The following is a 144,179-nucleotide window of genomic DNA, read 5'->3' as shown; positions in this document are numbered from 1 at the left end:
AGAGGTAAACCTCAGCCTAGTCTGTTACACCCTGAAACAATTACAGCCCAAGTCTATTAGACCCGCGGTGATTTAGTCTTCAGCAACCCATGCTTGTCGTAAGATGAGACTAAGGGATCTGGTAGTCGGGATTGTTGACTAGACTGATGCCTGATATCGTATCCCAGTTGCGTCGACCGATGCTCATGCTGTTGATCACTGGATTGTATGATCCAGACTCATGCACCATGAAGCTGGAATACTGCTGAGCGCTTCGTTAATTATAAACATTAAACAAACAAACAATGCAAGTCTACGTCACTGCTATTCTGAATATTATAAATACTCTTGATTCCTCTTTTTGTTTTGATCTCTAAGATATGTTCTTGTCAGATGCTAGTTAGTCAAGCTTCAGCCCTGAAGTCGACCTGTTCATGAGTGTTCAGTGATAGGATAGGCAACTATCGTTAGAACCCAGCTAATGAGGATAGGTGGTCTCAAAGCGTGGCACAGTCCCTGACCTCCTGAGTTTTAACCTGTACTAACGAGACTTGACCAAGACTACAAGACTGCCATCAAGTATGGCTGGTTCAGTCATTGTGATGACGCTATAGTTGTTTCAGTTGATTCTCAGCAGTGTTTCACTGGCCATTCCGAAAGTGCAAGTAACCCGTGAAGATCCGGGTTAGTAATGGTCTTCAGTAACCCATGCTTGCAAGAAGCGACTGACGGGATCGGATGGCCAGGTTCGCTGGCAGCTTGGTTGACACATATCATCGTATCTCAGTTGTATAGATCGATGTGCTCATGCTGTGGATCACTGGATTGTCTGGTCCACATTATTTACAGACCGCCGCCATATAGCTAGAATATTGCTGAGTGCGGCGTTAAAAAAACAAAACAACAACAGATATCGCAAGTAAATCTGACGCAAGTATTGGTCAAATAGGTGCCACAACTTGGTTAAAGAACTCACTCAAAGTCTATTGAGTGGTCATTCTTTAAACTCCGATTTTCGTTGACGCTGCCTTCAAATGGACAGATTGGTAAAAATCCCTTTTGCTGAATAGTCACGGCACAAAGCGAACAGCTAGGTTTGCATCTATTGTCTCATTTATCATAATTTATTTTCAAGATGTGTGTGACAAATATCCAGACTGGAACATCCCACAGTTCTACAACATCTCTGTCGGGGGCTTCGGGTGGAGTAGTGCTTCTTGCCCTCAAAACAGTTCTTTCGACATCGTGGACTGTGGATGCCTCATTAAGAGCACCGGTAGGTTATGTGAATTGTTATCGTTCTAATGTATAATTATTTGCGGTTTTTTTAAATTCAGCCAGAAAGCAATGGGGGAATAACTATCACATATATCAGGTATCGAACCTCGTCGGACGGAAAGCACCTGAACCACTAGGCTACTTTAATAGAACATAGAACGTTTATTAATTAACCTTTCAGATCAGTTTTGTATACGTGAAAACAGACTCTCTGTGTTTAGAGTGAATAAGTTAGTGCAATAGCCTCAATCATCGAAGAGTTGTGTCTCTTGGGCATTCTAGGATCCGAACGATCGTTGGTCCAAATGTGACACTTAGTTGGTCAACACTTTACCTATGCTTGTTTTTGTAGTTGTTTTCCGTAACAGTCCGTAATCCCCGACGACTTCATGTAACAAATACTGTTCGGAGCGGCATTAAAATCTCTCAGTGTTTTAACGAAGCTCTGCTTACGACCACATTCTGTTCAGCGCCTTGGACCAATGTGAAGAGTATGGATTGATATATGAAGGCATATTTAAAGACAGAACAGATGGATCTTTGTTGAGACTTCATGACAGGAGTAATGTAGAGAGATTAAGGATAATTAAGGTGTATCTTGGGTTTGAAGTTTCATCCAGTTGATACTTTGGCCTGTAATATATTGGTTAAACACACAGTTTTATTGTTATGTCAAGAGCTGTAATATTCATAATTACATGACTCACCTTGATATACCAGTAGTAATGTTATATTCGATAAGGACCATATATAATAACGGGCATGTATAATATTCGCCTGTAATTCATCACAGAAAGAAGGTTAGGTGAAATTGGGTTTAACGTCGTGCTGGAGAATAGTTCGCTCATATGACGACGTGCATACGTGTGTATGTGTATGTGCGGCTGCTTGTACTAGCCCAGACTGGTTTTATAGTGCTAGCCCACTGAGATACCACGCCGCAGTGAAGCATGAATACCCCACTCAGACACATTATACTGACTCCAAGCCGACCAGTCCTTGTTGTACCCATTAATGCCAAGCGCCAGGCAGGGACCAACAAGTACCATATTTTAACGTCTTTTGGTATGACGCGGTCGGGGATCGAACCCGCGACCTTCCGCTCTCCGGGCGGACTCTCTATCCACTACACAACAGAGGCAGTTCACAGAAAGAAACGCTAAAAGGCTACACAATGTGAAAAAACATCTGCTGAAATTCCACTGAAAAGAAGTATGTAGCATTACAGTCTAGAGGTGGACTATATGGCTGACTAAAATGATCGATAATCGGAAATATCGTCGATAGGAAACATTATTCATGATTATCGATATGGAAATTGTGTTACCGATAATAACGTACATTAACTTTTGTGATTCAGCTAGCGGTTTGCTGTTGATAGGTTGATACCCCAAAAGTATGTTTCTACACTGTAACCGTTTTTGTGGGTTTCAAAACGCTGTAAAATTCATAATCACATGACACACTTTAATTACCAGCAGTACCGTAACGGCCTCAAACGTTTCACTCACTCACCCAACACCTCTCACTCACTCACCCAACCCCAATCACTCACTCTCTCGTCCACCAAACCCACTCACTCATTCACCAATTCAATCACTCACAAAGTCACAAATCCAGTAACCCACCGTCACTCTCTCACTCACTCACTCACCCATTCACCCATAAACCAATTATCCCACTCACTCACTCACCCATTCAACTCACAAACCCACTAACCCACCGTCTCATCTTCCAGATACCTGTGAAGCAAGATATATGTGGGCGTTTAGTTCAGCAACAACTCCGTCATGGCTGATTATCAGAGACGTCTTCACTATTGACGACGTCGGCGTCTTCAACAACATTAGCTACGTGTTCCTAAACGTAACGATGACGACGTCAAACCGACCCCTGGCACTAAAGTTCCGGTTCCGAGAGAATGCTGCAATAAACGACAGCAGAGTGTTGGTCAGTTGTACGGACAAACTTGTCATCACCAGTACAAATGACGGGATAGAATTCGTCATCACCAATAAATATGGCGTGATCTCCAGGCTGTTCATTTTCACAAGTGTAAGTATGAAAGCTTCAGTGTTTCATAGATCTGCACTGGTAATATTTAAGTTTTCTTTAAACTGCCTGTAAATAGATGGAGTGAGTAAGTGTGAGTGAGTTTAGTTTCACGCAACTTTTAGCAATATTCCAGCAATATATACCAGGGCGGGGAACTGAAGAAATGGACTTCACATATTGTACCTATGAGGGGGATCGAACCCGGGTCTCCGGAGTGACGAGCGAGTGCTTTTATCACTTGGCTACCCCACCGCCCATTGAGCTTGGAAGACAAACCATCGGATGATAGCACAAACAGCATATACGCTCATATAAAGGAAATCGCAATTGTCCACCATTCTCATCAATTGGCTAGCTCTGTGGTAATGGTGGCTGAATACAAATGCATTTCATCTGTGAAATGGAGACATGGCATACAGGGTATTAAATATAAGTAACAAGTCGTGTCTATTTTGTTTACAGTCTAAGATTTTCGAGTTGCTTTTAAAGTAATTGGAAGACGTTTTAAATTGTGATTATGTCTATTTCACTATGACTCATTCCTGAAATAGTTTGTAAAAGTACCCAGGTTCGATTCCCCACATGGGTACAATGTGTGAAGCCCATTTCTGGTGTCCCGCGCTGTGATTTTGCTGTAATATTGCTAAAAGCGACGTAAAACTTACTCACTTATAAAAAGTAATCTGACAAGTTTAGGGGAAAACAAATAGGTTAAATGAAGACTGGGGTTTGACTGAATTTGCAACCACATTACTCCTACTATGTTCGAAAACCTGTAAATCTGAGTCGGACCCGTGAAGATCCGGGGTAGAATAGGTCTTCAGCAACCCATGCTTGCCTAAAAAGGCGACTATGCTTGTCGTAAGAGCCGACTAACGGGATCGGGTTGTCAGGCCAGCTGACTTGGTTGACACATGTCATGGGTTCCCAGTTGCGCAGATCGATGCTCATGCTGTTGATCACTGGATTGTCTGTTTCAGACTCAAATATTTACAGACCGCCGCCATATAGCTGGAATATTGCTGAGTGTGGCGTAAAACTAAACTCACTTACTCACTCACTAAATCTGAGTCGTTAAAACAAATGTATTGATTTTCTAAGATAAGATGACTGGAATCCCCATCAGTAGTTGTGTATCTTGGATGTTATAGCTTAATTGGTTTATTTTCCAGGGTATATCGCGATCTGACTGGAAGACTGTTACAGCCTTGTACAAAGACAGAATCCTGACGGCCGTAGTAGAGACAGGCAGCGTAAAATACATATCTCAGGTTTTTGGTAAGTTATATTTATACCAATCCTAATGTGTTAACTTTGATCTAAATAACAGTTCATCCTAGTATAATCAACCATCTCAGAAATTGGTCAACGCGTGGCCACTGCCAATGTGCCTTTTCTAATCCGAAGCATGATGCGAAATATTTGTGAAATGGCAGTTGTTTTGAAAATGGAATTTGATTTTGAGAATAGTCAAGACGAGGTTTCCTTTTGTCCTGACGTGACATATGTTCATATCACGTTAACTCTAAATCATGTATATATTTTGATTAGCTAAGTTTTTAACTAGACTTTAAGATCCGAGCTTCTATTTCAAAGGAATGTCAGGCGTTATCGTTGCAATAATGTACTGAAAATATGCTCCTTCACAAATGCTCAGTATTTTAGATCATCCTCTTCATGTCTTTATATAATGCTCATGACAAAACGATTAAGACAAAATGCAAATTCATACTTTACTATATACATGTATGTTCTATATTCTCATGACCTAGGATAATTATGTGTGTCAATTCTTTATGAAGCTTCCCATGATTGGTGACCATTCCTCTGAGCGTCCATCCCTATAATGAATGACAAATCTGTTGGCACCTGCATGCTCTCCAACTGTTTCAGCTAAAGATGTAAACATAATGACGGACGGAGTGTACCTCGGCTCTGATGCATCTTCTGATACAAAGACAGCCTTCATAGGTGACATTAGCACGGTACGTGACACAAGCAACGGAATGAAGCAATAAAACAGCTTTCTTTTCAGGACTGTTGTCCGTGAGTTGGTGGGCCCCGGATTATGCCTTTGACATATACATATAATGGTTCTTCTTTGTGGTAAATGACAATATACTGGTTCCACGTGGCTTCGTACCTGGTAAAGGGGTCGGGTTGCCCACGTTGCTGCAATGTAATATAACTTATCATTGTGTTTCTATATGTAGCATTCTACCCTTACCCATGGGTTTACCAACCTGGTAAAGGTCTAAGACCAACAAAAATTTATGCTTTAGTTTGTCACTCTGATAAAACTGAAATACTGTTAAAAGCGGCGTGAAACCCGCCTCATTTACCGAGGCATGTATGTTTGACATGTAAGCATGATTGTAACGCACCATTCATGAGAGTAAATCTCAGAAATGTACGGGAATTTACTACAAAACTGTGTGCAAGTATGGAAATTGTATAAAGCTTTTATATTTAACCTTACCCGTATAATTCTCTTCCTTCAGGTTTCCGTCTACGATTGTGACCCAGGCACCACCTTCTGAGGGCAATTATACCAGATGAGATGCTAAGATCCTAAGATACGAAAGATGACGACGCTTTTGTCAGTCTTTTCTAATCGAAATACACCACAAAAGGACGCATGCAATTTAAAGGTGGACTTGACCAACTCATTCCGCCATCATCAAAACCTTACCAAGCTGAAAACAGTCGTAAGGTTGAAAAAGTAGATCCCCAATACATTACCATCGAAAAAATCATTTCTCCTTAGTTTTATGTTTTTTCTCGGGTGTATTCTTTTGTCCGACAGTGTATGTTAAGGAAACTGTCTTTATGCAATCTGTGTATTGTTTGTACAAATAATGATGCCTTTGAAAATGATGATTGTTTTGATTGCTTATGATGGCACGACGTGGTATTACTGATAACAGGTGGAATACCAATACCGCTTAAACATACATCACACATCGTCTCATAATAATTGATTGTGTACGGTATGTTTTTTTAGCTTTGTTCAGAAGTATGTAGTGTAATAGTTCACAGGACCTTGCGTGATAGAGTACAATTAGTGATGTAATTGTAGCAGGTCAATGGCAGACGGGTGTAGGTGATGCATCACATTGGCACTAAGATCCCTTTGCAGATCGACATGCAGTTGTAGAAAACAACCCTAGTGCTAAGACTGCTTATGAGCTACGACCATCACAGGGCTTAGCGCTAAGACGATAGTGTCATAGTTCTTGAACGAATCACATTTGACATTGAACATCAGAGTATTGGCAGAAACAGATGCTGAAATCACTTGCATTCAAGCAGAAATGGATGGATACTTTTTCGGGAACATCTGAACTCATCTTTGATAAACGGACACCGAGGATTGTTTTTTCAAACGGTTGCTTTCATTTTTATTTGGCACTCATGCTTTCACGTACGTCCATATCCAGCCATGTATGTCGTCTTTTCGTATATTCATATACAGTAAAACACTGTTGTGTCGAAGCTGAAAGCCCCCACTTAAATACCCCGAGTTATCCAAACTTCAACACAAACGAACATGAAGCATAATAAAAAGCACATAAAGGGACAAATGTTTCACTTCGATACAGGAAAACGTTCGACACAACTGTGTTTTACTGGAGTTTATGTTATATGTTCAACTGTATATGTTAAATTCTTAGTTTATGTCAATTTTTCTTTGGGACATTCCATCTAATCACGTACAATATGATCTAACTGTCGAAAAGAGAACTCGATCGACCAACAGATGTAGTTCTCTCGGCCTGTGATTACAACAATAAAATTGTTCTCATTGTTTCTACTTGTTCATTTGTAAATGAATGCGAAAGGTTACATCTCAGGGATTCTTCCTGTAGCACCGTTGTGACTATATTTGAAGGCCCTACGTACATACCTCGGGTTATCCGATGTTCGACTCAACCGCAAATGATTACTAATATGGCGTATCACGTTTTCTTCGGGATAACCGGATGGTCGACACATCGTGTGGCTGTGTTAAACAAGCTGGTGATGAAATAATGGAGTCCTGATTTAAAGTATTCCCAGAAATTATTGAGAAAGTTGTTTCAGCAAATATCTAATACATGTATACAATCTATAGAAGTTTTACTTAAATGAATATGTTGAGATATGATTCTCTTACAGTCTAAGTGTCTTTTCAGTACTTTATGAGACCTTGCCCAGCAATACACGACTGAATGCGCCTAGGTACACTACCGATCAAAGTTTGTAGGAAATCGTGTGACAGCGTATCCCAATATTCGACCACTTCTTTCTTCATATCCTAAATATTTGAGTCGTTAGATTTGATTCGTGAAAATACATCTGTGCGCTTATGTGTATGATTATAACTTAATTTAACATTTATTTCGTGTTTAGGAAATGAAACTGCTTCAAGTAACAACTCATTTCACTGAAATGTTCAGGATTCAGAGTATGTTGTTTTCATTTCTCCATCTTGAATATTTATGACATGTATACGTGTATCTAAATGAAGATCATCTGCAATATCTTATCGTCTAAGTGTTGCTGTTTTGAACAAAATCAAATTTCCTAATTCTTATCAAGTTAGATGGATGTTTTGGGCGCTAATAGGCCTTCGGCAGCCTTAAACTATGGCGCAACCATGCCTTTTTGTTTCTGCTGTAATTTGATCTGCAGACAAGGCTGTCTATTACTATTTATGTATGACGTCAGCGTTCAGCATGTCTAACCAGAGAAATTTCGAAGACACACCCAGTCACTTGACTTTACGTTTCTGTCTATATGACAGTAGAGGACACGTCCTTACTGATAAACAACTATGGTCCTCTCAGCTGCGTTGTGCTTTCAAGAAGTCTCTTAGTACGACTATTTACCTCCTGTAATACATTTAACTCATTAAACGTACCTTAATTAATAAAATTAAAAAGGGGAATTGAGAAACACAATTTATGATTTAGCAAACAAGTGATTACTCAATGACATTCAGTAGACTTGTGAAATCATAGAACTTAGCTCATTTGTTTTCTGACCAGACTTTGCGTCTTTTCACACAAAGTACATCTGTTCATTTTGTAAAGGTTACATATATTTGATCAAAGGGTCAAGACAAGATTTAGGAACAGCGATGTATGTTTAATAGATAACCTGAATTTCTATGTTGACGAGTGAGCACTGTTGAAGTGATGGGTGCGACTGATAGGGTAGGACATGCTAACCTTTCCCGAACACGTGATGTCAGTTTTGATTTTTCCTTTTTTATACAAAAGTTCGCCTTTTCGCTCATTTGAAGAGACATGAATTCGAAACTAGGGATCGTACCATCAAATGCATAACGGAAAAGTTAATCATCATATAGAAAGATTTATGATTAGAGAGAAGAATGAATGTAGATTTCATTTAAATAAACACTGCATAAAATGCACCATCACGATAGATAGCAAAAATTAAACTTTATTGTTTAGATTGAATTAATAACAATTTGAACTATAACTGATTCTGTCATATGTGTAAATGTGTAATTGCCATTTATTCTTCGTTATCCTAACTGTATTAAAAAACAACAACATAAAAAAACCAACACAACGGCACTACAGACATTCAATACATTTGGTTTGTGACTCTAGATAGCATCATCAATCATCACTTTGTCCTTACCCGTTAAGATCCGAGTTAGAATTGAAACTCAGCAACCCATGCTTGTTGTATGAGGCGACTAACGGGATCGGGTGGTCAGGCTAATTTGCTTCACTAAGGCATGTCATGTAATCGTATCACAAAGGTCGTACATCGATGCTCATGATGTCAATCACTGGATCGTCCAATCTAGACTAGATAATTTACAAATTGCCGTCATATAACTGAGATTTCTTGAAGCGTCCGGCGTCAAACAACAAACAATCAAAATTACCTGAAAACGATTTTATTAATTAAAGTATGGGATGTTTAATAATGTTATTTATATTGTATATCATTAATGAAACCCGTGAAGGTCCGGGTTAGAATATTGATCTTCAGTAACCCATGCTTGTCGTAAGAGGCGACTAACGGGATCGGGTGGTCAGGCTCGCTGACTTGGTTTACACATGTTATCGGTACCCAATTGCGCAGATCGATGCTCATGCTGTTGATCACTGGATTGTCTGTTCCAGACTCGATTATTTACAGACCGCCGCCATATAGCTAGAATATTGCTGAGTTCGGCGTAAAACGCAACTCACTCACTACCTTTAATGAGATAATGTTTTAACAGATTTGCATAAGCTGTTGATCTTCAGATGACCACATATTGTGTGAGATGATTCCAATCCATTATGTTCATCGCGAAGTTTACCATGAAACCCATCAATAACGCATGAATCCACCTCTATTATCAAGAGAATCCCGGATTCGACGAGGCATACTTCTAATTCTAATCAAATGTACAGTGTGAAGTTGATTCATTCAAACCCATTCTTACTGCAGGGCAGTGCCAGTGCCAAGAGTGTTATTGACAGAGACCAAGGATATCCCAGAATATGATGCCCTTTCGATGCTGGCCAAGGGATAACACGTGCCGTACCCCCTGAACCCCCTTGCCAATGTACAAACATTTAAGTAAGTTTGAAACAACATTAAAACAGTAAATCTACCTCCCCTGTGTATAAGTACAGCCCCGCAAGGAAGAGGAGGGTATTATCTGTAAAACATAACCCAGTCTCCCCTCAGAGACAGCCCAAGGATGTCACAATGACCTTAACGGTCGCACAAAGCCCGGCTCTTTATCAGGTTATCCAAATCAGGTAGTTAAGGATTTGACATTGATTTCAAACTTCCTGTCGTGTACAGATAAACTAAGCAAACAGTGTTATCAAGCTGCATAACAAAGTTTCTGAAGAGAAAAAACCCGTTAAACATCTTCTTATTTGCCACCTGTAGTTTTGTATGAGGCCATCTAGTGGTCGTATTGTTAAACACCTTTTCCTCATATATGTGGATTGGTAAAATGAAATATACGTATCCTAATCATTTATTCAGTTGTTTATGTTACAATAGACAATATTCCATCCGCTTGAAGGCGTGTGTAAACGACCTAATCTCGACCAGTTAATCCAGTGGTTGATATTATGAGCACCACCGCCAGTAAACGCAGTCAACTAAGCTTCAGAACTTGACCTCCTGGTCCGTTTAGTTGTCTCTAGAGAGTTGCATAGGTTACGGATTTCCAATGAGCGATATATGAGCACCACGGAAATGACACGCGGTCAACTAAGCTTCAGAACCTGACCGCCTGATCCGTTTAGTCGTCTCTAGAGAGTTGCATAGGTTACGGATTTCCAATGAGCGATATTATGAAGCACAACGGAAATGACACGCGGTCAACTAAGCTTCAGAACTTGACCGCCTGATCGCGTGTAGCCGTCTCTAGAGAGTTGCATAGGTTACGGAGCGATATTATGAACACCACGACAATGACACGCAATCAACAGTTTCGAAATATAATCACCGGATTCATTTAGGCATCTCCAGATAGTTGCATAGCTTACTTTTTATATCCCGGCTTTCCAGGCGCTGTCATATATTCAGAATTTTATTTATTCCCGGTCACAAAGAAGAAAGTGTATTCGGAGCAATACAAAATTCAAAGGGCACATTTTGCGTGCAGGCGCAGCGGTCATTCCGTGGAGGGGTGGGGTCCGGTTTGGGCTGGATGATCCTTTTTAACATCTGATGAATGTTGTATGTCCACTGCTTTCAAAGACAGTATGTTGTGGGGTTGTTAAATAAACTAATCAATGTTGTACATATCGTGTCTGTGATTCACCCCCTCCCGCCCTTACGCTCTCTACTGAAGTTACAAATGTCCTTAGTGCAAAACCTCTCCATCATTTATTCAAAATCCTGGATCCGCCCTCGTGATACACGATACCTATTAGGAAGTTAACAATTATATTAGATTTTGTACCAAGGAATATTTTAAGTAAATATCTTATCTGTATTGCATAAAACAGACAACTTATCCAGTTAGGATATTTAGTTGTCTCTAGATAGTTGCATAGGTTACGAATTTCCAGTGAGTGATCTTATGAGCACCACGAAAATGACACGCAAGCAACAGTCTCGTAATTTTATCACCCGATTCATTTAGGCATCTCTAGATATGTGAGGGTGTATTAGCATAACAGTTATTAAGAAAAAGACAATTAATTTGGATTTTGTACCCAGGAATATTAAAAAAAATAGCTTTGTTTGTATTGCATAAAACACACTGATTGCAGTATTACCCCAGCCGCCGAGGCTTGTCAAGACCTTTCCTGTTTGAATATTGATGACGTTTTTAAGTTTCGCAACAAATGAATAAACGAGGTTACTCGGTCTTTCGATATGGAGTGGTAACTATGGAAGTGAGAAAGAGAAGGCTCAAATCGATATTTCTCCTTGGCGATAAAACAATTCACTGATAGCGCGCGTATTGTGTCGCAACTGTTTGAGGAAATATCCGGACAACATGTTCTTGTATGGATATTTGAAAACTTAAAGTTAGCGGAAAAAAGGGTTAAAAGCTTTTTTCAAAGATTGTAATTTACTAAATCAGATTTAATGTAGGCTTAATATATGACTTATGAAATGTGTTATTTAGCTGTTTTAAGTGAGCGGCGATCACCATCGTCCGGGGTACGGCGTCATGCTGTGTCAACCAACTGGATTGTCTGTCATAAAGTACAAATTTCACTCCAACTGAAGTCCCAGAGTTGTTTTCGCAGTGGGGTATAACAGTTAGGACTTTCTGCCCACATTTCGAGTAGGAAGTGGCTCGCCCTGAGCTGCAAACACAATGCCTTCTGTTTCACTTTTCAGACCACCCAACTTCATTAAAAGCGGGGGCGGTGGGGTAGCCTAGTGGTTAAAGCGTTCGCTCGTCACGCCGAAGACCAAGGTTCGATTACCCACATGGGTACAATGTGTGAAGCCCATTTCTGGTGTTTCTACATTACTGGAATATTGCTAAAAGCGGTGTAAAACTAAACTCACTCACTCACTCGTTGAAATCGAAGGACTCTGCAGGGTTACTGCTCTGCTCCACACACTGTACATAACTCGATGGCGTCTTTCAGAGTGTTGTTCTTTGAAATAAAACCCGAACCGGATCATGTTTGACACGGCATTTTGTTATAAGTGATTTAGGAAATGGCGAGGCTGATGGTATGTATTGTCTGACGTGATACCTCAAGTGAGGGTATCAATACCCTGAATTCCTTGTTTCGTCTAATCATCTAAACAAATGATGGTACACCATAAGCATTTGAGGCTTTGGATTTATTGCGAGCGATCATCTTTGAACGCTCCGGTTTCTTAAGTCTACATTTAGCACGTTACAATTGAATTCTTGAAACCCCAAAGTCCAGAAAAGTCCGCACTGTAGCCAGTTTCTGACTAACGATTCGAAAAAATTCAACATGAAATGTTTTATCATGAATATATCTAAGGATGAAAAGTTTTAAACCTTCCTCGCCCATGTAAAGAGTTATGTATCCAACATTTTATTAAGGGCATTCTTGCGAAAACTCAAAATTTAAACTGATCTTCTAACCCATGATGCGACTAACGGGATCGGGTGGTCAGGCTGGCGACAGATTGTATCCGAAATGTATCGATGCCCGATGTATCACTGGTCCAGACTCGATTATTCAGACCGCCGCCTGTAGCTGTCCAGAATATTGCTGATTGCGGCGTAAAACTAAACTCATGAACACGCCAGACAGTTTCACCCGATGTATAAATAACCCTTCCTCGAAGTTAAGTGGATGATCCTCCCTGTCTTCTCTTGTCATGGTAAATGCGTTTGAATTTCTCACGACTTAACAGGAAGTTTAACGAATAAACATTTTCCCAGGGATCATGACATAATGCTGTAACATTGTACAACGCCGGTATGTGGCTTAGTAACCATAGAAACAGGGAGATAAAAGCTTTCCTAACTTTGATCTGCCGACGTTGAAATTATTTTATGCACACTTCTTTGTTTTTATCCTGTTGAATCTGACAACCCAGGAATTAGATTGGCAAATATTGGACGGCGTTTGCCTTATCTGGGACTTTCGTGACTCTTTTAAAAGAACTCGTATCTTTACATTTTCATGGGAGTTTCGGCTTTTGTCATTAATGTTTCCACAACCTACGTTCATGGTTTTAATCAGTGTAAGCAGACTAGTGAGTGATGGAGTGTGCTTTGACACAACCATCATAAGAAGCAAAACAACAGTCAGTTACAACTTAACAGGTTTTAAGTGTTCCAAGCTTCATCGAATTGAAATTCGAAAATACTGTGTTACGAAGACCTATTTTGCTTGGCTTTATTCTGCTAAAGTATACACTTTCAGTTACGTCATAATGGTCTGACGTCACGACGCTGTTCAAATTGCCTCACCTCGTGACCTAACGTATCCTTGGCAACATGTACTGCAACCACAAAGTTGTCTGAGCAGGACGTGGTGCCCTAGGAATGATGGATGACTCTGGACACCGACAGGATCAATCCTGGAACAGTTTGATATCCACATGTACAGCATTTACACCTTGTCCATCAACACACTACAATAGAACATGAACCCTGTTTCTCTTAATCCGCCATGCTCGTCCCACGCCCACGAGTGATGCAGTCGTCGATTCACGTCACGGCATCACGTGATGTCACACACTCACACACACACACACACACACACACTCGCGCACACACACACACACACACACACACACACACACACACACACACACACACACACACACACACACACACACACACACCACCCACACACACTAACGTCTCGCAATAACCGGCGATACTGCACGTCGGCCATATTTGCATTGCTAGCTTGGGCCTAGACTAACAGATATTGTGCAAGGATTTGGTATCATGTTCAGTTGTGCAAAGATTTAGTGTCATGTGGGGTTGTGCAAAGATTTAGTGTCATGTGGGGTTGTGCAAGAGTTTGGTAGCATGTAGGATTGTGCAAGAATTAAGTATCATTTTCGATTGTGCAGCAATTTAGTATCATGTCTGATTATACAAGAATTTAGTATCATGTGTGACTCTGCGAGAATTCTGTACCTTGTGGGATTGTGCAAGTATTTTTGAACCATGTGAGATTGTGCAGGAATTTAGTATCACGGTTGATTGTACAAGGATTCAGTATCACGTTTGATTGTACAAGTATACTATTCCAAAAAGAAACGCATAACCCAGAAATCTGTTGCGGAAATGTTGTATTTTCAAAGATGTATAACTCGTTCACAAATAGACTTTAGTACATGAATTTTTACATCGGTTTAGAAGAAGGTAGTGTCTATACAACCAAGCTGATAACTTAAGATAACGGAGACGTTGAACGCTATGGTGACCACGTAGCATGGTCCCGACGTCGGGTCTCCTGGCTCTCCGTACAGTTTGACCGGATAACCTCCGAAGTCCTGGCACCCTGGCTCCTGTGCTCTCACCCGAGGTAGTACGATCACGCAAATGTAGTACCCGGATGTACCGATCTTGGGCTGCAGTGGTGACTCGAGGTCCGCCTGTACGGGGACGGTCATTTGTTATACCTGTTTGGTAGTAACGAGCTGCAAGCCGTAATGTCGTGCTCAGACTAACATTCAGACGCCTGGCAACAGAAAATTGGTAATCTCCAGCGTGCATTCTTTCAATGACGATGTTCCGTGTTGCAGCTTCAAGACCTTGCGTAGTGATTTGACCTTGAACCTCCTTAAAAAAGAATGCCGATTTCCGAAAGTAATCTGGATTTTTATAGCCAGACAGTGCATGCTCTTTGCTGCACAATTTCAACTGGAAGGTGATTTTTGTTGCGTTGTGGCTATGCTTATTTAATTCTTGTAAAACAATCTCATCAAAATCAGCAATTTCAGGTAAAGTCGATTTTTCACTTGTGCAATAGTGTAAAATCATATTATTAACAATTTTGTTACATATTTTGACGATTGTTTGAACACAATTGGTAATTAATAGATTTTGAAGAATACAAAACGCTATGCGTTTCTTTCTTAGGATAGTATATTTAGTTAACGTGTGATTTTACAAGTATTAAGTATCACATATGACTGTGCGAGAATTGATAAGTATCATGAGTGATTTTGTAAGGATTCAGAATCACGTGTGATTGTTCAAGGAGACAGCTCACAGTGTTGTAAAATCGGCTGAACAAGGAAGGAGTTTCTATTTGCATACTTCATACCTGTGTTACCGACAACAGATAACTCCATGGCAACTGATACTACGACGGCTGCAGGTAGTACAGGTAGACAGGGTGTGTTGCAGTGAGGTCAGACCAGATAACGCCGACGTGTTGGCAGGATGTGGACGCTGGCGATTCCCTCCCTACTTTTATGTGAGTCACCAAAGTATTTTCGATATTTCAATTTACTATATAGCTACACCATTGTTTTAATATTGTCAACCGTAACCTTATCATTTGATTGTATTTCAGTAATTATCTAACATGAATCGTGTTACATCATACCCTTATATTTGATAAGTGTCGCAAGTGTTGATACGGCCGAAGTTATATATTTAAAAAAATAAGTGTCACGAGTTGCTCATAAATCCTAAGTCCTCAAAGGATGAACTTCGTATTCCAAATACCGACCTCGAAATAATAAATAAAAACTTTTGAGATGGTTATTCTTTCTTTATAAATTTTCGTGCCAACGTTTCTAGAATTCACAAGTAACCAGTTTCGAAATTACTACTAAGAACGAAATACCTACGTAACGATTGAACACGATAGAATTGTGAAAAATAATTCAGATTTAGTTTGTTTTGTTGTTTAACGCCGCACTCAGCAATATTCCAGCTGTATGGCAGCCAATCAGATTTAAGATATTTGTTTAAACTGCCAAAAGCAAGTCATTTTACTGTGTTTCAGTTGCAGTTATAAAAAACAAATTGGTATATGAAAATTGACAATTGCGAATGAAGGCGACGAAACCCTTTCCATAGCCACAGCCATTGAAACATTTCTGTTTAAAAGCAGACACGATTGTATAATTCCGACTATGTCATGAAGATGTCTTTATGAATCAGCATTGAAATTGTAATGATAACATGTGTTCGAGAAAATGAGAGCGCAGGTAGTATTCCTCCCAATCATATTGTTCAAGTCAATTTAGGGTTTAGATTTTCGAAGCTCTCACAGCGCTAAGATAGTCGTAAGTGACATACATTAGCGCTAAGAGAGCTTCGAAAAATCTAGGCCCTGACATCAACAGTGCGAGTGTAAAATGTTATTACAACATAGTGACCCCCATACTGACGTAGCGTCACATCGTCTCAGAAGCTAAGTTGAAAGTTTCGGAAAATTAAACAACTCTCATTGACATGGACCCGGGAAATGCATGAAAGCATGGGGGTACTTATGATTAAGTGCGGGTGCGTTATTTGGAATGAGAACTTTTGCGGAAGAGTGAGTGAGTACGCCGCTTTTAGCAATATTCCAGCAATAACACGGCGGAGGACACGAGAAATTGGCTTCACACATTGTACACATGTGGGGAATCGAACCTTTGGCGTGACGAGCGAATGCCTTAACCGCTAGGCTACTCCACCGCCCTCTTTGGGCGTTGATATGAATGTTAAATATACCGATGTTTATAGGACCAACAAACGTAGTAGTAGTAGATGATTTCTCCTAGCCACAACGTCATCATGACTGTTCAAGGGGCGCATGTGGTAGACGCGTTATCTTATTATCAGATTGTATCTATGTGCTGCGTTTTACCACAGGGCCCTCACAAACCACGTGCTGATGCTGATCTTCAGTGATTTTGTAAGGACTGATTTTTTATGACCAGATAATCGCATTATTTGGTGTCCAGAAAAGCCTTTGTTGGACAAATCACTGGACCATAGTTTCCTGCCTTTATGTCGTAGGTAGTGTTTGCCTTTGTGACTGTCTCTTTCATCGAGTTTGGTTTTAGCCTTTGATTTTTTGTCTGAACCATGCATCGACAGGCCGGGGCGAAGTCGAATACAGGAATGTATGGTGTCCTATAATTGCAATCACGTGGCGCGTAAAAAAAAGAACGACGTCGCATAAAAAGACGGCGTCTTGAGCGACGTCTTTTTGTAAAATATTTTTGGCTTCAAAATAACGGGCGACGTCGTGTACAACGTCGTGGACGACGTCATGGGCGACGTCGTGAGTGACATCTGACTATATCGTGGGGCTATCGGCCTCTGAACGTGGCTGATCAAGGTTACGTCTAAATGAAGAATCGTTAAACGAAACAGGATTAAAAAACGCAAAAATGCTTCGGTCACTCCCGATAAACATTTCTGTGGACCTGAAAATGTTTTTACATCTATATCCAATCAAATATCACCTTACATACATCTGCAAATGAAACGATCTCTTCCCCACACTCTCAACATAATCACCGCCACTATTGTTCGGTCCGATATACCTCGGGCCGTCAAAAGCAGCTTAAACCTCACACATGTAACTTGAATTGTGTTTTAATTCACAGATTAGTATTATATCTACCTAAATATCACTTTTCCAGCCCTTTCTCTATCCATTTTCAACATAGCCTCAATCAAAAGTGTTAAGTCTCTGTTGGCCCCACTTTGGCCCGGGCTGTCAAAGCAACTTAAACCTCACACATGTATCACGAAATGTGTCCAGATTCATAGATTAGCATTATATTTACCTACATGTCACTGTATAAAGTTCCAAAACGTAGTATTTGAAGCAAACACGTTGCTCAAAGTGAAGCCCGCTTTTCTATATTCTCAACAGAGTTGCTATATCACAAGCGTTCGGTCCGGCTTGGCCCGGGCTCTCAAAAGCACCTCACCTCAACCTACAGCTCACATATGTATCTGAATTTTGATTACATCCATAGATGAGTATCATGTCTACCTAAACGCCACATTGTGATGTTACAAAATGCCATATGTAAAGAAAACGGGTTAAAACTGAAACAACATAACACAGTATTAATATTAATGTCTTGTTGTTGTTGTTGCCATTTATTCGAAAGAAGAGCAGGTACCAATTTTATGCAAAGTAAACGGTAAAGTTTCTGCATTAAACCGGAGCCAAGGCCTTATTGTACATTATTAATGTACGTATTGAATGAATGCAAACTTCTTTAACAACAACTCATTTCTGAACAACATGCCACCAAAAGAGCACAGATAATATCTGACTTTGTGTGCTGGCGAGTTGGTGCCTGACACTGAAGGTGTGTGGGTTCGAATCCCGGATGGGACTCAACCAAAAAGTACTAGAATTTGTACTTTTACTAAGAAAGTGTAATCCCAAATATAACATATGTTGCAAAATAATATATCGTCTGACAATGCTTTGGACTATACGTGACCTTACTTTGCAGCCGTTTGTTTACACGCACATGTCAGACTGTGCTTCACAGTTTATAATAGGGTGCCCAAAACTTGATAAAAAAGACAATATTCAGAGCTGACCCGATTAGGGCAACCAAACATAAAATACGTTTTACAACATGCCACATCCACTATGATGGGTATATTACGACCACGTGCGTGAAACAATCCTCATTCAAGATGCTTCTTCCTTCAACAGTTATACAGTATGAAGATGTTTCCTACCTTAAACCTCCCCATGTCCCAGAGGAGATCAGGAATGTCAACTTGGCTCCTGACAGGGATCTTGTCAATATACCTTTGAAAATTCTTTCCTGTGTGACATCCGACATGCTTGATTTAAACAAATTTTATTCATCAAAATAAGCGCTATGAATGGATTGACCAACAAGCTCCGAGGAGCTTATTTGAAGGCCGCCCAATATGCAAGTGCATGTGGAAGTAAATACAGAAATAGATGACACAATGATGACATAATTCTTATTTATCAACAATCAAGATGAGGGGTAATTCATGAATATCGATTTGTTTGTTTGCCAGTCAGTGTAAAAGTATTTATGAAACATCAAATCGATCAGATTTTATTATGTAATCAGGAATAGATATTAATAATTTGTGTAAATCATTGCTAGTGAGCGATGTACATCCCTCATAGTGCTGTGTTCATGCTAATCCCTTTAAATAGAAAAAGGATTTTTGTCATAATTTCATGCATTTATTGCATGTGAAGAAATAATGTACAGCATTTTGACTGGATGACCACACAAACACGAGGGGCTGTCGATGGTATGTCTTTCAAACTATCGGCATCCAAATCAATACAATGGAGCTTGAGGCGAGAATGGATAATTTGGCATATTCTTGATCCATAGTTTAGGTCAAAGATAATAGTTTTGTTATTAGGTCTGCATAGCGAGTTTTGGAATAAGGTATCAATATTTTGAATTTCAGGACTTTGGGAATTCCATAGTTTTACTGTATCAGGTAAAAGTGATCTGGCATATGTCTACATTTAACTGTCCGCGCTGATAAATGTTCACTGAGGTTATAATGATTAGTATTAGGTATTGTAGGTAAGAGGTATTGAGGCGAAAGATTATGCTTCATTTTGTAAAATGTTGTCAGCTTAGAAATATATCTACGTTCTTTAAAACGGTTTTGGTTAGTTTCTTCATATATCATGTTCTGGCTTGTTCCTCGAACTGCACCACTTTATTGATCGCAATGCGTCTAGATTCAATTTTTCTAGTAAAATGGACTGTTCCTGGGTGTCCCCTACGTGGCAATAATCAAATATAGGTCACATGAAAGATTTATAGATAATTTCTAAACTTTTACGCGATATTCGATATTTCAAACTTTTTAAGCAGTAAATCAATAGACCAACTTTCTTAATCATTGAGTTTATGTGAACAGTCACAGTTATTTTGAAGGGTCAAGCCACAGATGCTTGTTATTTTCCTACGTCTTGGGTTATCAGCACCGTTCATTGTAAGATCAGGTTTGATGTTTCTGTTTAGCTTTCTACTAAACTGTATTCATTTCATTTTGTTAGCATTGAATGAAACCTTCCATTTTTGTTCCAATTTGAAAATCTTATAGGTCATTATTAGAACAGTCTGCAGCTATGTCAGGGTCATCAATTATAACATATAGAGACGTGTCATCTGCGAAAAGTCTAATAGTACTATCAATATCATCTACAATATCAAATATATACTCCCAAAATAGAAACGCATCATGAAAAAAAGCAATTCCATGTAGCAATGAATTAAAACGTGATTCATTTTACAAAAGGTTTTGCTCTGTCCTATGGTGTTTATGTTTTGAAACATCACAACAAAACGCACCATCCGTAAAATACCCGTATTTAACAGCATGATTTTCAATTTCGGTGTGTAGTGTCACAGAATACATAATTCACATGCAATGCACGTGAAAGTTTGGGATCAGATAGTCTCAATGATGGGTATAAAAGGTTAATCGCTGTCTGTCGATTATTCACTTTATTTGGAATATTGTTGACGAACGCAAAATGCCACGTCTAAGTGAAGCTAACCGTCATATCGCCATTGGTTTTGCTTGAAGCTGGCCAGTCTCAACGTGCAGTTGCCCGACGCATGAATGTTCACCAAAGCACCATTTTCACTGCTCTGGGAGAGATATCGCCAGCAGAATTCGGTAGCAGATGCCCCTCGTAGTGGGCGACCTCGAGCGACCACTGCGGCGCAGGATCGCTACATCCGGGTACATCACCTGCGTCATCGAACAGCTACGGCGACCAGTACCGCTCGACAAATACCCGGATTGAGGAGGCTTCTGCACAGACCGTCAAGAAAAGGTTGAGAGAGGCTGGTTTACGTGCCAGAAGACCCTATTTTGGCCCTGTGCTTCGACAACAACATCGTCGACATCGAGTTCAATGGTGCACCAACGTTCAGGCCTGGAACCCACCTAATTGGCATAGAATCTGGTTCAGTGATGAATCACGATTTCTATTGAACGACGCGACGGAAGAATGCGGGTGTACAGACGTAGACGTGAACGTTTCGCCGACGCTTGCGCTCCCCAGGTGGACAGAATCGGCCGGGGAAGTGTTATGATGTTGGGAGCGATCACCCGCCGTAGGAGAAGTGATTTGGTGATGATCCAGGGTAACCTGACAGCTCAACGGTACTGTGACGAAATCCTACGCCCACACTTCCTTCAAATCATTGATCGCCAGAGGGAATTGTTTCAACAGGACAATGCCAGGCCCCACACAGCACGTCACACTAGAGACTTCCTCCAGAACCACAACATCAATGTGCTCCCCTGGCCCTCAAGATCACTGGACTTAAACCCGATCGAACATCTGTGGGATGCCCTTGACAGACGGGTGCGACGCCGTAACCCTCAGCCCCAGACACTTCAGCAACTCGCACAGGCACTACAGGCAGAGTGGGCTGCGATTGGGCAACACGAGATTCTGAGACTTATTCGTTCGATGCCGAGGCGATGCCCACAGTGGTCAGCACGAGGCATTGACTTCAGCGCCACAACACGTCTCCAATCAGACACTCAAACTGACTTTCCTCGAGTTGGTGCCAAAGACGGATAAGTCTGCATTCCAAGTGTGCAATTTCGCTATATTTCATTGACTCATAACGCCTACAAGATGTTTCAAAATAAACATAAAAATACAGTTGAAATTCCTATATGCGTTTCTTTTTGGGAGAGTATATATTATGAACATTAGGGGTCCTAAGACTGATCTTTGAGGGACGCCTGCTATTACTGGTCCGACATACTTCGCCAACCAGTTGCCAACAAGTACTGTAGTGATTTTGCGAGTTTTATAGGGATACATTTGGAGAAGGTGAGGTGAGACACTGGATTTAACGGGAAAAAGACTTCCTCCTCCACTCATTATTAATACTATTATTTCTGTATGTGTTAAGGAAAACAGGATTATACGAAACGGTTGAAGTTTACCACATTGGGAAACATCATCACCGAATAGCCCTTCTGTTGTGACAACGCTCTCACAGTGAAACCAATCTTCTCCTGATCCTGAGTTGAATAAGTCAGTGTTATGGCCGTGGTTGTCAAAGGATGTGTTTTCATACCTTTGTAAACTCAGTTCATATAACCAAGACATATCACGTCATACGGTAATTCGGTAACTTGTCTCATTTCAGCATTTCTAATATTCTACTGCCCAATGATTATCCGTGAAAAAAGTTAGGTAAAGAGTACAAATACGGGGATACTGTATCACTGGCCACCTCGTGTTTGTACTCTTTAGCCTTCAATCACCACCACTGGCTTCTTCATTTTGTATTGTATCCCGTCAGGTCTGTTACCATGTTGTTTTAGTGTATCACTGGCCTCATGTTCATGTTTGTATTACATATTCATTCCTCAGCATTGTTAACATGTATGTATATATTCCCCTGATACACTCCCTATCATTCATCTGATGAAGCATCAAGCATACGCTACATGAAACGTCGTGTTATTCACAATAAAGAAGTTGACATCCATAAATCTTGCTTTTCTTTTCTCAGAAGGAGATAGTTATCAAATGAAGGAATATATTTTAAGTATTTATGATAAAGTCTTTCTGGTTTGATAATGGAATCATAGACATAAAGCACCTCTGTAACTCTAATGGTCTATTTTCGTTTGATGATTTCAAGACCAGATATCCACTTAGAGGAACATTCTTAGTTTATAACAGGGTGATAAAATATATTCCAGTCTCCTGGAGAGATGCTGTCAGTAACAATAAATTCGTAACCCAAAAATCTAGTGATCAATGATGCAGTATATTCTCTCCCTGTATCTTCCAAAGGATGTAGAATGTTTTATGACAAATTGAGAAAAACTGATATTTTACCTGAAGTGTGTAGCAAATGGGAAAGTTTGATTACTACCTCATTACCATAGAGTAATATTTTCACTAACTATAGAAAATGTACTCGTGATATTAAGCTATTGGATTTCCAGTTAGGTTTATCCATAAGATTATATATACCAAAAGAGAATTAATGCAAATGAAATTAGTAGATTAAAATATTTGTATATTTTGCAAAACAGAACCTGAAGATATTGTCGATGTTTTTATCTCTTGTGAATATGTACTTAAATATGGCACTTAAAAGAGCAAGGGAGCTCATTGGCTAAAAATAAAATATTGCCCATCAAATCGCTGACTCTTTTCAGTGTGGGGCAGGTTAAGGCCAAGGGCGTCAATGGCGAACGGGTACGACACAATTCTATTTGCGATGAATAAATGTATGTAAAACTCATTATGACAGTAAGATGTAAATGTCTCCGAAAGAATGGCGACTAGCGCGCTGACAGGCGCCATCAGTTCAACATGTTTTGGTGAATGTCGTACGTGTATACTGTGAAATAAACAAGAAAATGGGTGAGTTGGTTGTACCCCATAACCCCTACATGCCACTACCCCTACAGCCCAGTACCACAGTGTTAAAACAACACACGGCATTTACCTGTCTGGCATAATGAACTGACCCAAAGAGAGATTAGTGCATAGAGTATACAGATGAGATCAAAGGGAGGGATTAAACTGTTCTTTAGTGTTTTGTGTCAAGGAAATTTGGGATTAGCTAAAAAGTTGTTTTAGTTTCATGATGAAAGATAAACCTCTAGTGAGTAGAACAATTTTACAAATTGGATAATGTGTAGGTTGTTAAATGTTGAAATTAAGTTGTTTTAGTGCCATGATAAAAGATACACAGCATGATTGAGAAGTGGAGGGGAAATGAGAGGGTGAGACGAGAAAGTAAATTGAGATAGTTCGGTATGGTATATAGCTGCTGACAACAAACTAACATGGCATCAACAGGGCTGGTCTGAGTAATGTTGAGTTTGTTATGTCACGGAGAGGTAGCCCCCAAGTCCTATTTGGATTTGTTATCTTCACACTAAGAATGTCGAGAGACAGTCTTGTGTACACTGGAAGTGTGTTCAGTCAACATGCAGAGGGAAGAGTCACAACTGTTGGCAATGTTGTAAGGAATACGACAGAACATAATCACCCACCAGAGGATAGTCAGAAGGTCCGGTTTGTCAGCAACCTGAGGAAGAGAGCCAGGGAGGAGTCAACACAGATGCGCACCATCTACAACAACGAGCTCACCAACCTTTAGTTGTGTGTTGTTATGTCTCTTAAGTGGATTAGTCCATTGTGTGGAATAGGTAACAGGCAGTGGATTAACAGTGCAACAGACCGTAAACTATGTTGTTATAAGCTGTAGGGGTAGTGGCATGTAGGGGTAATGGGGGTTACCGGTGAGTTACCGCTACAAATTCTGAGCAGGGATTTTGGCTCGGAATCGAGAAATCGCGATTTTTCTAGCTTCCGAAGACCCTAGCACCAAAGGTAATGCTTCGATTTTTGTGCTCTATGTCTTATTTTGTAGGTAAATCTATTGGCTTGAAATGTGTGCATACTTAAAATGGGACAGATACAGTGAACATTGTTAAATTCGCCCTGAAACAAACTTGGTGTGTTGACCTCGTTACATCCCTTTCCTTTATATAGTGATAAGACCCCGTTAGTGACAGCACATACCTTGATGGCAGTTTTAGCGTTACAAGCCCCTGTGATCTTGCATACACCTCAAACCAGATTTGATAATAATAACACTCCAATAATTCAATCAATTTAGTTTCAATTTTCTGTTTACTCTATATTTGATTAAGGTTTCATCGCATTGTATTTATGTGAAAATGGTTTGAAAATACAATATTCAAATAATTCAACGCTTGTTCGCATTCCATATAAACTTGTATAAGGATGATAGATTTAATCGATGAAAGAATCCGAAGCAGAACTGGTGGCCAATGAACAGAGGAAGTATTTCTTTATCCTCTCAGTCTTAGCCATGATAATGATCCATTACAGTTTATAGTGTCAATGTAATGTTAGTAACAATTCGATTTTTTGTGTTTTGATACTGACATGAAGACATTGAATGGTTGAAAAATACTATTATCATGTCATATTCTTTAAAACTGAAAGCAGCACTCACCATGATTCCTCTCAGGTAGTGTGTCAGTGTGTGTGTGTGTGTGTGTGTGTGTGTGTGTGTGTGTGTGTGTGTGTGTGTGTGTGTGTGTGTGTGTGTGTGTGTGTGTGTGTGTGTGTGTGTGTGGTTGTACGCCGCTTCTAGCAATATTCCATTCTGTCAGGAAGTGATGAGAGCGCTGCATTAAGAGCAAATGATCATCATGTTTTCTGGAGGCAATTCTAAACTTGATGCATCAGTGAGAAAATTTATTTCGATGTTATTCCCTATTTTGACGGGTACTACAAGTTCCCGAACGTGTCGGGTGCCATCAGTGGAGGAGAGTACGCCTACCTTTACGATGACACCGTCACTATTAGTGATTCATAAGCAATAGCTAAGGGTACAGTCGTAGTCGTATGATAGACTATATAAATAGATATTTCATGTATTTATGGAAAGGGTTCTGTCTGTTTCACTAACAGGTTTCACAGCAGTAATCACCAGTCTTGAGGTTGATGATGTTTACGGTAGCTGTTTTAACGAATACGACAATGTGACAGGCGATACTGATTGCACGTAAGTACACTACATCCTCCTTTTCCCTTCCGTTAGGAGCCCATCAAATGAAATCATGATGCACAAATGTTAACTTGCGGGTAAAATGATAGTGGATGTTGTCAGTTAAAGAATAAAAACACGATATCTGTCATTGTCATTTGTGATTGTTGCAAAATATGTATTTAAGGAACCGAATGTTCTTGGTACTGACCACAACAAGAACCTTTGCAGTACAGTAAAAATACAGCGTATAAGGATTCCGAATAACGTCTATCCCCAGGAGTCGATTTCTCTAAGAAATGTTTATTTGCGAATACTAGCGTTTTGATAACATATACCTTTGAAATTCCTCGCATCTTGTATACAGAGCCCTGCAAGACTACCTGGGTTGCCTTGAGGGCTCTTTGGAGACACACCTGTTTTACTTCCCAGCTGGACGTGCCTTGACGATCAAAAACGCAAAGTGTAGTAAGCAGCAATTATGACACGAACCTTTCTTAATTCTTGGTTAATCAACTTTTTTGCATCGCCAGTCCGTCCTCACAGTGCGTATTAGATAATGTGGTGTACGTGGTCGAAAACCGATTACATAGGGAAATTCGCATAATATCGATCACTGGGTTTGTTTGGTCATGACACCGTTTTTCACATATCTCAATCATTACTTGATCACTGCAACACTGACAAGCAAACGATTATTTTACTTTCAGCGCCCGATTTGCCAAAAAGCTACGCAGTTGCTGTGAAGACTTTATGGGGACTAAACAACCAGATATAGACCAAATATGCACGTAAGGTTATAGAATAACGTGTAGATCATTTTTTGTTATTACATGTGTATATTATTGTTCTGAAGTTCTTACTTGTTGAAAGTAGATGCATTGTATCATGTGTTGTAAAATACATGAAGATCAAATTCTTTACTTACAAACCTGAAGAATGTCAACAATGCTGTTCCTTCCAGCCAGTCCGACGTCAGCTTTCTAATACAATTCAGTTCCATTTCTTCACTATCTCTTACGGACGTTTCTATTTTAACAATTACAGAAAAAGCTCACCTGTAACGCATGCTTCTTCTGTAGCAGCTTTTACTGTATATAATTGCCATAGCGGCTCAGAAACGACATGTCCACAAGATAATGATGCAGTCTTCATACATTACAAAAAGGAAACAGGTCGATGATTTTAATTTCGAGGGACAAAAATATTTTAAGAATGCTTCGCTCATTCGTCCGATGCATTTAAAGCCTCGAAGCTGATTTTCGTATGAGAAAGTTCATCCGATGCGACCTTCTATGAAATGGTCCACAGATCTTCCAGCAGAGGGGTATTGTATTTCAGTAAAACCCTGATTTCAAGGAACTTGTAATTTATTATTTCCTTTGCTGTTCTCAAAGCCCTTTCTTGATGTTTCGCATAATTTGGAATTATTTCCGAGTATCCTCTAACTGTATGATATTATACTGTATACAACTAGAAGGGATTAAAAAACTCTATAATATAAACATTACACAACCATTCCTACAAATGTTGCTGAAATGCACAAACAAACTGTCTAGTTAACCTTAAAACAGTCAGGATAAATTTAAAAGTAATATTGGCTGCGTAAACATGAAATATCTCTTGAAACTTTTGTCGATTAAAATTACATACCACACCTTACATTTACGTGGGGCGGTGGGGTGGCCTAGTGGTTAAAGCGTTGGCTCGTCACGCCGATGACCGGGTTCGATTCCCCATATGGGTACAATATGTGAAGCCCATTTCTGGTGTCCCCCGCCGTGATATAGCTGGAATATTGCTAAAAGCGGCGTAAAACTAAACTCACTCACTCACTTACATTTACGTAAGTCAAACGTAAGGTTTGACAGTTTGTGTAAGAGTACCCTGTACCAAACTTGATTCGTAAGAACGAAATTATATGCACTTGCTATTAATCTAGTCTAATATTTTGTTGTACATTCAACAATCTTTAACAATATATATTCTCGAAATTTATTTCTGGTTAAACATCAGGCACATTTTGTAAATATAGTTGAATGAAGGAGGGTCGACCACTGCACTAGGATTACCTCCCCTGAATCACACGTTTATATGTCATTGAGCTGATGCCATGAACTGGTTTGATATGTATTTTACCATGACGAATGTAATGTTTATCACAGAAAAAGATGCTTGCTCGCCAAAACCCTGCAAGCATGGGGGGAAATGCAACGTACCTGAGGGGGGCAACGTAACCGTCGGCGGCAGTAACTACACGTGTGACTGCACGTCTGGATACAGCGGACTGACGTGTGAGGAAGGTATGGATTAATGGAGCAGAGTGATGTTGAAATGTTTTGACTTCAAGCATTTTAGACCCGTGAAGATCCGGTTAGAACTGGGTTCAGCAACTCATGCTTGTCGTAAGAAGCGACTAACGGGATCGGGTGGTCAGGCTCGCTGCCTTGGTTGGCACATGTCATCGGTTCCCAATTGCGTAGATCGGTGCTCATACTGTTGATCACTGGATTGTCTGGACCAGACACGATAATGTACAGATCACCGCCACATAGCTGGAACATTGCTGAGTGCGGCGTAAAACTAAACGCATTCATTCACTCACTCTGTTTCAACCACACTTGCATGACACGGGGGCGTTGACAGATGCGTTGACAGATGGTAAAACGTCGCGGTGCTAAACAACCAATCGTGATCAGTCACTAAGTTTCCATGACTATATGCTGTGGTAATATCGCACGGAACAAAGGAAATGTCATGGTAGACGTAGATAGTGATAGTCCTGATAGTGATTGTCCTGGAAGTGGCCATCATGGACATTCCGCACTGATAGTTGTTCATGACGCTACGTTTGTTAACATCTGTACCAGGTCCTTGCGCAGGCCACAGCTGCAGTAACCACGGGAAATGCAAAGCTGACAAGGACGACCAAACAAAGCCTCTGTGTAAATGTGACGATGGCTTTTCGGGAGACAAATGTCAAAATGGTAAGCAGGAGATATACCTTTGTAACATAATCCTATGACATCAATGTGTTTATTTACTCTTTCTGAATATAGCAATTGACCAAGGTTTTGCGTCTGTTTATGTTTATGAGAGATTTCTTTACTAGCTGTAAGAAAGTATGTATCTATGCAAAAACAGCTGGACACAACATACGATTCGAACCTACCTTACGCATGGTTTTGTCAAATTGTAATTGCAAATATTAGTCGCAACCCCTATCGGCTGATCAATAGTTCGAAACAAAGGGTGATTAAACAAATATCGAGATCGTTAGTTAAACCATGGATTATCGCGGTCATCGATTGAGCAATGAGTATAAGTTGTGTATGCATTTACATATTTTTACAGCAGGCACAGCCAATGCGATCTATCTGTCGTCCTTCCTGGCTACTCTCCTTGCTGCCCATATCATCAGGATGACCTTGACCTAAAGAGCAACGCTGACGTAAACGTGAAACGAGCCTTCGTTACGTGTTCAAATCTGACTTTACAAAACATGCATATGCTTTCACTATTTTCATTGTGTGCTAAACGTTCTTGTTTATGATTGTTCATGGAGTTCTTTTTTTGGTATTTGTGACGAATCTATAAATACAAACTAGTATTTTAAACACACTTGGAACAATCCAGTACAGCGTTGTTAATTATCTGAAATTATACAATACAACCGTAGCGGATTGTCTTAAAGGGTATCCGAAAGTATTTCTGTGATGGCTGAAGCTGATGACGTGGCCATTGTGTAGGTCACTGAATAAAAGTGGATGTTATCTACCCTTTTGAACAAAAACTATATGTCGAATACATTATATTATATTATATGTCTTGAACTGGTTTTGGAAATAAACGCCCTTTGTTCTGCAAAAGTGTTCATGTGTTTGGTGAGGAAATGCTGTATTCTCTAAAGGTAGATTATTTTTTCGCCCAGTGATTTACAGAACTTATATATTTGACTCGGAAATAAGCCTGCAGAAATACATCAACAACATCTGTAAAAGTGTTTACAATCATATGAGAAATATCAACCTGATCTGGAGGTATTTTACAAAACTTCAGCAGCTCTTTACCAAACGTATGTACGTAGAAGTAGATTTGTGATTGTTCCATTGTCATAAGGATAATGCTTTGAACAAGGTCCAGAAGAAACAAACATAGTTCGTACTAGAAAGCATGAACACATAATTCTAAACATCTGCAACTCTGGAATTCTGCACTTGTATCCGTAATGTTTAAGGCATTTAACAACGCAGGGATACGATGACATGCGAGACTGACCTCCCGATCCCTTAAGTCGGCTTTTACGACAAACGTGGCTTCCTGAAGCCAAACTTTAAGCCGGATCTTCACATTTACCTACTTGCTTTAAGAACTATGCACTTTCAAAAATTGATGGATGAATGGATGGATGGATGGAAGGATTATGGATGGATGGGTTTATGGATGGATGGATGATATAAACCTTGCTTCCTTTTCAAATGTTTGTGTGATATACAACTTCATGTTCATCGGAGATCAGTATTCTGAATGGTTACACTTTTCTTATAGACACCTCTAAGTCGTTTGACACGGACATCGTCCTTGCGAAGACATCAATAGCCAACATGTCGATCCATGAAAAAAAAGGCGGCAGATAAAACATAACATCTGCAAATGTTCGATATCGGAACATTATTAAACCATTTTAAGGTGTATCGTTTGCATGCAACCATGTTTACAGTTTGCACGTACAAGAAAATGTCTATACATAATTTAGGGACACCTTCGGCAAATCTCTCATTTTAAAGAAGCGGTGATAAAATGCAAATACAGCATTAGAAAAGGTTTGGTTTAGTTTGGGTTTTGTTGAACGCCGCTATACGCCGGCGGTCTGTATATATAATCGAGTCTCTACCAGACAATTCAGTGATCAACATCATGAGTATCGATCTACGCAGTTGGGATAAGATGACATGTGTCAACCATGTCAACGAGCCTGACCACCCGATCCTGGTAGTCGCCTCTTACGACAAACATGGGTTACTGAAGATCAATTCTAACCCGGATCTTCACGGGTCATTAGAAAAGTATCAAAGAAAACACATGCCAATTTGTTTTCAAAAGGCTCAGTATTCATCGTTACCTCCGTCGACTACCAGACGGGGGGACCGCCGCCATATAGCTGGAATATTGTTGAGTGCAACGTTAAACAACAAATAAACAAACAAAGCAAATAAACAAACAAAATGCAAACACTGCAAGGTCAGTCAGAGTGAGTTGACAAATAACTCCACCTTGATCTTCATGATTGACACCTGACCAAACCGTACATGGGGCAGGCACTTCTTCCTGTCACGTTACCTCATTTATATTGCATCCGGAAACAGCTCTCCTTCCAAACGTCACAAGAACACACAAATCACCCGACACTAAGTGGTACAACAGCTCATCAAACATGACGTGTTTCAGAACAGGTACATTGAGTGAGTGAGTGAGTTTAGTTGTACGCCACTTTTAGCAATTTTCTAGCAATATCACGGCGGGGGACACCAGAAATGGGCTTCACACATTGTACCCATATGGGGAATGAAACCCATGACGAGCAAACGCCTGTAACCCCTAGGCTATCCCACCGCCCCTGCAGTTCAGGAAATCATGCACAAATCACTCTGTCAAAGTCACAACAGTCACGCGTCTTTCAATGCTGGCGCCCGATGGCATGAATCATGGAAGTGACATCAGGGAAATGAAAAATCTCTCACGCATCATTCTGGGATGTTATAGCAGCTGCAGAAGGACGCCAATGATTGTGATTGAAGTACCGAGACAAGATTCTCCTAATTACAGGGTTTGCAACAGAACGTTCCTGGAGTGGCGTTACAACACGATAACACAAGACCACAGGTTGCTCAAACTGTACAGCAGCACCTCAATCAGAACAATGTCAATGTGTTACTTTGGCCCGCAAGATCCGTGGATGTGTCACTCATTGGACACCTCTGGGTTGAAATGGACTGATGTTTGCGGCGTCTTCGTCGAACAGGAAACCAATCCTCAATCGGATATCTAATGATCTTCCCCAGGATTTTCATCGAGGTTTAGTGGCCTCATTGAGGCGAAGGTAAAAGGCCTGAGTCAGTTTACAAGTCTACTCTCTGGCATGACACTGTGAACATGCTTGTCAACCCCCTCTTGTGTTGTGCCGCTGCCAGTTGTGCTATTCTTACAGACTGTTGATCGCTACCTTACCTTGAAACAGTACTTGTTTAACACCGATTCTCTTGTTTGTGTGTCTCAGTACCTCTTGCCTTTGACTATATTTGAAGGAATTTACTTCATGACAATTAGTGTAAGGCATTAGATCATAGGTGTACCGGAAGTTTAGCGTCTTGACCAAATTCTCTTTGGATTGCAATAAACGCATCAACAAACCGACCGCATCAACTAAACATTTTGAGCATGTGCTATCTACGAAGTCTGGAATTCACGCATTATTCTGACAATAAACACTGGACGTGTACTTACACTTTTGAAACAAAGGCTTGACTGAAGGCAATGGTGTAACTATACATATAAATTCTTCAGCCAGTGGTTGCTTGGTCCAGACGATAGTGGTGCAACTGTACCTGTATTCTTTCAGTCAATGGTTGCCTTGTGGAGACAGTGGGGTAACTATACATTGTATTCTTTCAGTCAATGGTTGCCTTGTGGAGACAGTGGGGTAACTATACATTGTATTCTTTCAGTCAATGGTTGCCTTGTGGAGACAGTGGGGTAACTATACATTGTATTCTTTCAGTCAATGGTTGCCTTGTGAAGACAGTGGGGTAACTATACATTGTATTCTTTCAGTCAATGGTTGCCTTGTGGAGACAGTGGTGCAACTATACATTGTATTCTTTCAGTCAATGGTTGCCTTGTGGAGACAGTGGTGCAACTATACATTGTATTCTTTCAGTCAATGGTTGCCTTGTGGAGACAGTGGTGCAACTGTCCCTGTATTCTTTCAGTCAATGGTTGCCTGGTGGAGACAGTGGTGCAACTGTACATTGTATTCTTTCAGTCAATGGTTGCCTTGTGGAGACAGTGGGGTAACTATACATTGTATTCTTTCAGTCAATGGTTGCCTTGTGGAGACAGTGGGGTAACTATACATTGTATTCTTTCAGTCAATGGTTGCCTTGTGGAGACAGTGGGGTAACATTGTATTCTTTCAGTCAATTGTAACTATTCTTTCAGTCAATGGTTGCCTTGTGGAGACAGTGGGGTAACTATACATTGTATTCTTTCAGTCAATGGTTGCCTTGTGGAGACAGTGGGGTAACTATACATTGTATTCTTTCAGTCAATGGTTGCCTTGTGAAGACAGTGGGGTAACTATACATTGTATTCTTTCAGTCAATGGTTGCCTTGTGGAGACAGTGGGGTAACTATACATTGTATTCTTTCAGTCAATGGTTGCCTTGTGAAGACAGTGGGTAACTATACATTGTATTCTTTCAGTCAATGGTTGCCTTGTGGAGACAGTGGGGTAACTATACATTGTATTCTTTCAGTCAATGGTATTGCCTTGTGGAGACAGTGGGGTACAGTGGGGTAACTATACATTGTATTCTTTCAGTCAATGGTTGCCTTGTGGAGACAGTGGGGTAACTATACATTGTATTCTTTCAGTCAATGGTTGCCTTGTGGAGACAGTGGGGTAACTATACATTGTATTCTTTCAGTCAATGGTTGCCTTGTGAAGACAGTGGGGTAACTATACATTGTATTCTTTCAGTCAATGGTTGCCTTGTGAAGACAGTGGGGTAACTATACATTGTATTCTTTCAGTCAATGGTTGCCTTGTGAAGACAGTGGGGTAACTATACATTGTATTCTTTCAGTCAATGGTTGCCTTGTGGAGACAGTGGGGGGGTAACAGTGGGGTAATACATTGTATTCTTTCAGTCAATGGTTGCCTTGTGAAGACAGTGGGTAACTATACATTGTATTCTTTCAGTCAATGGTTGCCTTGTGGAGACAGTGGGGTAACTATACATTGTATTCTTTCAGTCAATGGTTGCCTTGTGGAGACAGTGGGGTAACTATACATTGTATTCTTTCAGTCAATGGTTGCCTTGTGGAGACAGTGGGTGCAACTATACATTGTATTCTTTCAGTCAATGGTTGCCTTGTGAAGACAGTGGGGTAACTATACATTGTATTCTTTCAGTCAATGGTTGCCTTGTGGAGACAGTGGGGTAACTATACATTGTATTCTTTCAGTCAATGGTTGCCTTGTGGAGACAGTGGGGTAACTATACATTGTATTCTTTCAGTCAATGGTTGCCTTGTGGAGACAGTGGGGTAACTATACATTGTATTCTTTCAGTCAATGGGTTGGGGTAACTATACATTGTATTCTTTCAGTCAATGGTTGCCTTGTGGAGACAGTGGGGTAACTATACATTGTATTCTTTCAGTCAATGGTTGCCTTGTGAAGACAGTGGGGTAACTATACATTGTATTCTTTCTTTCAGTCAATGGTTTCTTTCCTTGTGGAGACAGTGGGGTAACTATACATTGTATTCTTTCAGTCAATGGTTGCCTTGTGGAGACAGTGGGGTAACTATACATTGTATTCTTTCAGTCAATGGTTGCCTTGTGGAGACAGTGGGGTAACTATACATTGTATTCTTTCAGTCAATGGTTGCCTTGTGAAGACAGTGGGGTAACTATACATTGTATTCTTTCAGTCAATGGTTGCCTGAAGACAGTGGAGACAGTCAGTCAATGGTTGTTGTGGAGACAGTGGCAACAGTCAATGGTTGCCTGGTACTATACATTGTATTCTTTCAGTCAATGGTTGCCTTGTGGAGACAGTGGGGTAACTATACATTGTATTCTTTCAGTCAATGGTTGCCTTGTGAAGACAGTGGGGTAACTATACATTGTATTCTTTCAGTCAATGGTTGCCTTGTGGAGACAGTGGGGTAACTATACATTGTATTCTTTCAGTCAATGGTTGCCTTGTGTGAGACAGTGGGGTAACTATACATTGTATTCTTTCAGTCAATGGTTGCCTTGTGGAAGACAGTGGGGTAACTATACATTGTATTCTTTCAGTCAATGGTTGCCTTGTGGAGACAGTGGGGTAACTATACATTGTATTCTTTCAGTCAATGGTTGCCTTGTGGAGACAGTGGGGTAACTATACATTGTATTCTTTCAGTCAATGGTTGCCTTGTGGAGACAGTGGGGTAACTATACATTGTATTCTTTCAGTCAATGGTTGCCTTGTGGAGACAGTGGGGTAACTATACATTGTATTCTTTCAGTCAATGGTTGCCTTGTGGAGACAGTGGGGTAACTATACATTGTATTCTTTCAGTCAATGGTTGCCTTGTGGAGACAGTGGGGTAACTATACATTGTATTCTTTCAGTCAATGGTTGCCTTGTGGAGACAGTGGGGTAACTATACATTGTATTCTTTCAGTCAATGGTTGCCTTGTGGAGACAGTGGGGTAACTATACATTGTATTCTTTCAGTCAATGGTTGCCTTGTGGAGACAGTGGGGTAACTATACATTGTATTCTTTCAGTCAATGGTTGCCTTGTGGAGACAGTGGGGTAACTATACATTGTATTCTTTCAGTCAATGGTTGCCTCAGTCAATGGTTGCCTGGTGGAGACAGTGGGGTAACTATACATTGTATTCTTTCAGTCAATGGGTTGCCTTGTGTATTCTTTCAGTCAATGGTTGCCTTGTGAAGACAGTGGGGTAACTATACATTGTATTCTTTCAGTCAATGGTTGCCTTGTGGAGACAGTGGGGTAACTATACATTGTATTCTTTCAGTCAATGGTTGCCTTGTGAAGGAGACAGTGGGGTAACTATACATTGTATTCTTTCAGTCAATGGTTGCCTTGTGAAGACAGTGGGGTAACTATACATTGTATTCTTTCAGTCAATGGTTGCCTGGTGGAGACAGTGGGGTAACTATACATTGTATTCTTTCAGTCAATGGTTGCCTTGTGTGAGACAGTGGGGTAACTATACATTGTATTCTTTCAGTCAATGGTTGCCTTGTGGAGACAGTGGGGTAACTATACATTGTATTCTTTCAGTCAATGGTTGCCTTGTGGAGACAGTGGGGTAACTATACATTGTATTCTTTCAGTCAATGGTTGCCTTGTGGAGACAGTGGGGTAAATATACATTGTATTCTTTCAGTCAATGGTTGCCTTGTGAAGACAGTGGGGTAACTATACATTGTATTCTTCCCCGCCAGTCAATCATACTCACTCGCTCACTCTTTCAGTCAATGGTTGCCTTGTGAAGACAGTGGGGTAACTATACATTGAATTCTTTCCGTCAATATTTGGTCAAGTCTATATTATTCTCTGTAATTTTAAGACTATGCGAGTTAAGGTCCACTGGCAAACTGTATCGCGAATAGGGTTGCGCAACAAAGAGAAAATGTCCAGTCTTCCTATACTCATGCCAATAATGGTTGTCACCCCCTTCAATTTTTATAATTGGAGAGGGGTGTTTGGGGTGTTGGGGGTTGGGGTGGGAGGGTGCTGACAACCATTATTGGCATGAGTATATATGCGAGCGAAGCGAGCAAAGGTTGGCAACGTACTTCTCTCGCTTCGGTTCGAAAAATATTTTTAATATCAAAATAAAATATCGCCACCATGAAAGGTAGACACCCATTTCCACACTGGGTTGTGCTCTCATATTTCCAACCTAATATTTAATAATTACTCACGTAAAATCTATTTAATTCAACATGTGGCATGTCAAATGGCTCTTCGCCTCCGTTACCCCTGCCACTAGTGCCAGCTTCCGGTTCAACGGAGTGACGCAGCCCTATTTGCGCTACAGTTTACCTGTGATGTATCTCACCCATTCTGCGGCATGCAGTCCTGACTAACAGTGTTAACACCACCACATGTATCGTTCGTGCTTTACCGCTTGCTTTGACTGGTTCTAAACACAGAACATTGAATGTTGCTTGGCATAATAAGAAATATGACTGTATAACATTTATCAGTGACACAGTTTAACTGATTATGTCAGGCAGTGAGGTGTGTAGACATTTACCGAAGCAGGCAGGGGGTTCTCGTAGCAATGAAGTCTTATCTGAATTCACTACTGTTGTTTTCGGCTTGTCACAATGGGTAGACTGTAGAGAGATTTTCACAGGTGGGGGTACACCGACTAGTGGTGGTCCGATTAATTGAAATAATCGAAGATTGGTCGCAGTGACTAAACGACCAAGCAAACGATCATGTTTTCTCTAAATCGAACACAAACAACTCTAGAACACTTGCTTTCATTAACAGTATTTTTCACTAGGTTGGTTTTGTCTGTTACATTTCATAAGCACTACAAGCTCGTTCCAAGTCATGATTGAATTTATCTTAAAGACTCCAAGAAATTTATGTTCCTCCATACTAGTCATCCTTTAAAGATGTGAAAGTTTGCACAAAAAACCCCAAAGAACTACATGTTTTTTTCCTTATTTTTTTGTGCATTAACACATTTCATAAATGACGCTAACCAATTATTTTCGATGATTGATCGGTTGTCATGAACCAATCATCAATTATGAGATTTTAACCAATTCACAACACTAACACCGACAGTTAGGTCAATGTCATTGGAATACAATTGTTCCAGGGTAAATGAGTGAGTTTGGTCTTACGCCGCTCACAGCAATATTCCAGCAATATCACGACGGGGGACACCAGAAATGGGTTTCCCACAATGTACCCATGTGGGGACTCGAACCCGGGTCTTCGGCGTGACGAGCGAACGCTTTAACCACTAGACTACCCCACCGCACCAGTATTCATCTTAATACGCTCGTACAATTATCTGAAAATAACAGGTAGAATTTAACCAGTAGGCTACCCCACCGCCCTTCCTGTCTAGAAGACAGCGGTGTCACTATACATGTATTCTTTCAGACAATGGTTGGTTGAAAAATATCTAAAATCTTTGAGACGTTGAATTAGTGTTTCCGACTTCATCAAGAGCTCTCGAAGACTGCCTCATTTGCAAACACCTGGAATGACTTATATAGGACAAAGTCTACAATCTAGGGTTGGCTATCGATATCAATCATAGAGATCGATATAATACTATTTACCTAAATATCGATCAATTGTCGATAAATATCGGAGCACAAAGGGAAAAAATGACTGAAAGAAATAAATATATTTGACATCACTGGTGAATGACGACATGTTTTTGCATGGATTATGAACAAAGCAGCGTCCTGAACATAATTTAGACTGACTGGTTTTACGCCGCTTTTTAGCAATATTCCAGCAATATCACGGCGGGGGACACCAGAAATGGGCTTCACTCATTGTACCCATGTGGGCATAATTTAGAAGCAGACCATGAATAAAGTCCTAAATTTGTATATTGTGTGAGAAAATGAAACCGTTTTTCAATCACAAAAGTTAATGTACGACATTATCAATAACACAATTTTCATATCGATAATCATTAATATTGTTTCCTATGGACGATATTTTCCATTATCAATCAATTTAGCCAATCCTATCTCAATCCACAAATAACAAGTCGGTTGATTATTTGAGAACATTTACTAACCCCTGACAGTAGTCTTAGCAATTGGTGTTATCTTAATTCACTCCAGCTTGTCACAATGGGTAGACTGAACCCTGAAGGAAGGTTGCTTAATAAATATGTCACGTATTCCGGTGACAGAGCGATTTTGTATTTTGTAAGGGGAGATAAGGTATCAATTGCTGGTGACGTAAATGTTGATTAATCTGCTCGCTGATCAAGGATCAATATTTGCTCTTGTTCTCGCAAGACTACTATAAGTTTGATGGTTTAGTTTGACACTGTGTCCAGACAGCGGGGATCGATACCCAAAATGTCACTTGTTCAAGGGCATGTTCAAGGCCTGATTGTGCTTTATGTTTTATTGAATCATATTATTATATTTTTACAAACGAAAACCGAGTCCTTTTTTACTTAAGTTTGTTCCTTATATGAAGATCTGGGCTAGAATTGGTCTTCAGCGACCCATGCTTGCCGTAATAAGGGACTAACGGCATAGGGTGGTCAGGCTCGCTGACTTGGTTGACACACGTCATCGTGTCCCAATTGGGTAGATCGATGCTTACGCTGTTGATCACTGGATTGTCTACTCCAGACTCGATTATTTACTGACCTTCGGAATACAGTTAAACTATTGCTGAGTGCGGCGTTAAACAACAAACAAAAAAACAAACATGACACAGCTTCAGTACTGCACAATGCTGCATCAATTATGTTTTCATTGTTTCATTAATTTCTCATTGATTCGTGTACTTTCTCGTTGCTTCAAGTTTCTTTCAAAAACTTGAAATTTCGAGTATTTTCTCTACTTTAAAATTCTCGTTAATTCAAGTTTCTTGAAAGACTTCACGTACTTGATATTTTTGAATTTGATATTTTAAATTTGAAGCAATGATAAATTAATCAAAGCAGGGAAAAAATAATTACAGTAACGAGAAAATACTCGTAGCAACGAACAATTACTCGAAATTTCAAGTTTTTGAAAGAAACTTAAAGTAACGGAAACATTATCGAAGCAACGAAAAAACAGTTGAAGCAACGAGAAAATAATCGAGGCAATGAAAACATAATTGAAGTAAAGAGAAAATAATTGAAGCAACGAGAACTGTCGCTGAAGAAAATATGTTACGGTACAAAAGTGGCAGCATTAAGCTTTCGTAGTAAACGACCAAGGCTTGTGCATACTTAAAACTTTCCCCTCACTATATGTTGACACGAAGTGGAAGAACTGTAACACTGATAAGAGGGGCGTAAAACCTCTCTTGCCACAAACAAAAACCAAACACAAACAAAGTCACTTAGTTTAATCTAATGACTGTGCGAGTTTATACATCTCACCCTTACAGTTACTTACATTGCTGATTAACGGTGTTATCGCCGTCACTCGTGTCGTTAAGCGTTAACCCTGGTTATGACTTGTACTCAACACACGGTATATTATTGATTGGTTGGTTGGTAGTTGTTTAACGCCGCGCTCAGCATTATTCCAGCTATCTGACAACGGTCTGTAAATAATCGAGTCTGGGCCAGACAAACCAGTGATCAACATCATGAGCATCGATCTAAGCAATTGGGATACGGTACGTTATTGAATGGGGCCAGTACGTTATTGAATGTTGCTTGTCATAATAGGAAATATCCCTTGATCAGTTGCATTTATCACAATTTCACGGATTATGTGATGACATTTTTGAAAAGTGAGGTTTTAAGATCAACCGGAATAAAAACAATTATCTTACCCCACACATAAATGTCGTTTTCAGATTGACTGAGCTTTCTTCTATTATTTTCAATGCTCCCAGCTTACAAGCGAGTAACACTTTTTATGTTACCCGCTGAGAATACCGAACTGTGGGAATTCATTTGGTATTTCGTGTTAGTAATTCTTTATCTCGAAAAATTGCCTAACTCTGGTACTCCTAATTATGATCCGACCGCCTCCGTGGTGTAGTGGTTAGAGCGTCCGCCCGGAGAGCGGAAGGTCGTGGGTTCGATCCCCGACCGCGTCATACCAAAAGACGTTAAAATATGGTACTTGTTGGTCCCTGCTTGGCGCTCGGCATTAATGGGTACAACAAGGACTGGTCGGCTCGGAGTCAGTATAATGTGTCTGAGTGGGGTATTCATGCTTCACTGCGGCATGGTATCTCAGTGGGCTAGCACTATAAAACCAGCTTAAGACTGGGCCAGTACAAGCAGCCGCACATACACATACACACGCATACACGTCGTCATATGAGCGAAATATTCTCAAGCACGACGTAAAATCCATTTTCACTTCACCTCACCTCACCTAATTATGATCCGATACAGTTCAAAATTAACATTGAGGTGTTCGGTAAGATAAATGTACGTTGTTCACTGGTCACAAGGGTGTCATGGGTTGATGTACCCGCTTTGCTTGTTTATGTTCCGAGCTCGAAGTGCTTATGATAACATTAAGATTACAAAAAAAATTACAATGTTTGTTCGTTTGTTTGTTTGTTGTTTATCGACGCACTCCGAAATAATCCAGCGGTCTGTAAATAATCGAGTCTGAACCAGACAAACCAGTGATCAACATCATGAGCATCGATCAACGCAATTGGGATACGATGACATGTAACCCGGATCTTCACGGGTCATATTTCTAAAGAACAGAAATAAAGTTATAGTCAATAGATAGCTATCGCAGTTGGAGTTCATTAGTTCCATTGTGACAATTTTGGAATAATCCAAATATATGACCACGGCCTGTACATAATCAGGTTTGGACCAGACAATTCAGTGATCATGAGCATCGATGATATCGCAATATATCTGACCACCCGATCCCGTTAGTCGCCTCTTACGACATGGGTTACTGAAGACCAATTCTAACCCGGATCTTCCCGAACCTGAATCAGTGAGTGAGTGAGTGAGTTTAGTTTTACGCCGCACTCAGCAATATTCCAGCTATATGGCGGCGGCCTGTAAACAATCGAGTCTGGACCAGACAATCCAGTGATCAACAGCATGAGCATCGATCTGCGCAATTGGGAACCGATGACATGTGTCAACGAAGCCAGCGAGCCTGACCACCCAATTCCGTTAGTCGCCTCTTACGACATGGATTACTGAAGACCAATTCAAACCCGGATCTTGAAGGACCTGAATGAGAACTATGGCTGGCTCAAAATGACGGGCTACCTGTCAGCAATATCACTGCGGGGAAACCAGAAATGGGCTTCACACATTGTACCCATGTGCGGAATCGAACCGGCTCTTCAGCGTGATGAGCGGGCGCTTTCACCACTGGGCTACCACAGCCCCTTGGGCGTACAAAGGCAGACTAAATTACACACATGGATAATTTGAAATCAGTTATGACACTATGTGTTCCCGAAAATGTACTTGCACAATTTTCAAGAAAATTTGATTGTTTGCATGTTGCCTGACTCCGCTTGTTGTTTGTTGCCAAGCGACGGGTGCCTGCAATCAAACCAGAAGATCAAGTGACGCATCTGAACAAGTGGCAAGATAGAAGATATTACAGATATACAACAAGTTGACACGATAGCGCATGTAAAACATGCACATCACGCGTCCAAACTGAGCCGCTCCTAAAACTTATGCAGGGAGGACCAAAGACACAATGTGTGCTTAGAATAGGGTCAGATCCTGTTAGATAAATCACCAAGACAGGGGCACACTTGTGAACAAACTACACCCGTCCACTTCACCCCCCACAAACACTTAAAGCGTGTTAGGTTATATAACTCGAACTGTTTTGTTTCGTTACCATTGTAAACATGTTCTTGATTCCAATTTCACGATCAAAGATAGAGTTGATCTAAAAAATAGTATTTTTAGTTTAATATATCCTTTAACGCATGTCATCATGTCCTGTTTTGACATAAGGGCTACTATTTGTGAAATTCTATATCACGTGTCAAAATGATCCGATTTGAATCCTATCAGGCAATGAGGAAGTTACCATTGCTGAGAGCGAGAAACAATTTCTTCACTCATGTCAGGTTGTATAAATCAATTTGAAATGTTTGGTAACTACAAACAGAAAAACACATGCAAGGTTTAATCATTTGTGTAATCAAATATTGATTGTTGATAGTTAGAACATTGAGCGCTTTGAACCTGGGTTCACATTATAGTTAAACCAAGTTATAATGTTAGGTTTTATAGTGAATAAAAGCAAAAGAATTGTTTTTAAAAAAAAAAAAAAGCCTAAACTATTAAACCTCATGCTTTACATAAATACATCATTTATATGGTATATGACCACTAAAATGTAAATGTAGAAACATTTTTATTAACGACTCTCTCAGAAATACTGCAACTAAATGGCGGCATCTGGAAAGTAATCGAATCTTGACCATACAATCAAGTGGTTAACATAAAGAGCCTCGATTAACACCTTTGGGATACGATACATCAACCAACCCATAACTACCATTAGAGGAAACTGCTTGAGTGAGTTTCGTTTTTCGCCGCACTCAGCAACATTCCAGCTATATGGTGGCGGTCTGTAAATAATCGAGGACTGAACCAGACAATCCAGTGATCAACAGCATGAGCATCAATCTACTCATTTGAGATATGATGACATGTGTGAACCAAGTCAGCGAACCTGACCACCCGATCCCGTTAGTCTCCTCTCACGACAAGCATTGGTTGCTTAAGACCAATTCAAACCCGGATCTTCACGGGTCTCCAGTTTAAGAGGCATTCTGACCACGGTTTCAGCATGAAACGGTCTTGTGCGCCAGTTGATGCCCTTGGTCTACCAGATCGACGTCGGTCATCAACGCCATTTGTGTGTCGGTATCTTGATTGTAATTTGTTAATTACATTCTGTGAATCGTTACGTGATATTGACTCAACTTGGCGTGAGGGCATGAAATTCAAACACGATTTAAATGGAGTAATCTTTTCTAATTCCATATACAATCATGGCCAAACTTGGTTGGCAAGTAATGTCCCTCCAAAATGGAATGTCTCCAACATTTTTAAAGAGTACAAATACACATACCAGAATGTTTTCAAATATGTACATATCTATATCTCTCAAACAAAACGCTTTCTCAGTTAACATCTGTTGTACATATCCTAGCCTATGTCTGTCACTTGTGTACTTTGTTGTAAGATGAATTGTGTAATTATCTGGAGAGGGCTTTTCTAAGTTGGATAACTTGTGCCCAATCCTTTTCTTGAATGAATAAAATATGTTTAAAAACATGTTCTAATGTTCTTTTAAAAGTTGATAAAATTATCTGTTGAAATGTGACACGTGAAGGTCCGGGTTCGAATATTGATCTTCAGTAACCCATGCTTGTCGTAAGAGGCGACTTACGAGATTGGGTGGTCAGGCTCGTTGAATTGGTTGACACATGTCATCGGTTCCCGATTGCGCAGGTCGATGCTCATGCTGTTGATCACTGGATTGTCTGGTCCAGACTCGATAATTTACGTACCGCCGTCATATAGCTGGAATATTGCTGAGTGCGGCGTAAAACTCAACTCAGTCATCCTTTTGTTGAAATGTCATGAAGCATTTTCTGCCACAAGCCTAATTACCGTTCAAGTAAAGTAGCTCAGTTTCATATTTAAACAATATGGATAACATAGTCCATGAACATAAGCTTTAGATCAATGATCAACTACTGCCTCAAAATGTTGCTAATTTCTATGAAGAACTGCATCGAATTTGGATATATATCTTTCAGTATTCATCATAGTGTGTGAGAGAGGGGGCGGTGGGGTAGTCTAGTGGTTAAAGCGTTGGCCCGTCACACCGAAGACCCGGGTTCAAATCCCCACATGGGTACAATGTGTGAAGCCCATTTCTGGTGTCCCCCGCCGTGATGTTGCTGGAATATTGCTAAAAGCGGCGTAAAACCAAACTCAGTCAGTCAGTCAGTGAGTGAGAGAGTTTGGCTTTACGCCTCTTATGCAATGTTCCACCAATATCACGGCGGGGCACACCAGACATGGGCTTCACTCATTGTACCCACGTGGGGATTTGAACCCGGTTCTTCGGTGTGACGGGCCAACGCTTTAACCACTAGACTAACCCCACCGCACCAGCATTCATCACTTGTACGAAATTATCTGAAAATAATAAGTAGAATTCGTCAGGCATCCAGGTCATTTGCCTTAACAGCTGAACAGGTTTGAGAGGAAATTGTTCGTACGTAGAACTCGCAACCAACCGTTTGCTTTGACTCCCTTTCCTTCAGTTGTTTATCGTGATTACATTGATATTGATATGTATACTGCAATCGGCATACATGTATATAAAGGAGCTGACCGAGTCCCTGCACAGTAAATTGTAACACTATCAACATGGCGAGTCGACCTGCCAATCAGCAACACATGCGTTGGTCGGACAATATACTGAAAACAAAATATAACGCATAATGTACTAGAGGTTCATGTCGGGGTTGAATTTTGTGTAAGGTAACTTAATTATCAAAGGATTAAGATGTTCTTTAACACGTTTCGCTCGATTCTTGAACCTCCACTATTCGAATAACGAAAGTGTTCAAATAAACAAAGACCCTTTATTCAAAGAGAAGCTACTCTAAACCTAGTCTGTCTAAACATGACGACTATCTGGAATCTAGATTAACAACTAGTCTCTGAAATGAACATATTTCTACAGAAAAAAGCCTCATAGTGAAAAAAAACCCAAAATATAATAAAAAGGAACCCTGAGATTTTGGAAATCTAGACTTACCACATTTTCTAGTCTTGCGTGGGATTTCTTTGATATATTTGCTTTGACAGACTAACTGGAATCATAATGTTACGCTAATGTTACAATGACACAATTTGTACATATCGGCCAATTCCAACTTTTTAATATGTGCAAAACAAGACAAAGCAAAGAGCCACAGGCAGAAATATGGTGCTGGTGTTGATTTGTTTCGCCATTAAAATATCCATACTTGAATATGTCTCCATCCCAGTTAGACACTAATGTTGTTTTCATAATGATCTGGGACGGTGTGGTAGCCTAATGGTTTAAGCGTTCGCTTATCACGCCGAAGACCAAGGTTAGATTCCCCATGGGTGTAATATTAGAAGCCAATTCCTCGTGTCCCCCGCCGTGATATTGCTGGAATATTGCAAAAAGTGACGTAAAACCATACTCACTCACTCATAATGACAGCATCCCATTAGTTTATCCAGTTGCACGATGGATCTTTTTGACACGATCGCCGATTAAAAAAGCCATATATGTTTGTTTATAACACTGAAAGTTTTACCATCTTCATCTTTCATGTTTCACCAACATTATTTTGCTTTGTTAATTAAGATGTACATATATATGACAATGAGCTTAATGAATATGTATAGGTCTGGACTGTGACCATTTAAACCCTGAAAGTAACATCAAAGATAAAATTCATAGCAACATTACAGTGTGTACCAAAAAAATGATGACTAATTTATTGTACCTATGAATCACTTTATTGAACGTGTGTAATCTTTCATTCTATGGTTTACACAAGTCATGAATTCGGGGAAAGACTTCTTATCTAACAACCTATTTTTAACGATGGCTGTTTATGGCATCTTGGTAACGTCTATTGTTGAGGTGTTGGGAGGGGATTCGGTGCATTATGTCGTGGTTCTCGCCATAGGAATTTGAAAATTAATATATACAGGAGAATACTTGACGGTTATTTATTTAGTCGACTTTTCTAAAGGGGTTTCCCCCACTGTACTCAAGAAAATCGAACTTGAACCTTGGTCTTCGAAGTGCGAAAGCTTTAATCACTAGTGAACCATTCCGACCCCATATAATAAAATACTGTATGCATACAATGCTGATACCGTTCTCATAATGTTACACATGGAGACTGTCTACTTACTGAAAAATACGTGAACAAAAAAGAGCAAATTCTAAATTAAATTAAATTAATTTTAATAATTGTATGTACGTACAGTCCAGTCAGAGGATCTGTAATATACTCTCCCAAAAAAGAAACGCATATAGGAATTTCAACTGTATTTTTATGTTTATTTTGAAACATCTTGTAGGCTTTATGAGTCAATGAAATATAGCGAAATTGCACACTGGAATGCAGACTTATCCGTCTTTGGCACCAACTCGAGGAAAGTCAGTTTGAGTGTCACATGGAGACGTGTGGTGGCGCTGAAGTCAATACCTCGTGTGACCACAGTGGGCATCCAGAACTGCACGGCATCGCCTCGGCATCGAACGAATAAGTCTCAGGATCTCGAGTTGCCCAATCGCAGCCCACTCTGCCTGTAGTGCCTGTGCGAGTTGCTGAAGTGTCTGGGGCTGAGGGTTACGGCGTCGCACCCGTCTGTCCAGGGCATCCCACAGATGTTCGATCGGGTTTAAGTCCGGTGATCTTGAGGGCCAGGGGAGCACATTGATGTTGTGGTTCTGGAGGAAGTCTCTAGCGTGACGTGCTGTGTGGGGCCTGGCATTGTCCTGTTGAAACAACTCCCTCTGGCGATCAATGATTGGAAGGAAGTGTGGGCGTAGGATTTCGTCACAGTACCGTTGAGCTGTCAGGTTGCCCTGGATCATCACCAAATCACTTCTCCTACGGCAGGTGATCGCTCCCAACATCATAACATTGCCCCGGCCGAATCTGTCCACCTGGGGAACGCAAGCGTCGGCGAAACGTTCACGTCGACGTCTGTACACCCGCATTCTTCCATCGCGTCCTTCCAATAGAAATCGTTATTCATCACTGAACCAGATTCTACGCCAATTTGGTAGGTTCCAGGCCTGAACGTTGGTGCACCATTGAACTCGATGTCGACGATGTTGTTGTCGAAGCACAGGGCCAAAATAAGCCTCTCTCAACCTGTTCCTGGCGGTCTGTGCAGAAAGCCTCCTCAAACCGGGTATTTGTCGAGCGGTACTGGTCGCCGTAGCTGTTCGATGACGCAGGTGATGTACCCGGATGTAGCGCTCCTGCGCCGCAGTGGTCGCTCGAGGTCGCTCACTATGAGGGGCATCTGCTACCGAATTCTGCCGGCGATATGTCTCCCGGAGCTGTGAAATGGAACTTTGGTGAACATTCATGCGTCCGGCAACTGCACGTTGAGACTGGCCAGCTTCAATGGCGATATGACGGTTGGCTTCACTTAGACGTGGCATTTTGCGTTCGTCAACAATATTCCAAATACAGTGAATAATCGACAGACAGCGATCAACCCTTTATAACCCATCATTGAGACTATCTGATCCCCAACTTCCACGTCCATTGCATGTGAATTAAGTATTTTGTGACACTATACGCCGAAATTGAAAATCATGCTGTTAAATACGGGTAGTTTACGGATGGTGCGTTTTTGTGATGTTTCAAAACATAAACACCATAGGACTCATAAACAGAGCAAAACCTTTTGTAAAATGAATCACGTTTTAATTCATTGCTACATGAAATTGCTATTTTCATGATGAGTATATTATTCTGAAAAATACAATTTTTATAACAATATACGAAAATATTCATTGAAAATAATATTCAGATAACAATGAAAACAGCCTGGTACCTTGTCGCATCACAACAATGGCTGCCAAATAGAATGTCTTTGTATCTGCAGTTTTGTCTCATTGAGGACTAGTATGCTTTGGCCAACTTTACCTGAGAAAACTAGCTGTTTATCGATGAATATATGAGACGCATACACATATTTCAGGTACATCTGCCAGTTTCACCTAGGAAACGGGAATCCTTTGATTAGTGCGACAGATGTGAGAATAAGCCATGCCCAAGAAGAGAGCCTTAGCGAACACCAATTATATAGGTTACATTAGTTAGGTTATAATTCTTTTGCTGTTGGAAGATCGATGCGCATTCTTCTATTGAGTGGCCATATATATCGGACTCCTAATATACCTGGACTCTTAATATACCTGGACTCTTAATATACCTGGACTCTTAACATACCTGGACTCTTAATATACCTGGACTCTTAATACACCCCTTGGGACTCCTAATATACCTGGACTCTTAATACACCCCTTGGGACTCCTAATATACCTGGACTCTTAATATACCTGGACTCTTAATACACCCCTTGGGACTCCTAATATACCTGGACTCTTAATACACCCCTTGGGACTCCTAATATACCTGGACTCTTAATATACCCCTGGGGACTCCTAATATACCTGGACTCTTAATACACCCCTTGGAGCTCCTAATATACCTGGACTCTTAATATACCTGGACTCTTAATACATCCCTGGGGACTCCTAATATACCTGGACTCTTAATATACCTGGACTCTTAATATACCTTGACTCATAATACACCCCTGGGGACTCCTAATATACCTGGACGCTTAATATTCCCTTAACAATTTTTCTTGACTTGTATCCAACCTGAAACTTAATCACCGACGTGTATCCATGTCTTTAACCTTTTAATTTTATTTCATAAGATGCAAGGCAAATCAGGGACTGTGTCTCGTCCTGGAATTCTAAAATCTCTGATTCCCTCTGATTAGGTTCTTTCTTCTGTAACCACGCACGCATTTGAATAGTGGATTCCAAGTCCAATGACATTCAACATTGAGTGAATGGGTTTAGTTTTACGCCGATTTTAGCAATATTCCAGCTATATCACAGCAGGGGACAATGGGCTTCACACGTACCCATGTGGGGAATCGAACCCGGGTCTTTGGCATGACAAGCGAACGCTTAACCACCAGGCTATCCCACCGCTCCTGGATTTCTTCCAGCATGAGAGTGACACACCTGTTTATACCCCAAAGAGTTTACTAAGTGTCGTTATTTGCTGACTCACACTCAAATAATGTCATACAACTAATTGCTTTGGTTGGTATGCTTTGTGTATCTTTGTATATACATGTATATCTTTAACTGATCGCACGAGTGATCCGTTATGAGAAACACCCAGTGGGATTGGACTGTAGAAACGTTATCTGTCCAATCGGAGTTGAACGTAAGTGTTCCTCATTGCTGCAACATGTGACAACAAATCGCATTTTATCTTAACCGAGTTCGTATAAATGGTAAGCGTTGTAATACCTGCACTATCGCTCCCCCAGCTGAAATTCATTGGGCCAGCCTTGATCGAATTGAATCACCACAGGCTGCTTTTTGTTCTTTATCAGCACGGGTATGTGAATATTTTCCTTTGTTGTTATTCTGATTAACTTTGAGTAAATATATGATAATTGTTAAATGTATATGTCAAGGAATTTTGTTGTCACATGATTTATCACTGGTATATTATGGCAAAGCTGGATGCGCTTTCGTGATTTTGACTTTAATAAATTTCATAACACTATTATTTTCCTATCACTTTCGATAAAGGACGTTCAAAAGATTCAAAACCAGATTGAAATACTGAACTCGTTTATTCCATCTATTACGCATAAAATCATTAGTTGTAGAAACCATAAATCAACACTCATGTTATTTAATGTGCCATTTAAAAATTCAGTGATTCCTTTTGGAACCGTATATGATACATGCGACTTAAGAATAATCTATGTATTAAATAATCTATCCATATTTGGCTCGATTATCTTATTTTAGTCATCTTCACACAAAGCATATCATAACTTAATATGCTAACTGTCCAAGACTCTTTTCGAATTCATCAGCTGTTACGACTATGTGAACATACACAGTTTAGAAGCAAAAGGATAGTAATAATATCACACAGCCATATGATCATAGCCGAAACATTAATTAGTTCCTGTTGTAATGTTGGCATTGACAACATTGACAACTTTGATAAGAAGTATTACTGCACAGGACGTCAGCTCTCATTATTAGGGAGTTCATATCTTGCGACACATTATCCTGATGAGGCCGAATACGTAGAAAAGAGAGAAAATGATGCAAACATAATACTTTCAAACAGCCAAAAGCACAGTACGTATAACAAAGGGGACTATAGGGAATATACATATGCCAGTATGATGGCGACAGTCTAGTTCTAAACGGGATTGTAAGACCTTTAAATATGAGATGGTAAGTGTGTACTTTTATATCTAATGGTCAATCAGCTTCTAGATCTGATGATCAAAGTCTACTTCTATAGCAAATGGTCACAGTCTACTTCTATATATGGCATTATCGCGAATTACACATATTTTCGGCTATACGCAACAGACCCATGGAAATGTATTATCAACGATTTTCAGCGGTACATGCATTAAGACCCTGCTCTTTAGATATGCTATCCAAATCCTATTTGTATACTAAAGATGTATCGGTGTAATATGTCTACCAAGTTTTGGATTCGCGCTAACCAAGCTAAGATAAGACAGTGGAAACGGTGTAAAAACCAACTCAAAATGTAACTTACGTGAAAAATTTGCATAATATGTACCTTCAAAATATTTCCACGGATATAAACTGACGTACAAAACAAAGTACACACCTAGTGTTTGGGGATATTTGAAAAATTTGTGGTGGTTTGGCAACATATTAGGAAAGTCTGTGACTTATATATCACTGTAAAAACTCTTTTCAAAACATTTACGTCGCTTTTTACGTCAGTTTACGTCATTTAATGTTAGTATCAACTGTGCGGTATCTCGAAATTTCAGTGTTTGTCCTCATACCGTATCAATTCGTCTAGCTAATGACAGTGTGTGGTACGTGCTGTATCTTGCGGACGGGTCTATCTTTTTCTGTATATGGTGACCGTCATCTTTTGTGAACAACAGGAAGGTACTATTGGAGTGCCCCCCTGCTTGTTGTTTAACGCCACACTAGCAATATTCAGATAAGATTCTATTGTTATAGCTAGCCACATGGACCAGACATTCCAGTGATCAACAGCATGAGCATTGATCTATACTATCGGGATACAATGACATGAGTCAACTATGTCAGTGAGATTGACCACTCTTTTTATTATTATTCATCTTTGTTAGGTACAAAATCATGACATCAAATCACAACCAAATATAAACCATGCGTTTGTATACAAACATTGGCGGTATGTCACAATGACAAGCATAGCAAATGACATTGTAGGAAAAAGGGTCGGTTGTACGTTAATATCAATCAAACAAGTGATGGCAATCAGACCAGAATCCAAAAAAATTGGTAAAATTACAAGAAGAGGTGGCAGTTGTTCTCTCGATATTGTAAATTTTACTTATTTCCTTTCTGATTTTATCGACCACTCGATCCAGTTAGATTAGAAAGAGAGTCACAATAGAGATTAAACTTAGTCCTTCTCTCGTGTACCTCTCGAGTATTATTCTATTCTTTAACGCCATGTTTTTGCGCCAATATTTCAGCGATATCAGAGATAATGGCTTCAGAAGGTGTAACCTTAACCGGAATCATATTGATAGTCGTGTCAACCACAAGACTTGCGTATACCCAACCAACCCCTCCAACTCAGGCACCCGCGAAGATCCGGGTTAGAATTGGTCTTCAGTAACCCATGTTTGTCGTAAGAGGCGACTAACGGGATCGGGTGGTCAGGCTCGCTGACTTGGTTGACACATGTCATCGTATCCAAATTACTTAGATCAATGCTAATGCTGTTGATCACTGGAATGTCTGGTCTGGACTCGATTATTTACAGACCACCGCCATATAGCTGGAATATTGCTGAGCGCGGCGTTAAACAACAACCAACCAACCCAGGCTATGACTCGAAAATAAGTGAAACATTGTCTTGTACAACGAAATATGGAAGAGCAGCCCGAAGCAATCCAGACTTAGGTATTTACCACTTTGTTACACCCCCGATCACTCGTAATCATGGGGGCGGTGGGGTAGCCTGATGGTTAAAGCGTTCGCTCGTCACGCCGAAGACCCGGGTTCGATTCCCCACATGGGTACAAAATGTGAAGCTCATTTCTGGTGTCCCCCGCCGTGATATTGCTGGAATATTGCTAAAAGCGGCGTAAAACCAAACTCACTCACTCACTCACTCGTAATCATGCCGACAGTCCTAAGAGCAATTCGAACCAGTAAGCATTGTTTTTCAAAGAACCATTTCTCTAAGGAACGAAACTTTCTTCACCATCAATGCCTATCTTCATTTGAAACTCCACTGATGGATTCATTATAAACTTGATGACTACAACTGGGGCACATATTTAGAACAGATATTCATGGTCACCATGGCTACTCTGTTCTTGTTATATCATTAAAAACAACATCTGTACTAAAGCATTCATCAATATTTGAAATGAGTTGAGTTGAGTTTTACGTCACATCGGACATTATTCCAGCCATACAGTGTCGAGACCATGTCTGCATTTATACACATTTTAAGTACAAAGTCCAAATGAGTTTCTTAAAAATATATATTCATATATCATTTACAGAATATGTCACAGCACTAAATTCAAAAACAAGCAATCCGTCATTCACATTACATAGTTACAACTTATGATACAGATCAATTTCCAATAACTAGTTAAATATATAAAGACAATATATGGATTTACCGAAATGTCATCATCATCATCATCATCATCATCATCATCATCGTCAATCCTTCAGGGTTACCAGTCGAGACAAACTCTCCACGTTATGTCTGGCACGGACTATGGGGGCGATGGCCCCTCCTCCTCTGTGTTTTGCTGCTTGAAGAGGAAGCCACGAAGCCTCTCGCCAGGAACAGAGCATGTGGTTATCTCCCGAAACCGTGTGGCGCCACTCAATGCAGCGTCCAAAAAGTGCCCAGTGAGCGGGTCAAAAGTTAGCTCCTTGAAGAACCACCTGGGAGGAACAGTTGCCATAGACACGCTGCATCAGAAACAGCGTCAGGTGTGATACTATTGTCCGTTTGCTGCAAAATCATGATCGTTTCTTAAACAACTTTTCCCTTCTTCATGCCAGCGTCTGAAATTATTGTGACGATTTGGTATGGACGAATGATAACTTTCATATTATATTTATATGCCATTTCATCGGTTCGATTTTGCAGCAAACGGACTATAAGTGTATAATTCTAACTTCTGCTAAAGTTGTTTTCACAACTAGTTGCACTCCTGTCATTATCGTACAACTGATTGGCTCCCATAGAATCATATGTAGGTATTATGATTTCCTTATGAGTAATAAGTGATGACCCCGCCTTGCTTCCTCATATTAACATAACACATCAGGGTTGGTGTTTCACGACTGGCGAGGCTGAAACATTCAATTAGGAGATAAACATCATGTGTTGGCGAATTTCCGGGTGTTATTGAGTTTTTGAAGCACGGGAATTCATTTGGAACCGACGGCGTCAGCCGGAGGTTTCAAATGAAATATTCCCGTGCTTCAAATACTCAATAACACCCGGAAATTCGCCAATACATGATGTTTATCGACATTGTAAACACAAAAGTAAACCAAAAGGTCCACACACGTTTTTGTGTCTGCACTCATTGACATCGAGTACGGGTACAGCAGTGAAATGTCATCAGCCGGACGTTTCGGCTGTCTCCCATGGTAGCATCTGGAACTACTCATTTGTGACGTCATTCAGACTTTACGTCACAATATGATTTTAATGACGTCATCACAGCTGACGACGTAACAATACAATGGTGTGAGCAATGTTTGTATGTATAAATACGCAGAGAATTTCCGGGAATCAAATACCATTTGATCACGTTTTTCAACCAATCAGATTAAAGAACACAGTGACTTTCGGTTTACAATTATTATTACTCTTGAAGTTTCAGGAATTGTAAAATTTGGCACACATAAATGCATGGGTATTTAAAGCATCTGAAACAAGCTCGTTGGTTTCGACAAACTGGTAAATGTCAAAACCAAACTGTTTCAATGACACGTTAAATGTCCACAGATCGAAAGAAAGTACGTTGTCATGGAATTCTCTTCCTGCAATGGACACTAGTGTCATGACGTCATGATGGGTCTAACGTAAAAAAATCGCGTTCTTATTTCAAAGTCACAGTAAATTTACTTATTTATTTCGTTTTACCCTCAGTCCGGGATCTGTACAAACAACGTGTGCATGGGTTCCACCATGCTGAACGACGCTATGAAACACCCTCAGGCGCACAGGCCCAAGGGAGATGTACTGGCAGGTGCCAAAGACTTCTTTGACCAGTACTATGCTTCATTAAAAAGGTATTGTAGTAGATATTTCTATAGCAGACGTAGTGATAACATCCATTAACACAAAACATCTCTTTCGTGAATCATGGAATAATTGTATAAAAAAATGTCCGTCTTTCAGCCATTACGAAAGATCAAACTATCTGTTTCTTTAAAACAATATTATCAATATGATCGTCATCTTAAGAAACATTTCCAAATTGAATCATGATCACTTGTCCCAGAGAAAGCGTTTGCCTCAGATCCTATTGAAACAGAATTGTATGAAAGAAATGTTGGAGGTTCTGAAACAAATAGTCTTCCTTTCAAAGACTGATAACATGCGTCTTCAGAACATGACCAAAAACGTATCCTGTCTCAAAGAAAACAACATCAAAACCTTCCACCAATATCAATCGCAAGCCCCCAAAACTGTTGATCGGAACCATCGATTTCAACACGAGCAACATTTAATTTCTGCTTTCCCTTTTACCAGCTTAAACTCTGAGCGCCATAAGAAGAGATGGGCAGAAGTTAAAGAAGACATTACGAAAACCGGGACCTATGACCTAGCCTTGGAAGAGCTGACCTTCGGCGTGAAGACAGCGTGGAGGAACGCGCCTCGGTGTATTGGAAGAATCCAGTGGTCAAAACTCAAGGTAAGATAGCTGCCCGAAGCAGACATAATGTTGCAGAACAATCGTGCATGTCTGTAGGAGGATTTGGAAGCAAAATAACTGACAAAACTAGAATGTGTGTCTGTCATTTTTGCAATACCATGTACTGCCACCGTGATATAAAGTGTGCATGTCTGCAAAAGGATTTGAAAGCCAAAGAAGTGACAAGACTAGAATGTGTCCAAATACTAGTGAGTGAGTGAGTGAGTATGGTTTTACGCCACCTTTAGCAATATTCCAGCTATATCATGGCGGGGGGCACCATAAAAGGTGCCTTCACACATTACACCCTTGTGGGGAATCGAACCCGGGTCTTCGGCGTGACGAGCGAACGCCTTAACCACTAGGCTACCCAACCGCCCCTTAGGTGTACCAAAAGGGTATGGACATCAGGACAGAGACTCCCAACAGCAGGTATTTAGAGTGGAGGCAGTTGACTCCATTGCAAGGATGTGTCTGTGTTGAAACAAATGGAAATACAAATATTGCTGGATTTTTCCTTTCAGTCGACAGTTTTCGAAGGGTTTGGGTCACTCTAATCTCATACTTTTTACATGATAATTTTTAACTGAGTGGAATAGTAAATATTAATTGGCATCACTGCAATATAGTTTCTATCAAGGTTTACATCAGTAGATGTGCACGTCATTGCTTGTAGGTGATGGATGCTCGCCACGTGTCAACGCCTCGAGGGATGTTTGAAGCGATTTGCGCCCATCTTGAATATGGCACCAACAATGGTAACATAAGGTAAAGCTATTCCCAGTATGATATTCTGATAATGAAAATTCAAGACCTCAGTGAATCTTTTGTGGCAGACATGTGAAGGACGTATCCTTCAGTGACAATAGTGATAACCGATCCAATAACCTGTTTTTACTTGTAGCACCATATATTCCCGTCTTCTGTACCACTTAGCGCTAAGACTGTCGTACGTCTACGTTAAAGTATGGGACTTACGGTCACCTGAGTTCTAAGATAGCTCTGGACAACGGATCACAGGTCCACTACAACAACTACTAAATCTACTCAAACTTGTTACAGGTCTACGATCACTGTGTTTCCACAGCGCAGAGCCAGAAGAGAGGACTTCCGGGTATGGAACAATCAGCTGATCTTATACGCCGGCTACCGTCAACCAGACGGTAGCGTCATCGGCGACCCCGCCAACGTCGAGTTCACAGAGGTTGGTTTACATTCAAGCTGCACAATATGTATATATTTTATTCTCGAGTATTTTAAAACAAATCCAAGGCCCCGCATGGCCAACCCCTTACAACGTCCCCTCTGTCTTCCCCGGGAGGTGGCGTGGCCCTGTGGTTTAAAGCGTTAGCGTGTCAAGCCGTAGATCCGGGTTCGATTCCCCACATGGGTACAATTTGTGGAGCCTATTTCTGGTGTCCCCCGCCGTGATATTGCAGGAATATTGCTAAAGGCAGCGTACAACCATATTCACTCACTCACTCACTTACTCATAATGATAGCATCCCGTTAGGTCCTCTAGTTGCACGATGGATCTTTTTGACTCGATCGCTGATTAAAATGGGCGACGCCATGTTTGTTTTCAAAACTGAAAGTTTAACTATCCTCCCCTTTCATATTCGCATTTTCATAGGTATGACCCCGACTAAACTATGTATTATTTTGCGTTGTAAAAGCGGCGTAAAACTAAACTCACTCACTATGTGTTACCCTTCACTAGATATGTGAGACGCTAGGATGGCATGGAAAGGGCGGGAAGTTTGATGTTTTACCACTTGTCCTGTCTGCCGCCGGCAACGACCCAGAGGTGTTTGACATCCCCGAGAAGATAGTGTTTGAAGTGAAACTCAAACACCCAAAGTTTGTACATCGTTGTTTTTGTTGAAACTGTTTGGTAAAATGTAGACGCCCTCAGTAATATATTAGATGTAGATGAGTGAGTGGCCTTACACCTCATGCTGCCATATACCAGCATTAGGGCAAATTGTGGATATTCCTCATAGTGTTGAGTCGACATTTTACTTAAATAATCATTATACAAAAACCATTGGCAAATGGCATTATATCCAGTTTGGCATAATAACCAGGGCCCCTATTCTCGAAAGGATCCTAGCCCTAGGATATCCTAACTTAGGACAAATACTAGGATAGGTTCTGATTTGTCCTAAGTCTATCTTAGTGGAAGTCAACATGGTGTGGTTCTTGTTTGTTCACCAATTTTGACGTTGTCAAACAAAATAACTCGCCTAAATTACATTTGAATTTACAACAGCACACAGTTTTGATGAGTTAAGAAGAGTTTTTTGTGTATATATTATCATTGTATCGGTAATGAATATACACACTTGTTGCAATGCACATATTCTTTAGATCTACAAAAGAGATTTGTTCAATTCTTACCTATTCTCGGCCTTTTTAATCACAACATTGCTCTTTACTGTCACATTGCCGTGAAATGTCAATGTCAAGGCCAACTTGATAGGGGAAGTAGCTCCTGTTTATTTCCTAGGTGAATTTTCAGTTTGTGAGATGACACATAATGAGAGTTCAAGTCATGGTTTTCATAAAAAAACAAATAAAATGAATTTTTTTTTTACACTTATCTTATTGCTTTTTTGGCAAAATTTCAAACTCTGAAGTAAAAATGTTGTCTCCTTGTCAAATAAAGAATTTTCAAAACTTCAAAACTACTATATAGTGTGATGAAAATATCGAATATATTAACATAAACAGATATGAAATCAATTTTTTGTCTGTGTTGATTTTTATTCAGATTTTTTTATCACGGGCCACTTTCTTTGGCCTTGAGTGTATAACAATACTTTTTCTGGAAACATGGTAATTCGAACAAATAGATATTAAAAAATCTCATTAAATATTTTAAATCTATTCAAGTAATAATTCACTGGATACAAAATGAGTATTTTAATTATAACTATAATCAATTATTATTTCTTCTAGATCTACTAACTGCAGCAAAAGCTGAATTTCACCGCTTTCAAGCTTTTTACTTCGATTTCTAGTCTTACCATTTATCTTGTCAACGAGACTGTGTTTTTTATGGAATGAATCATGGGTAATATTTAGGGGAATCCCCAACTTAATGAATGTTTTTCTATCTCACCTACTGAAGAGCTCGCTATCCTAGCTAGGATCGGTAGCTCAAGTTAGGACAGAGATAGGAGAATGGGTCTTATCCTAACGGTAGGATGTCCTAACTCCTGTCCTAACTAGTTAGGATCTGTCTTAGATGGGACACTTTCGAGAATAGGCACCCTGGGCCCCGTTCCTCAAAGCGATCGTAGCGCTACGACTGTCGTAAGTCTATGTTAAAGTATGGGAGTTACGATCACCTTAGCGCTACGACAGTCGTAAGTCTATGTTAAAGTATGGGAGTTAGGATCATCTTAGCGCTACGACAGTCGTAAGTCTATGTTAAAGTATGGGAGTTACGATCATCTTAGCGCTACGACAGTCGTAAGTCTATGTTAAAGTATGGGAGTTACGATCATCTTAGCGCTACGACAGTCGTAAGTCTATGTTAAAGTATGGGAGTTACGATCATCTTAGCTCTACGACAGTCGTAAGTCTATGTTAAAGTATGGGAGTTACGATCATCTTAGCGCTACGACAGTCGTAAGTCTATGTTAAAGTATGGGAGTTACGACCTTAAGCGCTACGACAGTCGTAAGTCTATGTTAAAGTATGGGAGTTACGATCACCTTAGCGCTACGACTGTCGTAAGTCTATGTTAAAGTATGGGAGTTACGTCATCTTAGCGCTACGATCGCTTTGTGGAACGGGGCCCTGGGTATTATAAGGGCAGGAAACCCGTGCCATTATAACCAGGGCGCACTGGAAATGGAAAAACGCTCCATGATTATCTTTCGAAAACCTTATCGGTTCAGACAGCTTACATCCTGGTAGGATACGCAAAAGTACAGTTCGGTTCAGATTTCATCATGGCACAAGCATTTAGGAATTAATTATTTTTTTTCAATTTCAAGAAAAATTTATATGTTACGTATATCCTGAAAATGGATTTGAAGCCAAATAAACATTGAATGCATTCTTTAAATTAATGGTTCTGTTACCACAATAATGCCCACATCTATGTACAGATATCATGTATCACACGTGCGATTCACGTTCTGTAGTTACCCGTGGTTTGAGGAGTTGGGCTTGAAGTGGTTCGCGTTTCCCGGCGTGTCGAAGATGCTACTTGATTGTGGCGGCATTGAGTTTCCCGCAATCCCTTTCAACGGCTGGTACATGGGGACAGAGGTCGGGGCCAGGAATTTGTGTGACGCAGCAAGATACAATATGACTGAAGTAAGTGGTGTCCCAAGTTCGCATGATGCGGATTAAAACGTCATTACAGTAGGCGATTTGCTATGTGGACGTCTGTAACGTCGTTACATAGAAAGTCACCTACGTAGGCTACGTTCGAAGGGACGTCTGTGCCACCGCACGATACGTCACTTAGGTTGGTGATGTGGCACATGGACGTCTGTGACACCACACGGTACTAAATCACCCAGGTAGGTCATGTCTGACGGGTACATCTGTAAAGCCTGAAACTACAACGTCACTCAGGTTGACGGGGACGTCTGTGACACCGCACGATACATCGTCACTCAGGTAGGTGATAGTGACGGGGACGTCTGTGACACCACACGATACATCGTCACTCAGGTAGGTGATAGTGACGGGGACGTCTGTGACACCACACGATACAACGTCACTTAGGTAGGTGATAGTGACGGGGACGTCTGTGACACCACACGATACAACGTCACTCAGGCAGGTGATAGTGACGGGGACGTCTGTGACACCACACGATACATCGTCACTCCAGGTAGGTGATGTGTGACGGGGACGTCTGTGACACCGCACGATACATAGTCACTCCAGGTAGGTGATAGTGACGAGAACGTATGTGACACCACACGATACAACGGCATTCAGGTAGGTGGTATGTGACGGGGACGTCTGTGACACCATATGATGCAACGTCACTCAGGTAGGTGATATGGCACATGGACGTCTGTGACACCACACGATACAACGTCACCCGGATAGGGTGATAGTGACGGGGACGTCTGTGAAATTACATGATACAACGTCACTAAGGTAGGTGGTGATGTGACATGGACGTCTGTGACACCGCACGATACATCGTCACTCAGGTAGGTGATAGTGACGGGGACGTCTGTGACACCAAACGGTACATCTTCACTCAGGTAGGTGATAGTGACATGGACGTCTGTGACACCACACGGTACGTCACTTATGTAGGTGATAGTGACATGGACGTCTGTGACACCACATGATACATACATAGTCACTCGGGTAGGTGATGATGATAGTGGCGGGGACGTCTGTGACAATTACACGATACGTCACTCAGGTAGGTGATGTGTGACGAGGACGTCTGTGACACCGCACGATACAAAGTCACTCCAGGTCGGTGATAATGACGACATGGACGTCTGTAACACCACACGATACAACGTCACTCAGATAGGTGATGTGGCACATGGACGTCTGTGACACCGAACGATACTACATCACCAAGGTAGGTGATGTCATGGACGTCTGACACCACACGATCTGTAACGCCTGAAACTACAACGTGACACCAGGTAGGTGGTGCGTGACAGGGATGATGTGACACATGGACGTCTGTGACACGCACACGATACAGCGTCGGTGAGGTAGGTGATGTGACACATGGACGCCTGTGACACCGCACGATACATAGTCACTCAGGGGTGAGGTGATGTGGATACAACGTCACATGGACGTCTGTGACACCACACGATACATAGTCACCCAGGTAGGTGATGTGACACATGGACGTCTGTGACACCACACGATACATAGTCACCAGGTAGGTGATGTGACACATGGACGCCTGTGACACCACACGATACATAGTCACTCCAGGTAGGTGATGTGACACATGGACGCCTGTGACACCACACGATACAGCGTCACCCAGGTAGGTGATGTGGCACATGGACGTCTGTGACACCGCTCGATACAGCGTCACCCAGGTAGGTGATGTGGCACAAGGGGTTCATCTGTTACGCCTGAAGGTACGTCGCTGGTGATAGTCACAGGCACGTGCTGTGTGACAGTGTGATATTTTCACGATACAACGTGACTCCTGTAGATGAAGTGTGAGTGACACCACACGATGTTAAGTGTCAGGAAGCAAAGGAACTGCGTAATGGCAAGTCAAGGTATTTATACCTTTGGCTCAGATACTTAATTGATGCTTAAAGGCGTGTGAAGCCCATTTCTGGCGTCTCCCGTCGTGATATTGCTGGAATATTGCTAGAAGCAGCGTAAAACCAAACTCACTCTCTCTCTCAGTTATTATTTTCTACACAACGTCTGACATGGTAATTTTATCAATTTTCAGAAAGTTGCGACAAAACTGGGCCTGAACACCAAGACGGTCTCCTCACTGTGGCGTGACCGAGCCCTAGTGGAGGTGAACGTTGCTGTACTGCATAGTTTCCAGGTACGGTTGATCTTGTAAGCTTATAGCTCTTGATGTCATCAACAACCGACAATAACGTTATTGGCCTGTTATACGCAGGGGTCGGTATTAGCGGAGTCATAAACTCGCCATAGTCTTTGTTTAAAAGTATTTATTGCCTTTCCTTCTACCAACGCGAGGGCGCGGTGGGCGAGTGATGTTAGGCGCCAGGCTAGTGATCCAGCGAGCTTCAGGTGCCGGGATCGAGCCCGCCTTTGACCGGGTGTAAAATCCTTGGAGTCAACTCTTTCAGTGTTGTCACAACCCCTAGTGTATAGTACACAACCCTGCACCCTTAAAAGAACCCAAGAAACGACGAGATGGTGGCCACAAACACCTAGTTGCGGGTACAGCAACGTGCAGTAAACTTGGACAAAGAACTGTGACCATGTGTTCCAGTCCACCCAGCTGTGAATGGGTACCTCGTAAGGACGGGAAAGCCATATTAACTTGGTGCGTCTAATGGCTGCAAGAATTGTATGATCCACAGGGAATTGAGATTAAATATGATGTATGCATGTATGCATGTATGTATAACCGATGTAATTATATTTAGTATTTGCTTTTGATAAATACGTTTTTCACGGAAACCCAACGAAAAGAATCCAATTACCCAGTCATGTGAAATATCTTCTTGTGTCTTCATTAACGGTGTCGTCCTCGTTTTGCCACAGGCGGCAGGTGTGACCATTTTCGATCATCACACAGCGTCCGAATCCTTCATGCAGCATCTCCAGCCAGTCATGTGAAATATCTTCTTGTGTCTTCATTAACGGTGTCGTCCTCGTTTTGCCACAGGCGGCAGGTGTGACCATTTTCGATCATCACACAGCGTCCGAATCCTTCATGCAGCATCTCCAGAACGAGCAGCGCCTGCGAGGAGGGTGCCCCGCTGACTGGGTGTGGGTGGTGCCCCCGATGAGCGGCAGCCAGACCGAGGTGTTTCACCAAGAGATGATGGTCTACAAACTCAAGCCTTCCTATGAGTACCAGGTAATGACTGTGTCCAGCCACACGAAAGTCTTTCCCTCAAGTACTGTCAACACCCAAAGTTCCAATTCCTGTTGTATTTCCTTAATTTCTCAGCGAAATACATTTAGTATTTTGGGAATTTATCAGAACAGGATAGTAGCATGAGAAAGGTAACGGTTAAATATGTTGGAAGGCATTTAACAGATTTGGTTAGTTCGCTAGTTGTTTTAACCGTTAACTCGTTGTTTTTTACAAAGGTTCTGATTGCTTGGACAAAAGTTGGGGACATAAGCCTTCAGGAAATCCCCCCTGCATTAAGGATTCTACGGATCAGTAATATGAGTATCCAGATAAAATTAATATCTCTGACCAAATATGTATAGAAGGGGGTTCATTCTATGTGTATGATACAGATCTTCATTTTTCTGTAGAAGCCATTAGACCAATGTAAGAGGTTCTGTTTGTATTCCAGGAGGATGCGTGGGCGGCTCATAGCTGGAAGGACAAGGCCTTGGAACAAAAGTATCTGAAGGTGCAACAGAAACGGTATGTGAACCATATACTGAAGATCAACGTTAATCATGACACAGTGTCACTTCTCCACTAACTCAATCTGTACAAAACTATGAAGGTAGTTCTGTTATATTTCGGGCGTTGGGGTAGCCTAGTAGCTAAAGCGTTCGCTCGTCATGCCGAAGATCCGGGTTCGATTCCCTACATGGGTACAATGTGTGAAGCCCATTTCTGGTGTTCCCCGCTGTGATATTGCTGGAATATTGCTAAAAGAGGCGTAAAACCATACTCACTCACTCACTAGTACCCACAGGCCCTCGTGTCTTCGCGAGGATTAAAGATGTTAAAAAAACATAAAACATTTGAGATGACCCCCGACTCGAAATGCTTCACAGTACAATACATTATGACAAGGCCGGACTCTTCAGTATACCCTACCCGCTTGCTTTGCCGATCGCTACGCTACCCTCGCATGTAATCGATTAAAACTTAATGTAAACATAATCATGGATGATTGGCCTATCGAGCACCACTCATGACACCTACCAATTCTTTATTGTTATTTCTGCAAGTCGATTGAAACCCGATTTTGACCCCCAACTAAACGATCTTGACACAAATGGATGACGATGTGTCCGCACAAAACGGGGGTGTGGTCAAAGCAAGCCCTCTGGTTGGTTGATCCTTGTTTAGGAGACATTTACAACTGATGCTTTTTTTTGAGAAGCCATTCCTCGAAAAATATTCTTACATTAAACAGTCGATGAAAGAAAAAAATCCCGCAAATTTATAAAGAACTGCAGATTTGCAAGCGTTGACCAATCACAAACAAACTTAATCGTTAATCTTCGCCGAGACACGAGGGCCTGTGCTAGTACCTGGACACATTCTATTTCTGTCACGCTATTCTAAAGCACTTTGACTTTCGGCGCATCGTTTGCAATCGATGGAAGCAAAAATACTATCACGCAAGTTTTAAGTTTTAACGTTTGGGTCATCCACAGTTTAGGTGACCATAAAGACATTCAAAAGTTGTTTGTCCACGGGTGCATTGTTTGCAATCACTTGAAGCACCCGTAAAATACCACCATGAACGTTCTATTTTTTTGCTCTATAACAGTATCTGTTATCAATGGTGATGACTCTGTCCACACTGTCCTCAGACTGGCCAAATCCCAGGACAGTGCGGTGGCCGGCCATGTCAACTGTGTCATCCTGTACGCCACCGAGACCGGCAGATCGGAGCGCTTTGCAAGACGTTTGTGTCAGACATTCAAGCGTGCTTTTACTACCGAGGTGAGCTTCCAGTGTCATAACGCCACACGGTTGTGTTAGACATTCAGTCATGACTAAAAATTTAAAAAAAACTGATTATTTCATATTCTATAACTCATATGTTTTTTATGTGATATAGCATGTCCAGCATACGGTTTCCTAAAAACAATGATATATTGTTTAATTTGAACATTCACGGACAATTATTTTGAAGTAGTGATCATGACTGAAAAACTAACATCTTGCCAACCCGAGAAAAAGGTAATTGTGGGTCAGTCTGGAAGGTTCCCACATGGTACAGCGATCAAGTGACCGGACTGTGTGATTGATGACAGTCGTGGCAGTTATTGACAAATGTCCTAATCTAATAACCGTCGTCCCTATACAGGTCGTGTGTATGGAGGACACCGACGTCAACGAGCTGAAGCAGCAAGACCTCATCCTCGTCGTCACCAGCACATTCGGCAACGGCGACGGCCCGGAGAATGGCGAGGTGGGCATTGCTTGTTTGAAATCTTTATCATAGCAAAAGATAAGGGTTGAGAAATCGAGTGAGAGATAGGCAAACAGAGAGAAGGAGAGATAAAGTGAAAGGGACATGTAGCTACGGAATGGACAACAGATGGGAAAGACAAGACAGAAAGAGGAAGAACAAAAGGAATGATATACATGTACCCGTAACAAGAGAGAGATTAGGAGATGACATAGACAGGGAGCATTTTCAGAACACACGGAACATATTTATTGATAAGATTGTAAATATTGTGACTAATTGTGTGGTTTGTGTCTTACAGCCTTTCGCCAAGAGTCTAGAGAAACTCAAACAGTCGAAGTAAGTATTCCTTTCCCAAACGCTCAAATGTTATTAGATGTGAAGGCATAAATATTCTCGCATTTTGTTAAAACGAATATATACCGTATTTTAGTATCGGAGTCAGTATAATGTGTCTGAATGGTGTGGGTATTCATGCTTAACTGCGGCATGGTATCTCAGTGAGCTAGCACTATAAAACCAGCTTAAGTCTGGGCTAGTACAAGCAGCCACACATACACATACATGCACGTCGTCACATGAGCGAATATTCTTAAGTGCGACGTTAAACCCCTTTTTTCACTTCACCTCACCTCACCTCACCTCACCTCACCCCGTGATGCACTCCCTCATGTTGACATGTGATTCAGAAACAAGGGGACTGAAGTGGGAGACAATATCGTGGATAATGGAAGACCACTAAAAAGCATCAGGTACGTATTTACCCACTCACATCGCAACACCTTTAAGTGACGATATTTCAAATGAGAATAGTCAATGTACAGTGATGTTCAATCGATAGTAGTATGTAAAAACACTTTCGTAACAATCGTCTACCTTGAAATAGAATATTACATTTGTTGCTCTAAAACGGTTAAAATACGCTTGGAATTAAAATAAAGTTGGTTTCAGTTCTTGTTCTAATTTAAAAGATACGGAGTGTTTGGACTGGGATCGAGGGCCTACCCCCATTTCTGCGCCTTCGGTCACTTCCTGGACTCGCTGCTGGGTGACCTTGGAGGTCAGAAGATCTTGGAGACGGGAGAGGGTGATGAATTGAGTGGCCAGGAGCAATCGTTTAAGACCTGGGCTCAGCGCGCCTTTAAGGTGAGGTGCACAGATGAAACATACGTACAATATTGATACAGTGATTGATACAGTGATACACTAGTGAGCTGGGTTCTGTTTGAACTTTGAACAATAGAGAAGGTGGTGTTGTAACTATTGAAAGGCGAACGGGTAACTTTATCTTTCAAACACTCAACCTCCCCACGAGCAATATTCCACCAGCCTCAACACCCGGTGTCCTCTTTTTACAATAGTGTCTGTAAGTGTCGCGGGGCGCTACTTCCGGTACTAAGCTGGTTCCCGGTTCCCTTTGCGCGCGCCAACTCGCGATATGCGAGACGGGGCCCAGCTAACTTCCCATACAAGATTTCCGGTGCAAAGCGTATATTCACAAACCAGTTCTGGTTCCAAATTGCGCGACCGCCAAATATGACTTTACTCGACCGGACCAAGTGTACAACCATGCTTGGCTGTCACAGCTGTCGACAGTCGCAATAGTTGGCTAATTTAGGGATGGTTAGATCGGAATTTCTTATTCCTGCAAGTAGTATCGGCTCCTTACTGTCAACCGATAACCATGAGACCATTCGAAAAGGTATGATACGTTGTTTGTCACCGAAAGTACTAAGGTCTCGCGAAGTGCCGTCATCTACTTACGGGCCCAGTTGAAATACCCTGTTCCAGTTTGACATGGATAACCAACCCAAGTCCTTGTTTCATCCTCAAGATGGTGTCTCAGGTTAAAGTAACATCAAGTACCCAGTTTATGGTGTTTTTGTAATGCCGTAGCTAGCAGACGAATATAGGGCGAATAAAATTTTCAAACCTACATCTCGCAGATTCTAACACATCGAAGCGGCTTCATTTTCTCGGCCCTTTAATACACCAACGTTGTGTAAATGCATTTTGAATTCTGTCAGACATTCATCATTTTCTTCGTCTGTCTGCTGCGAAATTGCGTTTTCTATCAATTTGCAAAGCCCTTCGCTTTTTGAAAACTTCCATTTGGAAAGATTATTCAGCCGTGTTTCGTGGTTTCAAAGTACCGCCACCTGGATTCTAGATATTCGCTTCCGAGGTAGTGAAGGGGGTGAAATGCTGGGATAAGGGACAGGGACTGGGTGCGCTTGATTTGTGACTTCATGACATTGGTGCCACTACAAGTCTCCTTCTAAACACCCCCTCTCAACTGCAGGCCTCCCTCAAGGCGTTCGATGTGGACTTGGACGTGACAAACCTCGCCGGGGACCTGTCCAACAACGACGACACGTGGACTGCCGACAGATTCCGTATAGCAAAACATCCTGACAAGAATGAGGGTGACTTGTTCACAGGTAAAGTTAAACCTTGTAAAATCTCCCTTACATACAGGAAACACGTAATGCGGCATAAACTAACATTCATTCACTCACTCTGTCGTATCTTCTTCCAGCTCTAGGCAAGATCAGCAACAAGACTGTCGTGCCCTGCAAGGTCCTTGAGAGTAAACAGCTCCAGTCATCCACGTCTCCGTATGTACTTCCAGTGTCACTTCATTTGTACCGTATATTATTTTTATACTTGCACTGGGTCGCTCTGAAGTGCCCGAGAATCACAATCAACTCGGTAGCATTTATCCTAAGCTGAGTCCATTACAAATTATGACTGTCTGCATATTCTGATCGTACAAGCTCTAAACGTACAATTTATTGACATTTGTAAATGTCCATTAAATATGACTTATGGTATAAATATTCCTTAAGTACTATTCTACCATTTCCTATTTACTCACAAATGCTCCTCGACCCGTGAAGATCCGGGTTAAAATTGATCTTCAGTAACCCATGCTTGTCGTAAGAGGCGACTAACGGGATCGGTGGTCAGGATCAATGACTTGGTTGACTCATATCCCAATTACGCAGACCGATGCTCATGATGTTGATCTCTGGACCGTTATTTACAGACTGTCGCCATATAGCTGGAATATTAATGAGTGCGGCGTTAAACAACAAACAAACACAATTGCGCCACTGAATGTCCCCCCATTACATGGTCTTCATCTGTTTCTTAATTTCTCGTAAGCTGTTGGTAAAGATACATACGGTGGCTCTGCCTTAAAGTCTTTGACACTAATATGAATCTCACTGTATTCATCCAGGCGGCAAACCATCCTGGTCCGACTCGGTACTAATGCGGTCACTGCCATGAAGTACTGCCCAGGTGACCACGTCGCCATATTTCCCTCAAATCCACCGGAAATGGTCAACGCCATCTTGTCTCGTCTCCACGACGCGCCACCTGACGGACAAATCATGCGGATAGAGATGATGCAGGAGGAGACAACCGCACCAGGTAAACTAAAAACCTTAAAATTGAAAACCATTTTAAACCACAGACATTTCATTCTTAATCCGTCACTCACTTGACCCTAATATATAGAAAAGCACAGGTGACCCAGTCAACTAAGGCACCAGTTTGCTGTACAGAGTTGCCTCCCATAAGCGTACCAGTATCCTAAGATCGTAGTTCGACCTGATCATGTTTCTGGGTTTGTTACCACAATACCACTGTCCGTGGGTGTCCAGGGATGGGTCATTCACCGATTTTGTACTATATGTTTTAGAGTATGGGCATTTATAATGTTCCAGACTCCACCAAGAAGTGGGTGTCATGGGATAAGCTCCCGGCATGTTCCCTAAGAACCGCCTTCACCCGTTATCTGGATGTGACCACGCCCCCTACCCAGGACTTCCTGAAGACGCTGTCCACTTTGGCAGACCGGAACCAGGACAAGGACAGGCTGGACCTGTTGACCACTGTGAGTCGACTATATGACACATATGGGCGCCAATAGTGCATCATTTGATGAAACAATTGTATTGAACTTCATATTTTCCTGCAAATTGTACGTAAGTGAAAAGAACCTAAAAGCGTAATTATAGATGATAAATTCTCTTTCCTCAGAACTGAAATCACAAATAATGCCCAATTTGGGTGTAATATTGGTATTCACTTCGAAACGTCACAGTGTAATATTGGGTATTCATTGTCGCGTTTCGAAACGTCACAGTGACAATTCGGCCATTTGTATGTGCGATGTCGCACGTTTTGATTTTTTCTATTCCCTCCAAAGGGCGACACGCGACAAAGCGACAATTTCAAGGTCAAAATGTTGTCTTTATGTAAGATGTGTAAAAACAGCCTAAAAATTTACTAAAACGCGACAATGCGGCAACGCGACATTTTGATGGATGTCGCGTGTCGCGTTTTGGTTTATTTTGCCTCATTTTACTTTTTTTTGAGAGTGCGACAACGCGACAATGTCCCTCCTAGGATTCCATACTACACGGACATTATCCATTTAAAACTGTTCCTTTTTTCAGAATTCCAGCGCTTACGAGGAATGGAGGGATACGAAGAACCCGACTATCCTTGAGGTTTTGGAGGAATTCCCCTCCCTCCGGGTACCCACCTCCCTGCTGGTCACGCAGCTTCCCTTCTTGAAACAGCGTTACTACAGCATCAGCTCTTCTCACGACGCGAACCCCAAAGAGGTTCATGCAACTGTCGCCGTACTCAAGTACACAACTGAAGGTCATTAATACCTGGTCATACGACCGAGGATTGCTTTGAATAATATTAAAATTTGTACTTACACTTACGTATCTAAATAATAGTTCGATTTAATATCTCATATTCATACACACGACGTAATCGCGCTAGTCGAGCCATGGCCTGTAAACAAAAAGAGCAAACGAAGATCAGTGAGGTCTTTAATTAGATCGGCAACGTTTAGCCTCTCCGTGATAATGCTTAGATATTGCTAAAAGCGGTGTAAAACCATACCCACTCACTCACTCTGCTTTCTGTATTGTTTCATTGTCAGACAAAGATTGGTTCCTTAAAAATAACTCTATATATAGAGTTGTGCTCATATCACTGCCGCCGGTTATGTACGGTTTGATTTTATTACCTGATCAAACCAAGACACTGCATGTCTCTTCGGTCGAGTGAGGGAGTGAGATGATGCATTTACGCCGCATCGCCAAAATATCACAGCCATGACACTGGAAACTATGAATCAGTTTTAGAATAAAACAAACGGAATCTAAAAACAGATAGAAACACGGTTGATAGAGCAAGATAGAGAGTGCATACCCACTTACTTATATCAGAAGCTAAAACAAAACAATTTTAAGTTCAATTTAAAAATTTGGCACCAAATTAAAAGTGTTTGTTCCTGCAGCTGGCGTTGAACGTGAGGGTGTGTGTTCCGGTTGGCTGAACAGACAAAAGGTCGGAGAGGTCATCCCGTGCGCTATAAGAGCGTAAGTAATCAATAAACTGCATAAACTGCATAATCTGCAAATCGTTATGCTTATAATAGTGTTGAATCTTATTTGAGTTTTAACATCTGTATCCATTTCTGTCGGTGACAGCGCCCCCAACTTCCGCCTCCCAGAGGACAAGACGTTGCCGGTGATGATGGTGGGACCAGGGACAGGTGTCGCCCCCTTCAGGAGCTTTTGGCAGCAGCGAGAGGTGGACATGGCCAAAGGACCTGCTCCGACCAGTGAGTCTGTTATACATCTAGACAACGTCCAGAGCCTCCTGAGATGATGGCATCGCAACATGTCACCATTAATTTTACCGGCAATTGAAATTATGGGTGTTGCAAATTGTGGATGTGACAGTATATGTTTGACTTTGACGTCAGTCGCCATTGTGGTTATGCACGTGAAACATACTATTCTTCACAAAAACTGACCGGGGATTGTATTTTCAAAAAGAATTTAGGAGTAGAAATATCAGATCTTGAATTCTCATATCAAGTGGACGAATAAGATATTCTATTGTAGAGTTTCTCGTATAGATGGTGAAAACACAGTCATACGCTGGTTTAGATTTAATTTAATTTTAGCATACGCTGCAAAAATAATAGCACCTTTCACATGCAGACCATCTGAGGCTTATGTTACAGGGGACCCGCGTTGATCCGGGGAAGAATTGATCTTCAGTAGCCCATGCTTGTCGTCAGAGGCGACTAACGGGACCGGGTGGTCAGGCTCGCTGACTTAGTTGACACATGGCATCGGTTCCCAATTGCGTAGATCGAAGCTCATGCTGTTGATCACACTGGATTGTCTGGTCCAGACTCAATTATTTACAGACCACCGCCATATCGCTGGAATATTGCTGAGCGCGGCCTAAAACTATTCTCACTCACTCAATAAGTTATGCTACATAGACACAAGTTTTGAGGCCCGTAGGGACTGCTGCTGGATTCTTGCCGCTCTTTTCTTCAGACGGAAATCGGCGTGGTTGGGGTGACATGAGGCTGTATTTCGGCTGCCGATCGTCCAGCCAGGACCATGTGTACGACTCGGAGCTGGCGGCCATGAAGACACAGAACGTGCTGGCCGACTACTACGTGGCCTTGTCCCGCGAACCAGACAAACCCAAGGTGATGTCATCCTGGTTTGAATGTCAGTATGGCATCTGTATCATTCATTGACAAGTTGTCTCTGTTCTGATATTTTGCCATTAAAATTGTAACCTCTGTCAAACAATCGTAAAACTAGTCGGCCTGAGCATCATTTTCAGACTATTGAGTAAGACAAGAACAAAGTTGAAGTAGATGTCATGTCCTGAACATGCAATTTGATAATTGGTAAGCAAGACAGGATCATCTTTGACCCAAAAACAGAACATCGCTAAGACCAGAAACTCCAGTAAACTGTACTGTGGGTTTGTTAAAGGCAGGAGGAGTAGATACCAAATTGTGTGTCATATCAAAAGCGACAGGCATTTGTTGGCCAACACTGCAGATGATAGTGTTGACATGCTCCTTCTTATGCACCACCATTTCATTTCGTCAAATATTCCTTCTCCAGAAGCATTGATAGTGAATTGTTCCTTGTCCTCAAGACTTGATAGTGAAATGTTCCTTGTCCTCAAGACTTGATAGTGAAATGTTCCTTCTCCTCAAGACTTCATAGTGAAATGTTCCTTCTCCACATTTGATAATGAAATGTTCCACCTCCTTCACACATGATAGTAATGTGCTCCATCACCAGCATCATGACAGTGAAATGTCCCACCACCTCCATCATGATAGTAAGATGTTCCTTCTCCTCCAGATTTGATAGTGAAATGTTTCGTCTCATCCGCAGATGTACGTCCAGAACATGATGCAACAGCAAGCCAAGGACGTCTACAACACCATGGTTAACGCCGGGGGACACATCTACATATGCGGCGACATAACAATGGCCGAAGACGTCAAGCAGACATTGGAACGAATTCTTGCTGAACACGGAAAGCTGACCCCGGAAGCAGCCAGAGACTACATACGTCAACTGAGGGTAGGTATAAAGACTGGTAGCAGCAACATCATATTTTTATCAACTGAGGTTACGTATGAATACTAGGAGGAGCCACACGCTATGTTCCTCAACCAAGGTAAGTATAGACTTGCAACTGCCACATCCTTTGTTCGTCAACTGAGGGTACGTATACGTACTAAGAGGAGCCACATCCTTGTTCGTCAATATAGACTAAGAGGAGCCACATCCTTTGTTCGTCAACTGAAGGTACGTATAAATACTAGGAGGAGCCATATCCTTTGTTCGACAACTGAAGGTACGTATATAGACTAAGAGGAGCCACATCCTTTGTTCGTCAACTGAGGGTACGTATATAGACTAAGAGGACCCACATCCTTTGTTCGTCAACTGAGGGTACGTATAAAGACTAAGAGGAGCCACATATTTTTGTTCGTCAACTGGAGCCACAGGGTCAACGTATATAGACTAAGAGGAGCCACATCCTTTGTTCGTCAACTGAGGGTACGTATATAGACTAAGAGGAGCCACATCCTTTGTTCGTCAACTGAGGGTACGTATATAGACTAAGAGGAGCCACATCCTTTGTTCGTCAACTGAGGGTACGTGTAGAGACTAAGAGGAGCCACATCCTTTGTTCGTCAACTGAGGGTACGTATATAGACTAAGAGGAGCCACATCCTTTGTTCGTCAACTGAAGGTACGTATATAGACTAAGAGGAGCCACATCCTTTGTTCGTCAACTGAGGGTACGTATATAGACTAAGAGGAGCCACATCCTTTGTTCGTCAACTGAGGGTACGTATAAAGACTAAGAGGAGCCACATCCTTTGTTCGTCAACTGAAGGTACGTATATAGACTAAGAGGAGCCACATCCTTTGTTCGTCAACTGAGAGTAAGTATATAGACTAAGAGGAGCCACATCCTTTGTTCGTCAACTGAGGGTAAGTATATAGACTAAGAGGAGCCACATCCTTTGTTCGTCAACTGAAGGTACGTATAAAGACTAAGAGGAGCCACATCCTTTGTTCGTCAACTGAGGGTACGTATAAAGACTGGGGTACGTATGAAGAGGAGGAGCCACATCCTTTGTTCATCAACTTTGTTCGTATAAAGACTAGGAGGAGCCACACGCTATGTCCTTCAACCAAGGTAAGTATAGACTTGCAACTGCCACATCCTATGTTTGTCAACTGAGGGTACGTATATAGACTAAGAGGAGCCACATCCTTTGTTCGTCAACTGAAGGTACGTATAAAGACTAAGAGGAGCCACATCCTTTGTTCGTCAACTGAAGGTACGTATATAGACTAAGAGGAGCCACATCCTTTGTTCGTCAACTGAGGGTACGTATATAGACTAAGAGGAGCCACATCCTTGTTCGTCAACTGAGGGTACGTATATAGACTAAGAGGAGCCACATCCTTTGTTCGTCAACTGAAGGTACGTATATAGACTAAGAGGAGCCACATCCTTTGTTCGTCAACTGAGGGTACGTATATAGACTAAGAGGAGCCACATCCTTTGTTCGTCAACTGAGGGTACGTATATAGACTAAGAGGAGCCACATCCTTTGTTCGTCAACTGAGGGTAAGTATAAAGACTGGCAGCAGGAACATCATATTTTTATCAACTGAGGGTACGTATGAATACTAGGAGGAGCCACATCCTTTGTTCGTCAACTGAGGTTAAGTATAAAGACTAGGAGGAGCCACACGCTATGTTCCTCAACCAAGGTAAGTATAGACTTGCAACTGCCACATCCTATGTTTGTCAACTAAGGGTAAGTATATAGAGTAAGAGGAGCCAAGTCCTTTGTTCGTCAACTAAAGGTATGTACAGAGACGTGTGTGTTTTTGCCAGATGAGTAAGTGATGAGACTCGGATGAGCCACATGTTATGTTCGTCAACCCAGTTTAAGTATGGAAACTGGGAGGAGCCAGAGACTATGTCCGTCACCTGAATATATTGTATTGCCCCTAAAAGCAATGAATGAGTGAAAAAATATACCTCGTTTTGGTTATAGTATCTCTTGTCAATTCAAACCGAAAAGCAGGGGATGATTGTAGTTGGGATTCACATGATCTAGACATTATCTGAGGGACTGATAACTTTTTGTCTTGCAGAGTGACAAGAGATACCACGAAGATATATTCGGTGTTGGTCAGAAGAAAACAAAAGCAGACAACAGGTCACCTGCAAAGACAAACTGAAGCCCAGAAGGTACGGCTTGGATGATCTCATCAATATTGTTGCATGGATTATTTGCATGATTATTTATTATAGTATACATGATTATATACATGCCACTTCACTCCCTTAGCTGGGAGCTTATTTCACTCGTTGAAAGTTTTCGACGTGTTCTTGAAGGAAATAGTTTCTCTTAACGTTGTGCTTCTCAAACCAGCTATATTGTTCTCTCGATATCCACGAGGTTTTTTTTTGTATCTTTTAGTAAGTTTTAGTTTTGAAATACCTTGAGTTATGATTTTGCTTCGAAGTAAATAAAACAATATGGGGAGAATGAACAGGGGCCTTGAGAGTAGCATCCGCGATCAGTGCCTAGTTTTTTTAAGTATCAAGGCAGCACACGTGTCATCCAGGTCGTGGTAAACTTATCGGATTAAAAAAAACAAGGTCAGGTTGTACACAATGTTAAAATCAACACTCTTGTCTTTTTGATACCGTCATCATATCCTCTTTACGCATTCATGATTAGGAATACTCATGTTCTTCTGTTCTTTTATTCAGACCGGAAGACGTTAAAAGCATCTCTGGTGCCAACTAAACAGTCCAGCTACGAAGTGCACAAGCATGGGATTGTCAAGCATCAAGAAAAGGGCTTTAATGTCAACTGACAGTAAATCATAATGCTGTGAAATCTGAAATCTGTAAAAGACGATAAATTGTAGGATGGTCATGTGAGTGTCAATGGCGAAATATTCTAATGAAGATAATATATTTGAAATCGACAGAAACGCCCATTGAAAAAACTACATGACGGCTGAGCTGTCCGGATGCAATCAGTTGCCTTAAACTAAGTTATAGCCTTAACTATTGTTAAACAAAGAAACAATGCAACCATATTTCGGGGCAATATATAATTATGACTGTATAATAACCTGTCATCTGGTTTGCCAGCCAAATACCTTAATGTCACTACAATACCATAATATACTGGACAAAATAAGTTAGGGATATTGTCATTTTTATGATTGATATTTTATCAGTGTGTCAATGAATAAATAGATCATTATTCATAATTTCAAAATTTACATATATCCCTAACTACTTTGTCCAATATAGCTAAAATTTTAACAAGTCGTTGAATTTTGAGAGAAACAAGGGAAAGGTTACACAAAGCAATCTTTGCGTTTCAACTGTTATAAATAAATAATACTTATGTAGTTATGATTATATTTATTTGAAGGTAGCTTTGTGAAACTGGATCCAGAGACACTGATGGAACCTTCTATAATACCGTAGTTATAGAGGGAGTTTGTGTAACAATTTTACATTTGTTACAACCGGTGGTATATCTGTATATGCCTTAGAGAGCAATTTTTGTGTCGTTTTTGATCGAAGTATGTTGATATTTACATGTACAATTATATACTCCTTTTATACTCCGAGCATACCCGGTAAAGGTTTACGCAATCGGTTCAGAATGTGCTTACCTCAGCAAATCCCTTACAGTGTTTTACACACAAAGTCACGCACAAAGCCACGTGGGTTTTCACTCTTCACGCTCAGTAGTCCACGTGATCGCATCAATGGGTAATGTTGTATACATTATGTTTTCCGTCATAGCTTACGCGTTTGAATAAAACCTGCACTGTCAACATTTTTTTATGACGAGGAACCTTTGTTTCCTGTTTGGGGCTTCTATTTTGCTTTATAGATGCTTAGAATTAGTGTCTAATCAGTTAAGTTTTGGACTGAAGCCGTGTTTGTTTTTTGTTTTATAAAAATCGCATTCGGGTTTTGAGAACAAATATATTTTTCATTTTTGTTTGTTAGCCTATAGATGGTTTTAAACCATATAATTTCCTTTTCCGACTCATTAAGTGTCTGTATTGCCATAACTATGTGACATGATATCAGAAAGTTTACTCCTTGTTCTTGAAATAAGAGAGAAACATTGTCTAATGCACAACATATGTTCAAAAATATTAAAGTTAGTTTTAAAACAAATATCTGGTTTTACAGGTATAGATAAATATACCTAGCCCATCGAAATTAACACCACAGCCCACCCACCACAATCTGTTGTCGTTGTCGCGGTATGACAATCATGTATGGCGCACTATATTTTAGGACAAAAGTCTCTTCACCCATCACTCCTACTGGCTTAGAACACACCTCTTTACGGACACCCGTACAGTTGTGATGGGTATTAAATGTCTTTATATTAATTCATCTTTTATTTTCATGCGTAAGGTGTAATTTTTTTAAATATCGTTTCTGCATGTACGATAATCATGTCTATATATTCTTATACAGAAAACAGCTGGGAATGTAAATAATAATAAATAATAAATTTTATATTGATAATAGTAACCGTCCACAAAGCGAACGTGTTTTCAGTTTGTTTATAATATGTATGCTATATGATATATCCTTTTCTTATATATTGCACTACCAGGACACACTATGTGTGGATAATAATCCAGAATCTGAACTTTTATCCATTTGCATAATTTTTTCAACATTTTTTCATCTTTATGTTTTTGAATCCAGAACATTCTAAACCAGTACCTATGTAGCTGGGCCATAATTAGATATTCCAAAATCAATAGTACATGCGATTTACGTATAATGAAAGTGTCTGACTGTCATTATCATGTATGACATAAGACAATGTGTATGTTTATGTAAGTCATTTTACATATTAATATATTTGAATTGAAATGTTCATATGAAATCAAAATGCAATTGCAGTGAACATGCAATGTAATTAAATATTTTTTATTACTTCAGTTTGTTATTTGAAACGTCCATATGGATGGATGGATGGATGGAGGAATGGAATGGATGGATGGATGGATGGAGGAATGGATGGATGGATTGGTGGATCCTATTTGAATGCCCTTAGATATTAGGAGACAATCATCACAGTGCGGGTCCCAGCATCACAATCACAATTTAATTGTATTTTAAATATTCACATCACCAGGTCTAAATGTCTACATGTAATGTGAAATTGCATCCAACAATACAAGATTCTGTAATGATTTTGTTTCTTTGATATACATGTTTGAATTCTTCGAGTATATGTTACAGGAAATATGTATAGTCAGTAAATAGTATCATTAGTATAATAGTACAGTACAACAAGAAATTATTGAGAATTTAAAGATTGTGTTTTATATATTTTTTTCACTCATTACTCACGTATTAAATGTGAATAAGCAGAACATAACTCCAGATTCAAAGACAGGTAAACAGTTAGTATTTTGTCAAGTCACCATGGGCAGCAATGCAGGCTTCAATGCGGCGGGGCATAATACTGATCAAAGAAGTTAGAAAGTCGTGGTCCATGCTGTCCCAATATCGGACCACCTCTTCTTTCATTTCAGCAATATTTGTCAGATATTTCTTATTGGCACTTTGCTTCATAAGTCCCCAAACATTTTCTATTGCATTTAGGTCAGGGCTATAGCTTGACCAATTTAATAATGTCATATTTTGGGTCCGAAACCAGGCCTGTGAATGCTTTGAACGATGTTTTGGGTCGTTGTCCCGCTGGAAAATCCAAAAATGTCCATAGAACACGTGAGCAGGTGGACTGACTGACTGACTGACTGACTGAATTTGGTTTTACGCCGCTTTCAGCAATATTCCTGCAACATCACGGCGGGGGACACCAGAAATGGGCTTCACACATTGTACCCATGTGGGGATTCGAACCCGGGTCTTCGGCGTGACGAACCAACGCTTTAACCACTAGGCTACCCACACCGCCCCAGTGAAGTAAAGCAGATGGACCGCTCACTGTTCACATGTCCCTTCAAATACACAGAGGGCGTTGCCCCTAACACAGATATGCCACCCCACACGTTAAATTTCGGACTGTACTTTGGGCGCTGATACAAAAGTTTTTCAGTTTGTTTGGTCCAGAATTTCAGTGTATTAGGAAACAACCACACAGAACTTTCATCTGAGAAAATCACATTGTCCCAGTTAAAATTTCTATGCTGTAAGCACCGGTTCAACCTTCGATCCTTTTGTTCAGGTTTCATGATCGGTGATGGAATTCCTCGACTTTTCTGCCAACCCATTGCATGCAGCTCAGTTCTAATTGTCTCCTTACAGACAGCCACAGTTCCTCTATCAATCATATCCAGCCTTAAGTTTTCTAAACTCCTTCGTTTGTTTTTAGAAACAAGAATACCAAGCCGCCTCCTTGTCGCCCGACAGTCAATTTCCTGGGCCTACCTGCGCCTCCCTGGTGCTCAATGCCATATCATTTGCAGTATCTTTCAAAACACGATAAACAGTGGGCAAAGGCATGCCTCTTCTGCTTGAAATCACTTTAGCTGATTTGAAGTCCTTGTTATAATACTCTAAAATCAACTTCCTCGTCTCTAAATCATTCATACTGAGGATCACTGAAAATGTCGTCTGCTAGCAAGTAAACAAAGGGGGATAACTCTTCACAAACTTATGAAAAAGGATAAACGGAGTTGTCTCTCTTGAATGAAACCAAGCACTTGATAGCTGGTCAAGGTTGTTTATACTAGAAATCCAATTAAACATATTCCTAAAATTCTGAATAATTTCTGGACTGAACTACACTCAACCTTTGATCCTGCTGTATTTTATATACAATAAGAAGACATATGTATGAAAACATGACTGATTTTAAAAGTAATATCATTATTTCAGTAATTCACCCATGTTCAAATAAAAATTCATGAACACAATGAAATAGAAAATCATGAAAACCAATGTGCTGTACCGTGTTCCTAAATATGAAGACATGTCTATGAAAACCAGACTGACTTTAAGAGTAATATGAATATTTCAGTAATTCAAATGATTTCAGTAAATATGTATAATTTTGTTTCTTAAATTTCAGGAATTATGTAATTATTTCCTGTAACATATACGCGTTTCCGTGTTATGTCACTCACTGATGTCCTATCGATTGATCGGTGTTTATTCCAAATTTGGACCCGTGAAGATCCGGGTTAGAATCTTCAGTAACCCATACTTGTAAAGAGGCGAAGGGATCGGGTGGTCAGGCTCGCTGACTTGGTTGACACATGTCATCGTATGCCAATTGCGAGTGTCGATGCTAAAGCTGTTGATCACTAGATTGCCTGGTCCAGATTCGATTATTCACAGACACCCGCCATATAGCTGGAATATTGCTTACTGCGACGTAAAACTAAACTCACTCACTCACTCACTTAATCCTAATTTGACACGACTAGGAGTAAACGACTTTTGTTCATAAAGAGTAACGTCTCCATTAAACACCGATGGCTGTGTTCTTGAGTCCGCAAACAGTCTTGAATGCCAAGGCATCCAGCCTTTTTCAGATTGATAGTCCTTCAGTTATGGAAAAGAATGATGTATGCATATAACACATGAGTCAGGTCGCTCACATATTGCAGCAACCAGCCACCTAGAAACGGCCAATACAGTGTCAACAATAATAAGGGAAGGTGGCTTCAAATCCAGCGCAGATAGATATATTTTACGAGAGCATCAATCAACTTGCTGCCACGCACAACACTTGTACAGTTCAAATTGCCAAATAACATTCTCCCCTTCAAGAGAAGAAATTTAATCGCAATGAAAACCTTCTTCGAATTGTAAAAAAACATTATCTAGGTAACCAAATCATAAAAGTTGAACGACTCATTTTCATATCATAATCAACAAGAATATATCTGCCAAAAGCAGGGTAGATGGTACGGTTCCTCTTCCGTTGAACAACTGTCTGCACTTGTAGTAGAATGAGTGAGTGAGTTTATTTTTACGCCGCACTCAGCAATATTGCAGCGGTCTGTAAATAATCGAGTCTGGACCAGACAATCCAGGGATCAACAGCATGAACATCGATCTACGCAAATGGGATACGACGACATGTGTCAACCCAGTCAGCGAGCCTGACCACCCGATCCCGTTAGTCGCCTCGTTCTAACCCGGAACTTCACGGGTCACACTAATAGTAGCTCTACTGTGTGTTAAAATTTCGATAGCATATTAGTTGCTCAGTTGTAGTTTAGTACCTCGTTTGTTAAAGGTCTATTCGTATCGTAGTCAAAATCAGGGAGTACGGTTTGGTGTAAACAGGGAATGAATTAAACCGGCATTATTCATATTTTTTTTCCATGCCTACGTTGATTAAACATTTTGTGTAATATATGTAAATGTTTGTATATTACTATATGAATTTCCAGTTTACCGTGGTTTACGTTCTTAATGTTCGTTTCTCTTTGGGTACGTTAACCCAAAGCGTTGTACGAAAGGTATTGATCAGTTTCGTTGTGAGTGAGTATGGTTTTATTCCGCTTTTAGCAGTATTCCAGCAATATCACGGCCGGGGGACACAAGAAATGGGCTTCACACTCTGTAACCTGGGTCTTCAGCGTGATAAGGCTACCCCACCCAGCTTCGTTGCGACACACTATACAATTACATGTACCTGACACTAAGAACGTAACACGTATGATGGGATACGGTAATCCGTATGATGAGCGTGAATCGTTGCTGGGGCTTGATACAAAAGCCATTTATGTATTGTCAGTACATGGAGTCTCAATACACAACACCAGTTCATGTAACCCTGAAACTGTGGTTATGTATTTTAAGGTTCAACCAAGTCAACCATTTTCTCCCACTCTTTCAGCAGCATTGTAACTGACCATTGCAGGCAGTCGTCGGTGATCCGAAAATATTAACAGCCGAGTCACAACAACCGTAGTTACAAACCCTGGTGCAGATTAATCTTACGTATCCGAAAAGCTTGCAAATCGTCCTGATCCGAAATTATACGTTGTGAGAGACGCGACTAAGTTACCACACAAAACCAGCGGCGTTGTAGTATTATTTCGCTGCCTGACGCGGCAAATAAGTCGTTGTAAGCTAAGAGCCGAGTTCCTCTGGTGAAGGTACGAGCGTAGGGAACTGGCTCATCAATGATTGTTAACGTGTATCGTGAGCGGTATGGGTGACCAACGCGTCCGGCTTACATCGTCAGGTCGTCAGGTAAGCCTGACATGAAAATTTGCTGGCTTTGATATACATACGCAATCGCTACGTTCACTCAAAACGTTAAATTCGGATCCCTCCACCAGGCCCCGTGATTAATCTCTAATGTCGGATCCGCAAGGAAATCTCGGATCGGAAGACGCTCATTTACAAGTTGACGCTATGCAAAACTTTTGTGGCAACATATGTCCATCATGGGGCCACTCAGTTACAAACAGCAAGCATCGGATCGGATCGTACGCGTGCATTTGATACGAGAGCGAGAACGCGCACCACATGCATACACGATCAGATCAGAGTGACTGACGTTAAGATATATATATATATATATCTATACACATTATCAACGTTCAGCAATATCACTTATTGTCCGTGACACCACATTACGTGTGGGCCTTTGAGTTATATAGGACCCAAGCAGACAACATAAACTATTGCTCCGATATTAATGACGGTCGCATTCAGTTCACAAACATTTTTCATGAATTGTGAAACATTCAGTTCCAGCTACAAGGCGACGGTCTGTACCATACAAACCAGTGATAAACAGCATGAGCATCGATCTACGCTATTTACGCAACCAAGTCAACGAACCTGACCATCTGATCCCGTTATTCTTACGACAAGCATTGGCTGCTGAAGACCAATTCTAACCCGGATCTCACTGGTCTGAACGTTTAAGTGTGGATTTGAATACTGTATTTGAAATATTCGTGGCTGTCTATCGACAACACAATGATAGTAATGGCCAGTGTATGAGTCTACCATCTGAGAATGATGATGAAACACAGGCAACGGAGAAAAAGACCAGTTTCTACCTTTGCCAAACTAAGCTGGAGTTATATGTAGTTATATATCTTGACTGGGGAGTCTATGAAAATTTGTCTGGCTGACATGTTGCCTGCATGAGGTGTGCGTTCCTTGACTCTGTAATATCGTGTTTAGCAGGGGCGGAGGGGTAGCCTAGTGGTTAAAGCCTTCGCTCTTCACGCGGAAGACCGGGTTCGATTTCCCACATAAGAGTCTGAACTCAAAACAACTGTTTACTTACATATATCAGACATGAGTCAGCAATACTTCCTTGTGTCTGTACTGGTACAGTTAGATAAGTTTTATTTAGAATAAATGTCTAATTCACTTCTTGGAAATAAAGTTTTGCTTGTGTAGTGACACTAAATAAAACAGTATAAAACTGACACCAGGTAAGGAACTAACGGTGGGATACTGTAAACCCAGCTAAAATTGAATCCTTCTTGGGTCGTAAAACACAAAAAATGTATTTTCATGGAGTCTCAATGCACAAAACAAGTTCAATGACCCTGAAAATATAGTAATAGTTTGTTGGTCAAAGGGTTTTGAGATTCAACATAGTCAACCAACATTATTATTCCACTCATATTCAACAGCATTGTAACTGACCATGCCGGCAGGCCGCTGTGATCCGAAAATGTGAACAGCCGAGGCACAACAACCGCAGTAACAAACCCAAGCGCGGATTAATCTTCACGTATCCGAAAGGCTTGCAAAACTTCCCGATCCGAAATCACACGTCGTGAGAGAAGTGACGCTCATCTCACATGTCTACAGAATATCTCTAACGAGCTATAGAACTTTGTAATTATACAGCACAAGTCCGCTGGACGTAGCCAGGTTATTTATTTGTTGCAAGCAAGGGGTGAAACAACTGACACAACGGTGGAGTGCTAGTGTTTTATTGTGAGCGACATACGGTGCACATCGTATCAGGTGAGTCTGACGTGTAAATGTCCTGGCTTGTTTAACCATGGTATGCAATCGGTCACAGTCAGTCCAAACGTTAAATTCGGATCCCTCCACCAGGCCCGTGATTAACCTCTAATGTCGGATCCGCAAGGAAAAGCGCGGATCGGAAGAGGCAAAGTAACACGTTGGAGAGCTGGAAACATTTTGTGGCAGAATATGTTCGTCGTCGGGCGAACAAGTTGATCAGCAAGCTTCGGATCGGATGTTATACGCCTGCCTTCGATGAGAGACAGAGAATACGGATACGCTACAATTATCTCACGGACAGCATTATCCGAGAGACAGTGGTGAAGATATCTAGTATCTAATTCAGCAATATCCACTCACGCAGTATGTTATGTGGGGTCTTGCAGTTATGAATGTCCCAAGAACACACATGATTACTATTTGCCCTGGTATTCTAAATGACAGTCATAAGTTAACAAACAATTTACTACTTACAAACTCACTGGGGCTCCTTTTCAATTTAAATACGTTTTTATTTGTTACTATCAAAATTATATATAGATTCAGGGACTACGTGTTTTCTCTATGACACCACCTGTCACCCATATTATGTGGGCCCTGCATTTACGAAGGTCCCACGCATTCTCAAGATTTAATCTTGCTCGTTAAGTTAACAAGCATTCTTGACGAATTGGAAACTTTAACTTCCAGCTACATGTTTAATGGCGACGGTCAGGACCATGCAGGCAAGTGATCAACATCATGAGAATCGATCTACGCAATTGGGATACGATGACATGTGTCAACGAAGTCATCGAGCCTGACCACCCGATCCCGTTAGTCGCTTATTACGACAAGCATGGTAACTTAAAAACAGTTCAGTAACTCTGAAACTGTAAAAATTATTCTGGGTGAAAGGGGCAAATTCAACGTAGTCGACCAGTAAACCTTATTCGAGACATGTTCAGCAGCACTGTAGCTTCATATGCAGGCAGACGGCTGTGATCCGAAAATATGAACAGTCGAGTTACAACAACCGCAGTGACAAACCATGGCGCAGATTAATCTTCACCTATCCGAAAAGCTTGCAAAACGTCCCGATCCGAAATCATAAGTCGTGACTCAACAACGTTAATCGGACAACCAACTTTGTCATTTGTACAGAATAGGTCCGCTCGATGCCACCAGGGTATTTTGATGTTTAGTTGTTGCTTAATGGGATGAGCATGAGTTCCTGTAAAGAACTGACTCAATGTCAAATGGTCAATGTGTAAATTACGCGTAATGTGAGCGTAACATACATACGGTGCGCAGCGAGTTAGGTAGTCTTAAAGTGAAACATTTTCTAGTTCATTCCAAACGTTAAATTCGGATCCCTCCACCAGGTCCCGAAATTCATCACTGATGACGGATCCGCAAGGAAAACGCGGATCAGAAGAAACACTGTGGAGCTGGACCGTTCAGTAGCAGTATTTGTCCGACAAGAGGCGAACACGGATCGGATCGTACGCTTGCTTGCATTGGATACGCGGGAGAACATGGAAATACTTACTGCACGTATCTCACGGACAGTAGTGAGTGAGTGAGTATGGTTTAACGCCGTTTTTAGCAATATTCCAGCAATATCAGGGCGGGGAACACCAGAAATGGGTTTCACACATCGTACCCATGTGGGGAATCGAACCCGGGTCTTCGGCGTGACGAGCCAACGCTTTAACCACTAGGCAACCCCACCGCCCCCAACGGACAGTATATCAGAGAGAAGAAGACTATTATTTGATACTATCGAGAACCGAATCCCTAAGATTATCTCTTATCATTTTATGTTCACCAAGTACGCACGCTCTTCATCCTTACCACTCCAGTTAGTACTTCTTGACATTGTCTTCTCTACTGGACGTGCGTGCGCTTGTATCTCTCAACTCACACACCCAAGTGTCCTAGTACCAAGTACCTGATAAGCTTAAAATTCATTCCTCAGCACGTTTGGACTCGAGTCCACGAGTAAAAAGATTTGTCTGCATGAGGATTAAAGATCATAATGAGTCGATCGGCGAAGCGTTGTTGGCTTGCATGTTGATATGTTGGAATCGTTCACCTGTATGCACCAAGAACTAATTTATTAGATTTAATTAGCATTACGTTCTTCTTGTCTTAATACTGGTACATTCATTTGTCAGAACCAATGTTTGTTAACTTTCACTTCATTACATAGGGATAATTGCTTGGGTAGTGACACCATCTAAAACAATGTAAAAGTGATACTAAGTATATGATGTTATGATGGCATAATGTACCTAAGCTGTAATCGTGTAGTGTGACGCGCTGTAAAACGTATGATGGGAAACGGTAACCCTACAGTTATGGAAGAATCGTATTTGGGGCGTCAACCAAAAGCCGTCATACGAAAATGACTTCATGTATTTTTCATTCCTAACTCAGCTAAATTACACAATACCAATGGAGTAGGTTGTGCATTTAACATTTTAATAACCCTGACGCTGTAAAATTAATTATGGGTCAAAGGGGCAATTCAAGGTTTTAGTCGACTTGTTTTTACTATGCAACAGTACTTTTCCAGACATTTTCAACAGCACCGTAGATAGCGTCATTCATATACAGGCCAATGGCTGTGATCTGAAAATATGATCAGACGAGTCGCAACTGCAGTGACAAACCCAAGAGTGGATTAATCTTCACGTGTCCCAAACGCTTGCAAATCGTCCCGATCCGAAATCATAGGTCATGAGACGGGACGCTTCGTTCATCGGTCAACGAAATATCTGTAACCAGCTGTCATTGATTGTTAATTCTGCTTGCAAGGGATGAGCGTGAGTTCCTGTTGAACATTATTGCGAAAACAACTCACAAGACGGTGGCGTGCTTATGTTTTGTTGTGAGCGACACACGGCGCGCAACGTATCAGGTGAATTTGACGTGTATAACTAACTATGCTGTGCAGTCGGTCACAATCGGTCCAAACGTTAAATTCGGATCCCTCCATCACGCCCCGTGTTTAATCTCTAATGTCGGATCCGCAAGGAAAATCTCGGATTGGAAAAGGCGCAGTAGCACGTTGTAAGTTGGAACATTTTGTGGCAGCATATTTATTCATAATCGGGCGAAGAAATTGCCTATATCAAGCATCGGATCGGATCGTATGTGTGTGCACAGGATGAGAGAGAGCACACTGACATAGCACATGACACATATCCTATGGACAGAATTGGTTAATGTTGTATAACATAACTCGTTTGCATAAATATTGTGAACCCAATCCCTATGATCATCTTACTAAAACTAATAATTAAAAGTTGGGATTTACTCAAGAATTCAGAATGTTTGATTCAAAGTTCGATTTAGCAGGGACATAATGGCTAAGATTTGGTGTTTTAAATTTACAGTACGGATCCTGAAGCCGGATTTCAGGATAAATGAAGGTAGTATGTATTTCGTTGCTTGTAAATATATATCCATCGTCACCAACTGATGTTATTCTGGGGCAAGCTGGAAGGATTATTTTCATATTGGCGCTTGAACATCAGAACTACTTCAAATTAATAACTATATTCCTGTTTGATTCCAACGGTACTTGATATCACCGAAGCACTAGTATATTGTTTTGCTGGGAATTTTGTTTATTTAATTATCTATATCTTTTAAAGAATTAAACCTCTTTATACAACTAAAAGAAAGAGAAACAAATAATTGTTAAACACATGTATTACATGTTTATTACCAGCTGTTCACCTTACATTTCCAAATGTATGTTTCTAAATTGAGTTTAAGAATCACAAATGGGATTTGAGCATCATTAAATCCCAAAGCAGATTATCAAAATGAACATTCGTGTAACCTTTCTGCCCACCCCAAGTGGAATTTAACATGAATACGCTGAAAAAGATATGACTAACCCCAGAAACGTCACATTAATATATCCCCAGAGAAGTGACATGTGAGCCCAATGATAAAGTTGATTAGTTATACTTATAAATATATTGTTTTGAAACTCGTAGCGATTTATAATGGTATTTCCTAAAAATGCTGGAAAGTGCACGTACAGTCTTCAAAACAAGCCTGCAAGATCTTCAGAAATACGCTCAATTGAACCAATGAGAGCCGTTATGTAATCACACGCACGTGTGTGTATTTGAATCTCTCACCGTTCATGGCATTATCCTTCATTAAAAACTTCATATTAGGCAATACAATTCTGTCAGCTATGCTTTTTATAGTTTCAAGATGACGATATAAATTATACTTTTTTATGATTTTTAAAACAATCAGATAATGCCATAAACGATTAAAGTACTCGGGATTATTTTTATCAAAGAAACACAATCATTAAGCGCGTTCTGATTGGTTTGTCGAATTTTGCACATAGCAAGCAACGAGAGGGGAGCTAGTCTTCTTGGAGATTACGGAAAGGTGCGAGTGAGGGCGAATGTTAAGTAAGTATCGTTCGGTTGGCGAAGTTTCCGTATATCTAGGGTGCGTATAAACGAGGCTACACTATTTGTTATTTAACACGCCAATAGAGATTCCTAGACCCCTGTTGTGTCTATGAGAATTTGACTTTCTACCAGATTTGCTGGGGAACGTATAAGAATAAATGAGGTATCCAGGTCACATTCAGCAATATCACCCACTCACTCACTCACTATAAAGGGACCCGTGAAGATCCGGGATAGAATAGGTCTTCAGCAACCCATGTGCTTGCCATAAAAGGCGACTATGCTTGTCGTAAGAGGCGACTTACGGGATCGGGTGGTCAGTTTCGCTGACTTGGTTGACACATGTCGTCGGTTCCCAATTGCGCAGATCGATGTTCATGCTGTTGATCACTGGATTGTCTGGTCCAGACTCGATTATTTACAGACCGCCGCCATATAGCTGATGATATTGCTAAGTGCGGCGTAAAACTAAACTTACTCACTCACTATAAAGGACACCCTATATTATGTGTCTCCTCTGGGTTACACAGGTTCTAAGCAGACAAGATTAATATTGCTCTGGTATTGATGACGGTGATGTTAAACATCGAAGTTAACAAACATTCTTCATGAATGGTGAAACATTACGTTTAGTGCTTGTTTGTTTGTTGAACGTCACACTCAGCAATTTTCAAATTATGTGACGTCGGTCTGTAAATAAGTCATTCCTTGATGTCAGCAAGCCTGAAAACCCGGTCCTGTACGACTTACTTGTGTAACATTACCCGGTGTTGCATGGTAGGAATGGGATGGCCGACGATATATTGAGTATCGCTGTGTCATGCTGATCCATTGTGCAGTGTTTTTCTGAATATACTGTATGCACACATGGTCACAGTCCATCCGGTTATTGGCCACCTTATTGACCGTGCAACAGCAACCTGTTCATTCAACATGGTGTGTTTGTTGTTTGACAGTCAAAGAGAGAAGAGTCGAGAGTTTTTAGCAGACAAGATGGCCTTTCTTCAATGGCTACGTCCTGCCAAAGGCATTAAATTCCACCATAGGACTTCAACCTTTAGCTGCTCAATGTCGCTTTGACGCAGTTCAACAAATTGTTGAAACACCCTCCCTACAATTTCATCAGTAAGGTTGTGCAGTGAGCTAGGCACTAAGTACTGTGCTTCAAAGCGACCATTAGGTACAATCAACCTCTGCTCCATTTCCTCTTCCAGTACAGCATTGGAGTTGGAGCAGGGGCATTGTCTCGCATTGTCTGACGGCCAACACACCGTGGCATACCAGGGGCCAGCTCATATTTTCTTGCAAGCTGTGAGGCATCGTCAAACAGTTCTTGCCATACATCATCATCCTCGCGGATTTGCCGGAGACTGCTAATGTCAACTGAAGCCTCGCTGGAAGCTTTAACTAAGTCAATACTAGGAGACTGTCACAGTTTCGATAACTGTACAGTGTACATAATGCATGACATGTTGTGAAACAATGAGACCAACGAAAAAGGCAAAGGAGAGAATTGACAATCGTAACGATCTAGCTCTGGAATCCCCATTTTGTTCCAGTGCTTGCAAGCTATCAACAATAACATCGAATGCTGCTTTGAAGGTGGATGAGAGAATCTGCACGGCTTGACCATCGTGTTTCACATAGTTCAGTGATCTTCTTTTTCCTGCCCATTGATTCTCTGACTTCTTCATTGGAATCAAGCTCACTGGCGAAAAGTAGGAGACGCTTTGCTGAATATGAAAATGCAAAAGCGGTATCCTGAACTGTGGACATGAATATTATCAGTGACTAAATGGAACAACTGTGCACAGGCGCTAGGTTCAAGCAGTGAAACTTGCAGTGTACATAGAACGCCTCGGGATACTGGCGTTTAATGATTGCCTGAACACCGTTGGCATGACCACTCATGTTGGAAGCGCCGTCATATCCCTGTCCTCTCATGAATGTTTTATCAATGCCATATTCACCTAATTCTGATAGAAATTTCTCAGCTTAAAGTGCGGCATTTGTGCTTTCTGCTTCAACAAATCGCAAAAAAACTTTCTCTTAATATTGGGAGGCCTTCCTCATTAACTGACACATACCTGACAGAAATGGAAACCTGTTCCTTATTTGAAGAATCAGTGGCCTCATCAGCGATAAGAGGAAAACATTCCTGAGCATTGCATTCATTTGCTATGTATGAAGACACAGAGGAAGGAGCTCGTTTTGAATCTGTCATTGGCGGATCTAAAGGGGTGTGGGGTTTCAGGGGTTCGACCCCACCCCCACCCACCCACACCCCCTCTTTGAAAATGACTTAGACCACATTGAAGATTTTATTTGCGTTGGCGGAGCCAATGGGGGATTTAACCCTGAAACACCCCCGACCCCACCCCCACCCCTTTACTTATTTGAACTATTGTCCAAATGATTTTTCAGGATGACATCATGCTGCGCCCTGTATTGCAAAGAGACAGGCGCGTAGCCAGGAAAACACAGAGTGTAAGCACAAATGATGATTTAGAAATATTTTGAAATCAGGGAGAATATACCACATTTTTATGAACACAAGTTCAAGTCAATAACATCATTAACATGGTAAAACATGCAAACCATAAACTAGCGGATCAAACTCACGCAGATCCTGAACAAGTGAATATTGTAAAATAGTAATGTACCTAAACAACTTAAAGGAGACTGCAAAACTCGGTAAATGAACCACTTCAACTTGAAAGCATAAGGTGGATCTGATGACGACTGAGAGGATTCAACAAAGTGTCAGTGCAGCATTAGGTCATCACAGATGTTAGTCAAAGAGAAGAGAGGTACAATCAACCTCTGCTCCATTTCCTCTTCCAGTACAGCATTGGAGTTGGAGCAGGGCATTGTCTCGCATTGTCTGACAGCCAACACACCGTGGCATACCAGGGGCCAGCTCATATTTTCTTGCAAGCTGTGAGGCATCGTCAAACAGTTCTTGCCATACATCATCATCCTCGCGGATTTGCCGGAGACTGCTAATGTCAACTGAAGCCTCGCTGGAAGCTTTAACTAAGTCAATACTAGGAGACTGTCACAGTTTCGATAACTGTACAGTGTACATAATGCATGACATGTTGTGAAACAATGAGACCAACGAAAAAGGCAAAGGAGAGAATTGACAATCGTAACGATCTAGCTCTGGAATCCCCATTTTGTTCCAGTGCTTGCAAGCTATCAACAATAACATCGAATGCTGCTTTGAAGGTGGATAGAGAATCTGCACGGCTTGACCATCGTGTTTCACATAGTTCAGTGATCTTCTTTTTCCTGCCCATTGATTCTCTGACTTCTTCATTGGAATCAAGCTCACTGGCGAAAAGTAGGAGACGCTTTGCTGAATATGAAAATGCAAAAGCGGTATCCTGAACTGTGGACATGAATATTATCAGTGACTAAATGGAACAACTGTGCACAGGCGCTAGGTTCAAGCAGTGAAACTTGCAGTGTACATAGAACGCCTCGGGATACTGGCGTTTAATGATTGCCTGAACACCGTTGGCATGACCACTCATGTTGGAAGCGCCGTCATATCCCTGTCCTCTCATGAATGTTTTATCAATGCCATATTCACCTAATTCTGATAGAAATTTCTCAGCTTAAAGTGCGGCATTTGTGCTTTCTGCTTCAACAAATCGCAAAAAAACTTTCTCTTAATATTGGGAGGCCTTCCTCATTAACTGACACATACCTGACAGAAATGGAAACCTGTTCCTTGTTTGAAGAATCAGTGGCCTCATCAGCGATAAGAGGAAAACATTCCTGAGCATTGCATTCATTTGCTATGTTTTTTTTTTATGAAGACACAGAGGAAGGAGCTCGTTTTGAATCTGTCATTGGCGGATCTAAAGGGTGTGGGGGTTTCAGGGTTCGACCCACACCCACACCCACCCACACCCCTCTTTGAAAAAATGACTTAAGACCACATTGAAGATTTTATTTGCGTTGGCGGAGCCAATGGGGATTTAACCCTGAAACACCCCGACCCCCACCCACCCCCTTTACTTATTTGAACTATTGTCCAAATGATTTTTCAGGATGACATCATGCTGCGCCCTGTATTGCAAGAGAGCAACGAAGTTACGTTTGTCCTCTGTGTGCCCCTAATTGCAATATTTTGTTTTCCACACAGGAGTGTTTCAATGAGTGTTTTCAGAAGTAAACGGTTTTTAGCAACAGTTGCTTTGTGGCTACTTGACAGTTGCATCTTGAACGTGAGAAGCAACCTTTCTGTAGTTACTACATTTTTCACAGCATTTTGGTGAGATTCAAGATTAGTGTGCCGCTTTATCATTTACATAAGCAGATACAAACGCACCCTTATTGCGTCAGTGGCGAAAAGGACACATGGAAGACATATGACACCATCGTTGAGAGGAGAATACCTTAGCCAAGGATATTCATCTAAAAATCTTGCGTTAAACTTTCTATTTTTGCCCCTGATATTCCTCAATAGGAACCTCACCGACCTATCTCTCCTGACGTCAGTTGCATCTAAGTCCCCGAGAACGAGAGAGCGATTGCTCTCAGTTTTGAGATCATGTAATTCAAATGACCCAATATCAATACCAGCGAAACCAGTCTTAATATTTGCCAATTCTACCGGCTCAGCAGAGACAGTAGATGATTTCGGAGTGTCTGATTTAACAATTGGCGAGGAATCAGTACATGACTCAGATAATGCTATTGTATCATAATATGTTTGGGAACACTGTGTACTTTGGTGAGGTAAAAAGGGATGTTTCAGTCAATTAGGGTTGTTTAACGAAGTACGAATCAATTGAAGATGAACGTTTTGCAGATTTCTTACTCATTTCTGCGCATAACAAAACATACAATACTTAAGTGGTAAAACAATTTCAAAGAACAGACCAACGATGTCGCCAATAGAAGGAACGATTTTTGACTGAAGTGTCAGTCTGTTTCCAGACATAATCTATTGCATAGTGTAGACACAACATGTTTTGTCTACAAATGATCCGCGAAGCAAGCTGCGTTCGGGTACCATGGCACTATACCAGAATCCAACCATGAAATATGAAAACAAATTAAATGTAATTATTTTTTAGCAGTTTAAATCATTACAAAAAAATCAATTTTAAGTGTAAGCACGTGCTTTTTGTGCTACGCTGTAGCTACGCCACTGACTGACTAAATTTAGAACGGTTGACATATACTCAAGAAAAAAAGAAACTTGTCACCCACCTTGTAAGGAGGTAATTCGTTTGAGTTTCTTGAAATGTAATGTATAGTGGCATGTTGCTTGTTTGAACATGGGCTTGGCGACAGACGTGAAAAATGTTGTCATAAAGCGTGAAACACGACAGTTCACGTGATGACCTTTGCGGTCGCACGTACATTAGGTTGGAAGCACGTAGATAATGCTAAACAGGAAACGCAAACAGTGAGTATGAAGGCGACTCACAAAACACCAACTGAGCGAACCGTAGGTAGGTTATTCCAGGACAATATGTTGCAGTAGTGGGACAAGCTATGGACTGAAGTGGTAAGTCAGTATACCCGAGTGCAACAGATAGGCAGGACTGCAGGTTGCCCAAGCTCTGGGGGTGCCGCTTGTGACGTCACACTATAATTGCATATAAATAAGTTTACGTCATCTCAGCAACAGATTTGTGACTGTAAATGGAAAAATAGTAATTAATACGACTGTTTCCTTGTCTTTTATGATATCAGTTGTTAATTCCCAGGCTATAACTAATGTAGTAGTTAAAATCAGTCCCTACAAAACTCGGTATGAAACCAACAAAACACGAAGCAGTGTGACATACAGCCAACACCGGCACCTGTCTAATCCGGCACAAAATTTTGTGGCCCTGTCATTTATGATCATTAAACCATTGTCTAATCCGGCACAATGGAATAGGCCTTGATAAAGGAAAACATCGGAGTGAGTGAGAATTTCCTGCGCCGTTATACACAAATAACCTGTAATACCCGCCAGCATGTACACATGAGCCGTGCTTTGGTGTAATGATGGCTTACAACTGTGTCCAGACAGAGCCGTCCTTCAGGGCCTTAGAAGATCATATGCAAGTTGTGTGTCAGGGTCCCTAATGAGTGAGTGACTGAGTGAGTTTAGTTTTACGCCGCACTCAGCAATATTCCAGCTATATGGCGGCGGTCTGTAAATGATCGAGTCTGGACCAGACAATCCAGTGATCAACATCATGAGCATCGATCTGCGGAATTGGGAACCGATGACAGGTGTCAACCAAGTCAGCGAGCCTGACCACCAGCTCCCGTTAGTCGCCTCTTACGACAAGCATGGGTTACTGAAGGCCAATGTTCTAACCCGGACCTCCACGGGTATCCCTAATGAGCACGATTATATATGGCTTCCGTCGGTGATGGTGTTTTTTAAGTCACATGCAAAACATTTGCAACCAATGTGTGGCATCACATGAATATAAATTTCAGGTATATTTTCCATATTTCATGAATGTACTCGTTTAGGATGCTGAAGCCAATGTATATATGAATTCTTCGCGGACCCTTTTTAGATATTTAAAACGGTTGAACTTATACCAACTTTATAATGGACAATAAAGTTGTGCACATGAAAAAAATTAATGCTTGAGACGATTTATCATGAAGTTAGCAACATACATAGGTCTAAATATGGGTCCTTTTCTTCGTCATTTTCAAAATGTCAAATGTATTATTTTCCCGCACAAATGTGTACCTTATCACTCTTGCAATGTTCCAAGTATTGTGAATCATAGTTGCATTTATGTCTAGGATGATCTTAGAACCTTATACCACACGCTATATTCTACCGTGAAACCGATGAAACCTTCATTCTGATTTGTCTGGCAGGTAATTTCACTTGCATTTGTACATCGATCTAAATATGGTACTTGCCTGGATAACACACCAGCTGCCGATAGCCTATTAGAATTATATACGTTCACTGTCAGATAAACAGCTTAACATACGTGATTAAAACTATTTCAGAACACACACTTCAGTAAAACACTCACTAACCACTGTGCCAGGGACGCACAAAGCTGACATGATTTTCACATTTTGTTTGTGCTTTGGCACCTCGTCCTCAGCTACAAATCGTGGTACTGACTCATACTTCAGGGTAAATTTGTTTACAAACCTATATCACTGTTACTAGGGAGTCATTCCAAGCCGCCTGGAACAACATCGAAACAAACCTCTGTTGCCTTACATTTCCGTCAGGTCTTAAAAAAGACGGTATTTAGCAAAACGCAGGTAGATTCGTTGACAAAGAGGCCATTGATCAGCCTTATATCAGTGGATAGTATGGGCCGTGAAGATCCAGTTTAGAATTGGTCTTGAGCAACCTATGATTGTCGGAAGAGGTCACTACCGGGATCGGGTCATCGTTCTCTCTGAGTTTGTATCTCAGTAGCGTAGATCGATTTTCATTCTGTTGATGACTGGTGCGTCTGGTCCAGACTCGATTATTTACAGATAGCTGGAATATTGCAGAGTGAGACGTTAAGCAACAAATAAAGCAAAAAGAGTTTGACCTTGTGCGTCCGTTGTTACATGTAAAGAAAAACGGATTTTACAAATGGAATGGATTGTTATTGTGCTAAATGACTGCATAAAAGTATAGTATGACCAGAAATTATTCAGAATTTTAGGAATATGTTTAATTGGATTTCTAGTATAAAAAACTTTGACCAGCTATCAAGTGCTTGGTTTCATTCAAGAGAGACAACTCCGTTAATCCTTTTTCATTAGTTTGTGAAGAGTTATCCCCCTTTGTTTACTTGCTAGCAGACGACATTTTCAGTGATCCTCAGTATGGATGATTTTGAGAAGAGGAAGTTGATTTTAGAGTATTATAACAAGGACATCAGATCAGCTAAAGTGATTTCAAGTAGAACAGGCATCCCTTTGTCCACTGTTTATCGTGTTTTGATAAATATTGCAAATGGATATGGCATTGAGCACCAGGGAGGCGCAGGTAGGCCCAGAAAATTGACTGTCGGTGACAGGAGGCGGCTTGGTATTCTTGTTTCTAAAAACAAACGAAGGAGTTTAGAAAACTTAAGACTGGATATGATTGATAGAGGAACTGTGGCTGTCTGTAAGGAGACAATTAGAACTGAGCTGCATGCAATGGGTTGGCAGAAAAGTCGAGGAATTCCATCACCGATCATGAAACCTGAACAAAAGGAGCGAAGGTTGAACTGGTGCTTACAGCATAGAAATCTTAACTGGGACAATGTGATTTTCTCAGATGAAAGTTCTGTGTGGCTGTTTCCTAATACACTGAAATTCTGGACCAAACAAACTGAAAACCTTTGTATCAGCGCCCAAAGTACAGTCCGAAATTTAACGTGTGGGGTGGCATATATGTGTTAGGGGCAACGCCCCTCTGTGTATTTGAAGGGAATATGAACAGTGAGCGGTACACAGATATTCTCGAGGGACATTTACTTCCATCTGCTCACGTGTTCTATGGAAATGTTTTGATTTTCCAGCAGGACAACGACCCAAAACATCGTTCAAAGCATTCACAGGCCTGGGTTCGGACCCAAAATATGACATTATTAGATTGGCCAAGCTATAGCCCTGACCTAAATCCAATAGAAAATGTTTGGGGACTTATGAAGGAAAGTGTCAATATGAAAAATCTGATAAATATTGCCGAAATGAAAGAAGAGGTGGTCCGATATTGGGACAGCATGGACCACGACTTTCTAACTTCTTTGATCAGTAGTATGCCCCGCCGCATTGAAGCCTGCATTGCTGCCCATGGTGACTTGACAAAATACTAACTGTTCACCTGTCTTTGAATCTGGAGTAATGTCCTGCTAATATTCACATTTATTACGTGAGTAATGAGTGAAAACACTTTAAAAAATACAATCTTTAAATTCTCAATAATTCCTGGTTGTACTGTATATTCTGTAACACCTAGAAATCTCACGCTGACCCATGTTCAGAATGATTTCTCTGTGCGTTGTAAAACTATTCTTGTCAACTATAATATCAATAAAAACAAAAAATTGTTTTATCATAAAAAAGCCATTCATCAGCACCATACACTTGCATTGATACATGTAGAACGTGTTCTCAACAACTATTCGCATTGTCCTCAATGATTGTACTAACACATCTATCATCATTTGAACGCATGTGACATTTTACTGCGCTTCATTTCAGTCGTTCGTTCTGTGACTGACGCGTATTCCCCTAATATACGCTGATGTTTTTTTCAACCTTAAACATTCTACCATGAATTGAATAGGATCATGTTGATGATACACTGGGACATGGTGAGGGACAAAACTGACTATAAAAGACCAGTTGCCACCTTTGCGGAACTGGCCTGGAATTATGCAGTTATATCTTCGCTGGACTAACGAGTCTATGCATGTGCAATCAAAATCAAGGGACGAAATCAACATGTGGTTCATGAACAACATGATCGTGAAGGTTACTGCTGCTTCGTTTTCCAAAATTAGAAATACTGTTGATAATGTTCTGAAAACCAATAGTAAAATCTACAAGCATATTATGAACAAACGGGTGTTTGAGAAGTGCTGGACACAAGGACACATTTTTATTTTTTTATTTTTTTTTATTTTTTTTTATTCATTCAAAATCAGTAGATACATGTATACAAAGCACATGATGCAACGACACTTGTACACCATAGGAGAGAAATTCATATGGGTTGGCATTACACATATTGGGATCTTCATTAGGCTGGGAATGTGTGCAGTAGAGATGACCATTTTCTGTCAAATTGTAATATGTTTTGATTCTTACTGGCAATAAACTTTTCTGTCTTGAAGATATCACTCAATATTTTTACAAATGTATCCAGTGATAATTTTATTTTTTAATACTTGATATATGGATATATTTTTACTGGCAAGAAGTATGTGATTCATAAGGTCGTTATTATATCCGCCAATTAAGACTGTATATTTTGTAAGGGTAAAAGTTTCCGATGATTTATCTTCAATATATTCTTTCACTTTCAGCCAGAACGTTTTCACACATTCACATTCCCAATAAACATGTATCAAATTTTCTGACATTAAATTACAAAATGAGCAAAGTTCATCATCTACTAATTTCATTCTCAATAATTCTTTCTTTGTGTAGACAATATTGTGGATAAATTTAAACTGGAAGTCAATCAATTTGGTATCTTTTGTACATCTTCTATATTTTTCTAAAAATATCTTGCCATGGAATTGCAATATCAAAGATATTTTGCCATTTTTCACATGTTGATGGTAGGTTTTCAGTAGTTATAAGTTTGTCATAGAAATATCTGGATCTCTTTGGTGCTGAAAGTAAATCTATCAGTGATGTGTTAAGATAATGATTATGAACAATCAATAAATTCTTTCTTATAGTTTCTTTCCATTTTGGGGTATATTTGAAAGAACCTGGTAATAGTCAAGAATTGTGCCTTTAATTTTGTAAGTTTTCTTTAGTTCACTAAATGGCAAAATACCTTGATCATTACACAAGTCTCTTATAGAGTGAATACCTTTGAGATGCCAATGTCTTATAATGAAATTACTATTTTGGAATTGGTGATTGAACCAAAGGGTTGAGATAAGATTTGATCAATATCTGTAAAATCAGTTTGATGTGTTTTATAGAATATTCCCCATGCAGCCAATACATCTTTCAATAGGGATTTACAATACTGACATAGTTTTCAATATTGGCTCCAAGCAGAAATATATCTTTAAATGGAAAGATACTAGGGATAGAATTGCTATTATTTTGAAGATATTTATGTAAAACTGACAGTTTTAAAGAGTTTATGAATAAAATTAGGACACATTTGAATTGGTATAAACTTCGAACTGTGTGGTTCGTTTTATCTATATTTATTCTTATTCACAAGGGACATTTGATTGGTATAAAAAACGTGCAGAGGGACATAGAAAATTTTCACAGTACCATATCTGCGAAAGTCAGTATGGACGTTATGTAATGTACGTGCGACAAACTCATTAAATGTTGTTTTTCACCTAATCGTTTTCAAAGATTGGGCCAGGCAACCACTGACTGAAAGAATACACGTTTCATTTCACCACTGTCTTCTGGACCAGACAGCCTGTGACTAAAGAAGACATTACAGTTTCATCACTGTCTTCAGGACCGGGGAACCGTTGACTGAAACAATACATGTTTTGTTATATCGCTACCTTCTGTACTGGTCAACCATCGACTGAAATCATAAATTTACATATCTACATTACCATCCTCTGGACCAGGAAATCATCGACTGAAAGAATAGATCTTTTATTACACCACGATCCAGGCAACAAGGTTTCATTGTGTAATATAAGAAGCACGTATTGTTCTTTTACGATAGCTTCCTTTCACTGGTTCATAACATATGTTGTACAATGGTGTACAATACACATAACGTTCCTATCACTGTACGTGTAGGGCTTTTGAGATCGAAAGGATCATTTTGTCTAAGCTCGGAGTAAAATGTATCATTTAAATGAAATCGATTGCATTCCCATTCACTTAAATGGGAAAATAACATTAATTAGAAAACAAGATTATAGCTATTAATTTGTTATTAACTGTTTTAAAGTATAAATCACAGGAAAGTGGAATTTTATGTTCTTGACATACCCGAGCATCGATCTACGTAATCTGGATACTGTGACATGTGTCAGCGAGGTCTGACCACCCGACCACCCCACCCCACAAGTCGCTTCTTGCAATTGGGGAAAGCATGGGTTCCTAAAGACCAGAGTGCCGTTGTACAAAGCGACCTTAGCGCTAAGGTGACCGCAACTCCCACACCTTAACATAGACTTAAGGTAGTCTTAGTTCCAACCCGTATCCTCATGGGTACACTCATGATAGGTTTTGCCCTGATTATGTGTCGTGTAAGACGGATGTTTGCTCGGTAAAATAGAACTTCACATCGTCTACACTGTGCTGGGAAAGGTAAAGTCTTGATCTATTGGACAGGTAGTTTCAACAGTATTGGACACATTGTCTACACTGTGCTGGGAAAGGTAAAGTGTTGATCTATTGGACAGGTAGTTTCAACAGTATTGGACACATCGTCTACACTGAACCGTGCTGGGAAAGGTAAAGTGTTCCTGATGATGCTCGACCCTTAAGGAGCAGTGCAGACCTAGGGTAGATACCAGCGCGAGTGGAAGTGAAATTAATCTCTCATTTTAGAATGGTTGTCCGAACCTTTGATTATGAACTAGAATTATTTTCTAATCAAGTAAAGTCTACAAATGTTTCTTTCGCCCAAAGTGAAAGGCTCTCGGATATTCTTTTCTCCAAGGAAAGGGTTTTGTCACATTCTGCCTCAAGTACATGTCTAATTTTGTGTGTGTGTTCGTCCAAATCTGTGGGAAATCAGGATGGAATGACACTCCATGCTATTCTCTGTTGATTGGCATAGCCACGAAATATATGTTCCTTGCCTTGGATTGTTTCACAATTACGTCATGTTTGTCTGATTTGATTTAAGTTTTAGATCTGGTATGGAGCGACATTATTTGTGTTCGCGTGCGTGCGTGCGTGCGCGCGTGCGTGTGTGTATACAAACATGATATGATGTGGTAATTATCAGTAACTAACATTCAATACATTCTGCTTGAAGATCCAGCTTGAAATTGTCTTTAGCGAACCATGCTTGTCACGCGGGAATATGAGCCTCCCCGCTGTCGTGTCTGATGCCTATCATTGTATACATAGGACTATTGCGTTAATCGAAGCCCATGATGTCAATCACGAGATTGTTTGGTCCAGACACGATTATTTACAGGCCACCATCATACAGATGAAACAGTTTTGAGCGCGAAGATATACATTTTCTGATTTCTATCATGGTTCCTCCCGATGGTTGTTAAAAATATGATTAGTTCTCCAAGGAGACTTATATCAACCTAACAAATATTTTCATAAATGCATATGCACCTGATTCTGTGTAATGCATGTCTGATTTAATATATATGTCACCCTGATATCAATTCCAGGCAGATGCGATCTTTAGTATCCTATGCATTTTGTATGGGTATCAGGTGGTTATTTTGTGTGAGTTTGCTGATTGTAAGTCAACATGCCATCATGTCGTGTATCGTTGCTGTCCATGCTGTCAACCACTCTTTTATTGCTTGACTCCTCGGACCATTCTACCTGAGCTTCGTGTGGAAGTAGCCAGATCCAATTCTGCTCATAATATTTCCCTGCGCATGATTATACTTTGATGTGACTGGTATTCGTCGTGTACGAAATAATACGAGGGGAAAGTGTGATCCTAGAATGTCAGGAAAACCCTAGATAACCGAGGATGATCTAAATGTGACGAAACTACATTCACTTATAGTCTATAGTTAATCGCCAAGTGTCAGTGAAATTTCTGGTGTCAGTGATGAAACTTTGCCATGTTACTGTCGTAACTATGTAAGGGATGTCAGCTGACTCTACTACAGTCACCGACTCTTATTGCCTTTCCGCGTGGTCAGGGTAGGTGTGAGCCGTGATTCGTCACTGACCTGGTCCGAAGATGGTTGCTCAGTCTAGGAGTGAGGAGTCGGACGACCGTGACTCCTAACGATCTATATCACATTCATACAATTTCGCACATTCATACAATAATTAACTCAACACAAAGTTCTATACTCAGATAAATGTGCTTCGCCTCACTCCGTCTCTCCAACTACAGCTACCACACAACCAGAGTGGAAAACTGGGTGACAGCAATTGGCCTCGGTCATTGTAAAAGCCCGCACTACTCTGTTGGTGTTTAATGTATCTTTTTAAGGTGTACGAGTCTGATCTTCCTCGTCACATGTCTCAATACATGACTTTGATTCGTCAAAAGTTTTATCAGGCCATGAACACATGCTCTTTTGATCGGAAAATTACTGGAAACATTGAGACCGTCTCGTCATCTCTCTGTTGATGACCTCTTCCGTGGTGTAGTGGTTAGAGCGTCCGCACGGAGAGCGGAAGGTCGCGGGTTCGATCCCCGACCGCGTCATACCAAAAGACGTTAAAATATGGTACTTGTTGGTCCCTGCCGGGCGCTCGGCATTAATGGGTACAACAAGGACTGGTCGGCTCGGAGTCAGTATACTGTGTCTGAGTGGGGTATTCATGCTTCACTGCGGCATGGTATCTCAGTGGGCTAGCACTATAAAACCTGGGCTAGTACAAGCAGCCGCACGTCGTCATATGAGCGAAATATTCTCAAGCACGACGTAAAACCCAATTTCACCTCACCTCACCTCTATTGATTAGTCACCACTCTATGGGTTCCCGGTGTTTTTTGCGTTATCTCATGACGTTTTGTCGCCTCGCCATTCTCAAAAACAAGCTATCATGTTTAAAAGGTCGACTTTGTTACTGTCTCTTTAAGTGTTAGGGATGCTTTAAATACCTCGTGACAAAACAATGCTACGTGTACATCCGAGTCAGAGAGATAACAATAGGTCCTTCCTAGGTCCTGGATCAGGACAGTTTTTGACGAGTGCAGCTATGCCTTTATTCCATATGAAATTAGAACGGATGTATGAATACCTTATTGCTATTATTCATTGATAAAAGCAATACCTTTCTTCTACGCGGAGGGAGGGTATGGGTGTTGTATGTGTGGGGAGCCATCAGAAAACAGATTCGATGAAACGCAGTAATTACTACTAAAGAAGGCGTTTGAGACTTTGCCACCTCTGAATTATGATGTGAAGTATTTTTGTTAGTGATCAAGGAGGAACAATAATATATTTTGACATGAAAGACTGTTGGTGGACATCTTGATACATATATTGAGAAAGGTAAACACTTTGTCCCTTCGAGAGAAAAACATACATTTGAATTATGTTATATCATACTTCATTCTCACATGTTTTTATCACACCACTTGTTGCTGGCAGTGATTTATAATATCAACAGAATGTTTACCATTGCCTCATAACAACAGAAACTTACTGACATAAACAGTCACCTGGAGGTCGCATTTTTCTGTTGAGGTGTGTTATATCTCTAAGTCGTGCAGTGATACAATGGTCGTGGGTTTAAATCAATAGCGGTTTTTCTTTCTCAGAAAAGAAATGTTTTTTAGATGTGACAGTGACTTTAAATATAATGATGTAATCTATTTTGCAGCTTCTTCATTTGCTTAGAGGAAAGAATAATAAATCTCTAACATTTTACCTGGATTCGGTTTTTCTTATTTGTATAGTCTTATTTATATATGTACCCTAAGAAGATTTAGTCGTCACGATTTCAGCAGAACTTGTGTACACCTTTAACATTGATCAAATTTAGAACGGTTGACATATACTCAAGAAAATAAGAAACTTGCCCCACATTACTTGAAGCTGTAATAATTGTTGCAAGAGCTTTAATCCAGGACAATATGTTGCAGCAGTTAGACAAGCTATAGACTGAAGTGGTAAGTCAGAATACCCGTGTGCAACAGATAGGAGGGATTGCAGATTGACCAAGCTCTGGGGTTGCCGCGGGTGACGTCACGCCATGATTGCACACAAATAAGGTTACGTCATCTCAGCAACAGATTTGTGACAACATCTGTACATGGAAAATAGTAATGAATACGACTGTTTTCTTGTCTTTTATGATGTCAGTTGTTAATTCCCAGACTAAAACTAATGTAGTAGTTAAAATCAGTCCCAACAAAACTCGGTATGAAATCAACAAAACACGAAGCAGTTTAATATAATTAACAATTGTATTCTTAAGTTAATACACATCATTATATGGGTATTACAGTGACAGGACAAATTCACAAGCAGTATGATACAAGAGCAGTGATTATAGCAAAAAAGTGACAATGATGGTAATATTGGCCTTCCAAGAATAGGCACAGGCTGTGTACCCCGGGTACAAATGACTCCACACAATAGCTAGGTAGGTAGGTAGATAAGGTTTTAAGGCGACCTTGGGCCTTAAGACTGGCTGACTGAGTTTAGTTTTACGCCGCTTTTAGCAATATTCCAGCAACATCACGGCGGGGGACACCAGAAATGGACTTCACACAATGTACCCAAGTGGGGATTCGAACCCGGGTCTTCGGCGTGACGAGCCAACGCTTTACCCACTAGGCTACCCCACCGCCCCTGGGCCTTAAGAGGCCTATATAACACACAATAGCTGTGAGTAACAAGAGTAACCTCCCCTTATGTATGTAAAAAAATACTCCTGAAAATTTTCCAAATCCCTGGGTTAGAATAATCTATAAATACGGGTCCTTTTCTTCACTTAATAATACAAACATTCAGTTGTGAAAGGAAGGAAGGAATGAAGGAAGGAAACATTCATTGCATAGAAAGTTTGCAAGTATCACATCCTATAGCTTAGGTTCTAGTCATCTGCGATTTGGAGTCTCTAAAGGCAGGCCATGACAGTTTTCATGTAGGAGGCTTAGACATCATCGTTACTGAGGAAGAAGTACGTGCAATCAAACAAAAAACGATTCCAAAATGACGTGTCTGGTAAACTGCATTCATGCCCTGGTTTGTATCAGTGTGTCAGTGTTTTGTAGACATCTGACAACACACATACTAACGCCATAATGACCTGTTAGGGCCGGAACGAACGTAATGCCTCATTTACTGGGACACTATGAATGAGATTCGACCATCCTACCCATAATGGGACACGAGCCGCCGAATTTTTAATCTCCGGTTGCCAATATAACGCCTGATTCAGTGTCTTGTATCAATTTTCATATTTCTACTTTTTACTTTTCTTATATTTCTAGTTCACGCGAGTAGTTCAGTGGAATGGATTAACTGAATAACATAAATCATCTCCAACCAAAAACATGAGTTACACACTCGTATGTCCTTCAATATTCAATGTAAGAAATGGGTATATTGAGATCGGTATGGCTTGCACTGGATCGTACACCCAGGTTTTCAGTTTCATCTGATACAAACATTTGTTTGACTTATTCATCAGGGCCCTTATTCTCGAAACGTTCGTAGCCCTAAGAATTCTTAACTTTGACCGTAGCCAATGTCTTAAGAATGGGCTTAAGAAGTTCGTAGGGCTACGAACATTTCGAGAATAGCTAGCCTGCACTGTAACTGTATGTCACGAATGTACTTGAAGCCAGATTAGATATTTTTAAAGTGAGTCGTGTCCTTATCAACAGTTTCTGCACTAGTGGTAACAGAGTAAAATAACATGGTAACCATATAAAAGCTAATGACGCTCCGAGTTGTTTGTGTTTGACTCAACTCACCGGGAGGAAACCATAAACCTCGCACCATGCTGAAATTGTCTCTCTTTCGACTTTTAGTTCGTAAGTGGCACACATTGTTTTATAATAACTGTAACGTACGAACTAAAGTTATGTTTTGTAAACGCCTCCATCCTACTCCTCTGTTTGGTGTATGACCCTAACATATTTCACATCTAATGCATGATCACAGATTCTGAATAATCTTAACTTCAGATTTCAAAGTCATTTATACCGAACATAAATCTGCTTTACAGTTTCATTGATTGTCGTTGGTAAGTACATATTCATATCTTTCAAGTAATTGCATTTTTAAAAAGAATGTATATCAGGTTGATTTAAATTGGTCTCTGTATTTATGACGTGGTCTCAAGATGTTCAAGATTTATTGTTAAAAATATTCACCCAGAGGCGCTTATGCTGCTTTAACACATAACCGGTTACATGCTGAAATGTAAGCGGTATTAAGTCTGATGACTTGTCATCACTTCTTACATGTGTGTATCCGACAAATTAGAAAAGTAAGAAGAAGTTCAAACGCAGATTCAAAATGAGAGGAATTTTCAGCCTAATTATTTTTTCAGCATCTGCAGCAGACATATGTACAGACGGTGGAACGGAATGCAAGAATGGCGGTACATGTGACACAAGCACACCTCCAGCCATATGTAAATGTATCAATGGATACACAGGGGATACATGTCAGACAGGTAGGTGACTTGTTACTACAGCTCACACTAAATGATGCCACACTGTACATTCTACTGTGACACATTTGAACTCTTCATTCTGATTTGTCAAAATTTGGTAGTAATTTCACTTACATTTTCACATCGATCTATAGATAGCCTAGGTATGGATAACAGTACAGCTGCTGGTAGCCCATTAGAACATACAGCATTCGGCTGTTGTCTTCGCTGACACGCTTGTCTCTAAGGCACTGGTCCTGGAATATTGCTAAATAGCGGCGTAAAGCCATACAGGTTAAGAATAAATGCAATGTGTGTCAATATAAGGGTAAGTTTAAAGTAAAGACATTAGTATTGTTTAAAAGACATCACGGTCTTAGATGTTACAGTTGACGGTAACGTGACAGTATGGACACAGTGGGTTAACACTTCCTGTTCAACAAGCTGCGGACCAGGAGTGAGGACGAGGTCCGGATTCAGGACATGCACCAACCCAGCACCTGCATTTGGCGGAAGGAACTGTACACAACAGTTGCTTGCTGTCAAAGTCCTCAACTGTACCCAACAAAACTGTCCTGGTTTGTGTATACTGTTATTTCATACTGAGTATTTAGTTAAGATCGTGGATTCACGTCACGTACCTTCTTGAAAGGGGTCTATACAATAATTAAACTTTGAAACATGAAAGGTCTATGTTACAGATATAAGCAGAACCGATTCTGTATGCCATGGAAAATCATCCGTTTGGCCCTTATTGCTATCTATGGGAATAACATTATAAAGGACTGGCAGAGCACTAACCTTTGTCCTGCTTTCGGCGGCCTACCATGAGAAGGAAGTACAACAGAAACCAAGTCATGCATGATATTGACATTATTATCCCAGACCAAAACAAAATACTACAGATGTGAATGTCGTACTAAAGGTCTGAAATTGGATCAATCAAACTATTTGTAGACATTAAGAGAGAACTTCAAACGCCACTGCAAGAGACCAAATGAGTCTTGAATGTGTGCCTAAAGGGATTTAGAAGAGTGTAAAAGAAGAAAATGATGACACTGATATAAAATGATGCATGAAACTCTGTCATGATACAACGTGTCCTGCTCTACCGAGGGGACCTGCCACTCACGAAATCATTCATTAAAACCTGAGTGCTGAAAATGAGGTTGGGGTAGCTTATGAGAATCGGAGAGGTATGAAAACTCCGTGTGTAAGGCTCAGAGCATGGGAGAGGAACGGTCATAATGTGGAAAGGTGACATATCATGTCAGTCAATTCCTCTTTTGAATACTTTTGGTTTTGTGCAGTTGATGGAGGCGTAACAGAGTGGTCACAGGTTAACACTTCCTGTTCAACAAGCTGCGGACCAGGAGTGAGGAAGATGTCCAGATTCAGGACATGCACCAACCCAGCACCTGCATTTGGCGGAAGGAACTGTACACAACAGCTGCTTGCTGTCGAAGTCCTCAACTGTACCCAACAAAACTGTCCTGGTTTGTGTATACTGTTATTTCATACTGAGTATTTAGTTTAGGTCGTGGATTCACGTCACGTACCTTCTTGAAAGGGGTCCATACAATAATTAAACTTTGAAACATGAAAGGTCTATGTTACAGATATAAGCAGAACCGATTCTGTATGCCATGGAAAATCATCCTTTTGGCCCGTATTGCTCTCTATGGGAACAACTTTATAAAGGACTGGCAGAGCACTAACCTTTGTCCTGCTTTCGGCGGCCTACCATGAGAAGGAAGTACAACAGAAACCAAGTCATGCATGATATTGACATTATTATCCCAGACCAAAACAAAATACTACAGATGTGAATGTCGTACTAAAGGTCTGAAATTGGATCAATCAAAATATTCGTAGACATTAAGAGAGAACTTCAAACGCCACTGCAAGAGACCAAATGAGTCTTGAATGTGTGCCTAAAGGGATTTAGAAGAGTGTAAAAGAAGAAAATGATGACACTGATATAAAATGATGCATGAAACTCTGTCATGATACAACGTGTCCTGTTCTACCGAGGGGACCTGCCACTCACGAAATCATTCATTAAAACCTGAGTGCTTATGAGAATCGGAGAGGTATGAAAACTCCGTGTAAGGCTCAGAGCATGGGAGAGGAACGGTCATAATGTGGAAAGGTGACATATCATGTCAGTCAATTCCTCTCTTGAATGCTTTTGGTTTTGTGCAGTTGATGGAGGCGTAACAGAGTGGTCACAGTGGGTTAACACTTCCTGTTCAACAAGCTGCGGACCAGGAGTGAGGAAGATGTCCAGATTCAGGACATGCACCAACCCAGCACCTGCATTTGGCGGAAGGAACTGTACACAACAGCTGCTTGCTGTCGAAGTCCTCAACTGTACCCAACAAAACTGTCCTGGTTTGTGTATACTGTTATTTCATACTGAGTATTTAGTTTAGGTCGTGGATTCACGTCACGTACCTTCTTGAAAGGGGTCTATACAATAATTAAACTTTGAAACATGAAAGGTCTATGTTACAGATATAAGCAGAACCGATTCTGTATGCCATGGAAAATCATCCGTTGGCCCGTATTGCTATCTATGGGAATAACATTGTAAAGGACTGGCAGAGCACTAACCTTTGTCCTGCTTTCGGCGGCCTACCATGAGAAGGAAGTACAACAGAAACCAAGTCATGCATGATATTGACATTATTATCCCAGACCAAAACAAAATACTACAGATGTGAATGTCGTACTAAAGGTCTGAAATTGGATCAATCAAACTATTTGTAGACATTAAGAGAGAACTTCAAACGCCACTGCAAGAGACCAAATGAGTCTTGAATGTGTGCCTAAAGGGATTTAGAAGAGTGTAAAAGAAGAAAATGATGACACTGATATAAAATGATGCATGAAACTCTGTCATGATACAACGTGTCCTGCTCTACCGAGGGGACCTGCCACTCACGAAATCATTCATTAAAACCTGAGTGCTTATGAGAATCGGAGAGGTATGAAAACTCCGTGTAAGGCTCAGAGCATGGGAGAGGAACGGTCATAATGTGGAAAGGTGACATATCATGTCAGTCAATTCCTCTTTTGAATGCTTTTGGTTTTGTGCAGTTGATGGAGGCGTAACAGAGTGGTCACAGTGGGTTAACACTTCCTGTTCAACAAGCTGCGGACCAGGAGTGAGGAAGATGTCCAGATTCAGGACATGCACCAACCCAGCACCTGCATTTGGCGGAAGGAACTGTACACAACAGCTGCTTGCTGTCGAAGTCCTCAACTGTACCCAACAAAACTGTCCTGGTTTGTGTATACTGTTATTTCATACTGAGTATTTAGTTTAGGTCGTGGATTCACGTCACGTACCTTCTTGAAAGGGGTCCATACAATAATTAAACTTTGAAACATGAAAGGTCTATGTTACAGATATAAGCAGAACCGATTCTGTATGCCATGGAAAATCATCCTTTTGGCCCTTATTGCTCTCTATGGGAACAACTTTATAAAGGACTGGCAGAGCACTAACCTTTGTCCTGCTTTCGGCGGCCTACCATGAGAAGGAAGTACAACAGAAACCAAGTCATGCATGATATTGACATTATTATCCCAGACCAAAACAAAATACTACAGATGTGAATGTCGTACTAAAGGTCTGAAATTGGATCAATCAAACTATTTGTAGACATTAAGAGAGAACTTCAAACGCCACTGCAAGAGACCAAATGAGTCTTGAATGTGTGCCTAAAGGGATTTAGGAGAGTGTAAAAGAAGAAAATGATGACACTGATATAAAATGATGCATGAAACTCTGTCATGATACAACGTGTCCTGCTCTACCGAGGGGACCTGCCACTCACGAAATCATTCATTAAAACCTGAGTGCTTATGAGAATCGGAGAGGTATGAAAACTTCGTGTAAGGCTCAGAGCATGGGAGAGGAACGGTCATAATGTGGAAAGGTGACATATCATGTCAGTCAATTCCTCTCTTGAATGCTTTTGGTTTTGTGCAGTTGATGGAGGCGTAACAGAGTGGTCACAGTGGGTTAACACTTCCTGTTCAACAAGCTGCGGACCAGGAGTGAGGAAGAGGTCCAGATTCAGGACATGCACCAACCCAGCACCTGCATTTTGCGGAAGGAACTGTACACAACAGCTGCTTGCTGTCGAAGTCCTCAACTGTACCCAACAAAACTGTCCTGGTTTGTGTATACTGTTATTTCATACTGAGTATTTAGTTTAGATCGTGGATTCACGTCACGTACCTTCTTGAAAGGGGTCTATACAATAATTAAACTTTGAAACATGAAAGGTCTATGTTACAGATATAAGCAGAACCGATTCTGTATGCCATGGAAAATCATCCTTTTGGCCCTTATTGCTATCTATGGGAATAACTTTATAAAGGACTGGCAGAGCACTAACCTTTGTCCTGCTTTCGGCGGCCTACCATGAGAAGGAAGTACAACAGAAACCAAGTCATGCATGATATTGACATTATTATCCCAGACCAAAACAAAATGCTACAGATGTGAATGTCGTACTAAAGTTCTGAAATTGGATCAATCAAACTATTTGTAGACATTAAGAGAGAACTTCAAACGCCACTGCAAGAGACCAAATGAGTCTTGAATGTGTGCCTAAAGGGATTTAGAAGAGTGTAAAAGAAGAAAATGATGACACTGATATAAAATGATGCATGAAACTCTGTCATGATACAACGTGTCCTGCTCTACCGAGGGGACCTGCCACTCACGAAATCATTCATTAAAACCTGAGTGCTTATGAGAATCGGAGAGGTATGAAAACTCCGTGTAAGGCTCAGAGCATGGGAGAGGAACGGTCATAATGTGGAAAGGTGACATATCATGTCAGTCAATTCCTCTCTTGAATGCTTTTGGTTTTGTGCAGTTGATGGAGGCGTAACAGAGTGGTCACAGTGGGTTAACACTTCCTGTTCAACAAGCTGCGGACCAGGAGTGAGGAAGAGGTCCAGATTCAGGACATGCACCAACCCAGCACCTGCATTTGGCGGAAGGAACTGTACACAACAGCTGCTTGCTGTCGAAGTCCTCAACTGTACCCAACAAAACTGTCCTGGTTTGTGTATACTGTTATTTCATACTGAGTATTTAGTTTAGGTCGTGGATTCACGTCACGCACCTTCTTGAAAGGGGTCTATACAATAATTAAACTTTGAAACATGAAAGGTCTATGTTACAGATATAAGCAGAACCGATTCTGTATGCCATGGAAAATCATCCGTTTGGCCCGTATTGCTATCTATGGGAATAACATTATAAAGGACTGGCAGAGCACTAACCTTTGTCCTGCTTTCGGCGGCCTACCATGAGAAGGAAGTACAACAGAAACCAAGTCATGCATGATATTGACATTATTATCCCAGACCAAAACAAAATACTACAGATGTGAATGTCGTACTAAAGGTCTGAAATTGGATCAATCAAACTATTTGTAGACATTAAGAGAGAACTTCAAACGCCACTGCAAGAGACCAAATGAGTCTTGAATGTGTGCCTAAAGGGATTTAGAAGAGTGTAAAAGAAGAAAATGATGACACTGATATAAAATGATGCATGAAACTCTGTCATGATACAACGTGTCCTGTTCTATCGAGGGGACCTGCCACTCACGAAATCATTCATTAAAACCTGAGTGCTTATGAGAATCGGAGAGGTATGAAAACTCCGTGTAAGGCTCAGAGCATGGGAGAGGAACGGTCATAATGTGGAAAGGTGACATATCATGTCAGTCAATTCCTCTCTTGAATGCTTTTGGTTTTGTGCAGTTGATGGAGGCGTAACAGAGTGGTCACAGTGGGTTAACACTTCCTGTTCAACAAGCTGCGGACCAGGAGTGAGGAAGAGGTCCAGATTCAGGACATGCACCAACCCAGCACCTGCATTTGGCGGAAGGAACTGTACACAACAGCTGCTTGCTGTCGAAGTCCTCAACTGTACCCAACAAAACTGTCCTGGTTTGTGTATACTGTTATTTCATACTGAGTATTTAGTTTAGATCGTGGATTCACGTCACGTACCTTCTTGAAAGGGTCTATACAATAATTAAACTTTGAAACATGAAAGGTCTATGTTACAGATATAAGCAGAACCGATTCTGTATGCCATGGAAAATCATCCTTTGGCCCTTATTGCTATCTATGGGAATAACTTTATAAAGGACTGGCAGAGCACTAACCTTTGTCCTGCTTTCGGCGGCCTACCATGAGAAGGAAGTACAACAGAAACCAAGTCATGCATGATATTGACATTATTATCCCAGACCAAAACAAAATGCTACAGATGTGAATGTCGTACTAAAGTTCTGAAATTGGATCAATCAAACTATTTGTAGACATTAAGAGAGAACTTCAAACGCCACTGCAAGAGACCAAATGAGTCTTGAATGTGTGCCTAAAGGATTTAGAAGAGTGTAAAAGAAGAAAATGATGACACTGATATAAAATGATGCATGAAACTCTGTCATGATACAACGTGTCCTGCTCTACCGAGGGGACCTGCCACTCACGAAATCATTCATTAAAACCTGAGTGCTTATGAGAATCGGAGAGGTATGAAAACTCCGTGTAAGGCTCAGAGCATGGGAGAGGAACGGTCATAATGTGGAAAGGTGACATATCATGTCAGTCAATTCCTCTCTTGAATGCTTTTGGTTTTGTGCAGTTGATGGAGGCGTAACAGAGTGGTCACAGTGGGTTAACACTTCCTGTTCAACAAGCTGCGGACCAGGAGTGAGGAAGAGGTCCAGATTCAGGACATGCACCAACCCAGCACCTGCATTTGGCGGAAGGAACTGTACACAACAGCTGCTTGCTGTCGAAGTCCTCAACTGTACCCAACAAAACTGTCCTGGTTTGTGTATACTGTTATTTCATACTGAGTATTTAGTTTAGGTCGTGGATTCACGTCACGTACCTTCTTGAAAGGGGTCTATACAATAATTAAACTTTGAAACATGAAAGGTCTATGTTACAGATATAAGCAGAACCGATTCTGTATGCCATGGAAAATCATCCGTTTGGCCCGTATTGCTATCTATGGGAATAACATTATAAAGGACTGGCAGAGCACTAACCTTTGTCCTGCTTTCGGCGGCCTACCATGAGAAGGAAGTACAACAGAAACCAAGTCATGCATGATATTGACATTATTATCCCAGACCAAAACAAAATACTACAGATGTGAATGTCGTACTAAAGGTCTGAAATTGGATCAATCAAACTATTTGTAGACATTAAGAGAGAACTTCAAACGCCACTGCAAGAGACCAAATGAGTCTTGAATGTGTGCCTAAAGGATTTAGAAGAGTGTAAAGAAGAAAATGATGACACTGATATAAAATGATGCATGAAACTCTGTCATGATACAACGTGTCCTGTTCTATCGAGGGGACCTGCCACTCACGAAATCATTCATTAAAACCTGAGTGCTTATGAGAATCGGAGAGGTATGAAAACTCCGTGTAAGGCTCAGAGCATGGGAGAGGAACGGTCATAATGTGGAAAGGTGACATATCATGTCAGTCAATTCCTCTCTTGAATGCTTTTGGTTTTGTGCAGTTGATGGAGGCGTAACAGAGTGGTCACAGTGGGTTAACACTTCCTGTTCAACAAGCTGCGGACCAGGAGTGAGGAAGAGGTCCAGATTCAGGACATGCACCAACCCAGCACCTGCATTTGGCGGAAGGAACTGTACACAACAGCTGCTTGCTGTCGAAGTCCTCAACTGTACCCAACAAAACTGTCCTGGTTTGTGTATACTGTTATTTCATACTGAGTATTTAGTTTAGGTCGTGGATTCACGTCACGTACCTTCTTGAAAGGGGTCTATACAATAATTAAACTTTGAAACATGAAAGGTCTAACACTGCGTCCAACCGGGCCCCATACCCCCTTGATGTGAAACTGTACATTTGTACTTTTTAATTTTTCGTATATCCTTCAATATTCAATGTAAGAAAGGGGTATATTGAGATCGGTATGGCTTGCACTGGGTCGTACTTATCATAAACACCCAGGTTTTAGGTTTCATCTGACTTATTGTTTGACTTATTCAATGTAATTGTACTGGATCGTACTTATTTAAGGTGAGTTATCTCCTTATCAACGGTTTCTGCACTAACTAGTGTTAACAGAGTAAAATATGGTAACATATCATATAGAATATAGTGACGAAGGTTGTTTTGAGTGCGTTGACTCAACACACCGGGAGGCAACCATAGACCTCGCACCATGATGAAAATGTCTCTTTTTGGATTTTTTTTAGTTCGTAAGTGGCAAATATTGTTTTAAAATGACATCATGACTTTAACGTACGAACTGAAGTAAAGTTATGTTTATAAACGCTCCGCTCCGGGTTGGGCTGCTGCATTCAAATAAACCTAACCCTAACACATTCATGGTCTGAATATATTCAACATTTTTTGCATGATCATAAATTGATACATATATTCATATATGTATCTCGAAGCATGGTCTACTTTATAGTGCCTACTTTACTGTTTGCCGGTGGTAAGTATATATCTATATTTTTCACGTGATTGCATACATTTTTGGAATTAACTTTTACCTGGTTAATATAAGTGAGTCACAGTATTTATGACGTGTGCTCAAGATTAGCTGGAAGGTTTATTGGTAAATGTTTTCACCAGGAAAACTCGGTATTAAGTGTGAAGACTTGTCATCACTTCGTACATGTCTGTATGGGAAAAATTAGAAACGTGTTTCAACGGAATTATATTTCAGCTTCTGCTGCAGACATATGCACGCATGATGGAGGGAAGTGTAATACCGGTACCTGTGACACAAGCACACCTCCAGTCACATGCACATGTACTGATGGATACACAGGGGAAACATGTGATACACGTAGGTGACATGTTACTACAGTTCATACACATGTATAACATCACATGTTTCTGTTGTCAAAGTTGTCATTTCATCTGAACTTCATTAATGTGCACACTGTTTCAAAATGTAATGTTGAGACACCCACTATACATGTCCAGCATATGATTAACATCTTCTCTGGGAGATTATCAATGATTTTCAGCTCCAACGGTAAAATGCACAGCCAATGGAGGGGAATGCAAGCATGGCGGTACATGTGACACAACCAAAGCTCTAGCCGTATGTAATTGTACCGGTGGATACACAGGAGATACATGTGAGAGAGGTAGGTGATATGTTACTACAGCTCAGCCCCTGTAAACATTCAGTCATTAGTCAAGTATGTTTGTTAATATATTCATTACCAAATGTTAAAACCCGTACTTGATCTTGTGTCCACAAAATGCTCCTACTATTGTGAGTTATAGTCGCATATATGTCTAGGATTATCTTAGAACCTTATTGAGTGAACAATACCACACGCTTCATTCTACCGTGAAACCGATTAACCCTTCATTCTGACATGTCAAAATCTGGTAGCTAATTTCATTGGCATTTTTACATCGATCTAACGATGGCCTATGCATGGATGACAACAGCTGCCGATAGCCTATTTAAACGTTCATTGGCATTTTCATATCGATCTATAGATGGCCTGCGCATGGATAACACAACAGCTACTGGAAGCCCATGAGAACTTAATACATTAACATACACGGTTAAAGGTGTTTCACAAAACACATACTTCAGTAAAACACTCACTAACCACTGTTGACTTCATTGGTGGCATCCTGTTTCAAAATGCAATGTTAAGTCACTACATATGGCCAGAATATTGATAACATCTTATGCGGGGAGATCGTACCATACATGTCTTCTTAGAATCTACAAATGATGAAACACTGGTCAATGAATTCCAGCTCCTTCAACACCCACATGCACAGCCAGTGGAGGAGAATGCTTGCATGGTGGTACATGTGACATAACCAAAACTCCAGCTGTATGTACTTGTACCGGTGGATACACAGGGGACACGTGTGAGACAGGTAGGTGGCTTGTTACTACAGCTATTGTCAGAGTAGTACATGTTTCTATTGTAGAGTTGTTATTTTTGGACTTTATGTAATGTTGAGTCACCCACTATACATGCATATGTACCGTTGGCTACGGAGGGGACACATGTGAGATGGGTAGGTGACATGTACTACAGCTCATACACGTGTGTATACTATTACATGCTTCTCTTGATAAAGCCCTTATTTGATCTGGACATATGTGGACAAATGCAATGTTCCAAGAATTGCAAGTCATAGTTACATATATGTCTGGGATGGTTTTTAAACTTATAAGATATAATGATACCACACGCTTCATTCTACCTTGAAACCGATGAACCCTTCATTCTGATCTGTCAAATATCTGGCAGCTTATTTCAATTGCATTTTTACAACGATCTAAGGATGGCCTGTGTATGGATGACAACAGCTGCTGATAGCCCGTTTGAATCTTACACGTTCACTGTCAGATCAACAGCTTAACATACATGATAAAAGGCTAAGCTATTTCAGAACACAATTCAGTAAAACACACAGTGCCCACTAACCATGGACATACTCTCATCAGTCACAACACTGACAAGTTTTAGACATTTTGTTTGTGCTATGGCAACTCGTTTTCAGCTACAAATCGTGTCATAAAGCCATACTTTCGGTGTATTTGTTTACAAACATGCATTACTGTTTATTCCCTGCCGACTGGTTCAACATTGAAATGGCCCCCTGTTCTCGTACATTTCCCTCGGGTCTTCAAAAAGCGGTATTTAGCAAAACGCAGGGTAGTTTCTTTGACAAAGAGGATGTTCCAGCAGGCTCATTTCCGCTAGAAAATTGCATTAGTCCTATTATAGAAGATATATCTTATTTATACACGTGATGCGTCGCTCGAAAGTGCTTGGATTCCAAAGTAAAGAAAGGGTATCTAAATCTATAGTACACAACCTCCAATTAGACAGTAGGTATTTCTCCTACATGATAGCTGCAGTGTGTGTTCAAACGATGTGAGAATTATCTGATTTACATTGCTAGATTCAATGTCACATAGATATTTAACTGTATGACGGCTAAGCAGATAGCTGAGGATGTCTTGCAGATATGTTCAATGCGTCGACTCAATCTAATGTTGATGAATTTCAGCTCCTGCAAGAGCTATTTGCACCACCGGGGGAAAGGAATGCCTGCATGGTGGAACATGTGACACAACCAAACCTACAGCCGAATGCAAATGTAATGGTGGATACACAGGGGACACATGTCAGAATGGTAGGCGACTTTAAGCCATCATTATTGTTGAGATTTGAAACTCTAAGACACATCCATATAGTATCCCGGTGTCAGGGGTTTTCGACGATGTAAGGCAAAAACGTAATTTCTATCTGTAATATCATTTAGAGTTTTTATTTTACTAACCTTGATATATTCATCTATTTAACACAAAAATATCAAGTGTTTCCTACAAAAATAGCGTTGATGACATCGTATCGGCGGAACTGCTGCCGCTCGCTACATCCGGGTATTTTGTATGGGTTTTGAGCCATACTTTGTGCTCTGCACTGCGAGGGAGTGTTGTGATCACATGGCTTCCTATCTATATATTGCCTATCACTACCAGACGACTGATCTTACTGAATTTTCGCTTGCTATTTTTTGTTATGAAGGCAACTGATTTTGCATCTAAAGTGGTATTAACGATCTCGGGTAAATAATATTGATGTTTGTTTGCTTTTTATGCACTTAACTTCCGGACTTCAATTGTCAATAAAACTTCTCACGATAGTGACTGGGCATTTGCCCTGCCGATGAAATGTCTTGTGCTCTCCGATTGCGCACGTACTCTCCGATATAGCACGAGCAATGCAATCGTCGAAATCACCAGAACGTCGAATACAGCTCGCTTGGGATAGTATAATGTCTTCCCCATCAACCGTAACAACTTTTCTCTGAAATAAAATCACTTATTAGCACTTATTAACAGTTGTTTTAGAGTGAGTTTAGTCTTACGCCGCTTTTAGCAATATTCCATGACGAGCGAACGCTTCGGCATGACGAGCGAACACTTTAACCGCAAGGCTACCCCACCGCCCCAGTTGTTATAGAGGTAAGGTAGCTTGGTGGGGTTGCGTTATTCGGTCGTGATCCCATAGCAATCCAGTGGTGTTGTGCAGGTACTGAGACTTTGACAACCTGTTTTGATACTCAAACCCTTCAGTAATTTCAATAAGGATTCCAGATCGATATAGGAAAGTGAAGGTATTTCGACGAAAAATTGATTTTGGTTTCAAAAACGTGTGATATCATTTTTAGGGGAGGAAAATTATAAATGATTTTGAGAAACTGCACGATTACATTATATCATATCAATGTCAAGTTTGTTTCTGTAACAGGAGCCGTCGTTGGGCGAATGTCAGCATACTGCCTCATCTTGGGACTTGTGTCGTACTGGATCACCGCCAGGGTACACGTTGTTTGAAATGGCTCCCCCTTCACAGACAACTAGACGCATAGATGACATTTAGTTCATGTAATCGAGTATTATAAAGACTAGATATCTTGAATCAGTTACATTTCTATTATTATTGTAGGGAAATTTATGCTTCAATAAGAAGTTAGTCCGGTGTGTGTTTTTGTAGTAATATCAATTTTTACTTATATAATATGTAACAGGATGAACATAGTTCACTGCAGCTAAAAGGCTAAAACAATCTCGCAGCACCATTTCGGCCATTGATGACATGTTACTGATGACGTGGACCTCTCCCCGAGTGACCACTGACACAGAGTAAATGTTGTCCACCTTTCTAGCTGAAGTAGCAGTTGCAAATTGAGTTCAATATATTACAACTCAATGTGATGGTGATTTGATTTAGTATATAACTGAATAAAAATTCTTAGTAAAAGAACAATGTCTCAATTTTCGTAGTGTCTTAATGGTGTGTATGGTGGTGAGGGCTGTATGGAGGTGACGTGTGTATGGTGGTTAGGTGTGTATGGTGGTGAGGTGTATGTATGGTAGTGAGGGGTGTATGGTGGTGAGGTGTGTATGGTGGTGAGGTGTGTATGGTGGTGAGATGTGTATGGTGGTGTGGTGTGTATGGTGGTGAGGTGTGTATGGTTGTGAGGGGTGTATGGTGGTGAGGGGTGTATGGTGGTGTGTATGGTGGTGAGGTGTGTATGGTTGTGAGGTGTGTATAGTGGTGAGGGGTGTATGGTGGTGAGGTATGTATGGTGGTGAGGTGTGTATGGTGGTGAGGTGTGTATGGTGGTGAGGTATGTATGGCGGTGAGGTGTATGTATGGTGGTGAGGTGTGTATGGCGGTGAGGTGTGTATGGTGGTGAGTTGTGTATGGTGGTGAGGTGTGTATGGTGGTGAGGTGTGTATGGTGGTGAGGTGTGTATGGTGGTGAGGGGTGTATGGTGGTGAGGTGTATGTATGGTGGTGAGGGGTGTATGTTGGTGAGGTATGTATGGTGGTGAGGTGTATGTATGGTGGTGAGGTGTGTATGGTGGTGAGGGGTGTATCGTGGTGAGGTGTGTATGGTGGTGAGGGGTGTATGGTGGTGTGTATGGTGGTGAGGTGTGTATGGTGGTGAGGTGTGTATGGTGGTGAGGTGTGTATGGTGGTGAGGGGTGTATGGTGGTGAGGTGTGTATGGTGGTGAGGTGTATATGGTGGTGAGGTGTGTATGGTGGTGAGGGGTGTATCGTGGTGAGGTGTGTATGGTGGTGAGGGTGTATGGTGGGTGTATGGTGGTGAGGTGTGTATGGCGGTGGTGTGTGTATGGTGGTGATGGTGTGTATGGTGGTGAGGGTGTATGGTGGTGAGGTGTGTATGGTGGTGAGGTGTGTATGGTGGTGAGGGGTGTATGGTGGTGAGGTGTGTATGGTGGTGAGGGGTGTATGGTGGTGAGGTGTGTATGGTGGTGAGGGGTGTATGGTTGTGAGGGGTGTATGGTGGTGAGGTGTATGTATGGTGATGAGGTGTGTATGGTGGTGAGGTGTGTATGGTGGTGAGGTGTGTATGGTGGTGAGGTGTATGTATGGTGGTGAGGCGTTTATGTTAGTGAGGTGTGTATGGTGGTGAGGCGTGTAACTTGTGACAATAGCGTGGAATAGTTCAATATATCAAGCAGTTTTTTCTTTTTCAAAATGTTTGATCTACATTCTAGAAGTTGGTGAGTCAAAAATGAAACATACTTTATAAAAAGAATTGTATGGTGAAACATACAACTTTTGGTGAAAAAATTAAATGTCTTATCTTTTTCAAAGTAAATCATTTGAGAACCTCCTGAAAGTCCTGAATTCTTTCCTGAACAATTGTGAGTGACGGATGGTACCCTCAGAGCAGATCACCTGATGGTCAAATGGTCAAATGACAAAACATGTATCACTAATTTGCAATTTAACACCTCATGAAAATCTAATTAAGCACACATACTTATTATTCTCTGACGCTGACAATTAGCAACATTGACATTGTGAACACCAAGCTACACAACTGAAAGACAATGGCATGCATTAAACATATCAGCGCACCTTACCACTTGCTTCACCGCGAATCTTAGCATGAAGAATGAGTTACTAATGAGCAATTCTAATCCGGATCTTCACTAAGGGTTTACAACAGAAAATAAATTTACAAAACGTATGTGCAAATATTGAACAACATTTGTTGTAAAATTAATCACTTGTTAAGGTACAATGATTGTATCAGAAAAGAACGTATACAATGTGCACGTGGCGTCGTTCGGAGTTGCCAATCCTCATGTTCTGATATCTGTTGGTTGGTTTTCCAGACAGAAAGACAAATAATGTCAGTACATACGGATTGTGTTTCATTGAATAAGAATTTGCATAGCCTCTTTTCAAACAGAGGTCATGTTACTCAAATGAAATCGGTAGAAAGTGTAAAGTTATGTGCTGTGAGGGCCACACGATATCGAACATTGGTATGCTCAATGGTATGCTCATGAGATCTTGGTCAGTCCCTTATGAAATGGTATCAGATGATATTGTGTTTAGGTTGCAGTAAAACTAAATGGGAACAGAACTTAAGTGGTAAAACTTAGTTTGCGGCTTTCGTATTAAAAAATCAGAACATACACGTGTGCTTATGAAAACGTATTTGTTAATAAAAGCAGTCATTCAATATGTATTTGGAAGCTGGTGAACGAGGAGAGTTATATGGATATACAACTTCTTTAATATTAATATCAGCGACGTTTCGGTGTAGCTACTAACACCGTTTTCAAGCAATCAAGTAATGTCACTTGCTTAATAACAGTGTCGGTAGCTACACCGAAACGTCTCTCATATTCATATTTAAAAAGTTGTATATCCATAGAACTCTCCTCGTTGTTGAATATTTACGCCTTGTACGTGGCAAGGTAAACGTGTGCAAACACAACTAAACTGCATCATGTTAGTGTAACAATTTACCTTCCAAAGTACACATTCCTTCAAATTTAGAAATTTGACTTTTACCCAGAAATATACAAATATTAATAATCGTTTGTACCTTGTTGAGACCAATCAGCCTTATATCAGTGTGGGCCCGTGAAGATCCGGGTTTGAATTGGTCTTGAGCAACCTATAATTGTAATAAGAGGTGATTACCGGATCGGGTGGTCATTCGCGCTGAGTTTGTATCACAGTAGCGTAGATCGATGTTCATGCTGTTGATGACTGGTGCGTCTGGTCCAGACTCGATTATTTACAGATAGCTGGAATATTGCTGAGTGAGACGTTAAGCAACAAATAAAGAAAGAAGAGTTTGGCCTTGTTCGTCCATTGTTACATGACAAGAAAAACGGATTTTAAAAATGGATTGTGTTATTGTACTAAATGACTGTATAAAGTATATTCTGTAACATCTAGAAATCACATGTTGACCCATGTTCAGAATGATTTCTATTCTTTCTATTCTTGTAAGGTATAATATCAATACAAACAACCAAACATTAAAAAAAATTGTTTTATCACACATCACTTGCTTGATAAATGTGTTAGTACCTACACCGAAACGTCGAAACGCCGCAGTCATTGCAATAAAGAAGATGACCATCCATACAACTTGGTTTTCCTTAATCTATACAACTTCTAAAATGCCTCTCAAAGAAGTTATTCAGCACTTCAGAGGGTAGATCAACCTGCGAAATTGATAGCTTTGACGTTGATGGCGACATTGGTTTACATGGAGTCTCGGCTATTTTCATACATCTAAATCGAGGTACTTGCCTAATTTCTCCTGAAACCAGTTTCACATTGTAGAGTCTGTAGGTCCCTAAAGGCTGAATTATTGATACCACTCTTCCCCTATCCTTTCCATCAATAGAAACAAAGTCATTTACATTGAGACCGTAATCCATGAGAACAACATTAATCAAGCAGACGACGCCGGATGTAAACAAAAGGGGAGATACCTTTGTCACGACTACTTAATATAGAAGAAAATATACAATTTAAAATATTCAATTGAAAAATAATACTAATCCCCTGGACACAGAAATGGAACTTTAATTTGTCCACAAACCTTATGTTTTGTTTGGTTGACATTTTTCTGTGAAAAAGTGCTTGAATGGAGTTATAATGTGAATTTAAAATATCGAGGTGGCACCAGAAAGGTCACTCGCACTCGATCAGCTGATTGTAAAAGTAGTTCGGCATTATGACGTCCCTATCGTTGAATAACTTAGTTTGGTTACACAACATTCGTTAAGTAACTTTCAACTGGTTACACAACACCTGTTTCAAATAACCAAACTTATCTCATTACGATATTCAGAACACGTGTGTAATAAAAGGGCATTAGTCGACTGGTGTTTTGGCTGTAACAAACAGTACGCATTCAACTCATTTCCAACAGCACTGTCCAGGCAGACGGCTGTGATCCGAAAAAATTAACAGACGAGTCACAACTCCCGCAGAACTTTTACAAACCCCTGGCGCTACCCGAAACGCATGCACATTGTCGCGATCCGAAATCATCCGTCATGAGAGACGTGACTCGTGGGTCAACCGATTATCTATCTCTCACTAACTGTAGAGCTTGGTCATGTGTACGCTGTGTTATTTTCTTGCCAGCATGACATGAGCGTGAGTTCCTGTTGAACGTGATTGCGAAAACAACTGACACGACGGTGGAGTGCTAAAATTTATTGTGCGCCCAACGCGACGAACGTTTTGCTGGCTTGGTTAACAACCATAGTCGGTCACAGTCAGTCCAAACGGTAAATTCGGATCCCTCCACCAGGGTCGTGATTGATCTCTAATGTTGGATCCGCAAGGAACAATTTTGTGGCAAGAGCATGTCCGTAATGGGTCGAAGTGGATTAACAAATTTGATCGAGCAGCATAATATGTCCGTAATTGGGCGAAGCACAATGCGTGATTATCAAGCATCAGATCGGATCAAGAGCGACATTCTTCATGAATTGTAAAACATTAAGTCCGGTGTTTGTTTGTTTGTTAGTAGAAATTTTCCAAATGTAAAGTTAGTCTGTATATAATTCATTATGGACAAGACAATCCTTGATATCACCGAGTTTGACCACCCAATCCTGTATGTCGCCTTTTATGACAAGCATGGGTTGCTGATAAACCCTAATCTTCACGGATCTGAAACATTAAGATCAATTGTGGATTGATGGTGATACACTTAGACATGGTAAGGGACAAAACTGACTATAAAAGACGAGTTTTCACCTTTGCCAAACTACATATTTTACCATCAAAACCAATCTCCACTAGTACCCCGGATGCATCTACGGCTCGGCCCGATAATTTTATTACCTCCCTTAGCTGGGTCCGCCTTCTCACAGTAGCCAATCAGATAAGCCGTTGCAACCGAGCTTGCCAGTGCGCTGATAGCGGACGCAGCCGTGAAGGTTTGCTCGCTATGCGACTCAGATTTAGGGAAAAATCATACAGACAATTTGACATGTCTGAAACCTTCCAAAAATATATGCAAGAACTCCTACCACTTCCAGAATTGTGTTGCCAAGTTTAATCAGTTAGATAAAAGAAGCGAAAGTGAGTTATGAAAGAAGTCTTGTCATTGGCAAGCTAATTGAATAAAAAGCCAGCAAAAGGGAGGTAATAAAATTATCGGGCCGAACCGTAGATGCATCCAGGGTACTAGTGGACATTTATCGGAACGTATACTCTTGAGGTTATAGAGGATGGTCCACCTGATGAAGCCCCGTTTTCTCGCCGTCGCGGTATTTACATCCCAAATCAACCACGTGTTCTCTCTACACCAATCACCGGAACCATATCCTGGACAACCTCAACCTGCTTCGCATGGAGAGACGGCACAGGCAACTCACCGCCCTCCCTTGGGGTCCTCTCTTTCCCCATCTTTACAAAAATCGACTTGAGAAATTTGCCAACTTCATAGATCGATCCTAATGATGTTAATCACTGGACTGTCTGGTCCAGACAACCAACAACCACCAATTCGCCTCTATAGTTATCATGACAGGTAACAGTCTAGGCCAGTCCTCTCTGAGATTCGCAACAAATTTTACATGTCTCTGAAGAGATAATGCATCTCCCTGGATTATTATGGATTTCTCACTAAATCGATCAAGCGCTACACCAATAACTTCCTCAAAACGCTGATTCAAACAACACATTTTAAACAACGAAATACATGTACTGTTATCAAACCTATACCTGCTCGTTCACATATTCATTCCAGTCACTCTGTATTCGCTGGGAGAGTTCACGTTGGTCATTTGGGGGTTTAATTCATGGTACAATGTTCAAGGTTGAACAATATCAGCGTATGTTAGCCGAATGCGCACAGACAGAATGAACCACTGAAATGAACGCACTAAAAATGTCTCATGCGATCAGATGATAACAGATGTATGCACTTATTGAGGACAAAGTTATGCTCATACTTGAGTTGTTGTGAATATATATCATCGCCGGTTTGTCGTGATTGACCAAGGTTTGCTAATGAATGGTTTTCTTATGATAAAACACAATGTTTTGCTGTTTTTATTGATATTATATATGACGAGAATAGTTTTAAGACACACAGAGAAATTATCCTGAACATGGGTCAACGTGAGATTTCTATATGCTACAGAATATACTTTTTATACAGAACATTTAGTATAAACACATGATCCATTCCATGTAACAACGGACAAACGAGGCCATACTAGTCTTTGTTTGTTTGTTGCTTAACGCAGCAATATTCCAGCTATATGGCGGCGGTCTGTCAATAATCGAGTCTGGACCAGACAACCCAGTGATCAGTATCATGAGCATCGTACAAGTAATTGGGATATGATAATATTAATTTTACGCCGCACTCAGCACTATTCCAGCTATATGGCGGCGGTCTGTCAATAATCGAGTCTGGACCAGACAACCCAGTGATCAGTATCATGAGCATCGTACAAGTAATTGGGATATGATAATATTAATTTTACGCCGCACTCAGCACTATTCCAGCTATATGGCGGCGGTCTGTAAATAATCGAGTCTGGACCAGACAACCCAGTGATCAGTATCATGAGCATCGTACAAGTAATTGGGATATGATAATATTAATTTTACGCCGCACTCAGCACTATTCCAGCTATATGGCGGCGGTCTGTCAATAATCGAGTCTGGACCAGACAACCCAGTGATCAGTATCATGAGCATCGTACAAGTAATTGGGATATGATAATATTAATTTTACGCCGCACTCAGCACTATTCCAGTTATATGGCGGCGGTCTGTAAATAATCGAGTCTGGACCAGACAACCCAGTGATCAGTATCATGAGCATCGTACAAGTAATTGGGATATGATAATATTAATTTTACGCCGCACTCAGCACTATTCCAGCTATATGGCGGCGGTCTGTAAATACTCGAGTCTGGACCAGACAACCCAGTGAAAGTATTATGAGCATCAGACTAAACTGGGATATGATGACATGTGTCAACCAAGTCAGCTAGCCTGACAAGCATGGGTTGCTGAGGACCAATTCAAACCCGGATCTTTACGTGTCCATACAATTCACTAACTAAGGGTGATTGTACGAGATACACATGATTAGTAATCATGGGTAAAAATGAAACATTACAGATCATACATTTTGAAAGGTAAATTGTTACACACAAACACGATGTACTTAGTTGTGCTTGAAACGTTTACTTTGCCACGAACTGGGCGTGATTATTCAGTTACTACTCTAAAGATAGTTCTCATAAGCACATGTGTATTTATGTTGATTCGAATTATTCTAACTTTTACCACTTAATTTCAGTTCCCTTTTACTTTTACTAACTCATGCTTCATGCTAAGACTCGCGGTGAAGCAAGTGGTAAGGTGCCCTGATATGTTTAATGCTTGTCATTGTGTTTCAGTTGTGTAGCTTGGTGTTCACAATGTCAATCTCTGGATAGTCTGGTTAAGATATGATTGTTCACAGACCGCCGTCATAGCGGGATATATAAATTATACCCTATGTACGCTTCAAGAGATACGAATAAGTTATATGGCCTCAAACAAACGAAAAAAATCTGTTTCCAGCGAATTATTTACATCATTCTGTTGTTCTAAAGATTAGTTTAGGGAAGTATGTGCCAAAGATCAAGGATAATAAAGAATAATAAATCTCCACTGTGTGCTTCAACAGATTTCCCCAATACCGTACTGTCAGCAACCCAGTGATCCCATATCTTAAATTTAATATCCATTTACGACCTTCTAGAAATCGTAGTAAACCATCTTTTTTATGGTTTTGTCCGTCCTGAATTTAATCTTCGACTCTTATTAGTCAATGGCTTGTTCCAAAACAATGTTCAGTACGTGCAGGAGGTTCGCAATCGATTTACTTTGAAGCCGAGACATGTGTTTGGTATTCTGAACTGTCCCGTGCCATAGTTACTAACTTACACACCTCACCTCCATACACGCCTCACCACCATACACACCTCACCACCATACACACCTCACCACCATACACCCCTCACCACCATACACCCTTCACCACCATGCACACCTCACCACCATACACACCATTAAGACACTATGAAAATGAACACATTGTTTTCTAAGTATGAGCTTTTATTCAGCTATATATTAAATCACATCACCATGACAAACAGTTGTAATATAGTGAAACCAATTTGCAACTGCTACTGCTGCTAGAAAGGTGGACAACATTTACTCTGTGTCAGTGGTCACTCGGGGAGAGGTCCACGTCATCAGTAACATGTCATCAATGGCCGAAATGGTGCTGCGAGATTCTTTGCCTTTTTAGCTGTAGTAAACTATGTTCATCCTGTAATAAATCATCGCAGTAAAGACAATATTTGATATTATCATTAATGTAAAAACACACAGTGGACTGACGTAGGATTGAAGCATAAGTTTTCCTAAAATGATAATAAAAGTGTAACTGATTCATGATATGTAGTCGCTTATGATAGGATTACATAAACTAAATGTCATCTGTGCGTCAAGTTGTCTACGTTTGTTCTGTAACAACTCATCGTAAATAACAATCAATATAATACAAAAACCCACATCAAACTAACGTCAACATCTTGTCTAAAAATCTGTAAACTATAAATCGTCTCTAGTGTATCAGTGAAGCATCAATTTGTTATGTTAGGATTAAATAAACTACATGTCATCTATGCGTCTAGTTGTCTGTGAAGGTGAAGCCATTTCAAACAATGTGTGCCCTGGCGTGATCCAGTACGACACAAGTCCCAAGATGAGGCAGTATGCTGACATTCGTACAACGACGGCTCCTGGTATAAAGATAAAATTGATTTTAACTTGATATAACGTAATCGTGCAGTTTCTTAAAAACCTTTGTAATCTCACACGTTTTTGAAACCAAAATCATTTTCCCGTCGAAATACCCACACTTTCCTATATCGATGTTGAATCCTTATTCAAATTAACGGCAGTGTTTTTATATAGATTCAACAACATGACTAACGAAATCGGTTGTCGAAAGCTCAGTATCTATAACACCACTGGAATTGCAATAGGATCCCGACCGAATCACGCAGCCCCACAGAGCGACCTTTACTCTAAAACACCCGCTATTAATATAGTATTGAATATATAATATGATTTTTTCAGAGTAAAGTTGTTAAGGTTGAGGGGGAAGTCATTAAACTACCCTATGGATGTGGCTTAGATTTTCTAATCTTAACAGTATGGTATCTTAAAGTCGCCTACCATTCTGACATGTGTCCCCTGTGTATCCACCGGTACATTTACATTCGGCTGGAGTTTGGGATGTGTCACATGTACCGCCATGGAGGCATTCCGTTCCCCGGTGGTGCAAATAGCTCTTGCAGGAGCTGAAAATCATCAACACTAAATATAGTCCACGCATTGAGCATATCAACAAGACATCCTCAGCTATCTGATTATCCGTCATTCAGTTGAAAATTTATGTGACATTGCAAGGAGCGATGTAAATCAGCTAATTCGACATCGTTTTGTTCTATGTGAACACACACTGCAGCTATCACGTGGGAGAGATACCTACTGTCTAATTGGAGGTTGTGTACTGTAGATTTAGAAACCTTTTCTTTTCTTCGGAAACCAAGCACTTCCGAGTGACACTTCAAATGCATAAAACTGATTGATATATCTTCTATAATTTGACTAATTCAATTTTCTCCTGGAAACCAGTTTACTGGAGCGGCCTCTTTGTCAACGAAACTACTTTGCGTTTGGTAAATACCGCCTTTTTGAAGACCTGTCGGAAATGTACGAGAACTGGGAGTTATTTCAATGTTGTACCAGTAGGCTGGGAATAACTCCCCAGTAACAGTAGTGCATGTTTGTAAACAAATACACCCTGAAGTATGGCTTTATAACACGATCTGTAGCTGGAAACGAGTTGCCATAGCACAAACAAAATGTCTAAATCTTGTCAGTGTTGTGACTGATGAGAGTATGCCCATGGTTAGTGGCCACTGTGTGTTTTACTGAATTGTGTTCTGAAATAGCTTTAATCATGTATGTTAAGCTGTTGATCTGACAGTGAACGTATACATTTCTAATGGGCTATCGGCAGCTGTTGTTTTATCCAAGCAAATACCATCTATACATCGATGTAAAAATGCAAGTGAAATTAACAGCCAGATTTTGACAAGTCACAATGAAGAGTGTCACGGTAGAATATACCGTATGGTATCATTCAGTCTTATAAAGTTGTAAGATCATCCTGGACATAAATGTAACCATGACTCACAATGGTAAGAACAATGCGTTTGTGACATTTGACATTTTATAATGAATATATTTACAACCATATTTGATTGATGACTGAATGTTTACAGGGGCTGAGCTGTAGTAACAAGTCACCTACCTGTCTCACACGTGTCCCCTCTGTATCCACCGGTACATTTGCATACGGCTGGATGTTTGGTTGTGTCACATGTACCGCCATTCTTGCATTGTCCTCCACTGGCTGTGCATATCGGTGTTGAAGGAGCTGAAATTCATTGACTAGTGTTTCATCATCTGTAGATTCTATCCGATACGCGTGGTATAACCTCCTAGAGAACATGCTAATCATAAGTTAGTTTGGACATGTATAGTGAGTCACTCAACATTACATAAAGTCCAGATGAAATAACAACTGATTGATCACCTGTATATTCTGTGAAGACAAGCATTGTATGATCTCCCGGATATGACGTTAAACATATTCTGGACATATATAGTGATTCTACACTGCATTTTGAAACAGGGTGCACATTAATGAAGTCAAGATCAAGTAACAAGTTTATTTTTCAATAGAAAAATGTAATGGTACAATATACACAAGTGTTTAAGCTGTAGTAACAAGTTACCTACCTGTCTCACACGTGTCTCCTTTGTATCCATTGGCACAATTACATACGGCTGGAGATGCGCTTATGTCACATGTACCGCCATTCTGACATTGACCCCCACCGGTTGTGCATATGGCTGCTGCTGGAGCTGAAATTCATTGACATTAAAATGATTCATCATCTGTAGATGTCCCGGAGAAGATGTTAATAGTAATCTGGACATATATGATGATTCAACACATATTAATAAGTTAAGATCAAATAACAACTTTGACGATAGAAACACAATTCACAAGTGTTTAAGCTGTAGTAACAAGTTACCTACCTGTCTCACACGTGTCTCCTTTGTATCCATTGACACAATTACATACGGCTGGAGATGCGCTTATGTCACATGTACCGCCATTCTGACATTGACTTCCACCGGTTGTGCATATGGCTGCTGCAGGAGCTGAAATTCATTGACATTAAATGATTCATCATCTGTAGATGTCAAGCATTGTATGAAGATGTTAATAGTAATCTGGATATATTTGATGATTGAAACAACACATATTAATAAGTTCAAGATCAAATAACAACTTTGACGATAGAAACACAATGGTACAAGTGTTTAAGCTGTAGTAACAAGTTACCTACCTGTCTCACACGTGTCTCCTGTGTATCCACCGGTACAAGTACATACGGCTGGACTTTGGTTATGTCACATGTACCGCCATGCTTGCACATCCGTTCCACCGTTGTGCATATGGCTGATGAAGGAGGAGCTGAAATTCATTGACATAAGTGATTGAACCTGTATATTCTCAGACAAGCATTTTATGATGTCCCGGATAAGATGTTAAACATATTCTGGACATATATAGTTGATTCAACACTGCATTTTGAAACAGGATGCACATTAATGAAGTCAAGATCAAGTAACAAGTTTATTCTTCAATGAAAAATGTAATGGTACACAATACACAAGTGTGTAAGCTGTAGTAACAAGTTACCTACCTGTCTCACACGTGTCCCTGTGTATCCACCGGTACAAGTACATACGGCTGGACTTTTGGTTATGTCACATGTACCGCCATTCTTGCATTCCGTTCCACCGTCGGTGCATGTGCTGATGAAGGAGGAGCTGAAATTGCTGACAATAAGTGATTGATCACCTGTATATTAAATGATTCATCATCTGTAGATGTCCCGGAGAAGATGTTAATAGTAATCTGGACATATATGATGATTCAACACATATTAATAAGTTAAGATCAAATAACAACTTTGACGATAGAAACACAATACACAAGTGTTTAAGCTGTAGTAACAAGTTACCTACCTGTCTCACACGTGTCTCCTTTGTATCCATTGACACAATTACATACGGCTGGAGATGCGCTTATGTCACATGTACCGCCATTCTGACATTGACTTCCACCGGTTGTGCATATGGCTGCTGCTGGAGCTGAAATTCATTGACATTAAAATGATTCATCATCTGTAGATGTCCCGGAGAAGATGTTAATAGTAATCTGGACATATATGATGATTCAACACATATTAATAAGTTAAGATCAAATAACAACTTTGACGATAGAAACACAATACACAAGTGTTTAAGCTGTAGTAACAAGTTACCTACCTGTCTCACACGTGTCTCCTTTGTATCCATTGACACAATTACATACGGCTGGAGATGCGCTTATGTCACATGTACCGCCATTCTGACATTGACTTCCACCGGTTGTGCATATGGCTGCTGCTGGAGCTGAAATTCATTGACATTAAAATGATTCATCATCTGTAGATGTCCCGGAGAAGATGTTAATAGTAATCTGGACATATATGATGATTCAACACATATTAATAAGTTAAGATCAAATAACAACTTTGACGATAGAAACACAATACACAAGTGTTTAAGCTGTAGTAACAAGTTACCTACCTGTCTCACACGTGTCTCCTTTGTATTCATTGATACATTTACATACGGCTGGAGATGCGCTTATGTCACATGATCCGCCATTCTGACATTGACCTCCACCGGTTGTGCATATTTCTGCTGCAGATGCTGAAAAAATAATTAGGTTGAAACTTTTTGTTGGGTTGAGTCCCATCCGGGATTCGAACCCATACCCTCAGAACCAGGCATCTAATCGCCAGCACACAAAGTCAGATGCCTAACCCGCTCAGCCACCGCGACTTCCACTAGTGGCGATTAGGTGCCTGACTCTGAGGGTGTGAGGTTCGAATCCCGGATGGGACTCAACCCAACAAAAAGTACTAGAATCTGTACTTTACTAAGAAAGTGTAATCCCAAATATAACATATGTTACGGTTATGTGTAATTAAAGGAGCATAAGCGTTTCTGGGTGAATACTGTTAACAATAAATCTTGAACATCTTGAGACCACGAGGTAATACAGTGACCAATATAATCAATCTGATATAAAAAATGTTTAAATGCAATTGCTTGAAAAATATGAATATGTACTTACCAGCGACAATCAGTGAAACTGTAAAGTAGATTTATGCTCGGTATAAATAACTTAGAAAGCTGAAGTTAAGATTTTTCAGAATATGTGATCATGCATTAAATGTGAAAAATGTTCAGATCCATGCATGTGTTAGGGTTAGAGCTGTACACCAAACAGAGTATTATCAATACTGGAGTAGGAGTAGATGCGTTTACTTTACCTTAGTTCGTACGTTACAGTCATTTTAGAACAATATTTGCCACTTACGAACTAAAAGTCGAAAGAGAGCCATTTTCAGCATGGTGCCAGGCCTTGGGTTCCCTTACGGTGTGTTGAGTCAACGCACTCAAAACACAGACAGCTCAGAGCGTCTCTGGCTTTTATATGGTATGTTACCATGGGGTACACTGTTGACAGTAGTGCATGTATGCCCCCGCAGACACCGTTGATAAGGGGATAACTCACTTTAAGCATATCTACTCAAGATTCAAGTACTTTCATGACATACAATTGCAGTGCAGATGAATAAGTCAAACACGTGTTTATATCAGATTAAACTGAAAATCTGTACGATCCAGTGCAAGCCATACCGATCTCAATATACCCATTTCTTACATGGAATATTGAAAGACATGCGTGTGTTTAACTCATGATTTTGGTAGATAGATAATTATATATCTTACAGTTATTCCACTCCACTGACATACTCACGTGAACGTGAAGTAAAATAGAAATAAAAAGTACAAATGTACAGTTTCACTTGAAGAAGGTATTGGTTCGGTTTAGACCCAGTATTAACACTATTGCTCGTTAGAGGTGATGTGGCCAGGGAAAAACAAGACTGGCTATCATCCGAGGAAATGTGAATGCAAGGCCATACAGGGATGAAGTGTTGAGACCTTTTGGGGTGCTTATTAAACGAAAACTGTGTTGGCGGATATGGATGCCCAGGGTGGTCACACTCGCTATTGATGACGTGTCCCCTGATCCTGTCTCATTATGTGACTCTTTATGCACTTTTGGAATGATTTAACTCTGATTTGTGCTTTTATTTTGACCCCTTGACTCATTCTTAAAGAATTGAGGTAAATGCAACACCAGCATTCAAGTGAATATTTCGTCAAGTTATTGGAAAATGATTTCTTTTTTTTGTAAACTAGTTATCGTAAATCTCACATACGTCATTGTTTTTTATTTTCTGGTCAATTGAAGTCGCTGATGACTTCCGTTTGCTCAGTAGTTTATATAACTGAAGGTTATCGTGTCAGTGTAAATGTATGGGGTACCGATGCCACAAATCAGTAGCATATTTCATTTCTTATGTGATTATTTGACAATAAGGTTTTCAATCTATGGGGGCGTTTCTTTTGACCGTCAGTTTAGTTTGTACGCAAGTGTAACTTAATAAGCTATAATAGTTTTGCTATTTTATCTTTATATTGAGAAATATGTAGTTTAACGTGACAGTTTAACAGTTGAAGATGAAGAGTTATTTTGAAGAATGGGTATTAATCATGTGGACTTCCACTAGACTAATACACTCAGTGCCACACGTCACGTTCAGTGGGGTCTGAAATGTGTGGACATTATGAGTCATTGCCAACAACAAGTGGTGTGATAAACATATCTTAGAATGTACGAAACAAAATGTAACATGACTGTAATGCATGTTAAGTTAAATCTTAGCCATGAATGTGGTAATGTAGGCAATGAAGAAGTGTAATAGCCCTACGGATATGGCTCGTTCAGCTCTGTCCAACGATCCATGGTTTATGGGATCAGAACAAAGGCTGAAGTTTACAACTGAGGTGGTGTCATATGTTGACACAAGTGCATGTACACACATAAAACTGATATTGCTGGGTCCCATGAATTCCTCTGCACAATCCAACGTATTACAACGGATTGTTAGTACAAAACCCCGACATTTATGTAAACAAAGACCCTCAACGGTTGGTAGACCAACATGCATTTGCTGTACTATGTCGAAACTGCGGTCACTCAGTTTCCTCACTCTGGTACGAGTCAATCCTGTCTTGTGTTGAAGTTGTAATTGGAGAGATAGACTGATGCGAAGAAAACGTGTGTGAGTATAAAACTTTGTGTTGCGTTAATTATTGTATGGATGTTACAGTACATGAATGTGATGTTGATAGTTAGGAGTCACGGTCGTCCGACCTCTCACTCCTGGCCCCGATTTCTCGAAAAATCTTAAGTCTGAGTTTTGACTTAAGTTAGAGTTTTTTACTCAAATGTGAGAAAATGCATTTCTCAGAATGAACTCAAATTGATTTTTAAAATTATTAAACTCAAACATAGTAGACAATTTGAGTTTGGTGGATAGATTTGGGCTTTATTATTTTAAAAATGTAGTTGAGTTAAAAAATTTAGCTGTTTCAAATTGTCAAACTCAGTTTTAAATTTGAGTAAAAACTTAACGTTCCTCTCCGGACCAGGTGAGTGTAGAGTCATGGCTCACATCTACCCTGACCACGTAGAAGGACAGTACGAGTAGGTAACTATATTAAAGTCAGCTGACACCCCATACGTAGCTACGACGTTATCAGGACAACGTGTTATCACTGACACTTTAATCGCGATTGATTAGGTGAATGTAGTAGTTTCGTCACATTTAGATCATCCTCCATTATTTAGTGAGTGAGTGAGTGAGTTTTGTTTTACGTTCAGCAATATTCCAGCTATATGGCGGCGGTCTGTTCCATTATTTGGTGTTTTCCCGACATTCTGTGATCACTTGGACATTTTCCCCTCGTATTTTTCCGTACAGAACGAATATCAGTCAAATCAAAGTATAATCATACGCGGGATATATACTCTCCCAAAATAGAAACGCATCATGAAAATAGCAATTTCATGTAGCAATGGATTAAAACGTGATTCATTTTACCAAAGGTTTTGCTCTATGAGTCCTATGGTGTTTATGTTTTGAAACATCACAACAAAACGCACCATCCGTAAAATACCCGTATTTAACAGCATGATTTTCAATTTCGGCGTGTAGTGTCACAGAATACACAATTCACATGCAATGCACGTGAAAGTTGGGGATCAGATAGTCTCAATGATGGGTATAAAAGGTTGATCGCTGTCTGTCGATTATTCACTGTATTTGGAATATTGTTGACGAACGCAAAATGCCACGTCTAAGTGAAGCCAACCGTCATATCGCCATTGGTTTGCTTGAAGCTGGCCCGTCTCAACGTGCAGTTGCCCGACGCATGAATGTTCACCAAAGCACCTTTTCACGGCTCTAGGAGAGATATCACAAGAATGCGGTAGCAGATGCCCCTCGAAGTGGGCGACCTCGAGCGACCACTGCGGCGCAGGATCGCTACATCCGGGTACATCACCTGCGTCATCGAACAGCTACGGCGACCAGTACCGCTCTACAAATACCCGGATTGAGGAGGCTTTCTGCACAGACCGTCAGGAACAGGTTGAGAGAGGCTGGTTTACGTGCCAGAAGACCTTATTTTGGCCCTGTGCTTCCACAACAACATCGTCGACATCGAGTTCAATGGTGCACCAACGTTCAGGCCTGGAACCTACCGAATTGGCGTAGAATCTGGTTCAGTGATGAATCACGATTTCTATTGGAACGACGCGATTGAAGAATGCGGGTGTACAGACGTCGACGTGAACGTTTCGCCGATACTTGCATTCCCCAGGTGGACAGATTCGACCGGGGCAGTGTTATAATATAGGGAGCGATCACCTGCCGTAGGAGAAGTGATTTGGTGATGATCCAGGGCAACCTGACAGCTCAACTGTACTGTGACGAAATCCTACGCCCACACCTCCTTCCAATCATTGATCGCCAGAGGGGAGTTGTTTCAACAGGACAATGCCAGGCCCCACACAGCACGTCACGCTAGATACTTCCTCCAGAACCACAACATTATTGTGCTCCCCTGGCCATCAAGATCACCGGACTTAAACCCGATCGAACATCTGTGGGATGCCCTGGACAGACGGGTGCGACGCCGTAACCCTCAGCCCCAGACACTTTAGCAACTCGCACAGGCACTACAGGCAGAGTGGGCTGCGATTGGGCAACACGAGATTCTGAGACTTATTCGTTCGATGCCAAGGCGATGCCGTGCAGTTCTGGATGCCCACGGTGGTCACACGAGGTATTGACTTCAGCGCCACCACACGTCTCCATGTGACACTCAAACTGACTTTCCTCGAGTTGGTGCCAAAGACGGATAAGTTTGCATTCCCAGTGTGCAATTTCGCTATATTTCATTGACTCATAAAGCCTACAAGATGTTTCAAAATAAGCATAAAAATACAGTTGAAATTCCTATATGCGTTTTTTTTTTTTGGGGGGGGGGGGAGTATATTATGAGAAGAAATAGATGTGGCTACTTCCAAACGAAGCTCAGGTAAAATGGGACCAGGAGTTTAAAAAGACAGAATTGAGACGTGACTAGCTAGTCAACGCTGCAAATTATTACAGATTACAGTAAGTAAGTAGTTGATAGCATGGACAATGATACACGCCATAATTGCACGTTGACATACAATCAGGAAAATGATACAAAATAACCACCTTATACTCATTTGTGCGGCATGCACTTATGCGCTTGTGTGGGAGAGTTGTCCCCCCCTGGGGCTAATTTGGGATGAGGCCTCGCATTCGTCACCACTCGCCCCTTTCCGTAAACGCCAAGATTGTTGCTACCTTTGAACTCAGAGGTATCTTGTCACCAAGAGCAGCATGGATCACATCAAATAGTACCGGGCAATTCTCTTTCAGTTCAGACAGCAGCCGCTAACACATTAGTGTCTGACAAATGCACAGGTGTTGTATTAAATAATTTACGTCTGTTTAACTAAGATACAGAGTAACACCATTACGTACATTCCTTGTTAAAACACAGAACTTTTCGTTCGCGCTGTTACTGACAGTCTGTGACTTGACTACTCAGTGCTCATGCGCATATAAATTACAGTCCTTAATAATAACCTCCATTAACCGGACAGTACCAGTGATGTACATGTGTGTTACGTCAATAATGAATGAGACAAGTTATTTTATCAACTAGCAGACAACTACCTTCAGATGTGATATTCTAACTGAACCTATAACATTTTTCATGTAGACTTTATGTAAACTTACATAGAATAAAATTTGATTGATGTATTTAGTACTATTTACTGACTGGAGAATTCTATACGAGATAGAGACAGGCAAACTGTACAGCAGTTGAGTTAAGCATTACAGTTTGCCTATTATACATTACAGAGTACAGACTAATACAGAGCCGTGAATAACTTATTAACCGTTTATGAAATATCTGCAGTGATTTAACTTTATATCTTTATCCTTCCACAAGATATTTAAATGATGCATGGAAATGCGTTTGTTTGAAAAAACTTTTGCAATTTCAATATTCTAAATTTTATGTAAGTGAATATTGCGTATCTTCATGGAATAACTGTTTGCTGATTATTATTTGTTAAAGAACCACTAAACTTTGTTTTTTGTTACTCTTTTAACCATTACATATGAAAGATTTGTGGTTAGTCTTATGCGGAACACCAAATTTATTCTTTAAAAACTTGTGGTTAATTAATACCGAGCGATTAAAAGTGGCCAAAAAGTCGCCTGCTTCCCTCTCGCCCGCCAACGAAACCACAGACAGGTTACGTAACTCTGTCGCCAGAGCACTGCAGTGACGTCATATGAGGAACGATTTTCAGTTAGTTGTATAGAAAATGTGTAGCACGCTCATCATTTTGATGATTTCTCGACATCAACGACGACATGCCGAATCGTTGCTTTGTCGTCAATTGCTCCTAGGGGTCGGGCGATGGTGTCCCCATGCACAGATTTCCACAGGACCCCGCAGTTCGTGCTAAATGGGTTATGTTTGTGAGTGCGAAGCGAGCGTTGTGGAAGCCTGAAACGATATCTTACTTGTGTTCAGATCGCTTCACGGAAGTTCAAGAATCAAAACTACTTACTAGTTGTAGTAAAATATGCATATGATTGATCTGTTATATGTTGAAGAAACTTGTTAAGGAAATGTTATTAAATGATACGAGAGGTGTATTTATTAACGAACTTATCAGAGATCTTGCAATAATGCTATTTTGCAGATGATGTCGTGATTCTTGCCGATTCTGTTGTCCAGTTACAATGCAAGATAGATACTCTAAATGAATATTGTTTGAAATGGGGTCTTCAGATAAATATTAGTAAAACTAAAGCAATGGTTTTAAAAATGGGGTAAAATCTCTAAAAGTGAAAAATGGTTCCTTAATGGCCAAAAAATTGAGGTGGTGTCATATTACAAATATTTAGGTATTATATTTTCGTGTAGAAATATATTCTCCAGAGCCTGTGAAACATTATCTATGCAAGCTGAACGAGCCCTACATGTCATAAAGAAATTCATATGCAAATATAAAGAAATACCGATCCATGCACCATTTAAACTGTTTGATGGAAAAATTCAACCAATTTTGTTGTACGGCTCTGGAAATATGGGGCATTAACATAAACAAGAATATTGAAAAGGTACATTCAAAGTTCTGTAAGTTCTTGTTGCGTGTTGGCTACAGAACTGCGAATAAGGTTATTTTAGCTGAATGTGGACGTTTTCCACTGTTTATTAACGCCCGATGTCGGGTTATTTCATATTGGTTAAGATTGATGAGACAACCAATTTCACGATATTCAAGATGTAGTTATGAAATGATTAAAACACTAGATGATACCGGAGATATTAATTGGGTTTCATTCTGTTAGAACTATTCTTTTCAGTCATGGCTTTGGAAATGTATGGATCGACCAAAATGTAAGTAGTACACAATATTTCATCAAATTATTCAAGCAGAGATGCAAAGACATTTATCAACAGGACTGGTATAATGAAATAACGTCAACAACCTGTGTCAACTTTTATTCAGAATATAAATATTGTATTAATACAGAAATTTACCTTTCAAAGATTAAATCACCACAACTTAAGCGTACGCTTACTAAATTTAGATGTAACGCACAACTTCAAAGTCCAAGCGGCGCGATTTGCCAAAACGTCAAATGCAATAGATACCCAATGTTTATTCTGCAATTTATCGCAAGAAGATGAGTACCATGCAGCCACGTATGCCCGAAATATTTAGAAATAAGAAAAACATATTTGCCTTATTTTTTCTATAACCAACCGTCGAGACATAAATTCTGTATGCTTTCGCACTTTAGAAAACATTGACTTGTTGTTTAAGCTAGCCCCTTGTGTTGTACCACATACTTATGTTGAGAGAAAAATGTAAATTGTGAAGGGTGTTTATGGATTTATTAATGTTCCTATAACTCGCGTACTTACAGGTTGCGCATAAATGCACTGCTATTATTGTACACATGTACTATTGGCCTCAGGGCCACATATACAAATAAATATGTCTGTCTGTCTGTCTGTCTGTTCATAGCTTTCCTTCGTAAGAACTTTCTTGGCTGTGAATGTAAGTGTGCTTTGTTTCTTTGCTGCTTTTGACTCTGTTTGAATCAAAGATCTGTGTTTTAGTTCAAGATGCTTGTGCTTCGAACTTGTACTACTTCCGCAGTAGGTTAGCATGGTACCACAGAGTCGGCATTTGGTTTTCTTACCATTTGCATCCAGCTCAAAATGAGTCCAAACACTCGACTTAGCAGGCTTGCTGTTCATTTTGCGCTAGGTTGGAGTTACCTGCCTATGTCACTACAGAGCTCTCTCCCTTTCCGGGTACTCGATTCCTAGAAATAGGACTCGATTCCAGCTGTACCCGACCCGGATTCGAGTACCCGAGTACCCGTCCCAGCCCTAGTGCACACATGAGTTTAATTTGTGCTGTGAGGGCTTTGATATTGCCATCAAGCGTTATGGGTTGTTCCAAAAGTTCTTCTGCGGCTAACTGTTGCTTCTCATTATTTGAGCTGGGTAGGGCGGAGACCAAAGGCTTACTATACATGTGTTCAGATTGTAGCTCTTCGGAATATCTTCTGGAGGCTTGAGATACGTTTTCTGAGTCTGTCAAAGGTTCCACACTGGGCCCCACACTGTCCTGCTTTGCTGCACTCGTGTCAAGGCTGACAGATTCAGCTATAACCTGAACCACTGTCTTTCGCCTTGGTTTAGTCTGAAGCAATTTTCTCTTAGGTTTAACCTTACGTTTGGGTGCTGTGCCAGTTGGGTCGGCGCTCTCATCTCTGGTGTCCTCATCAACGTGATACTTCTTACTGGAAGCACCAGCTGGCGTAGCGTAGACAATACCCGTATGGCATTCTGTGAGGCATCTAATCTAACTTCATAAAAATTGTTGATCTTCGTGAAACAAATTGTACACAGAAACAAGTATGGCTGGTCTTTCACGGAAAATCCACTCTAAAAAAATCTTCCAAACGATCTGTGATTGCTTTTTCACCACTTATCTTTTGACCTGTCAGTTGGAAAAGCCGGTAGGGGGCTTGTACACCCAGCCAAACACACTTTCTCTGGAGTTTTTATCGGAGTTACATCGGCAGCCATTTTGGAAGTAGTCCCATGCGTTGACAATTATATAAGCTGTGCCCGTTTGCGCTAAGACGGAACCAAGTCGCAAAGATGGCCACGAGAGGGGCACGAGTCGGTATTCGGCTTGTCCCGGAATAACACGAGTGGGTCATGAATGGAGGCCTCGTTGATATAGACAAAATGAGACTGAAACGCTAAGTGTAAATATGGTTGCACGGGAAAAATGCATGTTTTCTGGAAACAGAAACAGGAACTACACTGTATTTCCTGCATATAAAGCTTCCGGTCAGTTATCGACAAGAATGTTTTTGTTCTATTACAAACACATGGGGTACCGGGGATCGCATCTGCTAGTGCTTTCACAGCAGGGATTGATACCAGGGCGGCATATATATTAAGGTTGATGTCATAACCCAGAATCAAGTACATACATAACTCCAATATGATCATCGATGCATCTATGAAAAGGTTTAACCGAAGGAAATAACAGTTGAATAGTAGTTTCCTTGAAGCGCAAATGCTATGTTCAACCATCGGGAAGAACCATGATGGAAATCAGGATCTCTATACAGAACAATATCTTTGTCATGTATATAAACGTTGTTTAACAACGCGCTATTTCAGCTATGTGGCAGTGGCCTGGATCTGGATCAGACAATCTTGTGATTTGACATCGAAGGCCTAGAGATACAATGATATGCATGAACCAATATAGTGTACTTGCTTGAAGCCCCGTGAGACAAGCATGATTAGCTGAAGACCTGGATCTTCAAGCAGAATGTAGATATTGACGAATGTTAATATCTTATACTTATCACAACATACATGATGTGTATATACACGCGCACGCACATGCGCGAATACACGCACACACATGACGTCGCTCCATACCAGAATCTGACCATGGTCAAGAGGCAATGTAGTTATATTTGAACAAGCAAGGAAGCGATGTTAGCGCTGAGACTACCTTAAGTCTATGTTAAGGTATGGGATTTGCTGTCACCTTAGCGCTAAGATCGCTTTGTACAAGAACACCCTGGTCTTCAGGAACCCATGCTTGCCCTAAGAAGCGACAAGTGGTCGGGTAGCCGGGTGGTCAGACCTCGCTGACACATGTCACAGTATCCCGATTAAATAGGTCGATGCTTAACCATTATTCAATAGTTTATTTATAGACCACTGATATAGAGTTGGAATATTGCGGAGTGCGGCGTCAAACAACAAACACACCATGTTGAATGAACAGCTTGCTGTTGCACTGTAACTATGGTGATTTACCTCTCTGTATATATTCAGAAAAATATATTCAGGGCAGTAGATCAACATGACACTGTGATGTTCAAAATATTGTGAGCCATCCCATTCCTACCATGCAACACCGAGTATTCTTACACACCCGTGGGTGAGAAACCCATGTGAGAAAACTGGTAACACACATATGTGTGAGATTGATTTCTAATCCCGTGATTGGCTACTCCATGGTGATGACCTAGGGTCAGGTTATGACGGACTACTTTCCTGATTAAAATTCATTGATTATTTACTCGTGCTTCAATCGAACAGAAACCTGTTACTCGTGCCAAAAAAATCCCCTTTACACCTACCTGGTATTTTCGCGACTGCAACATAAACAGGTATTTATACAATGAAACAGTATTATGAAGAAATATAACACGAATCTATTTATTTTCTAATTCCTTTTATTAAAATTTTTGATTTCTAGGCATGAATTCAAAATCGCTCGAACAATCAGTGAAACCTGTGTGTTAAAACAATTATGTGAAAATCGCCGTTAAAGATAAAGAGACTGGATTCCAAATCGAATATTCAAAATGTACAACATTGGTACTTTTACTGGAGAGATGCGACAAGTCATGTATCGTCTTACAAAAATATCTGACACGATAACGTCAGTGCCTGTCCATTTTGAGAGATTTGAGATCGTCGTTTCTTTGATGAATTGATGATGACATTTTTTCATTGATAAACATGATTCTTTCGATGAAGATCCACTTCCAGCTCCGAGCTACCATGTGATTCCAATGTTATCATATTCACTCATGACAATCAGAACCAAAACATTAATTTGTTGAAACAATGTACAACATGGAACGTTTGCAAGGGTTCATGAGTGCTGTATGTTCTAGGAGTGCACAAACTCAGTTTCTTGTTATAATTTCTTTATTCTTGTGATTTTCTTCTTTATTATTATATTCCTTCTTCATTCTTAACCCTTGCATCCTTACAGTTCAGTTTCATTTTCACTGTTTCAGACTTCAGATTGACTGAAAAAGCATAACAAAAATTCTTAATTACTAACATGAGTAATGAATAGTAACTTTATAGTATATCATATACAAAAGAAGAAACAAACATTTTTATCCAGTCACATGTGAGAACATAGCCTGAAACAGCCTTAGACGATAATGAATGATAATGTCTACAACCGCCTTATGCAATTAGGAAAGAAGATAATTGCCTTTATGCAATGAAATATTGTAAATAAAATATCAATGGCCCTTATGTCAAAGCCATTTGGAAAGATGTCTTAAACTTATAAACAAAGAAAAGCCAAAATAAAATGTATTTCTTAGAAAATAAATCGATGCAAATATTTAGGGCATTTACGGTAGTTCTAAAAAGGCAAAACAAAGTTTCCTTCCCCTGAAAATATTCACACCCAAATATAACTAGCACTACCACTTTTTAAATAAACCAAGCAGTTGAAAATTACACAAAACATAATTTGTAAGTTTGCGGTAATCTGCCTATAAATTGTTATGAAAAGAGCATAAACAATGCTAACACATGTCCAGTTCAAATACAAAATGAAAGCTAGAATGAATGAAGTTTACTTCTAACTTTCCCTACCTTTATGAAAGATTACTTTAACAAAGAAAACACATTACATTGATGATAAAATAGTTACCGTTTGTTTGCGGTGGCATTTTCGTAACGTGTCTCATCGAAACTTGTCGTGCTAATGACCACGCGCTTTGCCAGATTTGAAAAGTCCGTGCCTCGGGGCAGGTTACTCCAAACTCAAAGGTTCAAAATGCATACCGCTAAGAAAAAAGCACAGCCAAGCTAATGTAAAAGTAATGTGATTTTGGCCGTTGCTAAGTGCAAATGGTGGCACACGTCCTTTCTATTCAATCGAACATGTACAGGAACGGTTTATCTACACATAGTCATTGCTTCAGATATTCTCCGATGCATGATAATGCAAAGTTTATGTCTTCATAACATACAGGATGTAATCAACTCACATTTCATACTGAAAACTCCTTAAATTCCGTTACATTCCAATTGGCAGTTTCTGGCACGGGAAAACGAGAAGGCCGTGGCGAAGAAGAGTAGTCCCCCATTGATAGTGAACGTAACCTCAGCAATGTCATATTCAAGCACAGGGGTTACACCTAATGACACACACTCAATAGTTTTGGCTCCGATTCGATGGGAAAACACTGAACATAAACTGGTACACAAGTACACATCTCCAATGACAATGTGCAGAGATATCCAAAACAATCTTCCGATGACGACAACCACCAAACGATGACGATGACGTCACACGCTCAAATATTTTTTTGCTTGCAAGAATTAAAATCGTCCACATTACATGGTAACATCATCGTTTTAGAATGTTTAATTAATTTTCTGTGATTTTATCTACTTTGCATTATCACTATTGCCTTGATGACGCGAAGATCTGGCAGAAACTTTTTTGTGGAGGGTCGCCTTGGGGATGAGTAGTGATTAGGGAGCC

At 40.6% G+C, this 144,179-nt stretch overlaps 5 protein-coding genes across 7 annotated transcripts in view; 4 read left to right on the top strand and 1 right to left on the bottom strand.

The window, feature by feature from the left end:
* The window catches only part of LOC124275691, a 7,294-nt gene extending 1,442 nt beyond the window's left edge, over positions 1 to 5,852 (top strand). The window contains exons 2-7 of the mRNA XM_046711314.1: positions 1 to 4; positions 1,115 to 1,255; positions 2,996 to 3,312; positions 4,485 to 4,590; positions 5,206 to 5,297; positions 5,814 to 5,852. The exon at positions 1 to 4 is cut by the window's left edge and continues 176 nt beyond it. Coding sequence (XP_046567270.1) covers positions 1 to 4; positions 1,115 to 1,255; positions 2,996 to 3,312; positions 4,485 to 4,590; positions 5,206 to 5,297; positions 5,814 to 5,852 — 699 coding nt within the window. The remainder of the gene's footprint in view (positions 5 to 1,114; positions 1,256 to 2,995; positions 3,313 to 4,484; positions 4,591 to 5,205; positions 5,298 to 5,813) is intronic.
* A 21,383-nt stretch (positions 5,853 to 27,235) lies between these two features.
* On the top strand, positions 27,236 to 29,651 carry LOC124275694 (adhesive plaque matrix protein 2-like). Its single transcript, XM_046711320.1, has 3 exons — positions 27,236 to 28,085; positions 28,653 to 28,769; positions 29,137 to 29,651. The coding sequence occupies exons 1-3, from the start codon at positions 27,896 to 27,898 to the stop codon at positions 29,217 to 29,219; spliced, it is 390 nt and encodes a 129-aa protein (XP_046567276.1). The 5' UTR covers positions 27,236 to 27,895; the 3' UTR covers positions 29,220 to 29,651.
* Positions 29,652 to 49,367: 19,716 nt separating this feature from the next.
* Positions 49,368 to 76,601, top strand: LOC124275692 (nitric oxide synthase, brain-like). The gene is made up of 27 exons (XM_046711315.1): positions 49,368 to 49,471; positions 52,840 to 53,106; positions 54,281 to 54,423; positions 54,887 to 55,049; positions 55,726 to 55,817; positions 56,112 to 56,253; positions 56,770 to 56,909; positions 59,207 to 59,381; positions 61,480 to 61,581; positions 62,398 to 62,592; positions 63,044 to 63,117; positions 64,248 to 64,380; positions 64,748 to 64,852; positions 65,154 to 65,191; positions 65,542 to 65,604; positions 65,824 to 65,998; positions 67,155 to 67,293; positions 67,392 to 67,470; positions 68,097 to 68,290; positions 68,587 to 68,756; positions 69,322 to 69,532; positions 70,185 to 70,266; positions 70,378 to 70,511; positions 71,245 to 71,402; positions 72,112 to 72,303; positions 74,410 to 74,506; positions 75,035 to 76,601. Exons 2-26 carry the CDS (start codon positions 52,870 to 52,872, stop codon positions 74,494 to 74,496), a joined length of 3,423 nt encoding a protein of 1,140 aa, XP_046567271.1. The 5' UTR covers positions 49,368 to 49,471; positions 52,840 to 52,869; the 3' UTR covers positions 74,497 to 74,506; positions 75,035 to 76,601.
* A 28,347-nt stretch (positions 76,602 to 104,948) lies between these two features.
* Positions 104,949 to 118,421, top strand: LOC124275693 (notch homolog 2 N-terminal-like protein B). 3 transcript variants are annotated; one of them, XM_046711317.1, is made up of 8 exons: positions 104,949 to 105,010; positions 105,205 to 105,222; positions 105,532 to 105,657; positions 114,409 to 114,531; positions 114,716 to 114,838; positions 115,473 to 115,598; positions 116,745 to 116,870; positions 117,992 to 118,421. In XM_046711317.1, exons 1-8 carry the CDS (start codon positions 104,977 to 104,979, stop codon positions 118,075 to 118,077), a joined length of 762 nt encoding a protein of 253 aa, XP_046567273.1. In that variant the 5' UTR covers positions 104,949 to 104,976; the 3' UTR covers positions 118,078 to 118,421. The 3 variants fall into 3 exon arrangements, with proteins under 3 accessions (XP_046567273.1, XP_046567274.1, XP_046567275.1); XM_046711318.1 differs by lacking the exon at positions 114,409 to 114,531 and having other exon boundaries at positions 104,962 to 105,010; XM_046711319.1 differs by lacking the exon at positions 115,473 to 115,598 and having other exon boundaries at positions 104,962 to 105,010.
* Positions 118,422 to 126,670: 8,249 nt separating this feature from the next.
* LOC124275687 (fibropellin-3-like) lies at positions 126,671 to 132,256 on the bottom strand. The gene is made up of 10 exons (XM_046711311.1): positions 132,153 to 132,256; positions 131,907 to 131,924; positions 131,354 to 131,479; positions 131,051 to 131,176; positions 130,748 to 130,873; positions 129,749 to 129,874; positions 129,446 to 129,571; positions 128,955 to 129,080; positions 127,811 to 127,935; positions 126,671 to 127,371 (listed from the first exon to the last, which is right to left on the bottom strand). The coding sequence occupies exons 1-10, from the start codon at positions 132,184 to 132,186 to the stop codon at positions 127,252 to 127,254; spliced, it is 1,053 nt and encodes a 350-aa protein (XP_046567267.1). The 5' UTR covers positions 132,187 to 132,256; the 3' UTR covers positions 126,671 to 127,251.
* Positions 132,257 to 144,179: the final 11,923 nt, after the last annotated feature.

The sequence above is a fragment of the Haliotis rubra genome, unplaced genomic scaffold, assembly GCF_003918875.1.
Source record: "Haliotis rubra isolate DU_JTF1 unplaced genomic scaffold, ASM391887v1 Scf201, whole genome shotgun sequence".
NCBI classification, from domain to species: Eukaryota; Metazoa; Mollusca; class Gastropoda; order Lepetellida; family Haliotidae; genus Haliotis; species Haliotis rubra.
This window is presented reverse-complemented; position numbering and strand designations above follow the sequence as displayed.

Bases quoted from the DNA above. Each gene is read 5' to 3' on its own strand.
- LOC124275693 (XM_046711317.1), top strand. From the start codon at position 104,977: ATGCTGAAATTGTCTCTCTTTCGACTTTTAGTTC. The intron at 105,658-114,408 runs GTAGGTGACTTG...ATTATATTTCAG, and splicing joins AGGGGATACATGTCAGACAG to CTTCTGCTGCAGACATATGC. The intron at 114,532-114,715 runs GTAGGTGACATG...AATGATTTTCAG, and splicing joins AGGGGAAACATGTGATACAC to CTCCAACGGTAAAATGCACA.
- LOC124275694 (XM_046711320.1), top strand. From the start codon at position 27,896: ATGAACTGGTTTGATATGTATTTTACCATGACGAATGTAATGTTTATC. The intron at 28,086-28,652 runs GTATGGATTAAT...CATCTGTACCAG, and splicing joins CGGACTGACGTGTGAGGAAG to GTCCTTGCGCAGGCCACAGC. The intron at 28,770-29,136 runs GTAAGCAGGAGA...ATATTTTTACAG, and splicing joins GGGAGACAAATGTCAAAATG to CAGGCACAGCCAATGCGATC.
- LOC124275687 (XM_046711311.1), bottom strand. From the start codon at position 132,186: ATGCTGAAAATGGCTCTCTTTCGACTTTTAGTTC. The intron at 129,572-129,748 runs GTAGGTAACTTG...AATGAATTTCAG, and splicing joins AGGAGACACGTGTGAGACAG to CTCCAGCAGCAGCCATATGC. The intron at 127,936-128,954 runs GTAGGTGACTTG...GATGATTTTCAG, and splicing joins AGGGGACACGTGTGAGACAG to CTCCTGCAAGAGCTATTTGC.
- LOC124275692 (XM_046711315.1), top strand. From the start codon at position 52,870: ATGTCTGGCACGGACTATGGGGGCGATGGCCCCTCCTCCTCTGTGTTT. The intron at 62,593-63,043 runs GTAATGACTGTG...TTTGTATTCCAG, and splicing joins AGCCTTCCTATGAGTACCAG to GAGGATGCGTGGGCGGCTCA. The intron at 67,294-67,391 runs GTAAAGTTAAAC...ATCTTCTTCCAG, and splicing joins TGAGGGTGACTTGTTCACAG to CTCTAGGCAAGATCAGCAAC.